Source organism: Pinus tabuliformis, chromosome 6 (genome assembly GCF_031772625.1).
Source record: "Pinus tabuliformis cultivar Carrire ecotype Pingquan chromosome 6, CPIR1, whole genome shotgun sequence".
NCBI lineage: Eukaryota > Viridiplantae > Streptophyta > Pinopsida > Pinales > Pinaceae > Pinus > Pinus tabuliformis.
Window position 1 is genome coordinate 1,590,087,163 of NC_142292.1, and position 144,179 is coordinate 1,590,231,341.

The 144,179-nt window shown below is 38.6% G+C and overlaps 1 protein-coding gene across 2 annotated transcripts; it reads right to left on the reverse strand.

The window, feature by feature from the left end:
* Positions 1 to 12,150: 12,150 nt before the first annotated feature.
* LOC149264903 (uncharacterized) lies at positions 12,151 to 98,400 on the reverse strand. Of its 2 annotated transcripts, none has more exons than XM_089429031.1 (3): positions 98,124 to 98,400; positions 59,209 to 59,284; positions 12,151 to 12,837 (listed from the first exon to the last, which is right to left on the reverse strand). In XM_089429031.1, the coding sequence occupies exons 2-3, from the start codon at positions 59,243 to 59,245 to the stop codon at positions 12,488 to 12,490; spliced, it is 387 nt and encodes a 128-aa protein (XP_089285157.1). In that variant the 5' UTR covers positions 59,246 to 59,284; positions 98,124 to 98,400; the 3' UTR covers positions 12,151 to 12,487. The 2 variants fall into 2 exon arrangements, with proteins under 2 accessions (XP_089285157.1, XP_089285158.1); XM_089429032.1 differs by lacking the exon at positions 98,124 to 98,400 and adding an exon at positions 60,822 to 60,957.
* Between the last annotated feature and the right edge of the window lie 45,779 nt (positions 98,401 to 144,179).

A 144,179-nucleotide genomic window follows, 5' to 3' on the forward strand; every position in this document is an offset into this window, starting at 1 on the left:
TATAGAATCATATCAAAGTGAGATATCCAAGACCCAATACCAAGACTAAGACTGACACAAAGAACCTAAGTCAGCCCTCCTCCAAGTCTTCTTCCAACATGTCAAAGTTAACAAAGTCAACGCTGGTTAAACCTTTGAAATGTTGGACAAACAGCAAAAAAAATTGGTCTTGTAATGAAGGCCAAATTTTGATTTCTCTCTCCTTGTACTTTCATTGATTTTCTTCCTTTTCTTGCACAGAAATTGAAGTGATTGGATTGGTGAGTGAATGAGATTGAACTGCCTTGTATTTATACATGTCCAGGGGGTCTAATAGCTGCCTCTTTAGGCAAAATTGTCCAGCGAGGGCCAACTTGGTCTATGGATGACATTTTGACTCATTTGGCTCAAGATAAAATAATTTTATTTTTCTTACAATAATTCCAAATGGGACTTTGACTCAATTACATTTCTTTGACTCATAATAAATTATCCTTTTACTCAATAAGCCCTATAAGCATGAAGAACATGATTTGACTATAAAATAAATAATAATAATGAATATAATGAATACATTAATAGTACATTTGAATTACATTATGAAGAGCAACACTAGTTACATTTCCAACAAAATTTTCATTATAAAAACACAATGTTCGCAACATCGGTAACTATATGTCATTTTTTCATTTGGCGACAACATTGTATGCCTAGAGAATGCAAGTCAAAGACTTGTAGTCCATGTGATGTTATGTATTATTGTGTCTTATGCCTATCATGGTTAGCCATGATCGATCATCTTAGACTCCACTCATAGGTCCTTTCATCATGTGTAGGATTGGATAGCTTAGAATGCACCTACCTAGACACATGATTTAGAGCATCCATTGATTTTGTAGGGAGAGATTGTTATTTGTAGGACTAGTCAAACCCATGTCTTGAACGCACCTATATCCTATACACATGGTCATGTGAAATAAAGTGTGTATGCATTCTTTGGTCTTGGCATGCCAAAGGTGTGTTGTGAATTATGACATCATCATGCCATAATAATATTTTTTTTCAGGTGCAAACAACTTGTCTTGTGGATTGATTCTTCCATTCTTTTTCTTCTTATCCATGTAAAATATTGTGTTTCATAAGATAATTGCAGGTATTTCCAAATTACATAAATTTAGTGAATCAATACATTGATGAGCTATACATTCACATGGAAATGGAAGGTTAGGAAGCTATGCCTCACTTTCTCTTTATTGGGTTAGAATTATGAAAATTTGATTGTTGGACCAAGTCCTTATTAGGGGTTTCTCCATTAAGGAGAAGATCTCTCCTAGTCCCATAGCTAATCCATTGGCCAAAGTTATTCCAAAAGGGAATCTATCCTAGTTGGGTTTGGGCATTTGTAAATTATCGTAGACTAGAGTGAAGACGACTAGTCTCTTCAAATCTAAACTCATATCCTAGTCCAAAATAGAAGACTTATTTAAAAAGGGTAGTGATTGCAATCCAGTGCTGGAAGAGGTAATTTGCAAGGCTAAGGTAAGCCTGGCCTCACCTCCATCTATTTTAAAAATCCAAAACTTTTTTCAAAATTACGTTTTATAAAATATAGAAAAAAAAACATTAGAAAATATAAAAATAGCTAAAACATTTCACTACCTTGAGCTTAATTTCCATTTTTTAGCTAGTTTTATCACTTGGATTACACTTGAATTTTATCCATTTGGTTGAATAAAGGTATAGCTTGCTTGTCTTGTGTATGAAGAGCTTATTTGAAACAAATTCAAGTGCTTGTCCAAGGGTTTTACAAGTCTACAATATCATTTACAACAACAATTTTGGGTGATAAGTGAAGCCCTTCTTCAAGGTTTAGAGCCTAAAAGGTACATGTAATTTTTTGTTATATTTTCACTTCTAAGCAATAAATTATGATTATTTCAAGTGAATAATCAATTCCCATCTGTTTAGAAATTAATTTTCTAAAAAAAAAAAAAATGGATTTTTTTACTCCTTTCATTGAGTAACATTTTCCATATTCTCGTATCTTTCAATTCGCTCATTAATTTTAAATGTTGGGTTGCTCATATTTTTTTATTCATCACCCTAACACTTCCACCCCTTAATCCTGTCGTAATAAATCATTTATACACTTGTGTGTGGCCTCAAAAGGGGGTTTAGCTTGTAGATTTGAAGTTACAAAACAACAAACTAATTATTCATTTTCAACCACCTACCAAGGCTTACAACAAGGTATTTCATCCCAAGCTTAGTAAGTAATATCAACACTCAATTATTGTGTTATTTCAAGGCTTGTTTCCATAATTTGAGTATTATTTTATTGTCAATCTACCTTTTCCGCAGTCAAATTTTCATCTTCAAATCAACAATATCTTTAAAAATTAACTCCTAGACTTCATCACCCAAGAGGTAATATTAGGCATTGGTTGGCTAACATGTGTTGGAAGATATATAGTGTAGGGGTTGGCTTTATAGGATTTGGCCTAAAGAGTGGAGACTTGTTTTAAGATGGCAATGGGCACTTGTTCTATGTGGTGCCACATTAGTTTAGTGTTGCACTTGTTCTAATATACAAATCAACATGTCCGCAATCTAAATATGGGGAATAAACTTGTGCACCTATTAAGAGAGTTCGAAAGACCATTGTAGAGAACCATAGAGGCTATTCTATTTAAGAAACCTCCATTTCCATTTTTATTTTTTGTTCATTTGGTGCCTTAGAATCAAACCATATTTTTTCTAGAATTCTCGATGATGGGAAACATGATGGATTCATCCTACCTACATCACACTAGGAGGAAAAATAATCTGGAGGCATTATCGAGTATGGTAGGGAGATCTCTTCCTTGTGCAATAAGGGAAATGGATAAGAATTCCATGACTATTTGGTTAAATGGAGTGATATCAAAATTGTTCCATTTGCCTACTCAAAACCAAAGAAAAATGATGTCCGCATCAAAGCTAGGAACTTTGTGGATTGTGACATATTTCCTAATTTTGTAGGCATGGAACACATGGTTAACATGCACTTGGAATGTCACCACCCCCACTTTAAAAACTAGCAAATTCGTTTCTACAGACCCTACAAACCTGGGAAGATTAAAATTTATGTTATTTATTTGAATTGTTTAAAGGTTTGCAAAATAAAGTAGTTATGATGAACATATACAAAGTTTATCTAGCTTAATCTCATTTAATCATATTCATCAGAGAAATTTTTCTTAAATTTCTCATGTTTAATGTGTTACAATGGGATCTATTCACTCCAAAACCACATTCCAAATTAGTCTACCAAAACACTATATATTTATCTTCATTCCCAATACATATAGACATTAAAATTTTGCCAACAATATGTGTTGTTCTTATTTCAATAAGGTATCCATAGTAATGGGAAATGTCATTTAAATCTTGAAGACAATTTGTTATATGATTACTACTTCTCCAATTAAATTTTTTTAGCAATTCATATATAAGTAACTAGTAAAAGCAATTCAAATGTGGTAAAAATTGGATCATAAGTCATATCACTTATAGAGTTTAGAGCATATATTGGAACAGTGTTGAATAATCTTGGCGTCCATAGTCTATCTTACAATATCTTTCAGCCTCTAAATCTTTTAAATAATGTTTTGAAATCCATTATGGGATATTTTGAAAAACAATTGAATGCCATCAATCAAATCAAACAATGTTTGAAGGTGAAACAACGCATGTCAACCAAAATAATCCCATACAAAATTACAATCTTGATCATATAATAATGTATTGTCATGCCTATACAATGCGTTGCCATGCCTTCATTAATGTTGGCTTCAAGTGGAAGCCTAGAACTTTAATTAATGTTGTCTTCAAGTGGAAGCCTAGAACCAACTTTGAAAACTTTGGGTTGGATCAACATCTATAATGTGAGATGGTAGTTGATAAGAAATGTGCCATATGCATCATGTTAATGATATTAACATCAAACAGGTACTTTTGCATAGGTCTAAGTGTGTAGATGTGTGAAAGTCATCCAAGGACCTTTAACGTTAGCAAATTACTTAAATGATTTATTAAAGTAATTGTTTTTTATAAGAAAATTTGAGTAAATCTAATGAAATGCAAAGGTTATTTGCATTATTGAATTATATCAACCTCAATCATTGATCTCTAATGAATTGAGAGATAGTCTCAACCATCAATCACTTTGAAAATTAGGATTGTGGATTCGGCCAATAACTCAAACTTATAAAAGCAACAATAGGTGAAAGAAAATGAAGCATCAAGTGAGTAAAAGATAGTTATACCTTAGTGATTTAGTAGTAAAGGACATCATCCAAGTGTGCAAATCCAAATGAAGAGAGAAAAGGCCAACTTGGGAGAAGGATCCAACAACCAATAAGACCAAACGATAGGTTTTGTGGCTTTTATTAACTGAACAAATTTCAAGTTGTTGTTGTTTGTAGGTTTCCCTAGTGGGAATTTATTTCCCAGTCAGAGAAAGTCATCGTATGCTCAGCATATTATTTAACGAAACAAAAAAATAGAACGGTAGAAATTTATGTGAGCATGTGTGTGAGATTGGCATTATTTTGCTTCCATTGTTTTATATTTTATTTACTTGTTAAAAACTCAACAATGCTTTTATTAAGTAGATCTACAATAAATTAATTTACAACAAGATAATTTACTAGGTAATAAATTGTCATTAGTCAGGGATAGTAAAATCAACATGGTATCAAAGCATGCACTTTGAGAGAGACCATTTTTTTTGGGTTTTGCACAAATTAGCCAACAATTATTTGTGGAGGCCATTCTTCAAAGGGAGAAAGGGAGGCCATATCAGTGAAGGGATTAGAAAAAAATCAAATTTTTTGTGTTTTGAAGGACCAAAACACAAATCCACGGATATTTTATGTAGATCTATAAACTAAAGCAATTTTTTATTCTTGTGGGTGCTAGGACTTAACACATGACATATTTTATAAGATATAGAAATGGCAACAATGAGTCTCATATTTGAAGACCGATTAGATGGAGCAGGTTCTCAATCGCCTTGAGGATTCTAGCCCAGACACAATAATGGCCATCAGGGTTAAAGAGGGCAACTTATATAAGTTGAAGGGAAAACATGTTTTTGCTTTGATACATGATAACGAAAACTTTTGAGAGATGTAGAATAGGAGGATGGGACACATGCACTACAAGGTGTGAAAATTTGGAAGTCCCAAATTTCTACTGCAGCAACTGATTACGTTTCTTGTATTTGTTAATCATTGAACAAAATTATTGATTGTTTGCTACAATAAACACTGAAACTAATACACTGCAGTCTTCACCATTTAAATAAAATGTGGAAATAAGAAGCTGAACAAGAAAGAAATACACAACACATCTACACCATTCTTTTTTGGACAAAATTCCCTAGAAAAACCCAATGTGGGAAAACTGGTGCAGCAGCTGAGGTTTTTATTATTATGTAGTAGTAATTTCTAAATACAATCTCTGGATGCCCTCCTGACTATCCAATATAGATAATATCACTGACAGAGAGATAAGTGAGATTACCTCACACTATTACAAGGGGCCCTGGTTGAACTAGCCATTGAATGACTAGCCCCTCACTGACTCTGCATAGTCACTGCATCAGCCCAGCGTCACATTGTCTAGAGTCTACTTCACTCCTCCCGACTTATCGATTTGCCTTTGAGATTATGACTTTTGTTCTCCTAATCTCACAACCCGGCTTCCAGCTATAGAAATTGATCCCTCCAGCAAATTTCGGATCTACTCAAGACTTTGTGTTGCCTCTACATTAGTCTACAATGCCTCTGTGTGGCCCTACGTCAGCCTTTTCTGGCTTTGCGTTGCCTCTCCCGAGTCTCTTTGCCTCCTCTGTTGAGTATTCCTGGACCAAGAGAAATCTCCAACCAGAACTATCCCTGCCCCTCACTGCAAAAGCTTACAACGAATTTCTCACTGGCAGTGGCCCTACTTCAAAAATTCGATCTTCTGAACACTATTCAATGCGTTCTCCAAGTGCCCATCGATGTCATTCTTATAATCCTCCAGTTGAGAACCAAAAACCCAGATTAGATCCTAATCAATTTCTCAAATCATTTGGACTCGATCTATGTCTTCTTCTAGAAGTTTCACCCGCAGTTTAGATTAATACTCTTTAATTATTTTAATTTCCTAAGTTTAGACTTAGGCACCCTTTAAAAATAATTAATTATTTTAATAAAACTGTCTCTAGGTGGAATTTCCCAAAACGATTTCTGGGTATTGTGGAATGCATGTGCCCTAGCCTCCCTGCAAATTTTGATGCTAAGAGCACATCCAATGCTACCAGAAATCAATACAAGGTGTTTCCAATATTAAGGGAGATTGTCATTAATCTCCTACAGTTCAATGTTGAGAAGCAGGACATGTGCAAAGGGTGTGAACTTGGCAATAATGTCAAGGCTACATTTTCAAGTAGCAATAGTAGTGCAAGGGGATATTGGATCTCATTCACTCAGATGTGTGTGGACAAATGTCAATGGTGGAGGACTATATTTTGTCATGTTCATTTATTGTTCCATGAAAACCTAGATATTCTTCATAAAGGCAAGAGATGAGGGCTTAAGTCGGTTCCTAGAGTTCAAGGTAACTAGATAGAGAATATGATCAAGTTCTTGAGGTCAAAAAACAAGGGTGAGTACACTCTTAATGACTTCAAACATTTTTGCACGAAGGCAAGGATCAAGAGGGAAATGGTAGTCTCATACAACCCTCAGCGGCATGTGGTTGCGGGGAGATAATCGGACCATCAACGATTTTTTCAAGGCAATAATACATGACCAAGATATGCCTATGTTTCTTTGAGTAAGAGGCATGTAACATTGTAGTGTATGTGTAGAACAAGGGTCCCAACAAGATATTAGGGGACAAGACTCAGAGTAGGCATACTAAGGTGAAGCTAGAGATAACATACATCCATGTGTCTGTGGAGAAGAGGAAGCGGCTAGAGCATTCAAGAGAGAAGGGGATATTTGTTGGATACAGTGAGACCTCAAAAGCTTACAAATTATCATACCAACGCAATAGAAGACAGTTATGAATAGAGATATTAAGTTTGAGAAGAACTTGGCATCTAGGAAATTTCATGAGTTGCCACCAACATTGACAGAGGATGAGGAGCAAGAGGCTCTGAAGGGAGAACAACATTCAAATACTTCTAGTTTAGGGAAGGAGGAATCAATAGCTCCTTGTGATTTTTCCATGAGACCCAAGTGGTTTGAGGAGTGCATGTTGAGGCTCCTCAAAGTACAGTGATGGAGAGCATGCATCTGAAAAAAAATTGGAACTATATACATTAACGAGTAGTGTAATTGAAGACATAGCATACTAGGAGTTTTGGAGGAAATACATGTGAAAGATGATACATGGAGCATTGTGCAAGGATCGAAGGGAAAGCTAGTTTCAAATGGCTCTTCGAGAAATACCTTCCTCGCTAAGAGGGAGTGTTAACAATAGCAGCATCAAACAGATAGTTCCATATAGCTTTGTGTGTCTAGACATGTGGAACTCGTCCAAAAACCTTTAACCTTAGGAAAAGTAATTATTTATTCTAAGAGAAAAATGAGTTAATCTAATGAAATTCAAATGTTATTTGCATTAGTGAATTAAATGAATCTCAACCATTGATCTCTAGTGAGTTGAGATCTAATCTCAATCATCAATAAGAGATTAGGGTTGTCCATTCAATCAATAACTAAAATTTATAAAAGCAATGCTAGGTGTGAAGGGAAAAGAGGCATCATGTTAACACAAAACAGTGAGATGGTGAGATCTTAGTGATTGGGTGGAGAAAGACATTCATCTTTAGATGAAGAGAGCAAAGGGAAACAAGGGAAACGGATCCATTAGCGAGTAAGATCAAAAGATAAGTGAGATTACCTCCAACTATCACAGGGGACCCTGGTTGAACTAGCCACTGAATGACTAGCCCCTGGCTATCTCTGCGTTGTCTCTGGGTAGTCACTGCGTCAGCACAGCGTCACATTGTCTAGGGCCTGCATCACTCCTCCCGACTAATCGATTTGCCTTTGAGATTATGACTTCTGCTCTCTTGATCTCACACATCAGCGTCCAGTGACAAAAATTGATCCCTCCAGCAAATTTCGGATCTCCTCAAGACTTTCTGTTGCCTCTACGTCAACCTACGCTGCCTTTGCGTGGCCCTGCGTCAGCCTCTTCTGGCTCTGTGTTGCCTCTCCCGTGTCTCTCTTTGTCTCCTCTGCTGAGTATTCCTGGATAAGAAGAAATCTCCAACCGGAAGTATCTCTGCCCCTCACTGCAAAAGCTCACAACAAATTTCTCACTGACAGTTGCTCTACTTCAGAAATTCGATCTTCTAAACTCTAATCGATGTGTTCTCCAAGTGCCCATCAATGCCCTTATAATCCTCCAGTTGAGAACCAACAACCCAGATTAGATACTAATCAATAGCTCAAATCATTTGGACTCGATCTTCGTCTTCTTCTAGAAGTTTCACCCACAGTTTAGATTAACACCCATTAATTATTTTAATTTCCTAAGTTTAAGCTTAGGCACCCATTAAAAATAATTAATTATTTTAATAAAATTGTCTCTGGGTGGAATTTCCCAAAATGATTTATGGTTATTGTGGAATGCATGTGTCCTAGCCTCCCTTCAAATTTTGATGCTAAGAGCACATCCGATGCTACCAAAAATCAACACAAGTTGTTTCCAATATTAAGGGAGATTTTCATTAGCCTCCTAGAGTTCAATGTTGAGAAGCAAGGCGTGTGCAAAGGGTGTGAACTTGGCAAGAATGTCAAGGCTACTTTTTCAAGTAGCAATAGCAGTGCAAGGGGATATCGGATCTCATTCACTTAGATGTGTGTGGACCAATGTCAGTGGCGGAGGATTGTATTTTGTCATGTTTATTTATTGTTCCATGAAAACCAAGATATTCTTCATAAAGGCAAGAGATGAGGGCTTTAGTCGATTCCTAGAGTTCAAGGTCCAAGTGGGTAACTAGATAGAAAATATGATCAAGTTCTTGAGGTCAAAAAACAAGGGTGAGTACAATCTTAATGACTTCAAATATTTTTGCACGGAGGCAAGGATCAAGAGGGAAATGGTAGTCTCATACAACCCTCAACGACATGCGGTTGTGGAGAGAAAATTGGACCATCAACGGTTGTCAAGGCAATAATACATGACCAAGATATGCCTATGTTTCTTTGAGTAAGAGGCATGTAACATTGTAGTGTATGTGCAGAACAAGGGTCCCAACAAGATATTAGGGGACAAACTCAAAAGTAGGCATATTAAGGTGGAGCTAGAGATAGCATACATCCATGTGTCTGTGGGGAAGAGGAAGCGGCTAGAGCCTTCAAGAGAGAAGGGAATATTTGTTGGATACAGTGAGACCTCAAAAGCTTACAAATTCTCATACCAACACAGTAGAAGATGGTTATGAATAGAGATATTAAGTTTGAGAAGAACTTGGCATCTAGGAAATTTCATGAGTTTCCACCAACATTGACAGAGGATGAGGAGCAAGAGGCCCAGAAGGGAGAACAACATTCAAATACTTCTAGTTTAGGCAAAGAGGAATCAATAGCTCCTTATGATTTTTCCATGAGACCCAAGTGCTTTGAGGAGATATTCAAGCATACTCTGGTGCATGTTGAGGCTCCTCGAAGTACAATCATGGAGAGCATACATCTGAGAAAAAAAAAAAAGGTTGAACTATATCCATTATGAGTAGTGCAATTGAAGACATAGCATACTAGGAGTATTGGAGGAAAGCCATGGTAAAAGATGAAACATGGAGCATTGTGCAAGGATCGAAGGGAAAGCTAGTTTCAAATGGCTCTTCAAGAAATACCTTCCTCACTAAGAGGGAGTGTTGATGATAGCAGCATCAAACAGATAGTTCCATATAGCTTTGTGTGTCTAGACATGTGGAACTCGTCCAAAAACCTTTAACCTTAGGAAAAGTAGTTATTTATCTAAGAGAAAAATGAGTTAATCTAATGAAATGAAAATGTTATTTACATTAGTGAATTAAATGAATCTCAACCATTGATCTCTAGTGAGTTGAGATCTAATCTCAATCATCAATAACTTCGTAGATTAGGGTTGTCAATTCAATCAATAACTAAAACTTATAAAAGCAATGCTAAGTGTGAAGGGAAAAAAGGCATTATGTTAGCACAAGACAGTGAGATGGTGAGATCTTAGTGATTGGGTGGAGAAAGACATTCATCATTAGAGGAAGAGAGCAAAGGGAAACAAGGGAAAAGGATCCATTAGCGAGTAAGATCGAAAGATAGCTTTTGAGGGTTTTATTAGCTAAAAAAATCAATTTTCATTGTTTGTAACCTTCCTCAATGAACATTTAATTTCCTAGTTAGGGAAGGCCCTTTTATGCTCAAAATATTATTTAATGAAAAAACAGATTAGAAAAGCAGAAACTTTTGTGTACATTGTGTGAGATTGACTCTATTACTTCTGTTATTTCATTATTTATTTACTTGTTAAAAATTCTTGTAGTGCATCTATTCAGTAAATCTAAAATGTATTTGTATGCTGAAAATATTATTTAATGAAAAAACAGATTAGAAGGGCAGAAACTTATATGTGCAGGTCCTAGTTAGGGAAGGCCCTTGTATGCTGAAAATATTATTTAATGAAAAAAAACAAATTAGAAGGGCAGAAACCTATGTGTATATGTGTGTGTGATTGGCTCTATTGCTTATGTTATTTTTATTTATTTACCTGTTAAAAATTCTAGTATTGTTTTTATTCAGTAGATCTACAATAAATTAATTTCCACCAGGATAATTTACTAGATAATCAATTGCTATTAACCATGGTTAGTAACATTAACACATCAAGAATTTAATATAGAGTAGCATGGACTAATTCTATCATATGTAATCATAACATGGCAACATAACCTACATACATTTAACATTTAATTTAATTGGGGCTTCATTTTTATAAACCTATACGTCTAGTTACAACATTTTCAAAATTCCATATTTCATCAACCAATATTTGAAGAACCCAATCAAACATAGCTCCATTAATATTAAGCACCCACTTCTCACCATGACTTGAGACATCCACACCTATAATATTAAGCACTCGCTTCTCACCACGACTTGGGAGATCCACACCTATATAGGATCAAAATCTCTGCCCAGTTGCAACATTATGCAAGAACAGCATGATCAATTTACACTTCATGTGTTTAGTACTTGCAATCACATCACAAAACACTAAAAACAAATGGTGGAAAATTGTTTAAGCCCAATTATAGACAAAGGCCAATTTACCTATGATTCCTAGTGACAAAAATGAAAAATTACACTTAGAAAAGTACATATATGCATTGAAGGGAGCACAGATCACAAAAGTTTGCAAGCAAAGGTAGCAATGACAATCGTTTTGTTTATCATAACCGTCTTGAGAGAAGACGTATTATATTCCTTCCGACCCAAGCTTACTGATTAAGTTAACAAAGCCTCTAATCCATTTGTATGATCAATCTGTATCAATTATTTTCAGACCACCCAAGCACAATTAAACATAGATCGATGCTTATTAAGCACCCATTTCTCCCCACGGCTTGGACAGTCCAAACCTATATAGGATGAAAATTTCTACCCATTTGTAATGCTATACAAGAACATCATAACAACATATTTACACGTGTTTAGTACTTGCAATCACATCACAAAACACTTAAACCAAATGGTATCAAGTCATTTCAACCAATTTAAAAACAAAGACATATCTATCTGTAACTCCCCGTGTCAACAAAAATCTTGACATTTAAATATCACACCTGGAGAAGTACATACATGAATTGGAGGGAGCACATCTCACAAAACACATCAAGAAAAGTTAGCAATTGCATTCTTTCGTTTATCATAACCATGTTGAGGTAATAAGACATTGTGTCCAAGACCAGAGATGACTGATGAAGATAACAAAGACTCATTCATTTGTATGACTTATTTTCAGACCATCCAATCCAAATCAAACAAAGCTGCATGCATATCATGCTTCCATTTCTCACCATGGCCTCAGAGGTCAACACCTATATAGGACCAAAATCACTACCCAATTGTAACACTATGCAAGAACAACATAACAGATTTATGCTTCATGTGATTAGTACTTGCAATCACATTACAAAACACTAAAAATAAATGGTGGCAATTCATTCAAACCAATTTACAGATAAAGACAAATCCGTCTATAATTCCCTGTGACAACAAAATCCTAACAGTTAAATATTACACTTAGAGAAGTACATAAATGCATTAAGGGAGCACAAATAACAAAACTTTCCAACCAAAGCTGGCAATGACATTCCTTTTGTTTATCATAACCATCTCGAAAGAGGAAGACGTATAATGTGCCTGAAACCCAAGATGAATGAAGTCAACAAGACTCTAATTCATTTGTATGATCCGTATCACTTATTTTCAGACCACCCAAGCCCTGGTCTAGATACTTCACCCTGTGGTTCTTCATAGTCCCGTGCACTTCGTAGTGAAGCCTCAAAGTCAGTAGAATCAAGTGCAACTGGAAGAAAACTACGTATGTCATCAGTTGCTCCAAAACCACCTGCTCTTTGAACATCATCTTCAGTTATGGTTGCCTCTATATTGAAGTCTCCAACCAGCTTTTCTTGGGTGTCATGTTTTGTGGTGTCTTCTGTTTCTATCTCTGATGTTGGTTGTAGTTCATCTCCTATGTCTTTTCCATCGTTGTCCAATGCCCTTTCCTCAGAATTTGAGCTCCCTGGATCACTTGAGTTCTTAACTGCAGAAGTCAACAAATTAACAATAATTGAAGAGTTCTCAGCAGTCATCGAGCAAAACAGTTTGCAAGCCAATAAATACATGGTCAAATTATCCCATTGTCAGGCCATGCAAAAATTGATGCAATGTTCACATTAGAGTTCCGTAATCTATTGAGAAATTATGGTTTTTAAAGAACTTGTGTTAGAAATGATATATTAGAGTGCATCATCAACCATAATAAAGGATATGTGACTACATTGCTTCGTAAGTCATTTGGGACTACATTCATCAAAGGCTGTAGCACATCTATATCCATTAAAAGCTAGTTCATCTTGGGGGAAATTAAAGCAAAGGTTTATGATCATTAACCACTGCAACATCATTAGCCTCCAATTAAAGTTTCCAGGTTTTTATAAGGCCAAATTAAAAATGGGATACCTTTCCATGATTTCACTGGTCTTCCTACCATCTTCGGTAATCACTTTATTATTTTCCAAAAAACTGTCTTAATAGCCACAATACCTTTGTATGGATAAAAAAGGTCTAGATGGGTTACAAAGAGTCAATACCTATTACCAGCACATCAAACTATTTTTTCAAGAAATCAAAACTTATTTGATGCCTCAGTCCACATAAGCAATGTTATGAGAACTGGAACCAGGACCAGAAGAAATCCAAGAAAAAAATGGTAGATGAAATTTTATATAAAATATTCAAAGTTTGATTAAAAATGTGTGCATTTAATATAAATCCAAACCATTAAACACCAAATGTCTAATTCTTTCTCTTGTATATAGCATCAAACAAGGGTGAATATGGAAAAATGACACCAAATGTGATACATCTGAACCACAATCATAAACATTGAGGCTCCAAATGGCCTCTAGAGTCCATAAACAATCATACAAAAGTCTACAACAAAATCAAACTACATAATCATCTGAGATGAGATTCTCTACATTCTCTGCATGGGTATGCTAAACATCTTGACTTGATGCCCCTGAAGGTCCAACACCAACATTTTTACCCCATGGCAGTGAAAACTGCGACAAGCCATCCAAGCAAAGTCCAACCATGATAGGAGGTATCACTGAATAGATGAAAATTCAGCTTTAGAGTAGTTATAGTGGCTACAAAATTGGCAAACTGACCGGTTTTATGTTGCACATCCTAGTTCTGACTGTTTCAGGACCAGTTGAAGGCAAAACAAAACCACAGCACTTACGCAAACCGAACTGGTTAGTGCCAATTTGGTTTGAGCAGTTCTGATAGCATCGCACATAAGCCTCATTATTATTCAAACAACTTGAGCAATGGAGTTTCTCTCTTGAAAAAGCTGGCAACAAGTCTCCAGTAGAACTAGCCAAACTAAGGAAGCTTCCCATCTCATTTTTATTAATTTCTAAATGGTGCACTGCATTTTCTCATAAATTTTAGCTTTTTGAGGTCTATTGCAATGCCTTTGAAATAATAAATTGTGTGCCTTGTGAACTCAGCCTCCACCTTGATGAAGTTGTTGAATTTTTGTAGCTATGGTTGGTCTCCATAATTGTTATTTTAACCCTCCAAAATACAATCCGGGTGGAATTTCACTAAATGGTTTCTGGGTTCTTTAGAACTCATGTGCCTTGGCCTCTCCACCAATTTTCAAGGCTAGAGCACTTCTGATGCTACCAAAAACTAACACAATCATGAGTCCTTTACTCATGCACCTCAAAGTTTTGCAAGTACATCAAGGGGAAGCTCACTTCACATATATCTGAGGCATCAGGCAACAAGTTCAAGGATAGCCTTCTTTCTTTGAGAGCATTTTCCTTATCATAGTTAGAACCATATCGCGGAAGCATCAGACACTGCTACATCTTAGATATCAAGAAAAGTCCTTTCATGGAAGACATATCGCTCTTAGAATCATATCGTATTGTTGTCCTCAGTCTACTCCCTCTAAACAGGAAGCTTCTTCAATCAACCAATGATACTACAATCTTTTCTCTGAGGTCTTGAGCTCTTGTCTGTTTCGTAAGTCATGGGATGGCTCTACATCATTCTCAATCTTTGATATAGAGGGCTTCATCCTCACATTCATCAGATGTAATTGCGACCATAGAATAAGAGAAAGAGCAATAATAGCCAAGTAAATAATCATAATGAAAGTGTACCTGGTGATGAGGCAGGACTGTCTTTCTTTTCTAGATGTAAAAGTGGCTCCTTCATTTTCATGTGCGAGCTCCCTCTTGAGGGAGCTAACCCTTCCTGCACTACTCTACATCTTGATGAATTTCACAATGGATCACATCCTTGTCCAAGAAGTTAGTGAAAGAAATAAAATACTCAAGCATGGGGAATCACTAATAATCGAAAAGAATAAATTCACAAAGAAATGGCATGAGTCTTGAAAGTACTTATCTTTAATGTAGATTGGAGGAGGCTCACAACTCCCTCTTGATATTGTCTCCCTCTTAGCCAGGAGGGATCATGGTCCATCGATCATATGTCAATATTGTCTCCAGAAGAGATGCATCCTCATGAACACCACTTGTATCCTTTATCTTCTTTCATCGGCAGCCAAGTCCAACCATCAATGTATACAATGACCATTGAATCTGCGGCATACCCTTCTCCTAGAGTTTCTTTAAATCTATTATGGGCTTCTCACCGATAATGCCATACTAGGGTTTTTCTGAAATTGTCAGGTACCTGAATAATTGAATGGATTTTAACTAATCATAACATATCAAGCCCCTTTTTATATCAAGGCCACTCCTAGGGTTTCTCCCAAACCCTAGCTTCTATTTGCAAAACAAAGGGTTTCCTTTAAGCCCTAGCATTCTATTAGGTCTTTGCCATTGTAAGAACTGTAAATTCAGAGTTTAACAAGGTCTAACAAATTCATATTCAGTAAACTGTGAAGCTTTTCAATTCGATATTTAACAGAGTTTATCAATAGTCTACTCACAAATATAAAATAAATATATACAAATTATATATTCTTCTATTGAGTACCAACCTATCTGCTCTGTCGTGACTCTTGCTCCTACTCCTGCTGCATTACCAAAAGACCGAAACCACCCAGCCAAACTGAGCAGAACCTCGCTGCTCAGTCCAGTAAGCTTCTCAGTTGAGGCAGACTATTCCCCTGTGCCCAGAACCTCAGAACAATCTGTGCTCTTCCTTCCTGTCGATAATTTCAGTTTATGATCCTTTTCCTCCTTCAGTTCTTCCATTCGTTTCTTTCTTTCTCGTTAAATTCTTCCTTCTGGTTTATAAACTGATTCTTGGTGGTGGTCGTCCTTCCTCTAGCATCCACCACTTCATTTCCTCACGACACCCTTCCCATGTCGTGTTATGTATATTTCTTTTTAAAAATATATTGATTTTTAATTAACATTCCTTTTTCTGATTTTATATAAAGGTTAAACTTACATTAAAATACTTTATCATTAGTTATATTTTTATTATTTTATTAATTTGATTAATATAATTTATTTAATATTATTTTTATAAATAGGTAGTTACAGCCATCTTCATCTCTTTTACTTTACTTGAACCATGTACTCCAACATAAGTGTCTTCACCAGGGTGATCTCAATGACTTTTCTTCAGCCCAGCTCTAATACCATGTTAATTTTTCTTAGGGATACATTGTTCTATGTTGTAGATAATTGCATTTAAACAATTTCAATAGTTATTTATTACATTCACCCCATCACATCATTATCAACATTAGCAATTATGTAGAGAGAACAATAAAAAGCAGAACATAAAAGATCAACAAAAGCAAAGCATGCACAATAGAGACACGAGATTTGGTTGGAGACTAGGGAAAACACCCACAAGAGGGAAAACCTGGAATTCAATTCTTCTTCTTCTATTAGATATTCATCAATTGTTCAGTTGAGATACAAAGTACATCCATAGTGAGAGGCACCATTACATCAAGCCTCTCAAAGGCCAATCCAAGTCAGTTCACAACTTTGTTTGTGAAGTGAACATTCTAACCTCCGTAAGCAAATAAGTCCAAGAGAGCTGCTAACACATCTCTGTCATCTGTATCTGTCAAGAATAAGATGAGAGCACTAACATATACATCACGGTTATGGATAGTCTTTCTTTACTGGCATATATACTATCACAACTAACATATGTTGCCATAGACAAGGGTACACATCAGAGTCACTGTCATTACAGTCACCATGGTCACTGTTATACATTCATGTCAGATAAATCACTGTCATATGAAGGTTCATTGCCATACAAGCACTACCTTAAAGGGACAGCCACATAGAGCATACTCCCATACTGAAGATATCACTTTCCATCATAATGCCAAACATCATTATCATGTCTTACATCACTGTAGATATTACACACCACTATACATGCAATACTTTCACTGCTATAGTCAACTGTTTACAGTTATGGCTTCAAGTCAAGGGCACGGTTGTATATATAGCTTGTGCCGTCTATATTGGTATCACATCTATCATAAACTATGGTCAAAGGTAACTCACAGAAAGTAATGTAAGCCATACTAATCACTGTAAATAATATGACACATACCAACTAAGAGATCGAACCACAATTTGTAAAGAGCGATGTCATACATCCAAAGTATTTGACATTCAATGCCATTGTGTGTTCGTTATGCAAGCCAATGTATGAAGCTATATGAATCATATATTATCTGCCATAGTTTGTCTTCCAAGCGAACCATATTATGGAGCTATACAAATCATAGTTTGTCTGCCATGGAGTTATTCAAATTAGTGTTTGTCTGCCATAAGAGCCACAATATGGAGCTATACAAATCAATGTTTGTCTGCCATAAGAGCCACAATATGGAGCTATACAAATCAAAGTTTGTCTGCCATAAGAGCCACAATATGGAGCTATACAAATCAAAGTTTGTCTGCCATAGAGCTATACAAATCAGAGTTTGTCTGCCATATAGCCACAGTATGGAGCTATACAAATCAGAGTTTGTCTGCCATAGAGCTATACAAATCAAAGTTTGTCTGCCATAGAGCATTACAAAGAATACAAGCCAATCTGCAGAGAGTGCCATACGATGCATATGCTGGATACTAAGATATAGATCGAACCATTGAGACAATGAATGCTACATGGATAAGATTTGAATCATGGAAAGAATGTGTCCAGAATGTGATGCGATGCCCAGAAATGTGAGGCAAAGAGCAAACCATACTTCATGTATTGCGAGACAAAGATCGAGCCAATACTTCACCATAGACAACGAACCAATACTCACTGTAATGTGAGACAGATCGACCAAATACAAAAGAGCGAGCCTTAAACAATGAGACAATGGAGAAGAGCGAGCCTCAGAACTGTAATACAAATCATAGGGGTAAACGATGCCTCTGCCATATGTTATACAAGTCATAGCAAGAGTGATGCTTCATCTAACTGCGTGCCACACATACGGACATTGTTTGTAAAGATAGACCGTGCTTTCAATAATCCAAATGAACCATATTTATACAAATCAATCGGGTGCCTTTGTTTAAGGCCGACTTTGAATTTTGGAGGGAATAACATGTATTTGAATTTCTGCTTACAATAATAATAAAATTTAAATATATGCTCCAAAAACTTTAATAATTTCTTGCCCATGATATTATACAATTAATATTTCTCTTTGGCAGATGGGCTTCCTTTGGGGCATTAGGGTTTCCCTTTGCGAAAATTCATACCAAAGCTACCCACTTTTCAACAAACAACACCTAGAAGTCCAAGAATAGTGTGTTTTTAAAACACCACCGACAATGAATGGATTTCATACTCCAAAAACTATATTTCTCCTCAACATTCATAGTTGGTGTCCTAGGTGTTGTTCTTAATTGCTTCATTCTTTCTTGGCAGAATTAGCGAAGGAGTTTGTGACCAGCTAGCCCTTGCTTTGCCATGAATCCTCTGCTTTGACATTAATGACAAATGTCTCAACGGCTAATTCCTGCAACCTGAATGTGCATTGTGGAGTAATCGGTGATCAATTTCATGGACTTTTGCACAATAGCTATCTCAAGCATACGACTCTCATTGGTGTCCTTGAGGACATGTTGGGAGTGCACTGGTGAGGAAGGCAGTTGGAGGACAAGATCTCGACAGCCAAGCTGCTTGTCACAACAATCAAATTCAAAAGGGTCAACCAAAGGTGGCTCTTCATGTTCAAAACTCATGCGACCTAAATATGACTAAGGGACGATCAAAGAAAGATCTATGTAAGGCTCAAATACATCAACAATCATATCTTCCTAATTACATGAAATGCAAGGGAGGACAAGGTCATTATTAACATCATCATCGGTATCATAAATCGGATCCTTGTCAAAATGATGGCCACTCATATCCCACTTCCCTTCTTCAATATGCAGGAAATCACAAATGTCAATCTCTAGGGAATTCATGGGTTCAACCTTTTCAAAGTCTTCGGAAAGTGAATCATCAAACTTAACATCCATGAAAAGGGTGGAGTCTGCCTCAACTCCACTTGCCAAGGTATCATCTTCAGCGGGCTCCTCACCATGCTAATTTCCTAGGTTATCTTCAAGGTTACTTTCATTGTTTTCATCTTGATGATCCAAAAGGGACTCTTCCTTATGCTCATGGTATTCTTCTTGATCACAAGAAAAATCACTACTCAGATCATGGTCTTTTTTTTCAAATTCCTTAATATGATTGAGGCGGCCTCCCTCTTGGAGGGCTACGGCCAAATTTTGAAGAACAAGTTCAAAATGACACATTGGCCCCCAATACTCAAGAAATTTTTCAATGAATATCTTAATGGAAGGGATGCTTTTAGGTCTACAACAAAATTTAAACCACTCTCTTTGATCAACCCCAAAGGAATTAATGAAAAAACTCACGAGAGAATCCTCATGAGCCATGTTGATCTCTTAAGTATACTTGATAAATTTGGCATCATGGTCCATGGTCAACATCGAATTTTGGAACAGTTTTCATATAATTTGTATCCTACCAATTTGGATATCTAGGAATATCGTTGACATCCAAAGCAAATCTCATGTAGATCCCATGGAGCCATTGCCTTGAGTCTTGCATAACAATCATATGGGGAGTTGTCAAGGTGAATTCAAAATGCCTTAAAAGATGCTTGCTTCACTCTACAAGCATGGAAACCTTTTAAGCTCAATAAAGAACTAGGGCTTCGTTCTTCCAATGGAGTCGCTAGATGAGCAGATTTATCCTTGTCTATGGGATAAGCTCAATCAAAGAAATGAAGCATTAAACTTCACATTACTCAAATCCTCCCTGACAATGGCGCCAGAAGATATTGCCTCAAAATCTAGTTGGTCTTATGAGGGGAGCTCACAAGACAAGCATAATGAGGTGTGGCCCACTGCCACCACAATCACTACCTCCTATTGTTTAGTGGATTTGCACCCCAAGGGAGGCTTCCCTATGTTAGGTCACCTAAGGGATATATCTAGTCCAAAGGGTAAAGGTGACAAAATAGGCTAAGGAGAAATACTCTTATTAGGAAGAAAGCTCAACTAGCACAATATGGGTAATGTGCATTCTCCAAGAAGCCTAAATACGGCACAAAGTGACCTAGGGTTCAAGAATAAGCAAGGCCAACGACCTTATCTAAGATCACAAGACCAAAAAAAGGCTTGGAATAGACAAGTATTATCAATTTTAGACATGAAAAGCCTTCAACAAGCCTCATATTGAAGCCTAGGGCAAAACTAGGGTTTCGCTAAGGCACAATTTACTTAAGGCAAAGGACATCATCCCTAGAATGGATAAATTAGCCACGCAAAAAGGATGGTTTTGAGGCAAATACCTCAAAATCAAGTGTTGAATCCCTCCACTAGGCAATGTGAGCAGTCCTAGTTGAAATTGATGCCCTAACCCTAGCTAGTGGCTTTCCTCAAGAGGTCGAAATTTAGGTTTGGGGTAGAAAAGTGAAGTTTAATAAGTTTTTTATTTGATCAACAATGTGGACAAGGCCAATGCCTTGACCTTGGGTGATGGAGTCTATGGGATCCCTAACTTAGGAGAAAAACACTAAACCCTAACAAGGAGTAAGGGAATGTGAAACCATGGGTTTGAAACCCTAGCTATCATTTTGTGAGGGAGCAAGTCAATGAGGAAAGCTAGTTGAAAGATTCACTCATGGAATTATCACACAAATTCTATAGTGGGTAATGCATACAATATTATTGCTAAGATTCCATAGAATAATTTTCAACAATAACTAGCACATAAAAACCCTAGACAATTAACCATTCCATGCAATAGCCACAAAATATAAAGATTTATCAAATACAAGGAAAACTTACAAGATAGAATGCATGAATCAATCCTTTATTGCTCCAAAATGACATCTCCAATACCAAAGAATAGCTCCATAAGCCAAAATCCTCAATAGATCACATCTCCACAAGATACACGGTGAATTTCATCTAAGTCGAAATCTCTAAGAGGGTTGAAAATGATCCACAAGTGATAATCCAAATGAATTGAAACTAACCTCTATTTATATGAGGTTTAGCTCTCTTAATTTAGCCTAATGAAGCCCCTAAAAACAAGTTTGACATTAAATGAACTTGGGTTACAAGCCAACCCATTAGCTAATGACAAAATAAACCACTTTAGCCCACACGTGAGTCACAACCTCTCTAAATGGTGACATCATGCCTAATTAAGGCTCCAAATGCCATGCCAAGGAGTGTTGAGGTGCCAAAACATGTGGAAATGTTGGTGTCATACAAAGGAGAGTCCTCAAATCCTCCTTTGGGGTCCCAAGTGCAGCGCGGGTGCCATCAAGTGGTCTCCATTGTTCTCCAACTATCAAATAAGGCCACCTTCTCTCCAACGTTAGGGCTTCATCTGGTGTAACAAGCCCTCCCTAGTCTCTCAATGGGAGACCATCCTCATTTGGACTCTAAATCAGCTCTTGCCCATCAGGTTGTGTCAAAGCCAGCTTGGGTGCATACTGGGTCCACTAGTGTCATCATGAAGAATCCTCAAAGCAAGGTCATAGTTGACTAGTGTCCTGGATCCTAGAGATACTTTGGGACATGTGTCATTTGCTAGTGTTGTCACGAGGCTCCAGTCTCTCAACGCTACATCTGCTAAAGCCATGTACTTCTCTGAAAGGATTGGGTACATGTGGATTTGACAGTCAAATGCTTGTTCTGCTGTGAACCATCTGACAAAAACAACATGGATTCTAGTGAAAGAAACCATCCATTAGAGACTAAGATAAATAATGCATCTAAGTGAAACAAACTTGAATGTTAAGGGCATATTAATACTTCAAACGAAGATCACCTTCCAAAATCAGGACCAAGTCATTGCAAAGGTTTTTTCTCCCTTGGTAGGTGGTTATGGTCAACCCTATTAGGCATTTCCAGTCCTAAAGGGGAAGTGACAGTTCCTTGGTCCATCCTCCAATTGATAAGTGTTAGTGTATGATAATGTGGTAGTGGAGAGGAAAAGGCTTCGCAGTCAAGTGCCATGGTCAAAGGGACCAGCTGATGGGGGTGTCCACATCCTGAGTGTATGGATGTGAGGGAACATTCGTGGATGCATGAGTTATAAACTTGGTTTAATTTTTCCACCCCTCTTGTGCACTTTTTACTTCTTCTTGATTATTCCTTGTATTACTGCATATAGCTCAAGGGTTAGATATTATTTTTTATGATGTGGCGGTTTTATTACCCTTTAAGATGAGTCATTTCAATTTTCATCACTCATCAAGGTTGGGACATGAAAGGTTTCTTGCAATATATTTGGTCACAAAACTATTAATTGCAATAGGAGACAGAAATATTATGATTCCTCTGCTCCGTTTTCTGGTTATGTAAAATGTTATACTTGTAACAAGTTTGGACATGTAGCAAAAGAATGCAGGAACAAGTCAATGGATCTCCACAAACAACATGGCAAACAACCAAATAAGAATATTGTTACCAAAAGACTTGAGAAAGATGGATCCACCAACACTTCTCATGTTAAGCAAAAGGAAGAAGAACAAATAAGGTGTGGTCTTGCTCTTTGCTCATTTAAATATGAAGATGAATGGTACATAGAGAGCGGATGCTCTCATCACATGACTAGAGATAAGAACAAGTTTGAATCTCTCAAAAAAACAAAGATGGTAAAGTTATGATGGATCCACCAGCACTTCTCATGTTAAGCAAAAGGAAGAAGAACAAATAAGGTGTGGCCTTGCTCTTTGCTCATTTGAAGATGAAGATGAATGGTACATAGACAGCAGATGCTCTCATCACATGACTAGAGATAAGAACAAGTTTGAATCTCTCAAGAAAAACAAAGACGGTAAAGTTATTCTTGGAAATAGTGCTCCACAAAAGTTCTAGAAAAAGGTAGAACCAATGTTGATAAGTATACAAAAGTAGTTGACGCATTATTAGTTCAAGGGCTAAAGCAGAATATTCTAAGTGTAGGTCAAATAGCTAATAAAGGACATATAATTGTGTTTACATCAACTAAATGTAAGGTTATAGAAGAAGAAATTGGAAAGGTTATAGAAAGAGGATACAGAAATCCAGACAAATTATATGTGCTAGTAAAGAAGAATTCAGGCAAAAATAAGAAATATAGTTCCTCTTCTTCAGATTCAGAGTAAAAGAAGATGGTCCTCACTACAGTGTATTTTGCTTAATGCATTCTTTTAACAGTCACTGCAGAAGTGAATGTGAGGTACATAACCTCATGAAGAGCAGGTGATGATTATCTGGTCCACAGGATCGGTGGTGTATGATCTCAGGGGGAGCCATGCATATGTATCTAAATGATGATTCCCTATTTTGGTTTGATATTCTTTTGAAGATATTTATGGTATTGACATTGCATCTAATGAAGTAATAGTGAACAGGAAAAGACAGGACAAGTTCAGGGGAGCATCTGCTATGTTTCTAATAGTTCATTGTTGGCATTATGGTTTTGTTGCATGATGGGTTTATGATAAGTACATATCATCGTTGATATATGGTTGTTATTGTTGTTGCCTCTGAAGATACATATGTTGTTGTCATGAGTTATCAATGATGCATAGATTGCTTGTTGTGAAGTTATGGATGATGCCTATATGCTGCTTGAGTTGCATATTCTTGTGATTGTTAAAGCTTGAAAATATGTATGTTATGATCACTAAAGATGTTGGTTAATAATGTTGTTGATCAGATTTGTGATCACTGAAGATTCTCTCTGTTTTCACATATGTTATTGATGCATGTTCATGCTGCCTATGGTGTTTGATATTGCTACTTAAGGATTGTAGCTCTTCCTATATATGGAGAGAGTGTGCTAACCTTGATGACATGAGGTCAAGGGGATGAGCAGCTGCCAAAACTTTATTGTACTATCTTATGCTTTTGCTACAGTTAATTGATGATGCTTTGAAGTACTGCACATTTGGTCACATGTTGATGATGTTGGAGAGATTGATGCTACTTTGTCATATCTTACTTTACTACTTGACGATGAGGACATTCATATTGTTGTCATTATGACATTTGTGTTGCTGCTATCAGATGATTATGTTACAGATTCTTATATGGTGCATGGTGGTTACTGATGACTATTGTGGTCTTGCTATCTCATTGTTGAGGTCCCTGTTTTTGGTTATAAGCGTCATATATGTCTCTTGATCTAAAGGTCATGAAAAGATCCATGTTATAATCATTGTAAAATTCAGTCATGTATGGACTATATTGGAATCAAGTCGTGTCTTGTATGTAATCCCATTATGTTGGGGCATTGATGTAAAATTTGGGGCCAATATGTAAACCCACTATGTTGGGTGGTTGATGTAATCATGAGAGCATAGAGTCATTGGTCATAGGAAAGGTCATATTTGTTTGAATCATAAAGTCTTGTACTTTTCTTGTATATCTTTATAAGGTCTAGCATATGCCCAAGGGGAGCATGGTCAATATGCAGATTCCATTAGACCTATAGCAATCAACTCTACAAGTGAAGGACTTGATTCAGCCTGGTTCATCCCTTTGCCCTTGATCTCAAAGGGGGAGAGAAGCTTGGTGTTTGGAGAAAGGTACTTGGAAAGAATTCTTGGTATTTGCAAGTGTATTTGCAAGTATTTGCAGATGGTGTCCAGACACCAAAGTGGTTGCCATCAAGTCCAAAGGGAGAGATTGTTGGCATTATGGCTAATGTGTTGTCCTTGATGGAAACCTACTTGATAAAGATGTACTTGATGTCAACATTGATGATTGTGGAACTAATGCAGATTGGTATAGATGGTACAGATGTTATGGGCAAAGAAATGTGTTGAAGAATCTAGGGCACCTGAGTTATAATGAGATTCTTCTAGCAATGATAACAATTTGGGAAGTACTCTTACTTTTCTTGCTAACACAATCTTCTTCTTATTATTATTAGTGTATGTTCTCTTACTTCATCAAACATTTACAAAAATACAAGAGACAAGAACACAAGATGTTGGCTCTCAACCAGGGCAAAACCTCTGTCTCTTAGAGAGGAAAACCCTTCTTGACATTTCTCTTATTGAAGATTTTATTGATAAATTCCAAACCCTAGACCTTTGACAAGAAGATCCTCCAAGCACAAGTCAAGCCTTTGTCCTTCTTCTTCCGGCACTTCATCCTCCTTCTTCCGGCACTTCGTTCTTTTTCCGGCAACTAATAGCAGCCCTAGTTATGCTTGCACTAGAAGAGATATTTTTCTTTGTTCCTTAGTAGACTCCTTCCTTTATGAAGAGTACCTTATCCCTCTTACAATTGAGCTCTTCCTTGAGATATAGTTGCATGTCTGATATAACAGCAGTGTGGCCCTATTTCTTCGTACGTGTGAGGGGATTCCTTCAAGAAACTAAAGGCTAGATTGCTCTCCTTCCTTCGCTTGTGTGGTCTTCTTCTTCGCTTGAGTGAGAGGCCTAATAGGCACTCCTTTCTTAGCCCAACCAACGAACTTTTATGACTATAATAGGAGGGTTGTTATGACAGCAGAGAGAGCCTCCTTTTCTTCGCACGTGTGATTGTAATAGGCCCTAAGACAGCCCGCACGTGTGATTGTAATAGGCCCTAAGACAGCCCGCACGTGTGATTGTAATAGGCCCTAAGACAGCCCGCACGTGTGATTGTAATAGGCCCTAAGACAGCCCTATTAACTTCGGTTTTCTTCCTTCCTTCTTCGTTGCACTAGAGGCTCCTTCTTCATCCTTTTTCGCACCCTATACTTGTCCTTTTCCTTCGCTGATTTTAGAGGTGAATTGCGTTACTTTGGAGGGGTGGAATGACCCTTATATATAGAGGTATGCTCCTTCTTTAGCCCAACTTGATTTCTATGCTTCGGATTGCTTCCTTTTGTGATGTCATTGCATGGTGACTTGGTTTGGAGGTATTTCTTGGACTCTCATACATAAATATACATGGTGTAACATGCCCTTAAGGGTCTTCAACATTTCTTTTGACCCTTTGACTTCCCTATAACACTTTGACATGTGTTAGACCTATGCAATGAACAAGAAACCCATTGATATAAATAACAAAAATAATATTTCTTTTCTTTTATAAATACAAAGATCAAAATTACATTTATGAAGACCGAACCAGTTACACTTTCTTCAACAAAATGATAGTACAATGACAAATGGATGACAAAAGTAAAGTTTGAGAATGTATATGCGGGTCCTAAGAAGAAGGGTCGCATGCATACGCAGGTATTGTAAGTGAAAGTCGTGTACAGAATCTAAACCATCGTAATTTGGATACTAGGGGTCATTACCATGGTATTACACTTTCTTCAACAAAATGACAGTACAGTGACAGATGGATGACAAAAGTAAAGTTTGAGAATGTATATGCGGGTCCTATGAAGAAGGGTCGCGTGCATACACAGGTATTGTAAGTGAAATTCGTGTGCAGAATCTGAACCATGGTAATTTGGATACTAGGGGTCATTACCATGGTATTGTGTTGAAGAATCTAGGGCATGCATAATTATAATGATTCTTCGATACATGATAACAATTTGTGAAGTATTTAAACAATTTTCTTAACTTGATGTTTACTTCATTATTAGCATGTATATGTTAACTTCATCAAACTGCTATCAAAACAAAAGAGAAAAGAACACAAATGTTTTGGCTTTCTGCCAGGGCCGAAAACTCTCCCTCTTGGAGAGGAAAACCCATGCGTAAATTCTTCTTATAGAGAGTGACAAATACCAAGACCATGACCCTTGACATAGCTAGCCTCTCCAAGACCAAGACATCTTATCCTCTTCCTAGCTAAGATCATCAAGACTGTTGCACTGTTGAAGTCATCTCTGTTGTATCACTGAGATCTTCATCATAGCCTCTGTATTTCAGAGATCTCTTGTCTCCATTGAGATCTTCACTGTGATCTTCCTTGATCAATGTACCGAGGGCATTATTTTTTCGAGGGTGAGTTCTTTGAACAAACCTGTGGTGTTGCCATGGGCTCACCCCTATCCCTTATTGTTGCGAATCTTTTTATGGAAGATTTCGAAGCCAAAACTTTAGCCTCAGCCCGTCTCCTACCCAAGCTATGGAAAAGGTATGTTGATGACACTAATGTCATCTGGTCCCATGGCCAAGAGGAGTTGGATCTCTTCTTCAATCACCTCAACTGTCAATCCTCTGCCATTAAGTTCACCATGGAAAAAGAAGTCAATGGTTGCCTCCCCTTCCTGGATATTCTTATTTCTAAGAATAAGGACGGTTCCCTCTCCCACTCAGTGTTCCGGAAGAAAACGCATACTGCGTAGTATCTTCATGTCGATTCCCATCATTTCCCCGCTCAGAAACTGGGGGTTATTAACACCCTCGCTACTCGTGCCCTTAGGATTTCTGATAATAAGAGCTTTGATAAGGAGAAATCCCATCTCCTTAATGTCTTTGTGGAGAATGGCTATAGTAGGCGCCTAGGTCAGAAGGCTTTCCTTAAAGCCTCTAAAAATTCAGTAATTAAAAAGGAACCTAAAGAATGCATGCTAGGTGTCCATCTTCCCTATGTCCAGGGAACCACAAACAAGATTGCTCGAATCCTTAAGAAGTATAATATTCCCTCAACCTTTAGGCCCCTCAACACCACATTCATAAATCCCTCCTATCGATGAAAGATCCCATTGACCCTAAGGACATGAAGGATGTCTACTTGATCCCTTGTTCTTGTGGGACCCCCTATATCGAGGAAACAAGACGCTCCATCCATCAGAGGATAAATGAACATGCAACCGACCTAAGACATGGGAGAACCAAGTCTTCAGCGTTAGCAGAGCATGCGGAAAAGACCAAGCATCATGTCTGTATTGAGGAGGCCAAGGTTATTACCAAGGTTGCACAGTTCCATCACCGTAAATTCAAGGAAGCGATTGAAATTGAAAAAAGGCCTAACAATCTCAATAGAGATGATGGCTGGAAGATCAGTCGTTGTTGGATCCCTGCCCTTTCTTCTTAGTCTTGCCGAGGTTTCCCCTTAATTTCCTGGTTCTTTCTCCTTAGAGCTATCTTTTCCATCCTCTTAGGATTTCTCCTTTGGTAAAGTTTTTTACTTATTGTCCTGTTCTTGTTCTTGTATTTAAAAAAATATTGTCGCTCGTCCTAATCAAATTTTATTAGTATTATTAATCCTATTTGGTATTAAGCTTCTACCTTTACCATATAAATAAAATAAAGATAAAAAAAAAAATTAATTTTAACCAATACCCATAAATAATTTATTAATTCCATTAAATCATTATTATTAAAAGCCCTTTACTTATCCCTAGGGATTTAAACGATTAAATAAATTAACAAGTAATTAAATAAATTAATTCAAAAAAATATATATATATAATAAAAAAATAATAATAAATAAATAAAAATAAAATAAAATTATATATATTTCTAATATATAAACCCCCTTTTACTTATCCCTAGCGATTCAATTGATTAAATAAATTAGAATTAGGTAATTTAATATATAAATAAAATAAAATTGTATAACATTCTATTATATTAAAAACCCCCTTTACTTATCCCCAGTAGTTATATGATTAAATAAATTAAAAAGGAATTAAATTAAGTAATTTAATAACCTAAGTAAAATATATTAATAAAATAAAATAGAATAACTAATATATTATAATTAGTTATTAGAAGAAAATTATTTATAATTATTCTATAACTATAAGTTAGTACCTTTGACTTATTAACATTTTAATATTATTATATAATCTAGCCGTTTTATGTAGCCCTTGATGGTCAACTTAGTCAACCTAGCCATGTGGAAGATCTGCTCCCCTATTTAATTAGCAGCCATGATTTGACTCCTCAACTTGTCCTGACGATGAATCACACTAATTGGTTCGAAACGCGTCAACAAAGGTTTTCTACATGTGATTTACGCCGAAACTCCTCTTACAAAAAAAAAGGCATTATTGTTGTTATACCATACTTGAATCATCACTGAACCTTAGCTAGAGATATCATCATGAGGGTTGATTGTGAACAACAAAGGGTATATGTTAGAACAGAAGTTCTGAGACAATGATACTGAGGCCATATGAGGACAGTCAGAATTCGAGGTTCTTTCCATCACATACATACATCCTTTGTCATGGAATAGGTTCACTGAGGATGTGATATACATATATATCAATATGCCGAGATCAAACATGAAGTCGAGACTACAATAGATGCACAGTCCTCTTCGTCCATCCGAGATCTATACGTGTGAGATCACTGCGTCATTAAATATATATTCTCCTTCAGGTATGCCGAGATATTTAGCCCAGAACGTATGACAATGCTACGTTCTCTGAGATCAGGTCATGAGTTGCTCTTTCTAGCCATTCGAGATCTAGTCTGTCTGCCCTTAAACCCATCTGAGGTGCAGACATACCTTTGATCTCTTGACTGCGGCTCTTCCATGTGATTGCGGCTCTTCACTGTGGCTACCATCTACTACAGCTCCTCTTCTATGTCTGCGGCTCCATCTCACTACGGTTACCTCATGACTACGGCTTCTGCGGTTACAACCCTTGATTGCGGCTCCTCTATACAAGTTCAGTCCTACCTCTTTGCGGATACCCCAGTGGTTGTGTCATATATCCAAGCTGACGTGAACCTCTTGAACCGACGTGACCTTGAGTTGAGCCGACGTGTTATTTAAATATATATTTAATTTATTCATTGAAGCCGACATGAAGTATTTCCTTATCGCTTTGCTCGCAGACTTCGGAAGGCTTGTTTGAGACATAGATCTTGGTCTTGGAGGATTGTTAGACAACTTAGAAGACTTGTACATATTTACATGAACCCATAAAGAGTTTCTACGTACATGACATGACTCTTTCACAGATAAAATAAATCCTAAAGACATCAAGAAGAAGTCTTTTAACTACATACACTTCTTGCTCATGAAACCCATGTAGCAAGATTACAAAAATAATTTATTCTCTTTTATTACATCAAATACAAAGCTCATGTCATTATGAATACTGAACCTAGTTACACTTTCTTCAACATATTGGCCCTTAGTAATGGTTGCAGAAACATTTATTTGATCCCGCCAAAGAATACTAATGACATTATCAACGGATTTACTTAAGGTATTGGCTAAGGCTAAAACTATATAAAGAAATGGAGATCAAGGTGTTAGGTGTGCAAGTAATAGGTTGTTCATTTATGATTTGATCTAGAACAAGTGTGCACCAAGGAGTAAGGAGAAGACTCAGATTTGAAAGATCTGAAGATATGTTGACATATATGCTTGATTGATTTACTTGTTGCAAATGTCTAAGTAGCTAACAATGATGAATTTGTGATTTAGTAATGTTGTGATCTAAATGAACTATTCAAAAATCAGTAGTTTTGACAGTGAAGGTTGCGGAGTGTGAAGTTATGTTTGCAGTGAAAGATTTAAGATTTGTATGCAAGTTTGCTTTTGGTTAGCTGCGTACATACGTGGATGTGGTTCAGTAAGGTTGCATATAAATCCTGTGATACTTTATTCAATATATATATGTGGGTGTTATGTATGGTAGTCATGTACATACGCCAATATGTTTCATGGATATCGCTATATGTTCTAAGGTTTGCAGTACGGCTTGATGAAGACATTTGATGAGTTCTCATTTGTTTGTTGTTGTCTGTCAATGATGTCTCTATCTTGGTGATCTGTGTCTGACAGTATTAATTGGGTTGAAAGTGAAATGGAATATTGATTGGTAATGATGCTACAGTGTGGTGATTTGTGATTGGTTCAATGATCTATGTATGATTCAGTGGTTGATTCAATGTTACAGTAATTCATGATTCAGTGTTCAGTAATCTGAGATCTGTACGCAGGGGTTGTACAGAGGAAGCGCATATATATGCAGGTTTTATTCAGAACAGTAGCGTATACATTTTGATGTATGTCTGATTAGGGTTTGCAGTGACAGCACTTCGTTCTATGATGATGAACAGTGTATGGCTTGGTATATTGATGAGTGGGTGTGCATTGGCATGATCTAATTATGGTGATTTAGAAATGATTCAGTGTTCTTTGATTCAGTATGGTATCTTGATTTGTTCATTGAGTGGATGATTTGATTTAGTATTTGGTTTCATAGATGTTACTTGGTATTGGGCTTATTGTTGGGTGTGGGTCCACTTTGAAAATACAATGAAAAGTGGCCTACAAGTTTGATGTTTTGAGACAAGTGGATCCAGTTTGAAATATTATGAAATGTCGTCCACAGAGGGTGCTGAGAGTTGGAGCCTTCAGTAAGGGAGTCAAAGCTTCCTTCCAGTGGTAGCTGATAAATTTGTTCAAGGGGTAGGTGCTCCATTCCAGTAGGAGCCAATAAACGAGTTCAAGGGATTGTAGCTCCCTTCCAGTGGGTTTTGGAGAACAGGTGGAGGTTGTAGCCTCCTGTAAGTTGGTGTCCGCGCGCTGGTAAGAGTCTGCACCAGTACAAGATGTAATGAAGCTTTTTTTATAATAAAAGAAGACAGAGACAACAGCAGCAGTGGTTTTCTCCCACATTGGGTTTCCACCTAAAATCTATGTGCTTTGCTTATGTGTTGTGATTTATCTATTCTTTACTGCATACTGAATGGTTGAAGAATTAATATCGCAATGGTTAAGTTAACTCACTGATGGAAGTTATCATAAATTAAGTAATTTGGGTATACGCAATTTGCATTTACTAGAGTCGTGTACATGTGCTTGTTGCATAAAGAACAATAGCGTACGGTGTTCAGAATATGAAATGAAAAGTTAAAGTGAATTAAAACACTGACTCAACCCTGCACCTCAGTATTTTCCTACACAAGGCTCCACACATATAAGATTTAATCAACAATTCTTCAAGTTCCACACTACAATAGAGAGACACAATAGTTGCTAAATTGCTAACAATCCTACTAGCTTACTAATCTTGTCTTGACTGCAAAAATTACCCAACTGGTTGCCTCCTTGCAGTCACTTGCTACTAACTAAATTGTTGCCGCAACTTGATTTGTTGCCTTTTGGAAGATGAGTATGTTACCTCAGTGGGTGTTCAAATCTTAGTTAGCAGCCCTAAAGTGGCTCCCACTAGACTAAAGAAGGAAATCCGCTTATTCAACTAATCTTCAACCTGTTGCTATACACAGATTCATGCCTGGATGTGCCACTATGAATATTGGATGAGATTCATTGACTCATGTGCTTCATCCATAGTCCTAACTCAGATTAAAGGCTCCTTTTGCTGCCAATAGAGGCCATTCAGGGGGTTTGTGATGACAACAAAAGGGTTAGCAGCCCTAGATATATTTAGTAAACCCTAAACTCTGCTTAACCATCCCTCTCTAGCTCAATAAAAGGTGTCGTTGTCCTATAAATGGCACAAGATGTCCTCTACTACTCTTGTCTAGCCTAAATCAATCTGCAAGCCCACAGACTACGTTGACTGGTACATAGATGAGTGATCTACTACCTTGGTATTATGTGAACTCGAGCCTAGAAGGTTCTACTACCAAGGTTTAACCCACAAATAACTTCGTTAACTCAGATAATCCTCCTTAGAGTTTTCTGCAAATCTACAACAAAATTCCAATCAACATGGGAGTGGTAGCCCTCACTCCTCCTGTGGTGGGCTTCACACTTCAACACAGTTACAAGGTAACCTGAATTGCTTAATCAGAGCCATAGAAATGCCTTTCCCCAAACCCTTTTTTTGTCGCCTACAGGCAATGTAATGTCCCCATCCGCTTAGGAGTCATAAGGAAGGGGATCCGCTAGCCTAATAAGGTTCTCGTAGGTTAGGATGGGAAAAATTAATCAAGGGAAGACGATTCACTTAAGACAAAACATTACAAAAGCTAAAGTGGTGTAAAGGGGAGATGGGTCCTAGATTAATGAAAAGTCACTTTTAAATTATAAAGTGAGAAAACCCACTAAAGAGACTTTATTAAGTAAAAAGTTAAAAAGGTGGCAAAAGGGTCAAGTGAGTTCTAAAAGAGAGAAAAAGAGGAGAGTCTCCTTGTTGAATAGTGTAGCAAGAGGTCTTCTCTGGTGTGTGCCTTGGCTAGAAAGACCTCGAATTGTCCTCAGGAGATAGACTTCAGTTGTGGTGAGTTAATTTCCAGTTTATGGGAATAATCATCATGAGTTCATGCGTAGAGTTGGAGCTCCAATTAAAGAGGAGTCTTTTTCAGTTAACTACAGGATAGATGGCAGTTCGAAATTCGAATTTAGAAAATGACGAGTTGGGAACTTTAATCTTTGATTAAAGCAAGACGAGTCATAACTCCAAGTGGGAATTGGAGAAGAGAACTAGTTCAACTCAGCCAACTAGTCAGTCACAACTCAACTTCCAAATTTGTAACTTGCCTATTATAGCATGGAAAAAATCTATACAGGAAGGACGAAAGACACCATTTATTCAATTGTTTTGTGCACAAGGTTGTGAGACAAGACAAGAGCTCACGAGATTGTGAGAGAGAGGCTTGTGGTGTGCATACTTGGAGGAGCTAATGTGCAGTATTGAGGAGGCCTTCTTGTGCCAAAATTGCGCTAAGAATTAGCAAGAAATTATGCGCTAAGAAACAGGAGGTGTCCTAGGAATTAGGAGGCCCTTTATGCTAGGAAATAGGAGACCTATGCGCAAGGAATTTAGGCCAAGTAGTGGAGACTTTTGCGCAAGGAATTCGGGCCAGGTAATGGAGACCTGTGCGCAAGGAATTCAGGCCAGGCAAAGAGCAAGGAAGCACGAGCTGGGTCAGCATAATCGCAACGTGGTTTAGGCTAGTATAGCAGAGATAGCAAAGAACAAGTATGTTCTTAGTTGAAGAGTTTGCTTTGTAATTGATTCAATTGCTTAGTAAATAAAAGACCACATCAAAGAAGAGGGTTTTCCCAATTGGGTTTCCCAAGAAAATATTTGTGTTAATGTGTGACTATGTTTTTATCTCTGTGTTTTATTGCACTGCTTATCAATTAAGAAATTCTATATCTTTGTGACAGAAAAGTTTGCAGTTGCATTAATTTTCAATTATTCACTAAGTAGTTGCAGAATTTTGTGGAAAATTAACATGGTATCAGAGCATAGATCAGCACCAAGTTGATTAATTAGTGAAGAGCTTAGATTAGTCAAGAAGGCTAGCACTAGAGTTTGAAGAGCAGTTCTTTGAATAAGCAGTATAGCATTTGAAGGACTGAGGGCAAATCATTGTCTAGAGGGAGCCTCTAATTTTTGTGAATGGAAGGAGTGAATCACAGTAGTGTTGGAAGATAATGGGGTGGGATAGTTTATCAAGCAGACGATAGTGACACCTCAAGATCCCCAACAATTGGCCCAACATACTATGAATGACACCAAGGCAAGGAGGATCATTCTGAAGGGGGCCAGAGACCATATTATTCCACATCTCCATGAAAAGAAGACAACATATGAGATGTTCATGGCCATCTTAAATTTGTATCAGGGCTCCAGTGATGTCAGGAAGCTAGCTCTCAAAGAGAAGCTAATAAGTATCGGGATGAGCAAAGATGGGCCCATCATCACATATCTTTCAAAGTTCACCCAAGTTCAGGATGAGCTAGGTGGTGTGGGCCAGGCAGTAGCATAAAAAGACCTTGTGAGTCTTGCGATTCATAAACTCCATAAGCCTTGGTATGGCTTCCAAGATGCAGTGAGTGGCAGAGAAAATTTTCCCAGTTGCGAAAGCTTTTGGAGTGACTATGGTCAAGAGGAAATCCGAAGAGGGACCCGAGATGGCAGATCGATGAAGACAAAGGACGAGGAGAACTTTGCCCTGGAAGGCAAAGGTAGCAGATCCAAGGGCAAGAAATGCCAAGGAGAGGCCAAGTCCAATTAGAAGGGCAAAAAGAAGAAGGATCTAAGCAAGATCAAGTGCTTCCATTGCCATGAGTTTGGGCACTATGCCACTAAGTGTCCTAATCGGAACGAGGAGACTAGAAAGGTTCATGTAGCTACATTAGCAGAGGTAGATGTGTTTTCTGCCCAGTTTGAGAAAGATTTCTCATTAATTGCTTCCATGGCAAGTTCAGTAGGCAACAAGGTATGGTATATTGATTTTGGAGCATCTTTCCACATGACCAAGAACAAGAAGTATGTCAACCACCTGAAGGAGAAGGACACGCGATTTTAATCAAGCTAGGAGATGATGATATGTATGCAGCTAGAAGAGTTGGTACTATCAATTTTCTAAGGAAGTCAAGTAATCCTCTCCATCTCAGAGATGTCCTCTATGTTCCAAGACCAAAGCAGAATCTTGTTTTGGTAGCTACCCTTGAGGACAAGGGTTATGATGTCATCTTCAGCAGAGGTAAGGCTTACCTCCAACACTTAGCTTCTGGATGTAACAAGCAGATAGGTGTAAGGAAGAAGAACATATACCTGCTCCAGGTTAAGATAGTTGCAGCCTTGAGCAACAAGGCAAGAAGTACACAAAGTATAGAAGTGATGGTTGAGCGAGAGCATGATAGAGCTCTCAAGATGGTGTGCCTCAGCCAGTATCACAGTTTGAGTCTCGGCTAGTTGGCAAGTGGGCCAACCAACAGGATGATGAGAAGTAGAACCCCAAGGCGGGTGGAGGCAACCACTCAATCAATGAATCCCAGCATAGGGAGAGTTCGAGCCAAGTGGGCAAAAGAGTTGTTTAAGGGAGATCAAGAGAGAGTTGGATCTTCCAATGTCACCTTCAAGGAGAGTAAGCAACCACCGAGATACACAAGGTACATGGCACTTATGACTAAGATGGTAGACTAGCAGAGCATGGTTGGCAAGAACAGGTCTTCGGATCGGGTTCTGTAGTAGAAAGCAGGGAAGTATTCTGGTTTAGAGGGAACAATAGCAGTAGTGGATAATGTGGTGGTGTTGAGATCCAAGTGGAAGAGGTGCTTCCAGAAGTACCTTCCTTGCTAAGGGGGTGTGTTGAAAAGTGTAGTGAGAGAAGGTCTTCTTTGGTGCATGCCTTGGCCAGAAAGACCTTGAATTGTCCTCAGGAGATAGACTTCAATTGTGGTGAGTTAATTTCCAGTTTATGGGAATAATCATCACGAGTTCATGCGTAGAGTTGGAGCTCCAGTTAAAGAGGAGTCTTCTTCAATTAACTACAAGATAGATGGTAGTTCGAATTTAGAAAAGGACGAGTTGGGAACTTCAGTCTTTGATTGAAGGAGGACGAGTTATAACTCCAAGTGATGATTGGAGAAGAGAACCAGTTCGACTTAGTTAACTAGTCAGTCACAACTCAACTTCCAAATTTGTAACTTGCCTATTATAGCATGGACAAAATCTATAAAGGAAGGACAAAAGGCACAAGTTATTCAATTGTTTTGTGCACAAGGTTGCGATACAAGACGAGCTCACGAGATTGTGAGTGAGAGGCTTGTGGTGTGCGTACTTGGAGGAGTTGTTGATTTTTGGTAGCTTGGGAGGTACTCCAAGCCCTAGGGTTTGAGGTTTGGAGGTTGGAGTGCCACAAAAAGCACTTTGTGGGCTTGAAACCCAAGATATGGGCTTTGCACCCAAGCTAGTGGGTGTGAATCCGTGAGGATTTTTAGACATGTGATGATTTGAGGTGATAGAGGATCCCGAGAGCAACCGGGAGCAACAAAAATCACTCAAATCCGAGTTGTCTATCATGAGATATTATTTTTTGAAGATATTTGGTGGGTTTTGTGGCACCTAGAGCAAGTTGGTCTAGTGTATTTGTGTGCCATAAGACATGTTGGAGGACACCACTTGAAGCCATATCAATTTTATAAATAGAAGATGTGTGAGAGTTCATTTGATCATCTAAGAGTACATCTTCTCATAGGAAATTCATCATTTGAGGCAGTCGAGCTCAAGAGGAGGAGGACGAGTGTGTTTGGATCTGTGTTTGGGTGAGTTTGACATCTATGACAAGGCCGAGTTACTACAAGAGGAAAACCGCAGGCTTGAGGGCAAATTTGGGCATGATTTGTGTGGTTTTCATCTCCTTGTATGTTTGAATTCTAAGCAGAAGTAGGTCACAGCAATTCTGGGTTGTTTTCTATGACATTTCGTGGTTGCTCTGTTTGAAGAGGGTCACAACCCTAGACCACACTTGTGAGGCAGGTCGCAGGCCTAACCTACCTTGGACAGTGTTGGCTCGTTGGGGCCTGACCCAGGTTCAGCATTAATTAGCCAAACAAATCCCTACACTATTGGCCCTTTCAGCATCAGCTCGCGGAGCGCGGACCGAAGTCTCACCCGAAGCAATATGGGGGGATGTTGGAACCAAGTTTCCGCACCCTGAGATGGTCGTGATGTCGTTTTATTCCTTCTATTCCTGCTTTCATGCAGGTCACTCAGTTCTAGGGCTCGCTAGACTAGCCCTATACTCCGGCCTTCAGTACCTCCACGAAAGGGTACAATCGACCTTCGCACAGCCCCAACCTGCGACACAGGTACTTTCGCGCTGCTAGGGCAGCGTACCGTGCAAATTCCCAAACTAGTCTAAGTGTCTTACTTATCTTATTAGATAATCACAGTTAGCACCACGTAAACAGATATCCTTATTTGCGTTCAATTATCCAACATAATTACATTCATTCGCACACCATATAAGCATTATAAAGGAAATTCATACATAAAATGATTACAGACTCTATCCGTCCTGCGCACACAGCTGTAGGGGTCCGCGCACTCAGCAGCGGACTTCCACCCTAGGCCTCTGCACACTCAACTGCAAAGCCTCTACCTTCGCTATGACCCGAAACTTAGACTTCTTACTTCAGAGCTATGACTCTCTTAGTGACTACTGAACTACTTAGAGCTTACTTACTTAGCTCTTTTTATACAACCCCATGGTCCGCAGACCATGGGTAGGTCTTTTACAGCCGACTTTACTTTACAAAACTAAGGACAGATAACCCTTTTATGACTCAGGACATCTTCGCGCTCCACGACCACAAAATGCGGAGTCTTTACAAGTTTATTACAAAATTTGATCCAAAACATGGGCTTTTAGCCCCAAAACTATCCTCGGGGGATTCCGTTCCCAACAGGCCCCCAACACAAACATCGTGACTCGCCCTCGAGTCACTCAGCAGGAGATCTTTGCGCGAAGACCTTCCAATTCTACTCGGATGACCGCAACCTCAGTTGTGCATTGTGCGTTCGCCTGCTTTGCGTCTTCGACCATCTACTTAGTCACTGCTCCTGAACTATTGGCCTGAAGCTTTTGTTGTGTCGCTTGCAAAGTCGCAAGCTTTGCTTCAATAGAACCTGTCACTGTGTAAGCCTCATCCAGCCAGGGCTTCAGTCTTGCCTTCAGCATTGCTTCCTTGTGCAGCACTGCATCCACCTGTTCCTTCAGTTGCTTGGCCTCTTGCAGCTTTGCTAGTCTTTGTGTCAGCGCGACGGTTCGCGTTGTGCCCTTAACCTCATCATAGCATTGTTGTAGCTCGCACGCTTCCGTCTCTAGTCGCTGGACATTGGGGTCCTCACGCAAGCTTATCAAGACCTCAAATGACTGTTCAAACAGTTGCGTGCAGTCTGCTACTGCACTATCCACCGCCGCTACTGCTTCTGTGACAATGGTTGCCCGCTGCTCCTTGACTTCTGGTGGAGTTGAAGGTTGGGCCTTCAACTGCAACTCTGTGATCTGCAAGTTCAACTCCAACTGAACCTTTTCCATCTCAGTGCGAGTGTCGCACACCCCTATGGCCATCTTCTGGATGCACACCTCCACTGGCTCCTCCTCAGGAATGGCCAACTCCGGGACCATTCGGCAAGCCTCCTCGGCGACGTGCATAATGCGCTTGCTGTGATTGGTCGCCTCAGCTTCGGCGACGATGGCAGAATCTCGTTGTAGTGCCATCTGCTCATTGTTGATCCATTGTTCACTGATTACCTGGAGGGCGCGGACCTGATGGGCCCTTAGCTCTGCAATCACTCCATCCTGCAAGAGGTGCAGCGCTTCACGAGGGAGCGCTACCAGATTCAACCCTACTCCCTTTAGGGCGATGACAGTGGGCCTGTCAACCACATTCTCTGTGGTCAAGGCAACACGATCGTGCTAGAGGCCTTCACGCGCAGCATCTCGACAGCCTCTAAAGTGCTGATAGCTAGGCTAGTATACACCGTGCCAGCCTGCAACGCGCGGGTTTGCAACTCCCGTAAACCTGTTTGGATGGCCCCCAAGATTATCTGCTACTGCTATTCAAACTGTTGCAGGGCCTCCGTAGTGACATCCCTTACTATAACTGATATCATGCAAATCGCCCTCTGTTAGCGTGATAAGGTCTAGCGATGTCTAGGTAGCTTTTGATTTCTTCCTGGACCCTCCTTTCTGCCGTCTCCTGTGGGTCCGCGTTGTGCTACTCATCTGTATCCTCCTCAATCTCAGGTGAAGGCGACCTCGTGCCTTTGTCAGAGCCTCGCTCTATCCCCCCCGTTTGTTGTGCGGTCTATTGCGCAGCCTTGCACTCCACCCGGGCCTTATCAACAGCCTTCTCCTTTCACTTTTCAGCCAGCTGAGTCATCTTTAGCTTGGCCACCTCCTTTTTCTGCGCGGTGGACTTGCTTCCTCCCACCGCCAAGTCTGTGGTAGAGCGCTATTCTGCCGGTCATTGATCAAGTATTGCATCAATGGCGTCATCCATTGCCAGATAGGGCAAGTTGTACCATTTTTGTGCAGGGTCCTTCCGTGCGCTGATGGATACATGATGAAAGTCTGGTTTAAATTTTGCATAGCCCTGCAGGTTGGTGTACACCATAGGCGACAATCGCGGTTTGCAATTGATGGCCATGCAGATGTTCATCTCCATCAAGATCGAGAAGATCTTGCTGTCCTTAACTCGCTGCGCGTCCTTGGTTGCCCACAGCGAAGCGGACTTTGCTACTTCTGGGAGGTCTGGCGCGACCGAAGGGAACTGGCTATCCTCTGGCAGCTCCCATGCTACCAGCACAATTGATAGCAAGAGCCACGCGTAGTGGAATGTCTTGCTGAGCTCCTGTGCTTTGCAATTCGCCAGGAACTCACCGTGAAGGTAGTCCGACCAGTTGAACTAGACTCCTTCGACGCACTGAGCTGCTAGCGCGACGACAGGCGTCAACACCTCATCGGCGCGACACTTCCTCATTACTTTTCCTGCTAAGATCTGTGTGGCTACCTTCACAACAGGGTCGCAGATGCTGGATATAGCATATCCGCACGGCTTCTTCACCAGCTTAAACTTTTCTTTCATGGATTCTGCGAGGGCCTGCTCACCGCCTTTTCTGCCAAATATCATGGCCGAATTCTCTCTTGTATACGGCAATCGTGTTATCCTATGAATGAACCTATCTATGATGAGTATTGGCTCCTCCAGCCACAGACACCTATCATGCACCAAACACAACAGCTGCTTGATGACCAATACTGTCACCGGGGTGCGGTTGTAGTGCGGCACCCAAAGCAGGTTCAGAAACCCTGCCTTGTCCACTCCTCTGAGCCACCTCTGCGGCTCCAATGCGGTCATTCCAGAGTTTGTATCGACGATGCGGCGCATCAACTGCTCGGTCGCCAGGTGTGGGAACTTCTCGTGGTCGGCCAAGTACCAGTCCTCAAGTTTTAGCAGCGGCACCCGCGCCAACCACGGTCCCTCAAAAACAATCTCATCCGGCAGCAGAGGGATTTGCAAGGGAGTCTTGCTTTCATCGATGTCTTTTGGCACCTTGGTCTTGGGCTTGCGCGGAGGGACATACTCAGGCAACCGAGTAACAGGGTCCGCACCCTGGGCTTCAACCTCCTCCACTTCGACTCCCACATCCTCATCATCCATCAGGATGTCTTCAATGTCTTCCTCCTCCGGCTCCAAATTTATGGCTTTGCCCTTCTCCTATGTGGTGGGTTTCGGTGGGTTTCTTCTTGGTGATGCGCGCACCAGTATGGCAGGCTGCTTGCCCTTTTTATCCTTCACAGTCTCCTTGGTTGGGGTGGGCTTTGGTCTCGGCGTTCTCAGTGATTTAGGGACTTCTGCTAATACTTCGACCACTTTTGGAGCAGCTTCCTCTACCTCCATCTCAACTTCTGGCACCGGCTCCTCTACCTTCGGTGTCTACAGCTTCTGTGGGTGCCAACATAATGCTTTCAACAATGCTCGTGATGTCTGGTAAGTTTGCAAATGCTGGAGTCTCTTTCAAAGCCTCGAAGAATTCTTGGTTCATGTGTGCCTGACAGCTCAACAACTCAATTCTCAAAATGCCAAGTGTTTTTCGCTAGACATCCACTTATAATTTATAAGGCATTTTGAATTCAAATCCGACTGTTTCCCCCAAATTCGGTCCATTAATGTTGAATTGGCGGCAGATTTTCAAAGATCTCAGCCATAAATTTCGTCTTAAATGTCGGCCGCCCACTCCATTTGGCCGCATTTCTATTGTCAAATCATGAACAGTGACTTTAACGGTCACTCTCCAACAGACCTGTGCGATTTCTCCATGGGTAGCACAACTCTCTTCGCAGTATTGCGAACCCTGTGACACTTACTTGCTTCGCACAATTCTCCAATTGCGCATCTCCCCAACCCGGGCAGTGTAGTTTATAGTCTTGCGCCTCCTTTCAACTGCCTAGAGCGCTAAGACTGTGCTACCTTCATCTAGTCACATGGCCGGACAACCGGTGTATGGCTTCAATCGACTGCCATTCACCTTTCCTGGGAAGGGATCTCCATTCAATTTGACCAGTTGTACCGCTCCTCTGTCAGTAATCTCCTTAATGACATAGGGCCCTAACCATTGCATTCTGAATTTCCCTGGAAATTTATCAAATTCACTGTCATATAACAAAACCAGGGCACTTACCTTAAAGGTGCGCAGTTTAATGTGTCGATCATGCCATGCTTTTTCGCGCTGCTTTTGGACCTATTGGTGAAATCCAGCCAGAAATCTCTCTTCCTCAAGCTCATCCAGTTGTGCGAGCCTTTCCTCCAGGGCTCTACAATCCGTCACACCTGTGAGCGCCGCTATGCGCAGACTAAGCACAATATACTCCATAGCTAAGTTGCACGAAACGGGGAAACGGGTACGAGTTTCCGAAACGGGAAGCGATACGAAACGCGACCTCCCCAAATTTTGGAAACGGGGAAACGCGAATATATATATATATATAGAAAATATTTAAATATATATATATATGTGTGTGTGCAATCATAAAGCATAAATGATACATTATAATTTATTACACTTAAACATTAAGATTTAATTTACATCACATTTACTCATGAATGATCACATAATGAAAATAAAAATATCGGAATATCCAAAAGCAACCTTTATTAGATATCCAAATCTCAAAATCAGCCTTTATTTATATTAATATATGAGGCTGCAAGTACAATAAAGACTATAAGGCTGCAAGAGAGAGATCCAAATCAGGATTTTCTGCATCCACATCCCATTCTTTAGAAGGACCACTGTTGTATTGGGAGTCTCCTCCTACATAGTCGAACGACCTTAGTGCTCTTGATTAAATACACATTTCATACCCTAGTACCCTACATGATCTTGATTATTGGGAGTTTCCCCTGCATAGAGGGCTTGGTTCTCTTGATTAAATACAAGTTCCATACCCTAGTACATGATAAAATCCAATGGAAACATTGCAATCCCCCCAATCCTGAAATCCTGAAAAACAAATAAGTCTGCTGGATTTTGAGTGAGATCTAAAATTCTACTTTCTCCATATGAAATCCAATGAGGGCGAAACCACTCTCAAACATCCTGAGTCATTTCATGGTAATGTTAAAAATTTAAGTAAAAGGATGAAAATGAAAAATAAAGGAGAATATCACTTTTACTTTAAGAATTTAACATTACCATGAACTGCATATCAACACTAGGGCAAAAATTCACTTTTATAACTTTAGACACACATCTAGAAAATTAAAAAACAAATTTGAAAAAAAAAATTAAAAAAAAACACAATTCAATTGGGAAACGCGGGTTGTACGGTCGGGAAACGCGTTTCCGGCCGTACTGCCACATTTCCGTTTCGGGAAACGTGGCAGTACGGCCGGAAACGCGTTTCCTGGCCGTACCAAACGCGTTTCCGCGTTTCGTCCCAGTTTCCAGCCGAAAACGGCCCCCCCCACGTTTCCTGCAACATAGCTCCATAGGCATTACCACTTCAATGCCATAGACCAGCCTAAAGGGAGTTTGTCCAGTCAACTTCTTGCATGTCGTTTGATAAGCCCATAGTACTGCAAGTATGCGTAGGTCCCAATCACTTCGCTGAGCATTGCAAACCTTGGTCAACACATTCTCCAACACTTTATTGAAGGCTTCCACCATCCCGTTAGCCTGCGGGTGATAAGGCGTGCTCTTCTGGTGATATACCTGAAATTCCTCTATTAGCGCGCTAATCGTCTCATTTAGAAAGTGTGTACCGCGATCACTCATCAAAATATTTGGACAGCCAAATCGCGTCAGTACATTCTCAAAGAGGAACTTTGCGGTAGTCGCGCCTGTGCAATCCTTCATAGGCTGTGCCTCCGCCCAACGAGTCAAATACTCCGTCGCAGTGATAATGTACCTTGCTCCCGTTTTTCCCTAGGGTTGAATGGGTCCCACAAAATCTATTGCCCATTCCTCAAAGGGTTGCAATGTCATTTATGGATTCAAAGGCATCTCATCCCTTCGCGATGGCTTGCCAATTCTTTGACACACATCACACGCTCTGCAATATGCTTTTGAGTCCTAATGCAGGGTTGGCCACCACAATCCTGCGCGTAGAATCTTCTGCGCGTTCGCTTTCCCTATGTAATGTCCTCCCGCAGTGCCCCCATGAGCATCCGCGAGGATGCTGCTCCTCTCAAACTCGGGTACATAATGTCGCAATATCTCATCAAACCCCATTTTGTACAGATGCCCAGCAATGACAAAAAAATCTATCACGCGCACCACTAATTCCTTCTTCTGTTGGACGGTATATCCTTCTAGGGTAGTTCTTGTCGTCAGGAAGTGTATGATATCCTCAAAATGACCATCTGCGATGCGCACTGCAAAAAGTTGTGCGTCGGGCAATCCTTCCTCCAAATTAGTGGGCTCTTCCCCTGTTTCGATGCACAACAGATGGTCTAGTCCTACATTTAGTAGTCCAGGCTTCACAATAACCTCAAAATCATATTCCTGGAACAATAACAGCCACCTGCAGATTCTCCCCCCCAACACAGGCTTATTGACCAAGTACTTCAACGTGGAGTGGTCCGTATACATCTTAAAGTGGCCTCTCAACAAGTAGTGCCTAAACTTCTGGAGTGCATATACCATAGCTAACCCTTCGCGCTCGGTGGTGGAATAGTTCTTCTCTGCCTTGGATAACCTTCTGCTCGCAAACACGATAGGATGGTCCAAGTCTTCTCCACCATCCTGTGTCAGTACTTCTCCCAGTGCTATACTTGACGCGTCGACGTGTGCATGAAACTCCTTCTTTTAATCCGGGAAGACTAAAATCGGCGTAGTGACCATCTTTTCTTTCAATACATCCAAGCTCTTCTTATAGTCCTCATTCCAGCAGAATGTGACATCCTTTTTCAATAACTTCTCCATAGGCGCAGTGATCTGGGCATAGCGTTTGATGAACTTTTTGTAGTATCTTGTGTCCTAGGGTAGCGCACAGCTGTTTCACACTCCTTGGCGCCTCCAAGTTTAGTATCACCGCGATCTTTGCGAGGCCTACCATCAGTCCCTATCTGCAAACCACATGACCCAGCAGGGTCCCAAAAGGAACACAAAACAGACACTTCTTCAGATTGAGCCCAATCTGGTATCTTTGATAGGTATCCAGCATAAGGCGCAGGCTTGCTACATGGCGTTTCACCAGCGCAAACACAATCCAATCATCAAAGTATACTTCCAGGAACTTATGAATAAACTCCTTGAATGCAGCAACTACGTGAGAGAAAATCGCAGGCGCATTCTTCAATCCAAACGGCACTACAGTGTACTGGAAACAACCCCACTCAGTCGCGAAGGTTGTCTTTCTCCTATCTTCCAGCGCGATTTTGATCTGGAGGTACCCCGAGAACCCATCAGTGAAGGAATATGCTTCCTGGCCACCTACATTGTCCAACACTTCATCAGCGAATGGAGTCGGGAAAGGATCATGTACGCAAGCGTCATTCAACTTTCTGAGATCCACGCATATCCTTATTTCATCCTTCTGCTTCTTCTCCTGTACCACCATTAGGCTTACCCAGTCAGATTCTTCCACAAGTTCAATGATGCCTGCCGCGAGCATCTTGTCTAGCTCTAAGCGAACCTTCTCCTTATACTTTGGATTGAGACGATAAGGTCTTTGCTTAACCGGCTTCGCGTCAAGCTTCAACGTGATCTTCATAACACCTAGGTCCCCGATTATCCCTTTTAGATCCATAAACTTGGTAGGGAATAAATCCTGGTATTCACGGAGCAATTCAGCGACCTTATCCACCGTCGCATCGTCCCAGTAATCTCCAATCTTCATGAATTTGGGCTCTGCCTCTGTACCAATGTTTACCTGTTTCGTTTTTAGCGGCGTGGTTATATCAGGATTCTCAACCTGTGGTCCTTCAACCTCACAGTGACCTTCTGTTTCCGGGATGTTAATATTTCGCAGATCCTCATCCTCTTCTTCAGCGGTTACGTTATAGCATTCTAGCACGTGACTCAGCTGAGTAGCCCACTCAGGCTGAATCAGGTCTAAAGGATCCTGCGGTATCCTAAATATTGTTGCTTTCACCTCTTGTAGCACCTCATCAATACAGTCAAACCCGTCTTCAAAACTGAATGTCATTATGAATCCTTCGCGCAAAATATCCCATTCACCTGTACCATGGCAGAGCTCTGTTTCTACATACCAGTTCATCGGGACGACATCCAGGGTGTGACAGAACAAGTGCACCCATTCAGGTTGGGGCTTCTCTCCATAAGCCTGAGCCCATTTGGCCAAGTGCGCGCGCGGGTCATCCTGCCCATCATACTTGTCTGTCATTCGCACCTTCGGCTTCCCAAAGCGTGTTCTCATCATTCTCCTACATTCGCGCCAATCATCAAAGCTTCCCTTGTGCGTACCCCACCATCTTGCGGACGTAGCGCGTAGTGCCCAGTCCAACGCCTGGAAGCACTGCTTTTCTAGTACCTTCCTCTCAAATGCATCTACAAAGATATCTACATCATTCAGGTTATCATAAGTAGGCAGATTTCTTACCTCTGACAACACAAGGAACAGCGACCGGGTCATCATGTTACAGCTCAGTGTGGTTACTTCATATAACTGATTCTACCAACGCTCTAATTCTTCATCAGAATCTGAGGTGCAAGAACTCTCGCGATCCCATGTAATTCGTCCATCCGCTGTTGGATTCACCCAGTCTTGGTCTCACACTGCTATTTTATAGATACAGTCCAGATCGTCATCACTCTCATAATCGTAGATTGGTTCAGTATAGGGCGATCCTTTAGCAAGATCTAGGGGTACTATTATGCAGAGCGATTTCTTCTCAAATATCATCTTCCGCTTCTTTAGGTTGATTACCTCGTTCATATCAGTAGCCCAATCAATTCCAAGGAGCGCAGGATAGGGGTTGCTATCATCCACAATTTCTATTACTTCAAAGTCAGCCAGCGCGCTTGCACCTTCAATATCTACAGTCACCCCTGCAGCCGCCCCATGGGGATGATCTTCTGCTGATTCGCCATCCTTAGCTGAATCGAAGACCACTGCAGCACAGGTCTTCCCATCCATTCCCAAGTCTGTTTTGGTAGGACATTCGCGTCTGACCCCAGGTCCAAGATAACCTGATCCATCTCATACTCTCCTATCTGCGCGGTCAGTCTCATCTCCCGTCCCATCCTTGTTTTATGCTTACCAAGCTTTCGTACTACGCGCGACTCAGCCAGAGTGTTTCTGGCACATCTATTTATGAGCTCCTGCAACCCCTTCACAACCTTGCTATTACGTAGTAACTTCATGCAGGTCTCCAAAAAGGTTGTGAGCATAGAAGGATCCATCTCTTGATCAGGCTTATCCTTGCTTCCTGAGGGGGAGGTCTCAGCGAAGTTCTTCTCCTCCATGAATGTTTCACGTTCGCGTTACAAATCGAACTCAGTCTCCTTCGTCGGGGGTTTACAAACCAATGTGTCGTCCTCGGGTTGTTTCCCCTTATCATCTCCTGTTGTGATTCCACTTCGAAGCACTATATTTACGTTCGGATCCTCTTCCCATAGCTCAGACCTCATCATCTGCAAATTCTGAGTTGGCTGAGGTGGTAGCGCCCCTTTGTCACGTATCCTTGTTATTAGCGTAGGGCAATCTTTCGTTTCGTGATCAAACAGAGTGCAATACTTGCACGACGGACATGTTGGGTTAGTGCAATCGCGGGCATAATGTCTTGGTCCTCCGCAATTGTAGCAGATAAACTGTCCCCGACCTCTGTCAGGTCCTCATCCGCCTAGTCCTCGTCTGCGCCACTGAAAGCCTGTCCACGTCATTCCCGCACTCTAGTCAGGGGGTCGCGTCTCTGCCTGGACCCTATAGGTGGGTGTTCTATCCATCATCAATTTGTAGCTTCTGCAGTTGTGCTCATCATGCCCTACCAACCTACAGAAGTTGCAGAACAGTTGTTGCGGTGTCTGTACAAACTTCTGCAACAAATGACAGTTATTTGTGGCATGTTTTCCTGCTACCTGACATATAGCGCACCACAATGCAAGCCCCGCACTTGGTCTTGCTTGAGCTTCTGGCCTCAAAGGCATCGGTCCTCCTCCTGCAATATAGTTCGCAAAGACCAGACAATGGTCTTTGTCATGCCCCTGACTCTTGCATTTCAGACACCATACCTCTTCGCGCACCTCTGGTCGAACTATTCTATCCTGCTTCAAACTTTGCATCTCCAGGCAAAGATTTTTCAACTGCGCATGGATCTGCTAAACCCCCAAATTTGGATCTTGCATTAGTGTTTCATGCAGTCTCATTGCAATCTCCAAGGCCTCTGCCTGAGTCGTTATCTTCTGTTGTGACAGCGCAACCCTCAGGTGTGGCAAGAGCGAAGCCACAAACCATTCGCGATGTTGTCCATCTGTTAAATTCATATTAGCTTTGCGGATCTTACACTTCAACCTCTGATCTAATTCCCAAGGTGTCTCGCCTAGTTGCATCACAATTTCTTTGAACCCCACAATAGACTGTGCTTCAAATTTAGGCCTACTGAATTCTTTGTTCAGCGCGGTCTAGATGTCTGCCACTCCAGCATTCGGGTTATCATTAGAGTACTTGATGTACCAGGTTAGCGCGCGATCCTGCAGAGCACTAACCAAGGTTGCCTTCTTCATGTTATCATCTGTAACGCCCTGAGCTTCCCATACAGCTTTCACAATGAACTAGAATTGGTCCGGGTCCTCATTTCCCAAGCCTTTGAACAAAGGCAGCTTCACTAAATTTGCCATACTGAACTGCGATGGAGACGGAGGTGGTACGGGTGAAGTCGCAGGCGAAGGTGGTGAAGTTGGAGGTGGAGTGGGTGGAGGTGGCATTCGCGGGAATCCTTGTCTTATTAATTGAATAGCACTTCGCGGAGAAACCTGCGCTATTCCCTCTTTGTCACCTCGCGGAGGTGAAATCAATGGACTATATTCAGGACCCTTTCTTCCTTCATTCCTGTAAGTTTTTCCGCTTCGTGTAGCTCCAAACATCAAGGTAGTTGCATAACCCGTTTTTTGCACAATAACATTTTAATCCAAGTATTCAAAGATTTCACGTACTTACCTCGCGGACCTTTGAAAAAGTGTTGCTCCACCTCGCTGTAGCTGACTGAGGTGTCGACCGCGAATTCAGTTACAAATCCTCCTATGACACGATCGAGCCAATGATCGACAACACAGGCGATCTTATCCTCAGATGCTTCCAATCTCCGCACTAGTTCCGGGGTCCAAACAATAGGACCATCAAGTTTCCACCTTCCTTAGCTATCTGCTAGCTTCGCGGTCCACTCATATAGCTCAACCGAAAAGGAACAGAAAAATATCTCATGGATCTCTATGTATAGGTACCTGTCCAACCATTGTTCCTTTGTGAGTCGCAGACTTCTATTTTCCTGCGTCAGGAATTCGTGGATCTTTCTATCCAACCAGTCTCTGATCTCTTTCTTGGTTGGATTCCAGTGATACGACATCACACGTCCCTTATGCAAATTTCGGTCCCGGCAACGGAACCATTTGTTGGCTTGTTGAGGCCTGACCGAGTTTCAGCGTTAATTATCCAAACAAATCCCTACACTACTGGCCCTTTCGGCATCAGCCCGTGGAGCGCAGACCGAAGTCTCACCCGAAGCAGTATGGGGGGATGCTGGAACCAAGTTTCCGCTCCCTGAGATGGTCGTGATGTCGTTTTATTCCATCTATTCCTGCTTTCACACAGGTCACTCAATTCTAGGGCTCGCCACACTAGCCCTATACTTCAGCCTTCAGTACCTCCGCGAAAGGGTACGATGGACTTTCACGCAGCCCCGACCTGCGACGCAGGTACTTTCGCACTGCTAGGGCAGCGTACCATGCAGATTCCCAAATTAGTTTAAGTGTCTTACTTATCTTATTAGATAATCACAGTTAGCACCGCGTAAACAGATATCCTTATTTGTGTTCAGTTATCCAACGTAATTACATTCATTTGCGCACCATATAAGCATTATAAAGTAAATTCATACATAAAATGACAAAATGCATTAATCGGAACAAAGACACAGAAATTGTAGAATACTTCTCTTTATTGATATCTTCAAGCGATTACAGACTCTATCTGCCCAGCACACACAGCTGCAAGGGCCCGCGCACTCAGCTGTAGACTTCCACCCTAGGCCTCTGCGCACTCAGTTGCAGAGCCTCTACCTATGCTACGACCCGAAACTTAGACTTCTTACTTCAGAGCTATGACTCTCTTAGCGACTACTGAACTACTTAGAGCTTACTTAGCTCTTTTTATACAATCCCATGGTCCGTGGACCATGGGTAGGTCTTTTACAGCCGACTTTACTTTACAAAACTAAGGGCGGACAACAGTTTATAACTCATGAAACCTTCGCACTCCGCGACCACAAAATGTGGAGTCTTTACAAGTTTATTACAAAATTTGACCCAAAATATGGGCTTTTAACCCTGTTGACCACTACGTGTCAACTACCCGTAGCAATACACCCCCTTTTTCGCAAAAAGGGATAGCGCTTGATCGATGTGTCCGTGCCATTCGAGCGTCGTCATCAACCTAATCATGTTATGTTGTAAACCCAGTCTGCATGTGTAAATTGTAAATAATCTTAGCAGATCTGAGTCATGTATGTAAATTGCCTAGGTGAACCTAATTTTCTAGTGATAATCTACGTTCCGGAAGGTTTTTTGTCTCACCGATCTGTGATCGGCAGAGTTTTCCTTCAGCCTAACCCCAAAGTCGGAACAAATTTTGTCATTAGAATCTTAGGGGAATCCTAGTGTGTTGGTCTGCTAGATTATATTTGTGTCGCAGAATTGGGTGGTCTATGAGGGTCTATGTATAAGGGTTTTCCCCCTTGAGATGTAAAATTGTAAAAGTCATGATGTAAAGTGTCTTGAGGGTTAGAAAATGTTTTAATCCCCTCATAAGTCCTAAGTCCTAGGTCCTAGGTGATTTTTCCAAAGGCTAAGTTCGAGGATCCAAAAAATAAAATATATATATATATATATATATATAGATATATATATAAATATAAAAACAATAAAAAATATAAAATATAAATAATAATAAAATTAAAAAATTATTAAAAAAATTAAAAATAACTAAATTAATTAATTAATTAAAAAATAATAAAATAATAATAAGTCAAATTTTTGAGTAAATAAATGCAAAATTTTAATTTTTTTTTATATTAAAATGAATTTAAAAATTCAACAGATGATATTAAAAGAAATCTTGATCCTCGTCGACGATCGAGATCATTTTGACATGGATCACTCGTACTAGCCATTGGGAATTTTTCCTTTAAATAGGGTGCTAGGGGTCATTTGAGATCATTCGATCTGTGAGTCTTGTGCTGAAGAAAGCTCTCTTGTAAACTTTTTTTTGTGCAAATAAAGAAAGACTTTGGGGTTGAAATCTTGCTGGTGTTACTCTCCTGAAGTGTTGTAAGCTGCTTTATTTTCTGCATAATTCTGTTTTCAGCCATTGGTAATAGCTTGATGTAGAGTGATGTTGAACACAGGTATCTTGTTCACTTACTAGGGTTTGAATGGTAATAGAATTTCTGAAGTAATGGCAGGTATCTCCATTAGATCTGGAATTTAGTACTGTTTTTTCCCTCTTTATTGATGGTTGAAGTGAGTTGTGCAGGAAATCTAGATTGAGAAGATCAGCGGGCGTTTGGGGAAGTTCTCGGCTGAACCAGCCAACTCCCACAAAGCATTTTCTTGAAGAGCCTAGCCAGTTTTAATTCTAGGTCTATCATTTTAATTTATCTTTTGAATGCATGAGAAGTTTTCTGAAGTGCCTCATAGTAAATCTAAAGTTCTGAAAATATTTTAGTGGATTACTGACAAATCTGGCTATTGTAGAGTCATAAAGCTGTAATTATTTAGTTAAATTTTGGGTTTTGTCCTTGTATATTTTGCCTCTGGTTTTCCTATTTTTGCATATTGCAGGAAGAGATTTCTTGTTGGAAGCTAGATCCAAGCCCTAGGGGTAAGATCTGGCCTCACAACCAATTTTTGCAGGGTTACTGTTTTGGCTATCCAAGGGTTTCAACTTCTGTTACTTTCAGATTTGGAAGTCTTTTGAGAGGGTTTCATCAACAACGCTGAAAATAAGTGGCTCAAGTAATTTTATTAGGGTCTCTGGAAAGTATTTTCTTCAATCGTTGGTTGCCTGGTAGGATTTCGCCATACATTTCGAAATTTCGTTTAGAACCCCAGCCCTGCTGTCATTTCCCACGCCTCTCTGCAGCTCTCCTTGCTTACGTGCATCCCTCTGCATTGCGCTGGCAGCTATTGCATCTACGCATTTTCCTTTCCATCTCCACGCAATTTCTCTCAGCATCTACTCTTCACTACCCAACGTACAACTATGGAGAGATCGCAAATCTGCCATATAGCTCATCATGTTTCTACCTCTGGCCAGCTCCTTAAGAAATGTTGAATCTCCTAAACTGTCTCCGCTGATTTGCACATTCTCCCTCAGCATTCCCTTCTACGATTCTCACCAGCCTACGCATCACTTGCATCATACCCATGCTGCAGTATCATCCTCTCTCTCTCTGCTCACGTTGTTGCCTCCGCACCTGCAAAACACATTGAAATCACACAGCCAGCATTTCTGCAGTCCGTTTCTGCCTCAGACATCTTTCTACGCAGCTATCCCCTCCGTTCTGCCCTCCGTCATCAGATCAACCTGCAAAATAAGCGTTGCCTGCGTCCCTCTACGTTCCATGCAAACCTACAAATTAATCCTCAAACGCAGCTTCTCACATCTCCATGGCTGCCATTGACTGCCCATCGTTTTTCTCCTCCCTGACTCGCGTCCATTCCATTTGCTGCCATTCGAAACCCTTTCAAAGTCCCTCAGCTCCCACGCTGCTTCCTTTTGCAGCTCCCACTCTCTTCCACGCATTTTTTTCACACTGCCTCGTCCAGCTTTCTTCTTCTGCGTGCTGCTCAGTGCTGAGCCATATGCCAAAACTGCGTTTTTCTCTTTGTCGCCATCCACTAACCTGCACATGCAACAGCCAAAACTAAAGGAAAATTTGATATGCATAAGTTTTTCTCCATATGCGTAGGCAGAATTCGATTTTCAGTTTAACGTAGATACGATTTTAGGTTTTAATTTTAAGTTTTAGTTTCACATAATAAAGAAATAAAAAGCAACATTTAGTTTTTTTTTTTTTTAGATTTTCATTTTGTTATATTTAGATTTTGATCATAGCTTAGGGTTTGATTTTAGAATTAGATTTTCTTTAAAGTTTAGTTTTATTTCATAATTACAAAAAAAAAATTAAAAAGAGTCCCTTTTAAGTTTTTTTTTTTTTTAGATAGATTTTAATTTAGATTATTTTCTAGTTTTAGATTTATTAAATTTTTACTTTAGTTTTAGATTTAAATTAAATTAACATTTAGGATTTGAGTTATTTTGTTTAGTTTTTCATTTAACTAAATAATATAACAATAAAAAAATCATAAAAATTAGAAAATATAAAAATCATAAAAGGTTTTAGTTCATTTTTTTATTTAAGTTTGAAAAAAAAAAAAAAGAAGAAAAAGTAATCTTTAGACTTTTTTATTTTGTTCTATAGTTTAGATTTTTTGGATTTAAGTTTCATCTATTTAAACTTTAGCTTTTGCTTAGCTCAGTTTTGTTTTATTTGAAAATATAAAAATACAAAAAAAAAATTGGAAATACTTTGCCGGATTCAGTCTTGGCTCAAGGATTTGTCATGTTTGTGATATATCTTTTCTGCTGAGGCTAAAATTTTGATGTGGGATTAATATTTATCATTTCTTTATGTGGTTAAACATGCCTAAATGTTCATTTGAAGATTAACTATATGAAAGTGATAACTGGTTAGCATTTAAAATTACGTGGTTATTTAAAGCATTCAATCTTTCGAATTTTAATTGTTGGAATATTGTTAAGCCATTGAGCATTTATCAATTATCTTGCATTTGGCAAAAGTTAACCTTTGTTTGAGTTATTTGATGGTAAATGATTGTTAATGAGCTCATATTTCTGCAAACATTTGATAAATAATCATTCAGTCATTAACTCCATAAGGCACTGGTCTATTAACTTAATAAAATCAAATAAGTGCTTGTTTTCCCTCGTGTCTCCCAACCCAACTGGTCCACAGTTGGTCATCCATTGTCCCAGAGGGTCTACCCCCCTTAGCCACGGGAGACAGGCTTAAACGGAGAGATCAGGGATCAGGGTGACAGCACCTGGTCTGAGCGTTGTCGTGACAATCTGTGCGACAAGAAGCCCCAAAATTGTCCTTGGGGGATCCCGTTCCCAACAGACAGGGGGTTGAAAGGTTGTTTTGAGGCATTTATGGTCTGTTGGAGTGCAACATGAAAGTGCCCAAGTGGAGACCTAAGTGTAGTGCAGGGAACAACTCTTGGCTGCTAGGAGAGGCAATTGGTGGAGCTCAAGGGTTTAGCCAGCCAGAGGAGCAGTTTATTGTAGCCCGTGTTCATCATTGGAGGAGCAACATTTGATTGTGATAGATGGCAGCCCTCTTGCCCCTATGTTAGTCTTCATTGGAGCAGCGCAGAAAGACTATAGGGTGGAGACAAGTCCCAAACCAATTGGGGAGCAGCAGTGGGTAGAAGTCTCAAAGTGATGTTGCCTTGAAGGATGAAGGAGCAACTAGTGAGCATGAAGACCCTATGTGTTGATGATAGTTGGACTTATGATCAGCTAGAGGGCAGATTGTAGAGAGTAGAGACCGAGTTCAGTGGCCTAAAGGAGTTAGTGCATTGATAGAGGCAGTGTTGCAGAACGGAAGTGAAGTACCCACAGTGTACAGGATATAACAAAGCAGTTGTGATTGTCGACTACATCAGCTAGATCGTCAATGTATCTTGTATTTTGTATTCTTGTACTAGTGGATATTTGAGGGCCATTAGCGCTGGTACAAGAGCTTTAGACTATTCTATTATTCAGTTGGAATAATATAACGAAGATTGGGTTATTATACAAAATTGTGTAAAAAGTTGTGTATATTTTGTGCACTAGTAGATTTACTGTTGTTTATATTCTGTTGTGCAAAGTAGCTTCGTTGTGATTCTTGGTTTGGTAGCATAAGTGATTTAAGATTCTATCCTAGACACCAAGATCGTTGAAAAACAACAGGAGCTAGTGGACAATATTGAGGAGGCTTTCTTGTTGTAGAATTGTGCTAAGAATTAGCAGGAAATTCTGCACTAAGAAATGAGAGTTGTGTCCTAAGAATTAGGAGGCCCTATGTGCTAGGAAATAGGAGACCTATGCGCAAGGAATTTGAGCTAGAAAGTGGAGACATGTGCGGAAGCAATTCGGACAAGGAAAAGAGCAAGAAAGTAGGAGTTGGGTCAACATAATTGCAGGGTGGTTTAGGCTAGTATAGCAAAGAACAAGTGTGTTCTCAGTTGAACATTTTGCCTTGTAATTGATTCAATTGCTCAATCAATAAAAGAACACATCAAAGAATAGGGTTTTCCCTGTTGGGTTTCCCAAGAAAATAATTGTGTTAATTTGTGTGACTATGTTTTTATCTCTACATTTTATTTCGTTGCTTATCAATGAAAAAAATTGTATCTTTGTGAAAGAAAAATTTGCAGTTTCAATAGTTTTCAATTATTCACTGAGTAGTTGCAAAATTTCATGGAAAATTAACGCTCCTCATTCTTGCATTTGCTCACTTGAAAAAGAAATTTTGGAGAGCTCTTGAGTAAGAGTCTAGGGTTTTTGGAAAAACCATCATACTAATTGCTAGTTTCGGTGTTGAAACCATACACTCTAGCTAGTTTGGGAATAAAATTACTCAGATTTCATCATTGAACTTCATTATTGATGGAGGAAAACGCCACGGAAGTGATGAAATAAGTTTCTGCAATATTATCAGTTGATTTTATACTCTAACATGGGTTTTTCTATATCTCTTCTACACGTCGAGTTTCCAAGTCAAATATGAGGGTTGAATTCTGCTAAGGAGCTGAGTTTCAGTGGGACAAGTTAGTGACTAAGGAGTTGAGTTTTGGGTTTATCTAGAGGTTGATTCTCTATTGCTTTCTGGGCAGAGGCCCAAGTTCTTCTTGTATTTGCTGGGCCAAATCTTGTTGGTCAATGGTTGATGTTCACCTAGAAAAGAAGGGTCGTGTTTATCATTGTTTGGGGATCGAGTTCATCACCATTTGAGGGTCGTGTTTGGTTACTTACCAGGGGTTGAGTTCTACTGGAAAGAGAGGATGTCTCATACCTATTTACAGTGGTCACAAGCCTGTTCTATCTCTGGCCGAGTTAGCTGTTATAGGAGGGTTGTTCATGGACTGAGTTTATTATTTCTTAAGTCGAGTTATAGCTTGTCACTTGGAGCTCGAGTTGCTAGACATAAGGGGGTCAAGTTTCTTGTTTCTTTGAGCAGAGATGATTTGTTGTGTGTGGCAGTTAACCTTCAGAGTCCAGAGTTATATGTATCATATTCATGACTGAGCACATGCTATAACTTCTACTAGAAGAAAGACTATGTGTTGGAAACTTGACTAAACTAAGAGGGGGGGTGTGAATCAATTTAGTACATTCATGGACAACTTTTATTTTTCCTTTTAATCTTTATCTGAATTATTTAATGAGCAGCATAACAACTTAAGAACAACAGATTTAATATATGAACAACAATGTAATAAGTAAACCACAGTGTCATAACTTTCATGACAGCATAAAATCAGCACACATAAACATCACATGTGGACAACAAATATTAGTGGAAACCCATAAAGGTAGAAAACCATGAGTTTGTTATTGTTGTGATGCAAAGGAAAACTCCTACTTCCTCTATTACATCATATTTTTTGTAGGCTCCAACCTACAGGAGGTTGCTACCTCAATTCTTCTGCAAGCTTCAACTTGCAAGGAAGCTCCAACTCCCACAAATTTTTTGTAGGCTACAACCCACAGGAGGCTCCTACCTCAACAGGTTCCAACCTGTTCTTTATCAAGCTACAACTTGAAAGGAGACTACAATCCCCTGATACATACAAGAAACAATATGTTGGTTTACCTGGTCTATAACTCTGCATACCTCCATCTCTGTCTCTGCTTCTTCTTCTCCTCAAATCTGCTTCACATTTGCTCTATATGTGCCAGGTAACTAATGAACAATAACTCAATCATCTCTCACATTCTCTAACTCTCTAACCACACTATCCTTCCAAAATCACGTCTTTTATAAACAAAGATTCTGACTTTTAGTCTTCCATCAAGGAATCTGAAGTGAATGGCTTTGCCTCTTTGCATTCTTGGTTGTCTCTCCGTTTCCAAGTATTCAATCTCAAATTGAAGCATAAGTCAAGACAAATAAACCTTATACTAGTCAAAACCAAGATAACATAAGTCAGCATTAATGAGCGCGTGAGTGAGGGCTCAAATGAATAAGCAAACACTCTGTAATGCAGGTTCTCTGAAGATAGAGTGTGTTATTTTCTAGGGCAACGCAATGTAAACAGTGAATGATCAGCGTTGTAATGCCTTTTCTGAGAGCAGAAGGTGTGTTACAGTCATAAGAACTTGTAGCAGATCTAGGCATGTTTTGCAGTCAACACTTATGTTCTGTTATGCTTGGAAGACATTTATGTTCTGCAACATATCTCTGTCAATCATCACTTTGCATCACAACATTCTTCATACCTTAGTCCTTCACTTTCTAAGTCTTGCCTTTGTCATCTGCCTCAAGTCTTCTACATGCCAACATTGCCTTGCATCACAACTTTGTCTTGCATTCTCATTGCCTTGCCTTGCACCTCTTCAACACTGATCTCTGCTACATAATGCATCTCATAGAACCATAATGCATCAAGCCATACCAAGCATCAACATCATACATCAATAACTATAGCTCAACAACATATCCCTCTGCAAGATATCTTGCAACATATCACACATACCAAGCAACACAAACATATCATTACACTTAGATATAACAATTATACCTTGTTGCTCTTTTGTTGGTCCTTTGCCATCAATGACAACAATGCCAACACTACATTGTTGGTATCTTCTAGGCTTTGTAACAGCCACATATTAACTATCAGTATATTGGTTTTCTCTCCTTATCTCTTGTATTATTGTGGAGAAAATGTATATCAGCAGTATATACCCCTTCATAAACTGAAATAAAATTATATTTGCCTAGGTTGTGGCATTTTCATAGAGAAATTGTGCTACTGTGTTTATTCCCATTGAATTAAATTGCAGAAGTGCACCTACAGCCAAGTCTTGACAACTGTTTGACAAAACTCCTCACTGACAAACCCAACAAAACTCAGAAAAACTTGTGGGAAATTTTGAGGTATCCCAAGGGGGTATCTTACAGGTAATATGACTTAAACAGCCTCCTACTTAATCCATGGAACTTTTTGTGCTTGACACAATGAGATGAAAAAAATACCTCAGAGAATTATGCCAAACAGTTTAGAGATAATAGAGAAGAACAGGTAGGGTGGGATCGTCTCCACAAAAGCTAATCAAAAGAAGAAGGGGTCTTAAAACACTCAGCCTCAACTCAAAAACAGAGATATCCAACCAAAAGATAATGATGAAAAAATTTCATCTCTCTCTTACTTATAGATTCCTTATGGGGTCCCTTCTTATTTTAGTGTGAGAAGGTTACAAGTTTCCCTCCATTTGACCCCAATTCAATTTCCTTAACAATATTTGCCCCAATTACCCAATGTTGCCCTAAAAGCATTGGATAATGGGCTTTCTCCTTTATCATTGACTATATCCTATGAGATTGGATAGGCTACTTCGTCCTCCCTAGGGCAATTAATTAGAAAGAAACATCACATGTCCCTCTAGCATGACATTATGGTGTGCAACTTCTTGCTCATGGAAAGTACTGCAATAATTCAGCTCATATTGTTGCTGTAGCATTTGAGTTCAAGTGTCCACATGTTTGAGACAATAATAGGTATGCAATATATCTTCTTCGAGCCACTGATGGAAGACTAACAATCATCATAGAGCCTTCAAAAAGTAAACATTTATAGTTACGAAGACTCTGATGAATGAAGCATGGCCCTCTAAATCTGATTAGAAATTAAAAACATTGAGTCTTAAACATGGAAGAGAAAAATAATGTTAAAAATAAAGCCTATCATAACAAGCTAATAATTACATCAAAAGTAATGCATGTACCTGCATCTATCTCCACCTTGCTTTCTGCTTGATCCATTGTTTACAGCTTTAATTAAGCATCAACAGCATTCATGCACTGCAAGAAAGACCACAATGAAATGTTTACATCGCTAGTTCCCAAATATAATACTTCTCTTGAGGCTAAAATTAAAAATCCCAAGTCCTTTTCCCTAGATTTCTAAAGATAAAAGTCAAGGCAATAGAAAGGTTACATAGAAAATAATAAAATTGAAACATGAATTGCATATGTAAATACTCAAAAATCATTTTATTTGATACGATAAAACACAAAGCAGATCAATCCAAGATTAGATTGACAATATTAAACTGTGATGAACACAGTTGGACAGCAATTTACACCACAATGAAATGTTAACATCGCTAATTCCCAAATATAATACTTCTCTTGAGACTAAATTTAAAATGCCAAGTCCTTTTACCTAGCTTTTAAAGATAAAAGTCAAGGCAATAGAAAGGTTACATAGAAAATAATCAAATTGAAACATGAATTGCATATGTCAATACTCAAAAAGCATTTTATTTGATACGACAAAATACAAAGCAGATCAATCCAAGATTAAATTGACAATATTCAACTGTGATGAACACAGTTGGACAGCAATTTACATACTCACATACACAAAGAAAGAAGAATGCAAATACAAAAGAAGATTAACTATATATATATATAGGAATTGAGTACAAAATCATGGCAAGTGCACTTGGTGAAAAGTTAGGTGGAGTGATCCTCTTTTCCCAAATCATGTATGAAATATTTACAATGATATAGATGAAATACAAAATATGAAACACAAAATTATAACTATAGTACATATTTTAGATCTTCGGGCGTTAGAGGAAGTTTTCAGTGGGACCAGCCAACTCCTGATGTGTATTTTTTGAAGAACCCAGCTAAATTAGCTTTGGGCTTATCATAGAATTTTGTTGGTGATGCAGGAAGGGTTTCAAGTTAGCACCTCCTTTAAAATTAAAAAATATATATATTTTAATTTATGTGTAGTATAATGATAGATCTGATTACTTGGAGCCTTCAGCTTGTAATTATTGTAATTTCACTGGTTTTTTGGTTTCAAACTTTCATCATTGTATATATCATTTCTGGGTACTTCGTTTTTGTCATTACAGGTACAGATCTGAAGGAGAATTCCTATTTGAAGCCAGGAGAATTCCTGTTTGAAGCCAGATCTAGGCCCTGGAGGGTAAGATTTGGCTTCAATATCACTTTGCAGGGATATTGTTCAAATTTTTGCAGTCCAAGGGTTTTAAAATTCTTAGGTCAAGAAATTTTTAAAAGGGTTTCAGGGATCAATCTAAAGCAAAGGGATACATCATTTTAAATCTAAATTTTCTGAAAAAAAAAAAACAAAAAACAAAAAAACAAAAAACAAAACAAAACAAAACAAACAAAATAAAAAAAACAAACAAACAAAATAAAAATAAAAAAAATAAAAAACAAACAAACAAACAAACAAAATAAAAAATAAAAAAAATATTTGAGTTTTGGGCTACCATTTATCTGCTGATTGGGTTTTTCGATTCTCTACAAACTTCGAATTTTTTTAAGAAAACCCTTATCCCTCCATTACCCCAACCTTCATCTTCTTCTGTTGCCTGAGGTTTTCCAACTGTTTGTTGTTCCTCATCTTCGACCTCTGAATCCCCTCATTCTGCTGCCATACCCCTGTTGCCCGAGCTCACTCCTTTGTTCGTAAGCAGTCCTTGACACAGCTTCCCTCATCTTGCAAACCTGCAACTCCAAACGTTGTCCATTCTCCATCTATCGTTGAGCTCCTCTCTTCCCTTCCATGTTCTCCCATCCGCCATTCTCCCTGCCCGTTCCAACCTCAACCTGCGGCCATCACCTGCATGGTCCTCATCTTTGCCATCCGCAGCTCCCTCGAGCTCTTCCCTTCCGCATTCTCCTTGTCCACTTGCGCGTGGATCCTCCTCGTCTCCACCTGTGTCCCTTTTTGTTGTTGCCAACGTCCTTTCCTTTGCTGCTATCCCTTTCATCGACTCGCCATCTCTCTTTTGATGGCTGCCCTCTCCATACGTTGCCATCAAAGTCGACCTGCAAACATACAACACTCGACTTTTTTTTCTTGCTTCATTTTGTTTTATGTTTTGCATGGCTTAGGTTTAGGGTTATAAAATCCTATTTCATTTTTTTAGTTAGATTCACTTAAAGTTCGGATTTTTTATTTTAGTTGTTATTTTGATTTTATTTTATTTGTTTTTTTTACATTTTTTATTTTTTCTTATGATTTTTTTATTTTGATTTTGATTTCCTTTCCTTTTTCTTTTTTTTTATTTTGCTTTAAACATTTAAAAAAAACATTCAAAATCTAAAAAATTTAAAAATTGTGGTGACTTTAGAATTGGTAAGGAATTAAATCAAAAGGGGAATTTGAGCTTTCACATTTAAAAAATTTTAAATTTTTATGTAGCCTACGGCCCATAAAAAATTTAAATTTAATTAAGTACTTTTGATTTTTATTTTTGGTCACATTAAAAATTTACCTAAGGAATAATTAAATTCTAAGCCTAAAGTTCCTTGGTGTCTTTTTGAGTGTAAAATTTTAACTTTTGTGGTAGTGATTTCTCTATTGTCAAGTGCGTTTAATGTTTTAAAATCATATCTAAAGATTGACTATATGAGAAAGATAAATTCTAGATCTAGGATCATTGCTTAGCAGTTAAATTCTTCACAATATTTAATTGCTAGAAAATATTGCAAGATTAAGTTTTGGGCGTTTACATTTAATCATTCATGATCGTCACTTTTGCCACATTTATAAACTGCTCTAGATAACTTGTTTTTATCTAGTTTATGGTTAATTGAATACAAGGCACTGGTCTAAAATCATTTTTATCTTGTGATTGCGTCTTATTTTATTAAATCTATCCATCTCAATTAACCAGGACTCGTTTACATTCGTCAAGTTGCCCATCTTTAAATCTCCGAGACCCTGTGTTTCACAGATTATCCTCATTCATTCACCCCAGGGACTACCCCCCTTGACTTGTCTAGGAGAGAGTCTAAATGGAGTAAGGATTAGAGTGACAACCCTTACTCTGAGCATTGTCGCGGTGCCTAGACACTTTGTGCGACAACATTTTTTGGCGCCATTGTCGGGGACAGTGTTTTTGTCCTTGGTCCTCTCAAATTCTTCTCATCATTTGATCCTTTCATCTCCTCATTTCATCTTCATCTCATTTTCATCATATCATCTTATGTGTCTAAGTTAGATTTATGTCCGGGTGGTGGCTCCACTTCCTTCATCTTCTACAGGGGCATGTACTAGTAGGAACCCAAGCAGCTTGGCTAATCCAGCTCTGGATCCTGAAAGAGCTCTCAGAGCTAGATTACACAAGCTCTCTTCTAGTACACTCCTTGACAATCTCTGCAAGGAAGCTCTCTGCAACATCCATTCACTCTTCTTGAATCCTCTCGTTCCAGACATCATGGATATCTATGAGCCTCTTAACTTTGCTAACATCTAGGGTTATCCCCATAACCTTCCTAATAATGGTCTAGACAAGTTACCCGCTTTCCAAGGAAATAATGCAATCACTATTAAAAATCATTTATATGCTTTTTAGACTTGGTGGGCTAAATTCGCTAATGCTCATAATTATGAGGATGTGCAAATGAAATGCTTCGTCTTGACCCTTGAGCAGGATGTTATGGATTGGTTTAGGGATAGGCCTTATCATAGCATTAATTCATTTATTCCCTCCCTAATGCTTTTGGAGAGAAATTTGGTGATAAGAAAGAAGATCGATTTTTAGCAAAAGCCATTAGCATCATTAAAAAGAAAGAAAATGAGACATGTGAAGAATTTAATAAAAGGTTTAATGGTATGCTTGAAGAAATATCTATTGATTACAAACCAACTAAGAAAATGCTTCTAGAATATTATCTCAATGCTTTCAATCATGACACTTCTTATGAGCTAAGAAGAACCAAGCCTGGTGACTACAAGGCTTGTCAAATCACAGCTGGAAAACAATAAGAAGGCTTCTGGCAAATCTAAAATTCCTAGGTTTGATAGAACTGTTTTTAAATAAAGAACCTAAAGGAAAAGAAAAGGAATCCAAAGAAGAACCAATGCAAAAATTGCTTAAGAATTTGGAAAATATGGAGTTAAATCAAGCTAGGATGATTGTTGATCATGCTAAAGAAATAACTACGATACAGTCTAGGTTGATTCAAATGGAAGATCTCAAATACAAAATCATCAACCTATGGGTCAGAATAACAATAATAATAATCGAAATAATTCGCAGAAGAAAGGTCAATCTAGTGAGCAGAGGCCTCCTCACCCTCTTGAAACGAATAATCTTGTGGAGGAGACCCCTCCTTATTGTAGAGCATGTGACGAGCTTCATGAAGAAGCCACTTGTCCTGTTATCAAAAGAATCATGCATCATGAGATGCTTGGGACAAACAACCAGATAAATGTAGTTGGTAAAGAATATCGTTTGTTGTAAGAAAATTGGGAAGAGGTCAAGGGAAATAGTCAATCTGTCAAACCTTTCACATCTTCATATAGTATCAATAATTTTGGTCAAGAAATTGATGTCTTAGTTAAACTCTTTGGTGAGAAACCTCCGCCTGAGCGAGTCCTTGAAATCGCTAAGGACAAGGGGTTAACTTATCAAAGGAGAAATCAAAATGATAATCCGGTTAATTCTCGAAGTCTTAACTTTGGATCAGCTTCTGGAATGAATATTGATTTAGGAGGTTGGTTTAATAACTCTAAAGTTTTGGTCCCTGTCACCGAAATAGTAAAGATCCCCTCCCAAAGGACTAAGTTATTGAATGCTATTAGTAGCACCCAGGTAAATGCAACTCAAGAGGAACCTCCTGAGGCTTTCTATCAAGATGCTCCCATATACTTGCAGAGTATGGATTCTGATAATAAAGAACACTCTTCGTTCTTCATTACTTTGCTTGTGAACAATTATCGCTTATATAACTGCATGCTTGACTCTGGTGCTTCCACTTGTGTGATGACTAAGAGAGTCATGGAACAGCTTAACTTAAGGATATCTAGGCCTTACTATAACATATGTGCCATGGATTCGAAGAAAATTAAAGTTCATGGGTTGATCAAGGACTTACGAGTCCATCTGTCTGTCTACCCTGATATCATGATTGTCATGGACATAGTTGTGGTTGATGTGCCTGATGCTTGGGGTATGTTGTTTCCTAGGAAATGGGCCTCTGATTTAGGAGGAAGCATACAAATGAACTAGTCATATGCTATGATGCCTTCCCCTAATGGTCAAAGATATCTTAAATTAAACAGAGAGCCTAAAAGGAGATTCCATGTGGAAGATCCTAAAAGTCCCCACAATGAAATCATAAGTGAACAACCTAGCCTAAGGAATCATGCTATCCTGTCTAATTCTATCATTCCCTTGGAGGCCAAGGTTGAAGAAAAAGTGGGTAATTTAAAAGATAAGGTTTGGTATTTATACTTTGATAGTGCAGCATCTAGGCATGGTAAAGGTGTGGGAATTGTCTTAAAATCTCCCCTTGGTCATATTTTCAAATTTGCCTATCGGTTAGAATTTGAAGCAACCAACAATGTGGTTGAATATGAAGCCTTGTTGTTGGGTATTGAATTGGCAAAAGCTTTGAAAGTTAAATTGCTAAGTATCAAGGGTGATTCGGATTTAGTTTTCATGCAAATTAAAAATAAATTTACATGCAAAAATAATAGATTAAAAAATTATAGAAATGTTGTGTGGGATACCATGGAGTATTTTGATGCCATTAACCTTGAAGTTATCCCAAGGGAGCAAAATAGTTTGGCCGATGAGTTAGTTGTTGTTGCTTCCACCATGCAATTATTTGATAATTTAATCGAAGATAAAATTAAGATGGAAATTGTTTTTAGACCTTTTGTCCCAGATAATTCTGAGCATTGGCAGGTCTTTGATGATGAAAGACAAATTATTCGCTTCTTAGACAATTTGGATGAGTTTCAGGGTTTTCAAGTAAATTATAAGGAGGATGGACCTAATAACGATGAAGATATTTTAAATCCTACTCCTCGGAATGTTGTTGCTCTTGAGCAACACTTTGATCGACATGATGTTGTTAAGAAGAAAGAGGAAAATAAAATTGATCCTAGAGAGTTTGTTGAAGTAAACATTGGTACATCTAAAGATCCTAGAATTATTAAAATTGGTAAAGGTACTAATGATGATGAAAGAAAGAAATTAATAAATTTACTTCACGAGTATAGGGATGTTTTAGCTTTTTCTTATGATGAATTAAAAGGCTATAGGGAAGATGTTATGGAACATACTATTCCCTTAAAAGATGAAAATGCTAAGCCATTTCGTCAGAAACTTAGACAAATAAATCCTAAATTGGCTCCCTTAGTCCAAAAGGAACTCACAAATATGCTTGCTGCTGGCATTATTGCTCAAACTAGGCATTCTACATGGTGCTCAAATTTGGTGATCGTTAAGAAAAAAACGGTACAATCAGATTGTGTGTCGATTTCAGAAACCTTATTTTAACTTGTAAAAAGGATAATTACCCTTTGCCTAATATGGAGACCATGTTGCAAAGAGTGACGAGATCAGGGATGATGTCATTATTAGATGGTTTTTCCGGGTATAATCAAGTCTAGGTAAAAATGGAGGATAAACATAAAACAACTCTCAGCACACCATGGGGAACATTTGAATACATAAGAATGCCTTTCAATTTAACGAATGTTGGGCTACTTTCCAAAGGGCTATGGACTATGCTTTTAAGGGTTTAATTGGAAAATTCATTGAAATATATCAAGATGACCTTACTGTTTTTTCTAAAAATTGTATTGATCATATAAGTCATCTTAGGCAAGTTTTTGACAAATGTAGGGAGTTTGGCATTTCCTTAAATCCAACTAAATCTATCTTTGGGGTAATTGAAGGGAAGTTACTTGGTCACATTATTTCAAAGGATGTGATCAAGATTGATCCTGAAAGGGTTGAGGCAATTCAAAAGATTCCTCTACCCCATAGCCTAAAATCCCTCCAGTCCTTAGGAAAGATAAATTTCCTTAGAAGATTTATTCTGAATTACGCAGAATTAGCAAAGCCTATTCAAAGTCTTTTGAAAAAAGACACAAATTTTCTGTGGAAAGAAGACAGTAGAAAGGCTTTTCAAGAAATAAAGAATGTTATAGCCAAAGCTCTTGTTTTAATCAGTCCCGATTATTCCAAGGATTTCATGATTTTCTCTTTTGCTTCTGAGGATACCATTGTTGGTGTCTTACTTCAGAAAAATAAAGATGGGCAAGAACAGCCTATTGCTTTCATGAGTAGAGCGCTCCAAAATTCTGAGTTTAATTACACTACCATGGAAAAGCAAGCTTATGCCTTAGTTAAATCTCTTAAGCATTTCAGGACATATGTGGGATATTCCAAAGTCATAGCTTTCGTCCCACATTCCATTGTCAAAGATATATTAACTCAAATTGATTGCTTAGGGACCCATGCTAGGTGGGTAACGAAAATTCAAGAATATGATTTGGAAATTAAACCCACCAAGCTGGTTAAGGGTCAAGGTTTAGCCGAGATGTTAACTAAAAATAACGAAAAAGCTCTTGGTTTGATTTGTCTTAACGATTCATCTTCACTTGAGCTGCAAAGGTTAGGAGAGCATGAATGGTACAAGGATATTATATATTACCTATTGAATCTTACATGTCCTAACCATTTAGTTGCTCATAAAAGAAGGGCACTTAGATTAAAGGCTTCTAAGTATTGCCTCATTGTTAAAATTGGCAACTAGGGCAAAACTTCCTGTGGGTCATCTTATTCATGGCTGATAATATTTTTATTAGATTCCTCTCGTCGAGAGGTGTAGGATTGATATAAAGATCATCCGATTCCGATAAGTATTCATGGAGATATGAATTTATTTAGATTATGGAATTATTATCAAGGCGACCTACAACTCATGTAGGCTCAGAAGCCAACAATCGCATCTATTCAAACACCAACGTTGTGTATAAATATAAGAGGCCTTTTCCTCATTTGGACTCACTCATCTCATCACATCTCTCTCTCTCTACTACGCAGAAATGAGTCTCTTCTCTACTGTGCAGAAAAGGGTCTCTCTCTCACACATGTGAAGCCAGAAGTTGTTGAACCTGAAGCTGCAACTGCAGATCCAAAGTTTGACTAGCGTTGACCATCAAATCTCCTCCTTAGAACTGCGTTGTAGGTCCATCTGGATCTCCTCTGAAAGCCGCAACTTTTGGTGGTGGAATGAAGTCAATCCGATGGACGGTTTGCAAGATATCGACTGCCTTAGTTTGAAACCGAAAACTGCCGAAACTGAAGCTACAACTGCAGAAGTAAAGATTGACCTGCGTGGACTAGAAGATCTCCTCATTTGAACTGCGTTGTAGGTTCATCTGAACCTCCTCTGGAAGCCGCAACTTTTGGTGGTGGAATCAAGCCGATCCGACGGTCGGTTTGTGAGATATCGTCTGCCTAGTTTGATGATGAAACCGCTAATGTTGATGCTGCTGATCTAGGGTTTGCTACTGCTAATATAAATCAGATTTATTGTACTATTTCTCTCTGCTGAATTATTGAAGATAAAAGAAGATTTGATCAAAGGGTTTCCCCACACATTGTGGGGTTTGTCCCTGGCTAGCCGCCACATCTTGTGTCTCTTGTCTTGGCTTGTTTTCTGTCGATCGTTTAATGTTCTATTTTCACTTTACTTTATGTACATGTGATTGCTAATCTGTGGAATATAATAAGAAAAAGAAGTAAATTGTTATAAGCATAGAACATACCATAACTTAACATGGTTTCAAAGTTGAGGTGAAGACAAAGCCCAAGCAAGAGCAAGAGCAATAACCGAAGAGAAGATTGGCAAAGCTATCCTAAAAGAACGATGGGGTCCTCAACACTCTTTCCTGCCGAAGACAAGCTCCGTGAAAAAGCTGACTATCACGGATGGAAGATGTCTATCGATCTAACCCTTGAGGATCAAGGAGTGTTGGATCATGTGAGAGACAATATTGTTGAGCCTCCATCAAATGCCCTCCTGCTACCAGGAACAAATGGAAGATTGGAGAAATTAAAGCAAAGAAGATTCTATTGACAAGCACTCGGTGGCCTACATCTCTGATCTAGACACCTCCAAGGAAATCTACGATAGACTGGTGAGTTTATTTAAAGTTAATGATGCAAATCAAGTTTTGTTTCTTAGAAATAAGCTGAGGGAAATCAAGAAGGGTAAAGATGAGAGTACGCAAGCATACTTCTTAAGAATCACTAAGATCAAGAACAATCTCCTATCTATTGGGGAGACTATTACTGACAGAGAAATGGCACTCACAACTCTTGGAGGATTACCATCCGAATGGTATGTGTTCAGGACTACTCTTCTAAACAATAATGTAATTCCTGGTTTCAAGGAATTAATGGCTAGATGCATTCAAGAAGAAACAAGGGTAGAAGAGCAAGAAATTCCCTTGCCTAAAGGTCCTCCTGCTGCTTTTTCTTCTCATGCTAAGAAAAGAAATAAATCTAGGTCTAAATCGAAAAGAAACGCTGGATCTAAGGGTGGAAGAAAAGGACGATGTTTCATTTGCAATAAAGCAGGTCACTATGCAAGGGAATGCCCTGATAGAAAGGACTCTCACCGTGACGATGATCAAAATCCCTCTCATGGTAATCGAAGGAATGGAAAATTCAACAGCAAAGGTAAAAGGAATGTTGGAAATCAAGGAAGAGGGCAACCATTCAAGAAGGCTAGAAATTCCAAGTATGAATCTAACACTGTTGACAATAAGCAAGCTGAATATTATCTACCAGCTGCTCTATCTACCTCCGCTCCTTCGGACTCAATGGGAATTTGGCTCATTGATAGTGGTGCCTCAAGACACTTCACTGGTTACAAAGAAGTACTCCATAATCTGGTAGAGAAAGAAACTAACCTGGAAATTGTCCTTGGAGATGACATGAAATACCTCGTGAAAGGTGTAGGCAATGTTTCTCTCAAATTGAATCAAGGTAATACGATTCACTTACAAGATGTATTATATGTACCTGATCTCAAAAAGAACCTGGTATCCATCTTGGCAATGGAAGACAAAGGCTACAAGGTAACCTTTAGCGATGGCAAGGTACGTATATGGAAAAATAATGTTAAAGATGCTTTCACTCCTGGGTTTCGAGTTGATTCTTTATATCAAGTCGGTGGAAGTCCGCTAGGTGTCATGTCTTGTGACACAACTCTTCAGTCTGAACTTTGGCATCAGAGGTTTGCCCACCTTCATTACAAAGCTCTACCAGATGTAAGACAAATGGTAACAGGGATGCCAGAATTCCAAGTAGAGAAAGAAGGTGTATGTCCGGGATGTGCCGAAAGAAAGCTCAAAAGGGAACCATTCCCTTCAAGTCAAAGCAAGACCTTTGATATATTACAACTAATTCACTCAGACATATCTGGTATGATGCCTGTGAACTCCTTGGGAGGATATTCATATTATCTCACTTTTACTGATGACTATTCTCGAAAGACCTGGATATACTTCTTGAAAAAGAAGGATGAAGTGTTCTCTTGGTTTCGACACTTCAAAGCCCTAACCAAGAATCAAACCGAAAAGAAGATCAAGATCTTAAGAACTGATAATGGGACTGAATATGAATCTAATGAGTTCTATGATTTTTGTAAAGAGGCTGGCATCAAGAGGGAGACTACTACACCATATACTCCTGAATAGAATGGTGTGGCAGAAAGGAAGAACCGCACAATTATGGAAGTGGTCCGGGCCATGCTACATGATCAAAGACTTCTAAAGTTTCTATGGGCTGAAGCTGCAAACACTGCCGTATATGTACAAAATCGATGCCCTCATCAAGCATTGGGTTCCAAGACTCCTAAAGAAAAGTTCACCGGTAAGAAACCTAATGTTTCTCATTTTAGAATTTTTGGAAGCCCTGTATATTTTCATGTGCCGAAAGAGAAAAGAAATAAATTGGGTGCATCTGGAAAGAAGGGAATTTTCGTGGGCTATAGTGAAAATACTAAAGGCTATAGAATCTATGTCGCCGGTCAAAGGGAAGTCGTAATTAGTCATGATGTCACCTTTGACGAAGATATGGCTCTCAGCAAGGTGAACAATCTTCCGACGTTGAGGAGCTCTCAAGAAGCCGACCCCAGGGAACCGAAAGTAAAGGATGATGAATCAATGCCTGATGTAGAAGAACCCATGGATCCGATTGATACTCCTCCACATGAGCCTTCCTCTTCTAGGAAGAGGCCTTCATGGCTTAGGGGGCTACTTGATGATGCTGAAGGACATGCTGCACCCTGAGGAACCTTTCGAGAAAGTAAGAAACCTAATAGGTATCAGGGATACCTGACCATCATGAGCACGATCATACAAAATGAGCCTTCATCATTCAAACATCAAGTATGGAAGGATGCTATGACCGAAGAATATGAGTCTATCATGAAGAATGATGTCTGGGAAGTAGTTCCCAGACCCCAGGACAAGACAGTTGTTACTTCCAAATGGCTTTACAAGATAAAGCATGCAGCAAATGGAAGTACGAAAAAGTATAAGGCTCGTTTTGTTGCTCGTGGTTTCTCCCAGAAGGAAGGTATAGACTATGATGAGATATTTGCACCTGTTGCCAGATATACGACCATCCGCTCGATCATAGCCCTTGCCGCTTCACAAGGATGGAACCTACATCAGATGGATGTCAAGACTACGTTCTTGCACGGCTCAATCAAAGAAGAGGTCTACGTGGAGCAACCCGAAGGATTTGAAATTTATGATCGGAAATCTCATGTATGCAGGTTGAAGAAGGCTCTCTATGGGCTGAAGCAAGCACCCCGAGCATGGTATGAGAGGATCGACAGCTACTTGATGAAGCTGGGATTCACTAGGAGTGAAGCCAATCCTAACCTTTACTTTAAGGTTGAAGATGATAAACCTCTCATACTGGTGTTGTATGTGGATGACCTCTTTCTAACAGGTGCAGACCCTCTCATTCTCAAATGTAAGAGGGAGTTGGTTTCTGAATTTGAAATGAAGGACCTAGGACTGATGCACTATTTCCTAGGACTTAAAGTGTGGCAGAAGTCAGGAGAAACTTTCCTATCTCAAGGAAAATATGTGGTGAAGATATTAGAAAGATTCGGTATGGTGGACCGCAAGCCTGTAACTACCCCGATGGAGCTTGACTTCAAGAAGTTAAGCGGTAGTGCTGCTAGACCTGCTTTACAAAATGCTACCCAGTATCAGCAACTCGTCCGAGCATTAATGTTCTTAGTGAACTCCGTCCAGATATATGCTTCGCAGTCAACACGTTGAGTCAACATATGGTTGAACCCCACCACATACATTGGATTGGTGCCAAGAATCTGCTGAGATATCTTCGTGGCACTATCACTTATGGGTTAAGATACACTGCCGGAGATGTGAGACTATTTGGATACACAGATGTTGACTGGGCAGGCAATGTGGAGGACCGTAAGAGCACTTCCGGGTGTTGTTTCTCCTTGGGATCTGCTTCGATATCCTGGATGAGCAGGAAGCAGAAGTCGATGGCCTTGAGCACCGTCGAAGCAGAGTATATTGCTGCCAGCATGGCTTCCTGTGAGGCAGTTTGGTTGCGAAAGCTCTTCAGTGAGCTGTTTGGATTTACATTGGATACCACCGTGATCCTATGTGACAAGCAGAGTGGGATTCGTTTGTCAAAGAATCATGTATTTCATGATCACTCCAAGCATATCGATATCAGATACCACTATATTCGAGATATGGTGCAACGGGGAGCTATAAGGCTCCAACATATCAGTACAGATGAACAGGTCACTGACATTCTGACAAAACCCCTTGGGAAAGTAAAATTTCTAACTTTCCGAGAACAACTTGGAGTTGTTCAAATACCCTCCGATGAGGGTCATGTATCATGCATTGAGCTCTGGGATCTCCAGGGGTGTGCGGGGTGCTTCTTGGAGGATGGTTCACTATCCCCTGGTGGTATACATGTACACCCCGTGGTGACATTGTAGCAGGATTGATGTGTTCTCCTGTGAGGCTTGGATTGATGTGTTCTCCATGGCGATTGTAGCAGGATTGATGTGTTCTCTTGTGAGGCCCGGATTGATGTGTTCTCCATGGCGGCCTGGATTGATGTGTTCTCCATGGCGATTGTAGCAAGATTGATGTATTCTCTTATGAGGACATGATTGATTAGTTCTCCTGTCAAGGCATCCTACCCATGCAGTCTGGGACTCATGGTAAGTACCTCTCATCTGATAAATGAGCAGGGAAATGAAGTTAGGGACCATAGTAGTACCGATGGACGCATTGTTGTATCTACCGTACTTCCTACGCTAGGATGACCTCCATTGATTTGGGATCAATGATACTGGTCTGGGACCAGTGGTAGGAGTTGTACCATACTATGACATTGACTTCGGGTCAGTTGAGACTGGTCTGGGACCAGTGGTACATACTCCGAGACTGACTTTGTGTCAGTGCAGTACTGGTCTGGGACCAGTGAGAGTGGTACATACTATGACGCTGACTTCGGGTCGATTGAGACTGGTCTGGGACCAGTGGTACACTCTCTGAGACTGCGATACTGGTCTGGGACCAGTGGTAGGAGTGGTACTTACTATGAAGCTGACTTTGGGCCGATTGAGACTGGTCTGGGACCAATGGTACACACTCTGAGACTGACTTTGAGTCAGTGGAGGATGATACTGGTCTAGGACCAGTGGAGTTGTACTCACTATGACGCTGACTTCGGATTGGTTAAGACTGGTCTGGGACCAGTGGCACATACTCTGAGACTGACTTTGAGTCAGTATGATACATCCTCGATCATTTCTTCTTCTTCATAATTCGGACAAAAGCAGAGCAAAATAGAACAATGCAAGAGCAGAGCAAAATAGAGCAAAACAATACAGATCAGTACAGGGCAAAACAAGACAAAGCAGAACAGGCAGAATAGAGCAGAGCAGGGCAAGGGACAGGTTGTACAGGGCAGTGCATTTGATGGATGAATAGTAACGACCGATAGACAGATTGCAGATGAATTTCTCCCTAGTTGAGAAGGTGTGTTAAAATTGGCAACTAGGGAAAAACTTCATGTGGGTCATCTTATTCATGGATGATAATATTTTTATTAGATTCCTCTCGCCGAGAGATGTAGGATTGATATAAAGATCATCTGATTCCGATAAGTATTCATGGAGATATGAATTTATTTTGATTATGGAATTATTATCAAGCCGACCTACAACTCATGTAGGCTCAGAACCCCAACAGTCGCATCTATTCAAACACCAACGTTGTGTATAAATATAAGAGGACTTTTCCTCATTTGGACTCACTCACCTCATCACATCTCTCTCTCTACTGCGCAGAAATGAGTCTCTTCTCTACTGCGCAGAAAAGGGTCTCTTCTCTACTACGCAGAAAAGGGTCTCTCTCTCACACAAGTGAAGTCGGACGCTGTTGAACCTGAAGCTGCAATTGCAAATCCAAAGTTTGACCAGCGTTGACCATCAAATCTTCTCCTTAGAACTGTGTTGTAGGTCCATCTGGATCTCCTCTAAAAGCCACAACTTTTGGTGGTGGAATGAAGTCAATCCGACGAACGGTTTGCAAGATATCGACTGCCCTAGTTTGAAGCCAGAAACTGTTGAAATTGAAGCTGCAACTGCGGAAGTAAAGATTGACCTGCGTGGACTAGAAGATCTCCTCATCTGAACCTCCTCTGGAAGCCGCAACTTTTGGTGTTGGAATCAAGCCAATCCAACAGTCGGTTTGTGAGATATCGTCTGCCCTAGTTTGATGATGAAGCCGCTAATGCTGATGCTGCTAATCTAGGGTTTGCTACTGCTGATATAAATCAGATTTATTGTACTATTTCTCTCTGCTGAATTATTGAAGATAAAAGAAGATTTGATCAAAGGGTTTCCCCACACATTGTGGGGTTTGTCCCTGGCTAGCCGCCACATCTTGTGTCTCTTGTCTTGGCTTGTTTTATGTCGATCGTTTAATGTTCTATCTGCACTTTACTTTATGTACATGTGATTGCTAATCTGTAGAATATAATAAGAAAAAGAAGTAAACTGTTATAACATACCATAACTTAACACTCGTGAAGGATGGCCTTGGGTGGCGAAATCCAAAGGGCATTATACTTAGATGTGTTGATGAAATTGAGTCTAAAAAGTTGATTTCCAAGTTTCACTCTGGATTGTGGGGAGGGTGTTATTTTGTTAGAAGTTAGAACTACCGCCCACAAAATCCTTAAAGTTGGATATTACTGGCCTTCAATTTTTACTGATGTGCACAAATTTGTTAGAAGTTGTCAGTCCTGTCAACTATTCACTGGGAAGCAGAAGCTAGCTGCCCTGCCCCTTCAACCTGTGGTTGTTGAGGCTCCTTTTCAACATTGAGGTCTGGACTTCATATGGAAATTCCATGAAAATTATAGCAATGGCTACTCATGGATTTTGACCGCTACTGATTATTTTACAAAATGGGTAGAAGCCATTCTAGCTAAGAATGCCACTGAAAAGGTTATTATGGACTTTCTTGAAAATCAAATAATTACTAGATTTGGTGTCCCTGCCAAGATCACTACTAACAATGCTAAGGCTTTCAGTTCTATGGAACTTTCATCATTCTGTTTTAAGTACAGCATTGTGTTATCTCATTCATCTAACTATTATCCTCAAGGTAATGGTTTGGTTGAATCAAGTAATAAAAATCTTATAACCATTATCAAGAAAATAGTAGGGAGATAACAAGCGATCTTGGGACAGTAAAATCAAGTATGCTTTGTGGGCAAATAGGATAACAAAAAAGAAAGCTATTGGTAAAAGTCCCTTTGAATTAATCTATGGCATGGATGCAACTTTGCCAGTGCACCTTAAATTGCCAACTTACCAACTCCTTCAGCACTTTACTAACAATAAAACTATTGTCCAGAATAGAATTGATCAGCTTGTAGAGTTGGATGAAACTCATAGGAAGGCTTTTGATAATATGTATAAGAATCAATCTAACATCAAGAAAAGCTTTGACAAAAAATCTCGTCTTAGATCCTCGCAGGTTGGAGATATGGTCTTGTTGTGGGATCGAAAGAATGAAAAACCAGGAAAGCATAACAAATTTGACAATTTGTGGCTGGGACCATACATCATTCGAGGCATTGTTGGACCCAACTCATTCCATTTGAGCACGTTGGAAGGCGAACCATTGGATTTACCCACGAATGACCAAATGCTCAAATTGTACTTTAGAGAGGACATTTGATGCCACTGCGCATCATTTGTATTGTATTCCTAACCCTACACCCTTTTATTTTAACGTTTCACTTTGTAGTTATGTCAGATTTCATGTTACTAGACTAGTTAATAAATGAAGAGCTTATATCTTTCATGTGTTTAATATTATATGATGATTTTTTGATGGATGCTACTTATTTTATCTTGTGTATTGTGTGGATGCAGATTCTAGATTCTCACATTCCTACGCTGCAGCAACGTGTCCCCAAGTAGAGCCAGATGTTGACCACTATGTGTCAACGACCCATAGCAGTACACCCCCTTTTTTCGCAAAAGGGATAGCGCCTGATCAATGTGTCTATGCCATCCAATTATCATCATCAGCCTGATCATCATGTTATAATGTAAACCCATCCTGCATGTACATGATGTAAATAATCACAGCAAAACCATGCCATATATGTAACAACCAAGGTAAACCTACCTTTCTAGTGATGATCCCCATTCTGGGAGGTTTTTTGTCTCACCGATCCATTCTTGGATGGTCGACAGAGTTTTCCCCTCCAGGCTTACCCCAAAGTTGGAATGGATTTTGTGGCTAGGATCTTAGGTGAGTCCTAGTGTTCTAGATCGAGTCTATGTAAAAGTAATTTGGCAATAATCCTAGCTATTTGGTTAAATTATTTTATTACAGATTACTTGGTCTGCAGGATTATATTTGTGTCGCAAAAATGGGTGGTCTGTGAGGGTCTATTACAAATGGGTTTTCCCCCTTATGATGTAAAAAATATGAAAATCATGATGTAAAGTGTCTTGAGAGTTGGAAAAATAATTTATCCCCTCGTAGGTTGATTAATTAAATTTTCTGGCTAAAAATTAATTAAAATCCTAAGCCAGAAATTTAATTAATTCTAGGTCCTAGATAAATTAATTATTTTGCTAAATTTTAAACCTTTGATCCCTGGGGATTAAGTCAAATTCAAAGTCAAATTTTTGGGGAAATTAAATATAAAATTCTTTTTTTTAGTTAATTAAAATGCATTTAATTAAAAATTTCGAATTTCCCCAAATATTTAAATATTTGGACAGATGAGATTAAAAGAAATTTTAATCTTCAACAACGGTCGAGATTGCTTTGACGAGGATCACTCGAACTAGTTGTTGGAGGATTTTTCTTTAAATAGGAAGTCATTTGTCAGTTGATCTATCCGATCTCTGAGTTGGGAACTTAATAAGAAGCTCTGGTGTAATTTTTTTATGGATAATAAAGAAAGACTTTGGGGTTGAATCCTGTTGGTGTTACTCTTCATGATACTGTAAAATGTGTTATTTTCATGCATAATTTTTTCTAAAGCCATTGATTGTAGCTTCTGAAGAGTGATTTAAGTACAGGTATCTTGCTCAGTCGCTGGGATTTGAATAATAATTTAAATTTTGAACATAATAGCAAGTATCTCTATTTGTCTGAATTTTATTATTATTTTGTCGCTCTATTTTTTATGGATGGATTGAATTTTGCAGGAAATCTTGATTTTAGATCCTCGGGCATTAAAAGAAATTTTCAGTTGGCCCAGAGAAATTCCAATCCATATTTTCTGAAAAGCCCAGCTAAATTAGCTTCGGGCTTATCATAAGATTTTATTGGTGATGCACGAAGGCTTTCGAGTTAGCACCTTTAAAAAAAAAAAAAAAAATGTGCAGTATAATGATAGATCTGGCTACTTAGAGCCTTCAGCTTGTAATTATTGTAATTTAACTGGTTTTTTGGTTTCATCATTGTATATATCGTTTGTGGGTGTTTCATTTTTGTCATTATAGGTACAAATCTGAAGGAGAATTCCTGTTTGAAGCCAGATCTAGGCCCTGGAGGGTAAGATCTGGCCTCAATATCACATCACTTTGAATGGATATTGTTCAAATTTTTACATTCCAAGGGTTTTAAAATTATTAGATCTAGAAATTTTTAAAAGGGTTACAGGGATCAATCTAAAGCAAAGGGATACATCATTTTAAATCAAAATTTTCTGAAAAAAAAAATTGAGTTTCTGGGCTACCATCTATCTGCTGACTAGGTTTTTCGATTCTCTGCAAATTTCAATTTTTATTTTTTTTAAGAAAACCCTTATCCCTCCATTACTCCAACCTTCATCTCCCTCTGCTGCCTGAGGTTTTCCAACTGTCTGCTGTAAATTTCGAATTTGTTGTTCCTCATCTTCGACCTCTGAATCCCCTCATTTTGTTGCCATACCCCTACTGCTCGAGCTCGCTCCTCCTATCTGTAAGCAGTCCTTGACGCAACTGCCCTCATCCTGCAAACCTGCAGCTCCAAACGCTATCCATTCTCCATCCACCGTCGAGCTCCTCTCTTCCCTTCCGCGTTCTCCCATCCGCCATTCTCCTTGCCCACTACAACCTCAACCCGCAGCCATCACCTGTGTGGTCCTCATCTCTACCATCCGCAGCTCCCTCGAGCTCTTCCCTTCCGCGTTCTCCTTGTCCACCTGCGCGTGGATCGCCTTCTCTCCACCTGCATCCCTTTCTATTGTTGCCAGCGTCCTCTCCTTCGTTGCTATCCCTTCCATCGACTTGCCATCTCTCTTCCGATGGCTGCCCTCTCCATACGCCGCCGTCAAAGTCGACCTACAAACAAACAACACTCCACTTTTTTTTTCTTGCTTCATTTTGTTTTATGTTTTGCATGACTTAGGTTTAGGGTTATAAAATCCGATTTCATTCCTTTTAGTTAGATTCACTTAAGTTCGAATTTTTTATTTTAGTTGTTATTTTGATTTTATTTTATTTTATTTTATTTTATTTTTTACATCTTTTATTTTTTCTTATGATTTTTTTATTTTTATTTTGATTTCCTTTCCTTTTATTTTTTTTTATTTTGATTTTGGTTTAAACATTCAAAAAATATTAAAAATCTAAAAAAAATAAAAATTGTTTGGTGACTTTAAAATTGCTAAGCAATTAGATCAAAAGAGGAATTTGAGCTTTCACATTTAAAAAAAAAAAAAAATTTATGTGGCCTATGGCCCATAAAAAGTTTAAATTTAATTAAGTACTTTTGATTTTTATTTTTGGTCACATTAAAAAATTTCATTTGCCACATTAAATTTACTTCATAAGCTTAGCACATTAAAAATTTACCTAAGGGATAATTAAATTCTAAATCTAAAGCTCCTTGGTGTCTTTTTGTGTGTTAAGTGTAAAATTTTAACTTTTGTGGTAGTGATTTCTCTATTGTCAAGTGCATTTAATGTTTTCGAATCATATCTAAAGATTGATTATATGAGAAAGATAAATTCTAGATTTGGGATCATTGTTGAGCAGTTAAATTCTTCACGATATTTAATTGCTAGAAAATATTGCATGATAAAGTTTTGAGCGTTTACATTTAATCATTTATGATCGTCACTTTCGCCACATTTATAAATTGCTCTGGATAACTTGTTTTTATCTAGTTTATGGTTAATTGAATATAAGGCACTGGTCTAAAATCATTTTTATCTTGTGGTTATGTCTTATTTTATTAGATCTATCCATCTCAGTTAACCAAGACTCATTTACATTCATCAAGTTGTCCATCTTTAGGTCTCCTAGAGCCTATGTTTCACAGGTTATCGTCATTCATTCACCCCAGGGACTACCCCCCTTGACTTGTCTAGGAGAGAGTCTAAACGAAGTAAGGATTAGAGTGATGGTCCTTACTCTGAGTGTTGTCGCGGTGCCTAAACACTTTATGTGACAACACCTCCTACTAGCCAAGTTATGACACTAAGTCCACACGTATAATGTAGTTAAATCAGCATTTTATGCCAACAATTATAACTATCATCACAAACAATTACATATCATCTCACTGTCCACTTTCCAGATAGATAATGACTCTATTAAACAAGTACATTAGAAATGAGATGGTGCTCCATTGAGGTATATAACATGAAAAGAGTGCTTAGGTTACACAAAAACAAATACATAAATATGACTATAGAAATAAATTTTTGCTTGCTACTAGCATTCAAAATGCTTAAAATGTAGAGAATAAAAGTTGTCAAACACAAGTGATCCATATAATCCAACCTTATAATACTATATAACGAAGGGTCACTAAAAAGAAAAGGAAAGGATATAGATTAGGTACTCATTTGATCCTTAAGCTTCTTAGCACAATAATCACACATTGGATAATTGTTAAAGACCAAGCAAAACATGTCACAATGGTCATTAAAAGGGAAAAGTTCTGAATAATAAGGACCCAAAGCAATTAAAATTATACCCTTTTATTAACACTTAAACCCAATCAATAAATATAAAATTGTAATAGACACTTGAATAGTGGCAAGAACGTGAAAAATCAATGAAAGGATTAATGAAGTAAAAGAAACTTGTATAGAGATGTCCTTCCTTGTCTCCATTATGACATTCTCTTATTTAGATCAAGGCATTAACCTTTTTTAATATAACATTATTCTCTAATGAAGAAATTATTCCTCTCCATGAACGAATTATGATTCACCTAAACTTCAAATTTATTTTAACCTATGGTTTTCCTTGTGGCGAGAGGGATTTCTTGCCCATTTGGTCAAAAATAGCATTTGAAAGGTGTTCAGAGTTCCCACAAAGACTTACAATAAATCCTAGTTTTACCCCCATGTTAGTGGGGGTACATTGACCTTTTTAGTGAATCATTCACCACCATTGTAAGCCTAAGATCACAAGTCAAAGACTTGTAAAACCATTTGAGGCCCTATATTAGGTCTCCTGGACCTTTCCTATCAGTTTAACTCTGTATACATTGTGATTGATCGAACCATGCCATGTCCCTTGAAAGTTGCATCTAGGCAATCTCATCCCTAACGAGATTAGGGGACCCTGTGAGGCTTCTAATGAGGACTCATGGTTTTAAGGGAGCCTGCATTTGTAGGGGTGATCATTGATGTATGGACCAATCCAGTGCACATCAAGGTGCGCCTATGCCATTCCACATTGTCAGTGTCTATAGAGTTTGTAGGTGACCTTGGCTTTGGTGCAATATTACTCATGACAAATCTCATAGCTAAGCAATCTCTTGTGACAAATTTCATGTTCCTCGAGGCAATTCATGATTCTCAATGCAAAATGGTCTCGATGAACAAAAAATTCAACTCAGTGTCATATTATAGAGCATGATGAGAGGATTCCATGCCATGTGTAATTTTCCCGATCTAAGCATTTGGTGGCTAATTACAGCTCAATCAAACTTGGTCAACAATATAAGAAAACCCACCAAGGGGAATTTCAAGCAAAGCATAGAATTGTTTGTGACATGCATGACGTCAAAAGTGTTCTACTCAATGAGAAGAACAAAACCCACATTTTAAATTTTGCAAATCTTGAAGGGCATTAGAGATCATCCACTTGAACATAATGATGTGCAAAAAAAAAATTCCAAGAGGCTTAACAGGGGGAACTTGACAGAATTTAACATATAATATGTCAAAATTGGTCAACAAAACGAGAGGGGCAAAACACATGTCTTGGCTTCTCTAAATTCTCAAGCACGTTAGAGCTCCAACAAGGCATCATAACATGGCAGGCAGGCGATGGTATTGCATTGTTGGGCAAGATATGAAGATTTTGAGAGATACCCAATTCATATTCAAGTTAGTTTTAGCACACCCAAGTGCCAAAATTGTCAGAAAGTCAAGGGAATTGAAGATCCAACTTTCATGTGGCTAGGTCGAATTAATAAAGGGAAAAATCAAGTCAAAAAAAGTCTTTGTTAAAATCAACTAGCCGTTAGAGGGTCTAACTAGCTATTGGAGACCCAGTGGACAAATTAGTATAGCAATGGACCATGAGCAAAAATAGCTTTGAGCTAACCTACAATAATTTGTCCAAGATGACCTCCTAATGGGTGAATTAAAAATTATATTGTAATATTTTATAAATTAATTTACTAAGTCTCCAACAGGTGGATGACGAGTAAATATTTTATCAAGGAAGATTCAAACTAGCCATTATAATTTTTTCTATAAATGGTTAGCCTCTCCTCATTTGCAAATCGTTGTTGTCACTTGAGACAAGTGCCATATAATAAAAAGAGCTCATTCATTTTGCAAACATTTGTTCTGGAAAATTGTGGAGTGGTGATTGTTAATATTTTCCATCTTGCTATTGCCATTGAGTATTGAATTACTTTTAATCTAATTTCATTTTGTTAACTAGTACATTTATCTTAAAACTAATGTTCCTTGCCACTAAGGAGATAATATGCTATGTGGAAGCAAATAACTAGGGTTCCCCACTTGTTTGCGTTGGTTTTGCGGGTAAATATATCCGAGGGTTCTAAACCGCTTTGTGAGAAGACTTTATTATCTCAAGGGCTTGTTATCTTGCCGCACAATGAGATCGAAGGTTGGAGATGTCACATAAGAGGACCACTCCTAAGGAGAATTGAAGATTGCAGGGTGAATTAAGCCAAAGTGGGGGCGGTTTTGTAGGTATATAAGTCCAAGGGTTCTAAACCGCTTTGTGAGAAGTCTTTATTATCTCGAGGGATTGGTATCTTGCCGCACACAAAGAGCAAAGGTTGGATACATCACATAAGAGGGCCGCTCCTAAGGAGAATCATAGATCACAGGTGAATTAATCCAAAGTGGGGGCGACTTACGAAAGGACCAAGCCCACTCCCTGGACATAAACCGGGAATAGAAACTTAGAGAGATATCTACTTCACACTCCAGCAAAGGGTGGGAGTCCATGGCACAAGTAAAGAATTCCAACAACCAAAATAATGAATTCTTCAAATTTCTTTTATTTTTTTGCATTAGGATAGGACCTCTGCTTGTTGGTTTTACTACCATATTAAATTTATAGCAATTTTTTGTAGGGGAACACTAAATAAATTGCTAAATGAATGTTGCGAGAAACGTTGGGAAAGAGGGCGTTTCAGGGAAAAAAGACAAAACTGAAACGTTGAAACACGTTTATTACAGCCCTAAAATGTGTTTCAGGCCGTACTGGCACATTTCACAACCCTAAAACATGTTTCAAGGTCGTACATCCACGTTTTAGCTATAAAGTGACTTTCGTCCAGTTTTTCTTTTGGCAATTAAAATATTTTTTGGATGTTTCTATATGGCTCTTGCAAGTTATAAAAAGACTCCCACCTCATTCCCTCATCACACGAATTGAGCAATTTGTTTCACTTGGAGAAGGGAAATTTTAGCAAGTAGAAAAAAGGAAGAGAGCAATGGTTTCAGCTAGGGCATTTTCAACAGTGAGCAAAGGAGATTTCAACAGCAAGAGAAAGAGATTTCACAAGCAAATTCGGAGTGGGGAGTTTCCGGCTACGGCATTCTTGGTTTTTGGCTCAGCTACAACCATCTTTCTCTTGTCTTTTGTGGCATTTTGGGGTAGCTTCAGCTACAAAAAATTAATTTGGGTAAGAAGCATTCATTTTCTTAGTTTTTTCCCACTATTTCTTCTATTTTTCGAGGGTTTATGCTTCCAAAAATGTGAAAAACGTTTTTTCTTTACAGATTTGTTTTTTTTTTTATTTTTTTGCAACAATGGCTTCCAACCAAGGTGCAAGTTCAACCCCCAAGTCCAACCCAAGGGTTGACTATTATCCTCTTTGGAGGCATGTTCAGAAGCTTCAAAGATGTGCAAATGGTGGTGTTGACCCTGCCACCTACACCTACCTACAAGTCAGTGAGAAAAGCCTTCAACCCCACAAGGTGTGGTTGGTGGCAAGGAACTTAGAGAATGGGTTGTCACACTAATCCCGACTCTCTCCATTTGAGCTATCTCCTAGGTTAGCTAAGGGGGGTGGTCCCTAATGAAAAGTTAAGTTAAAAGATGTGAGTTTCTAGGAGAGTGTTATAGTGAAAATGGATTACTTTTAAGGATTAATGGGCAAATATGAAGTGAACAACTTGAAATAACAATGCTAATCATAAATATGATTAAAAACCATAAAACCAGTGCCTTGTAAGGGATTTGCTCAACAATTTAAAGATATATTTGCTCAATGTAAAATGCAATGCTCTCAAAAAAGAAAACAAAGTCACTCTGAAATGTAAATAAGAATTGTTAACACAAGATACGTAAGATACAAAATGATTTTGAGATAATCAACTTTATAAATCAAAACATGTGAAACATATCTTGCCAAAACCCAAAAATTAGTAATTAACTTGGAAGTGTAAAAGAAAGGAGGTGCTAAACCAAGACATCAATAAGCAATTAGACTTGAAACATGAAAAGAAAACACTTGTTTGAAATGATTACAATACTTGCTTTTAGAATAGACTTTGCATATGAAAACTCAAACCATCAAAAGACAAGTAAAGTAAATGTAATGGAAAGTGCTCTTGTTTAATTTTATTAATTAGCTCTACGACAAGATTACAATTTAACTCTTCAATCCTCAAACCTCACCCTCGGCCAATGATATGGATCTCACAGTGAGGAGTCAATAGAGGAGTAGAGGATCCCTAAGATGTCTACTTCAACCAACTTATGTTGGAGGTAAAATTTTAATGAGGCTTGGGGCCTTCCTACACGTAAATACCTAGATAAATGCAAATTGTGTTAATTCTCCAAATTAAAATAATGATACATGCAAATGCTTCAAAGAGATTGATTTGCAATGCTTGAAAATGAAATAGTGTTCAACATAAGTTGCAATTATAACTTCAATTGGAGGAATAAAATTAGCTTGCAAGTGTTGCATGTGTTTCATCAATAAATTAAAATGATACAAGTAATTTGCTTGAAAGTAAAATTTGTTTCAAATAGACAATGACAATAAATTGCTCAAATATTCAAGATAACAATGTACCATAAAATTGAAGCATGTATTCAAGTGCTCATGAAACAATTTACCAAGGTAAATGGAAACGAATTAAAGTTTGTTAAGAATATAAAATGCTTGCATGTAAAGGATGAATTGCCCAAAGTAAAGTGTAAGCTTGTAGCTCCAAGCAACAATGAGAAAGAAAATGCAAAGCTCAAATGAAATTGTAACAAACTTTAACTTAATGAAATGTGATAGTGAGGTTGTGTTAATTTCCAATTAAAGCATGCAAGTGAATGAAGTATGAAAGCTTAAACCATGCAAATGTCAATCCACCCAAGAGAAGTCTCCCTCTAAATGGGGAGATAGGATACCATGGGAGAAATCCCAAGCTCCCACAAATAAGTTAGATCTTTTATTAATATTACAAAGAGAAGAGGGCCCTTCAAAGTTCTCAACTATACTTCAAGGAGAGTCTTCACAATAATTGCCTGAAACTTGAACACTAGACCTCTTTTCTTGAGAAAGTAGTGACAAGATCTCACAAAACTTATGCAAGAGAAACAAGGTGTGAGTTTCCTCCAAATGCCCACGGCTTAGAGAGGAAAATGGGCAGCCCTCTAGTGAACTCGACTTGGCCAAAATAAGCCTCAAAAGGGCTCACGACATCCTTGGAAATCGAACCCCCAACACTTGCCAAAGGCACTGCAAACACTTGTTAGATGTTGCGGGAAATTGCTCTTCAAAATCTGCCACACAAGAGTTGGCAAACAATTCAAACAATGGCTGCAAAATAAGTTAAGTATTAATGGAAAAATCAGCAAGATAAAATGTATATGTACAATTATAATTTACAGAAGGCTAAGCTAAAGAGTGAGAGTAAACTCTCATTTTTGTTTAGCCATCTTCAAGCTCTTAGATAGCAAATGAAAGAAATGAAGTACAATGTTTTTTTTAAAAGAGATTTAAATTTAGAAGTTCTCGGCTTGTGTACAAGCTATGGGCCGAAATCCCTGCAAAACCACTTTGTAAGATTAGACTATGAAGGTTCAAAGAACAAAGGGGAACTCCTTTAAGAATGTATCAAGAGTGGGTTGGTCTTTCCAAAGACTTCCGCTCGCGCTTGATTCTGTAATCCCAACAAAATGTTCCCTTTACAAAACTTCAATCAGGAATTAGTTCCATATAGATTTAGCAATAAACAATGATAGGAAACTCTATAGATTTATTTAAAACCAACTAGAGCATTCTATACCTAGAGCATACTTCTAAATCAAATGTCAATGCAAGATAGCTCTACATTAACAAATCTACAAGAGCATATGGAAGAAAATTAGATCAAAGCATGAGTAAAAGGAATTATACCAATGCTCAACAATTCATCACTCGAAAAGGAGGAACTCCTCATGAATGAAACCCCAAAGTCTTAATTGATATTTCTGAAAGTGTACAAGGCAACAGCGCTTCCGCAAGCACAATAGCTAGTAACAATATTCTACCATGTGAGAGCCCATGGCTCTATTAAATAGAGAGTTGGGAGCAAATCCCAATGAAGAATGACATTGACAATGGCATTGGAGCCAATCCCAATGAGAAATTCGAATTTGTTGAATGGAGCTCCAATGCCAAGTGTAAAAATCGAATTCTAGCAAGTGAACATCATTTTCTTCTTCCCTTATGTGCCAAATTCGAATTTTATGGTGGAATGACAAGTGTATATGGGTGGTAACCCATGTGGGGACAATTTCCCACAAAAATCTCCACCAAATATTCTCCCAAATCCTCCCAAATGTGCATTAACTTCACAAATTCGAATTTCCAAACAGCGTTTTCATTTAATGCCAGAAATTCAATTTTATTTGAGCACATGTCCTTTCCTTGATTTTGGGAGTCCACATCACCTTGAGACTTCACTTTAACTCCCCCAAAATTTTCCACCTCATTTCCACAACATTTAGCATGTGTGGATATTTATTTTTCTCCATTTATTTAATGTATGGCATGGCTTAATTAATTGTCAGATTTCCCACAAAACTTAGGAAAAGTTGGTTTTGAGGGTCCAAAACACATTATTAACCCCTCAAAGTGTGTCATAGTAGAAAGCTGAGGGTGAGAGGTGTAATTTTGATTACTCATACCCCATACAACTTCTCTAAACTACACTTATTACAATTTAAATACAATTTTATTTGTAATTTTTGACCTGCGGGAAATCTAAAAAAATTAAAAAATAACTACCTAGACCTAACCAAATTCCACAAATTTTTTTGTGTGATCTAGTATAGTAATATACATCGACTCTAGACACTAAGATGTGTCAGGACCTCAATCTTCAAACCGTCACCCCAGCTTTGGGGTAAAACGTGAGTGAAAAAACCTAAAAAATTATCCGCCTCTGAAAAAGAAGGGATAATTAACCAGATAAAAAAACACTCCAAGGTGTACTCATTTGCTGATCGATTCCCAACATCCTAGGCCTGTTACAGACTCAAAACTTATCATTCCTAATATCACTTGTTACAATTCCCCGTAGGGTGTGGAATATTGGTACAAGAAAGATGATGAGAATATAGAAGCAGAGTTAAAAACTCTGTTGACTGACAATATCTGATGGTACAAGTGTCCTCTGGATCATCCTTGGGCATGGAGTCTTCATATAATCATCAGGTGCCACTCCAGTGGTCAACAGGTGGCTCATGGGAATGGCGATGTAATCTTTGCAGTAATTCGTACAAGGGCTCCTACCCAGGAGTGAAGGCACATCTTTTGCATGGAGGAGGAGAAGGGATCGTAGGTTGCACAAAAATAACAGACCCAATGGTGAGGAGGGCATATCAAAGAGAGCAAGATGAGGCAAATGGACTTAAAAGAAGGCATGAAGAGCTTACTCAAGCTACTCCTCAAGCTCCACCAAACATTGAGCCAAAGATTGTGGTTGAAGCAAGGAAGAGGAGAGCCACTCAACAACAAGAACAACCACCATCCAAAAATACCAGAGGGGCATTCGCAAAATTGCTAAATTGGTGAATGTGCAAGCAAGAGAATAAGAAAATTCTAGAGTGGCTAGGTGCATTTATGCATGTGGTATCCCATTCAATGTTGTTCGCTCTCCTTACTGGCAAGATATGATAAGGGCAGTTAACAATGCTCCCACAGGGTAAAAGGGCCCCAACTATGAGAAAGTCAGAACTTAGCGTCTCAAAAATGAGAAGGAGCCTATGGAGGATATCTTATCACCGATTTGTTCTTCCTGGAGTAGCTCTGGGGTTAGCATAGTCTCAAATGGATGGACAGATACAAGGCGTAGGCCATTGATAAATATCACTGCCACTTCACCAAAAGGAGCAATGTTTTTAAAGACGGAAGATTGCTCAGTACAAGTAAAAGATGCACAGTTCATTGTTGATGTTATAATAAAATCTATGAAACAAATAGGACCTAACAGGGTGGTGCAAATTATCATAGATAATGCACCACTTTTCAAAGTTGTAGGTTTAATTATTGAGGGGAGGTATGACCACATCTTTTGAACACCTTGCATTGTCCATAATCGGAATCTAATCTTAGAGGAGATCAACAATAAAGTTCCATGGATAAAGGAAATCACAGGGGAAGCAAGGAAGATCATTAAATTCATCACCAACCACCACCAATATCAAGCAATATTTCAAGAGTACTCCAATTTGGAGTTGTTAAAAGTTGTTAAGACAAGATATGCCTCAAACTGCCTAATGTTGCGTCGCCTTGTTGAGAGTAAGCAACCATTAGTTTCTATGGTGGTGAGTCAACTCTGAGCTGAGTGGAGACAAGAAGATTTGGAGCGGAGATACATGGCGCATAGATTGTGCCTTGATGAGGAGTGGTGAAGCAATATAGATTTATTGTTAAAGTCCACAACCCCTGCATTTAAGCTTCTTCGGAATGCTGAAACAGACCAACCTTTCTTAGGAGAGGTATATGATGGCATAGATACCATGGTTGAGAAAACTATAGAAACCATTTCACAGGAGTCTCCACAGCGTTTATTGGTTGATGATCATTTTGTTGATTTAGTCAAAAAAATCATTGTTGATAGGTGGAATAATTTCAACACTCCATTGCACACTTTAGCACATGCCTTGAACCCCAAATTTTATGATGAGGAGCTTATTGCTCAAAGAAATGGGAAGAGGAAGGCACCCCATAAGGATAGCGAGAAGGCTAATGGGGTGAAAAAATCCCTTATGAGAATGTTTCCAGCTCATCTACACATGGAGGTGAAGGAAGAATTTGCTAGTTTTGCTGCATGATTAGATGATTATTTAGATATATCAGCTTTGGAGCAAAGAAGCACCATGAATCCAGTTAGGTGGTGGATTTTTCATGGAGAAAATGGTGTACATTTGCAAAACCTTGCCATTCGTGTTTTGTCACAAGTGGCGAGCTCTTCATCAACAGAAAGGAATTGGAGCACCTATGGTTTTATTCGTTTGTGAAGCGCAACAGGTTGGGCTCACAGAAGGCAGAGGATCTTGTTTATGTGCACTACAACCTTCGCCTTGCATCTCGTAGGGGTCCAGAATATAGTAGTGGTCCTTCTAAAGAATGGGATGTGGATCCAGAAAGTCCTGATTTGGAACTCTCTCTTGCTACCCGGAATATTGAGAACCGTGAGCCTAGATTGTAGAAGTGGAGTTGGCCAATCATCTTCGTCAAGTCCACCATCCACTGTTGAGCATGCTTCTGCTCCTATTTTTGACAAGGATTATGATGATGAGGATGAAGATTGAAGACTATTAGTCTTTAGTCTTTATAGTACTTGCAACTTCATAGTATTCATTGTACTTGCAACCTCATGCATATAATAAAGGTTGATTTTGAAATTCGGATATATAGTAAAGGTTGATTTTGGATATATATATCATGTTTCCCCGTTTCCAAAATTTTGGGGGTCACATTTCGTACCCGTACCTGTTTCAGAAACTCATACTTATTTCCCCGTATCGTGCAACCTAGGCTAAATTTAAACCCCATTTAGGTACAAGTTACCATTGTTTGCATTTTATGCTTGTATCTAGCCTTCTAGTGGCAAATTACCAGGTGAAGAGGGTGTTTTTCTTGCTGGACCTACATTTTCAGCCATCATAAAATAAGTTCCACCAGTTTACAGGTAAGCATCTTGTACTAAAACTTGTAATTTTTAGCTCTATACTTGTTTGCCGGTAAAATTTTCACATGAGAGTTGAATAAAATTTATTTTCCAGCCATTTAAATTAAATAATAGTTTTGGGTTATTAAACATAACCCAAAAATCTGAAATCAATTTCCAGCTAGCTAGAAATTGACTTTTCAACCCAAATTTGACAAAGAGGAGGCCCCAAAGCCTCTACAATCACCCTCTATCATTTCTACACTTTGGGGAAACTCCCTTGAAATGTTTTCCACATAGTATATTGGTTGTTAAAACTTAAAGCAAATTAGCTACTTGTCCCTATGTTTTAATGCAGGGTTGACAAGTTTGTTAATTCGGCAACTTAGTGACAAATTCCAACCATGGGAAGAGATTCCTTTTTTCAAGAGGACCAATTTTGACTATTGAAGCACTCAATTTGGATAAGGGAAAGAGTAATTTTGAATTAAAGTCTGCATGTGCATACTTGATTAGGTCAGCGCTAAAGCAAATTGGACACCCTTGGAAGGTTATAAATACAAGTGACCACAACCTCATTTGGACAATCATCTTGGATCATTCTTCTATTCTCTTTCTTGTTTTTGGCTCGCGCAAGTCTGAGATAGTTCGTGGAAAGTTCGCTCGCACAAGTCCGAGATTGCAGGGTCCAAAGCTCGCACATGTCTAGGGTTTCTAGTTTCCGACCGTAAGCATGACATAGGCAGATTTTGGTCATAATTGCAGGTTCGTAGGCTCATGTGTGCGATCAAAGGGTTTCAGCCACACGCACGTCACTCTCTAGGTGCAGTTGGGACCTAGAGTTTCGTTTTTCAGTTGACTGCAGATTTCTCTCATTGACTGCAGAGTTTGGCAGTTGACCGCAGACAGTGACAATTGATTACAGGCCTCTGAATCAAGGTTTCCAGTATTGGCATTGCTGGGTTCATTTCATGGACATTGTTTAGTTGATGTTGTTGGATAGTTGTATGGATGAAGATATGGATCATTGTACTCTCTTTTGTTGAATCATTCAATGACAATCTAATAAGAAGAAGAATTTGAAAAGGTTTTCACTATAGTGGGTTTTACCCTAGTCTCCAACCAATCCTGGTGTCTCTATGCGTGAATGTTTTTCTTCTATTCTTCCTTTATGTTCTGTTGCATAGGTGATGATGTTGTTTTTTCCATATAATTGCATATGATGTTGAAAAAAGTTGTAAATCTTAATAATGTTAAGTTACTATGGGGTGAATTTAATATGCAAATATTGAAATGCAATTATCAAAGCAAAGAGCAATATAGCCCTAGGAAAAATTAACATGGTATCAAAGTTGGGTTGAAGAAAATTCAATGAAATCACCCCTAAAAAGACACCTTTGATGGAAGCAAGAGAAGACGGTGGAGACCTAAAAGAATACTAGTGTTTGAAGGAAACCCTAAGCAATTTGTGTATTAAGGTTTGATGGATATTATGAGGTTAGGGTTTGGAAGAAACCCTAGATTATGACAAAGATTTGATATATGCAATCTAGAAACCCTAGCATGATCAATGTGAAGATGTTCAAGCACTTGTGACAGATTTGATGTAGCCCTAGATGGGATAGTCTCAATTAGGCCTTGGTTATTGATGAAGTTAGTTAAAATATTGAAGGCTACAATGTTATATGGACAATGGATAGTCATGACTCTTGAAGGTTGGTTCAAGAGGGAGATGATCACCTCTAACTGAAGATAAGTACTTTTAGATTTCTGTTCCCTTTTTGTGATTCTATTCTTGTTTAAGTTTATTGTTTTGATTATTATTTATACTTCCTACATGTATTTGAGTATTTGTATACTTCTAACCTCCTCATGAGTTGTGATAAGTGGATGCTTCTTGAGGATCATGGCTAGTACAAGAAGAGAAGATCTAGCGCAGGAAAATGAAAAGAGGCACTTGATGAAAAGTTGACAAAGTGTTATAGTTGCCTATGTCAAATAAGAAGGTGCACAGGTATTTGAATACTACAAGGTATGTATGGTGCTTTATTTCAATGTTACGTTTCAGCTGCAATATTGGATGTCAAAGTAAGCCCTAAGGTATGATGGGAATTTCACCTTCACAAATGGCTCATTCATATGAAAATTTGATTCATGGTACTTATGATGAGATGGTACACTTAGTATTGGACAAGTATCTTACATTCTATTAAGTCATGGTAAAGCTACTTAGAAACATTGATCTTTGATACATTGGTCTACTTGATATTTCGTAAGCATCTTTTATTTTAGACATGATGGATTCCCTGATCCCATTAAGAAGGCTAGCACATTGATCCTTATATATGGTAGCTTGATACTATTGATAATGTCTGTGATAAGAATGATAACCATGATGATAGAAGTGTAACAATGAGATTGATATTCAGGATATTCTTGTTGACCGTGGTTAGGTTTTGATAAGCTTAGTAATTTTGACATATGGTAAAATTGGATGCCCTGATTTGATGATTGAATGAATGCAAAAGAAGTGATGAAGTGATTATGATCCTTAAAGTATTATGAAGCACTTGACAACTGCCCTAATTATATGACTCTAACCCTTGATGAAAATTTGATGTCATGTGAGATGATGAAGTAGTTGATACTGACATGTTATGACCATGATGAATATATATGTTAGAACCTGATATAGCTTGATTTTATGATCTGACAGTTCTACTGATGCATGACAGTATTATAGACAAGTTGATGACTTGAATAATAATGGTTGAAGGGGTTGTTCATTCAAAGGGAGAAACTCTCCATAAGATCCCTACACCTATTATCATTTGCATTATATGTATAAAAGATTCTTTATTGTTGAAGTTTTTTGACATAAATAGTCAAATATTTAATGTTGTAGTTTCTCAACCAAACAGAAGAAAGCCTATGGGTGCGGTTATGCCTATAGATCACAAAACTAAAGTTTTAAGCATAAAATCAGGAATGCACCAACAGTATGACAGTCCTACAGATATGGAGTAGACATCAGAAAGTCCTATGAGCAGGGAAATTTGAATGTTTGACTTACTATAGAGAATGTGAATGTGTTGACTAAACTTGTGTTTGCAGGTGACCGGAATATGCATATCAATATGTCATTATGATTTAACCATTGAAGCTAGTGTATGACAATATTTGATAACAGTTGCAAGGGTTTGACAAGATTTGGTTGATTGGTATAGATGAGCAATGTTTGGAGTTTTGACATGATGCTTGATAGTTCATAAATATGCTTTAGAACATTGACATGATGCTTCATATGTTTTTGGCTTATGGATTGATTGAATTCATAGAGATGACAAATTAGGGTTTTTACTTGATGACTAATGATTTGACTTGATATCTGATGATTTGCCTTGATGACAGTGCTATGTGAGCATAGTAACTTTCAATGACTAATATTGGTATTCAATAATGATTTTGTATTGGAATCATTGTCATTGACACAATGGTTGAAGTATAAACTGTTGTGATTGCAGTTATCTCATATTATGATGCAGGTGTTCTACCACATGACTCTTGAAAGTCATTGTTGGAAAGATCAGTGGGCAATAGGATGGGTTGAGATGTGCTCCCCTATATCACCTATTGCTCGATATGGAGTTGAATATGCTTTGCTCCCCCATGAGATTTTGGGTTGAGATGTGCTCGCCGATGTGATTTTTGGGTTGAGATATGCTCCCCTATCCAGTTTCAGGTTGAGACTAAGCTCCCCGATGTAGTTTCAGGTTGAGATGTGCTCCCTCATATTGTTTCCGATTGACTTGTGCTCTCTGACGTAATAGTGGGTGGCATCTTAGCTCCCCTCCAATGTCAAATTCTTCTTCGTTTAGATTTGAGAATGTTTAGCATATAAGCAGGTACAATCAAGAGATGAGTAGGAATAAGCAGAGATGAACCGGGATGAGCAGTGATGACATTTGATGTCAGGATACTTGAGACAGGATACTTGCAATGATTATATGATGTAGTTGGAATTTCTCCCTAGTTGAGAGGGAGTGTTAATTTGGCAGCTCAGTGACAAATTCCAACCATGGGACGAGATTTCTCTTTTCGAGAGGACCAATTTTGACTATTGAAACACTCAATTTGGACAAGAGAAAGTGTATTTTTGAATTAAAGCCCACATGTGCATATTTGATCAGGTCGGCCCTAAAGCAAATTGGACACCCTTGGAAGGCTATAAATACAAGTGACCTCAACCTCATTTGGACAATCATCTTGGATCATTCTTTTATTCTCTTTCTTGTTTTTGGCTCGCACAGGTCTCAGAAAGTTCGTGGAAAGTTCACTCACACAAGTCTGAGATTGCAGAGTCCAAAGCTCGCGCGTGTTTAGGGTTTTTGGTTTCCGACCCCAAGCACGACACAGGGATATTTTGGTCATAATTGCATGCTTGTAGGCTCATGCGTGCGGTCGAAGGGCTTCAGCCGCACGCACGTCACTCTCTAGGTGTGGTTGGGACCTAGGGTTTGGTTTTTCAGTTGACCGTAGAGTTCAGTAGTTGACTACGGGTAGCGACAGTTGATTATAGGCCTCTGAAATAGGGTTTTTAGTATTGGCATTGTTGGGTTCATTTCATGGATATTGTTTAGTTGATGTTCTTAGATAGTTGTATGGATGAAGATAAGGATCATTGTACTCTCTTTTACTTAATCATCCAATGACAATCTAATGAGAAGAAGAATTTGAAAGGGTTTTCTCCATAGTGGGTATTGCCCTAGTCTTCGACCAATATTGGTGTCTCTATGTGTGAATGCTTTTCTTCTATTGTTCCTTTATGTTCTACTGCATTGATGATGATGTTGTTCTTTCTATATAATTGCATATGCTGCTGAATAATGTTGTAAATCTGAATAATGTTAAGTTACTATGGGGTGAATTTAATATGCAAATGTTGAAATGCAATTATCAAAGCAAAGAACAATATAACCCTAAGAAAAATTAACAAGGTTGTCATACTGGACAACGAGTTATTTAACTCATAACTCCTTAACCAAACCTCAAAATCAAGAAATAATCACATATTTAGTTAGGGTAACTCTAGTAGACCAAAATCCATAGGTTATTTGCTATATCTTTGAAATATTTTGGCTAATAATATGTGTTGTAGAAATATGCTTTGCTTTTAGCACTATTTTTTACGCAAGATAGTGGACAATTCAAGAACCTCTCCAAACCATTGACTCCATACAAGGCACTGGATATAAACCGAAGTTGTAGAGGAATATTTAAGGACACCTCCCTTGGCTGCTTAGGAGGTGTTGGGCCTAAATAGTGGAGGTTTCGGCCGAGGTGATAGTGGGTCCCTGCCATGTGTATGCCCATCTGCTGTCAGGACCTTAGCGACCCTGCTAAAAGGATCGGTAACACCTCACACCATGTCCTTCTATGGCATGACTTACAGTGATTTGACATTTATTTTAGATCTGTTTTTATTGACTGAATTGCAAAAATTAAATGGTTAAATTACAGTTTTTTGTTCATTCTAAAGGATAGGCTTTATGAATATAGCCATGTAACAATGAGATGAGGAGAACATGGAGCAAGTGTACTTTATCAATTAAAGAAGAAAATGAGTACCTCGATATATACCTTAAGGTTTCTTGTCTCGGTTAGACAATAGGCTGGAAGAAAGACCTGTTGATTACATCTTTCCAAATGATCTTTTGTTTGTAGTCATTTTTAATGATCTCCCACTTTGCAGTGATAGTCTCTTTTAAAAGGCCTTTGGCATATGTGAAGTCAAGGAAATGTTTCTATAGAAGCAGTTCTAAGCAATATTGCATATCCTGAGACACTTGATGGAATATTTGGTGGCCGAGATTTACATGATGAAAGTGCAGCTGCATGTGGCAAGTGGTGATTTTTGCAATATCTGACAAGTTTCTTGGGCCCCAATCAATGAATATTTTGCGACTCCAATCAAAGGGAAGGGAATTAGGTATGCAAGGCATTTGATGTAGGCATCAGTGAAGTTGGAACCAGATAAACAATCTTGCATATCATGAGAAACTCGACGGAATATTTAGTGGATGAGATTTACATGATGAAAGTGCATCTACATGTGCAATGGTGATTTTTGCAACATATGGCAAGTTTTTTGGGCCCCAATATCTTGGTCAACAATAGTTCTGCTTGCAGTCATCCGTATGATAAAGACACAAGATGTTGTAGGTTTGATGCATTCATTATTCTGGTCAACGTATTGTGATAACTATATGATCTTCCGTCGCGTAAAACTCTCAGTATCAGCCAACCAAGACTAATAATTGGAGCTCATAGAACTCCAATATTGTCATTGAACTTGGGGTACCAGCTTACCAACATAAATAGGATCCATAGTAGCTACTGAGAGGCATCTAAGACTTTGGGATTCAATGACATACAGTACAAATGTTTACAATTTGACAACCCTTTAAAATGGAGTTACTTTGACTCGTGAGTTAATCCTTTTCATCCTTTAGAACTTTAGAAAACTCTTCCTCTCTAATAATTGTACATAGGGCTCTCTCAATTGACACACCATTTGCTACTGAAATTCTATGTTATCCTTTTGGGATGGGAACTTTAAAACAACTAACCTCTTGTTTTCTTCTTGTTAATAGCTGTTTTCTTAAATCATAGGCAATTTTCTGCTTGAACTATCTCCAAGCTAACTTCCATGTTATAAGACTTCACAGGCCAACAGTTTCAACGAACTAACAAACTGGAAGAATATTGGAAGACTGAAGTAGTCTGCCCTAGATTATGAGGCCAAAAGGGATATAATATGTCAAATGTCTACAACATGAAAATTTAAACAAAACCAACATCCTATAGGCTATGAGCACAATTGCATTGCATCGAGCGAATTCATCTCCATTTCATTCGGAAATAACTTAGAACTCATTATAAGATTAAATACAGGCTCTATTCTCATCAATTTGCAGCATCACATGCTCTATAACAGTTATTTACACATGCAACCAAAGAAGTGGTGGATCCCTGCTATCCTAGATCATAAACAACAGAGGAAGTGAAATTGAAACAAAATAAACAGCTTCAACGACAGCTGTTGTAACATATGGCAAGAAATATCCTTAGCTCATTTTTCCCTTTTAACTTGTTCATTGAACAGAAAAGCATCTGTTTATGTTTTTATTTTCTGTTGACACGGAGCTTTCCATCCCTGTTATGGCTAAAATTCAAATTGCCGTGTTGAGCTAGTTTGTTGCATCGACAATGTGAAATTTACATCAGCAATAGATTTAGGGTATAACACATAACATAGATATGAGAAAACTAATTTCCACTCTGAGTAATTGGGCCAATAATTTGGCGGTAGAGTATTTGACAGCAGATCAATAGGTCAGTGGTTCGAACCCAGCTGCGCTCTGCACTGGTTATCTGGCTGTTGTTTCGGGTAATAGTCAATGTACAAACCTGGGTCTGATTCCTGGCTCGTGCACTCACCGTTTAACTGTTTCAATTCACAGGTCATGAATTAAGTACCAACCCAGCAGCAACAAGCACTAATGGTAGAATAGTACCTTGACATGGTACAGACCCAGGTTTGTTTTTAGGTTTATGATACTCAATTTGTGATAGCTTAAGTAGGCTTAATGGTTAATAACAGTTAGTATATGTGTTTCTTGGGTTTGACTCCCGGCTTGTGCACTCACCGTTTAGTTGTTTCAATTGACAGGTCATGCATCAAGAATCAACCAAGCAGCAACAAGTCATGAATTAAGTACCAAACCAGCAGCAACAAGCACTAGTGGTAGAATAGTATATTGACATGGTACAGACCCAGGTTTGTTTTTAGGTCTATGATACTCAATTTGTGATAGCTTGCGTAGGCTTAATGGTTAATAACAGTTATTATATGTGTTTCTTGGGTTTGATTCCTGGCTTGTGCACTCACCGTTTAGCTGTTTCAATTGACAGGTCATGCATCAAGAACCAACCAAGCAGCAACAAGCACTAGTGGTAGAATAGTATCCTGAAATGGTACAGACCCGGGTTTGTTTCCTGGTTTGTGATACTCAGATTGCTTGAGTAGGTTTATATGTGTTTGTTCCATGAAAACTGCAAGTTTAAAACTGGTAGAAAAAAATTAATACATTTATAAACTCAACATTCTTACACAATAAGTAGATTTCATACATCATTTTTATCAACTCACTACCCTGTCCCTGCATTTTTAAAATTAAATTAAATATAAACTTAATAGGATATGTAGACGTTCATAAACATAATAGTCAAACCATTGTGATGAGCGTAATTTTGTTACACAAATGAGTAGATCTCATACATCAATATTTATCAACTCATTATCCTGTATCCATTTAATTAAATTATTATTATTTATTATTTATGAAAAGAGACTCGGATCATCAGGGTTTTTTCAAGAAAATGTTTTCATTGTTGGTTTTCTTCCAATAAAATGATTTAATGTTGGTATTCATCAAATAAAATGTTTAGGCCGGCTTGCAGACGTAGATGACTTTGCAGAGAGAGTTCATGGAATTTTGAGGCGGTGCATTAATTCTGAGCTAAATCATACCCTGTGGTTTTCTTCTGTAATAGAATAATCACTGACAAAATAAAGTGCTCTTGCCTTCTGTAGGGAGAAAACCAATACATACCCTTTGATAGAGCGAAGCAAGAATTCCGTTGCTGAGGAAGGATAGCGGATGCGCTGCAGAATGTTCATGGAAATGGAAAACTAATTTGTCTCTACCCTTGATGATAATCATAACACCACGGAGGCGATCTGGGTTAGCAATGGAACGTTACACGGAATCGTGCCAAAATACAATTTCTAATTGAATTGAGGGGAGAAGCTTTTTGGCGTCTAAGTCCATGGACTTGCACGGGATGTCGGATTAACCTGCAATTAACTCGTAAAGACGTTGGTCTCGTAACTGCTTGAAGTGTAATTGGAAGTTATATCACTTCGGCTAAATAGGTCACAAATAGTTTTCCAAAATAAAAAACATGATAGATACACAATTTTATTAGTTATGATGATTCGTTGTGTTATAAAGGGATAGAATAACAATGATATGTTGTAGGATAGAAATGGTTCAGTTATATAAATTAGTTAACATTTATATTAATATCTGATTAAGAAGATTAAATCTCTTAAGGTGAAACTTTTTTTTGAGTGTAAAATTTGAGGAAAAGTTTGTACCTCGAGAGATTTGATCTTTCTTGGAGCTTATAAATTCGGGGTTAAGATGGATAAGTTGGTTTCACTCTTGTGCAGCGATAAAAAAAATTGTTGAACATTTAATTATTTTGATCATTTTAAATACATTAAATATGTATAAGATTAATCTGGTCATTTTAATTTTAAATTTGTTCAATCACCTCAGTTTGTTGAGATGATAGAGATTGTTAATAAGGTGAATGTTGAAAAATAATGAAATAAAAATTTTGAATGCAAAGTAACAATGTAACCGTGTTGAATGATAGAAAATGGGAATAATAAGAATGTACTCAATTACAAATCGTCTTCATTGTGATCAATCTCAAACTATTTTCTTTTGTTGTTCTTGTTATCACTCCAGGAAACTCTCCTAGGTTGCAGCTCGGAGATGCCTGGTAACATATAATCTTCAATATTGCTCTCAGAACTATTGGAATGGATGATGGTTTGGATCAAATCCGATAACCATTTCAGCTCTATACTCACTCAATACATGCATGAATACCTTCAACAACACAAGGCTTTAGACCACTAATGCTCAATAGTTTGTAGATTTAATGGATAGATGGAGAAAAATGACAGTACCAGCAGATTATATACATGAACATATATGAATGGCTAGCTACAGGCAACAAATGAGCTTACTGATAAGATTTGTGTATATATGCTAGGGTTTTAGATATTTTTATAGGAACGGACGAAATGGCTCTGAAACCCGGCTCCTGCGGCCCTCTCTGCACGATCCCAACGAAGCTATGGCAATCTTGGGTGTTCGAGTTGATAATTTATGCGGAGATACTCGCCTTTTCGACTCCCTGGACATCGTTTTGAGCTCACAGGCTTTGGAGGTGGATCGTAAGCCTTCGAACGCATGTGATAATGTTTCAGATCTATGCAGAATCGAAAGAGGGGCCGGATCATCCCAAAACCTGCCGAAAGCAGTGGATCTGCTTTTTCAAATCGTGCATGCGCTGATCCTACGCGGATTTCCCCAGCTAGACAGCACAAGAAAGGGTAATTTCATTGCAGAATCCGCCACAGTTCCTGCGATCGGTCTTCTGGGCAGAACATCGGCAACCAGTACGCCGATCCTCCTGAGCAAAGGGTTAGATCGAAGCTTTTTCATAGACGGGCGACTAATTTTTGGGATCCAAGCAGAGCCAAAGGATGGATCTGGGAAAAAATCAAATTCTTTTACCGCGGATCCCTATTCAGAAGCAGAGAATCTCCCCAAGGCAAGGCAGATCCAAAGCTCTGTTCATGAGAGCAAGATTTTAAACAGATCGGATACGGATCTGGACAGCTCTGATCTGATAAGAATCAAGCCACCCCAGATTACCAGATCTGGTTTTCAAATTTTTGTTAAGACGCCAAAAGGAAACACAACCTTGATTTGGACTAATGATAGCGACAGGGTTTTAGATTTGAAGAACAACATCGCCGATCAGACTGGCTACTCGGCTGGGAAACAACACCTATTAAATGAGGGCAGATCGCTGCAGGACTGCAGAACCATGCAAGATTACAACATCAAGTCAGGCTCTACAATCATTCTCAATATGAGATTACGCGGAGGTGCCGAAAGCACTGGAACTAGCTCGCAAAGCAAAGGGTCTTTCAAAGAAGCAGTAAAGGGCAAAGGGAAAAACCCCACAGCTGGCACTGAACCCCCGGGGCAGTACATTGTAGATCAAATTCCGGAGAGCCCATCTATCTCCATCGAAATACCAGAGGTAAATAATATATATTCAGATCTACAAAAAAGGCAGTTATTTGTAGATTTAATGGCTTTTGGCCTAGAACTGATGTATTGTATCAATGGATCCATTCGGTCTAGACAAAAAATTGCCAAATCTACCTATATCCTAAGGGGTTTTTTATAGTATGCTTTCACACAGAAGAAGAAAAGGAAACAGTTCTCAACCAAGGGCCATGGTTCTGGGGCAGTGCTGGACTTTTTATTACCCCTTGGTTTCCTGACTTTGATGCCAATACCATGGTGGTATCAAGGATGCCAGTATGGGTTAGGCTGCATAACCTCCCTTTACATTTTTGGCATCCAAAGGCTCTAACAGCTATTGGAAATACCTTGGGGAGACATTTAAAGATAGATGCAGAGAGACATCTAAAAGGAATATTTACTTTTGCCAGAATATGTGTCGAGGTAGATCTCAGCCGAGGACTACCTGAAAGCATATTTCTGAATTTCAATAATACACAGTGGAAACAACCCTTGGACTATGAGAACACAGCTTTCAGATGTCGAGGATGTCAACAAACAGGTCATATGTTCAATGCATGCCCAAGCCCCAACAAGAGCAAGCAACAACAAAGGAAGCCGAAAGGATGGCAGAATATAGATGATGCATTAAAGAAGGCATTTATAGCAAAGAGAGAAGAACATAATACAACAAAGGATAAAGCTCAGGACAATAAGGAAAAAGAGAATAAAGAGGAAGAGGAACAAGAACTCCAGCTGGAAATAAGTGGTAATAAACGAATTCACAGTCCTGAAGGATCGGATTCAGATAAGGAACAGCCAATGAACACAGAGGGAAACTAGCTTGCCATTATTGACTCCACTCACAACATGGATGGTTGGCGAAAAGTGGAGAAGAAGAAGGGCAGGAAGGCTTAGGCCAGCTGGATTTTTTGTTTTCTGCACTCCTGATAACAGGAGCGGCACTCTCTTTTTTTGTTTGTAGGCAGGACTGTATCCTGTGGGCTATATGATCTTCTTTCATACAGCCAAATTGAATGCTTAATGCATATACTATGTAACTTTTTATTTTAATAAAAAGTTCGTTTTTTTCTTTGGAAAAAAAAAACAAATGAGCTTACTGACTATACTGGCAGATGCATACATAATAACACATATAATGGCTAGCTACAGGCAACAAAGAAGCTTGAAAATCTAATATATCAAAGTAGAGATAAGATGACAGTTATCTGGCCTTAAACACAAAGAAAACCTGAACAAATTGTTCAAGTGCAAGCATAGAACAGAAGAGAAATGGACATTGAACATATAACAGCAAAAGAAGCTTGTATTACTAAAGAATGCAGATGAGAAGCTTGAATGAACAGAGGAGGAATAATCTCCAAAAGTTGAACCCCTATTACATCTCACTAACAGCTATTTATAGCCTGTTTACAATGCTCCTGAGCTCTTTAGAAGGCTCGGAGTCTTACTCTGCCTGATATGCATTGTTTAACTGATTTGATACCCTCTAGGCAAGCATGGCTCGGTGGTTTTCCTCTTTCTGACAGAGGAATAATGGCTTTCAGATATTTTGGCTGCTTGTTGCGTTGTCTGGGAGTTCTCCTGTGCCAGAGAGGCTCCATGATGTTTGTTAGTGTGGTTGTTGCATTGTTGGAGCTCCCTGAACTTTCTGTTTCAGGCTGCAGTGTGTTGTGGCCCTTCCAATGTTTTAACAATGCATGCTTCTGTTGTAGCAAAATAGTGTTGCCTTATGGTGGACCTTTGTTGAAAATAAATGTATATTTCTGTTATAAATAGAAGACACAACAATTACTGATAAATCCCTCCTTCCCTGTCCTTTTCGGACTTCAAAAGTCCTCCAAAAGGGGATATATATCTATCGGGTCCGCCTTTGGGTAGCTATCGCAAGTCGCATTCAGTTTGGCTTGTGTATTTCCCTTATATAATGAAATATGCGAAAACACTGCAAAATGCATAAAAAAAGGTTTAGGCGGACTTCAAATTTCATATATTCCACTTCCCGAACCCTTTAGTGTCCAGGTCTTTATCGCAAATCGCAAACCTAGCTTCCCTTTGTATTTCATTTATACAACGAAAATACACAAAAATCCATTGAAAACGGCCCTCCGCGGATTTGAAATTTTATACGATATCATTCCCGAACCCTTTCGGGTCTGGGCTTTATCGCTATCGGTGGTGCCAGGCTCCCTTTGTAATTTTCGTTATATAACGAAAATATACCAAAATGTATTGAAACTGGCTTTAGCGCAGATCTCAAAATATATAAATTCCCAGCTATAATGCCGTCAGGTCCGGCTCTTTGGGTCGCCCGCATGTATGTGCATAGGCCCTACCCCTTGGTATATAGCCGATGCGATACAGCGATGCGATCCAATCGCAATCACTGATCGCTCATTCCCCGGGCCTTGTATATATATATATACATACATACACACACACACACATACACACACACACACACACACACACACACACACACACACACATATATATATATATAACATAGCTCCCCGCCGATGCGACCCGCCAATCCGATTGTCGGCGATCGCTAATCGGCGGTGTCATGCGCCCACCTTTAGACTGTCACCTCTACTAGGCTGATATGTGATTTGCCGCTTAGATCTAGGTCGTTGATCGGTCAGATCTAACGGCATTTGTGAAATGCCCAGTTTAAGCCTGCGGTAATGTTTTTTTTGTGGTTTTAGAGTGTTTTGAGCCTCCCAATAGTGCATTTCTGCCCTTCCAAGGGCTTTCCTCTTGCACCGATTTTGATTATTAGATGATCTTTGAGCCAAAATTGAAAATGTCAAGTGCATTGATGGATCCATTTGTGGGCCTTTTGCCAACAAGGCTAACAGTTCTCATTGTCACACATGTTAGTTTTCCCATCATTTTCTATAGATCATATGAAAATAACGGTTGAAATCATACGCCATTCAAATCTTTATCTCGAGCTATTGTAGCAAACAGCGTACCTTGTTTCTCTTGCTCTCCAATATTAATAGTAGATTTATCCAATATCAAACATTGTGACTTATGGAGTGTTAAACCCCAAGTAAGTATCAATAATAGTTGTTTTCTATGACCTCGTTCGAATGCAAAGTGACTAACAACGTTGAATGATGGAAAATGTGAATAATAAGAATGTAGTCAATTACAAATAGTTCATAGTTTCAAGAAGCAAACATTTTAGGTAAGTGAATATTTTATTTGAGATGAAAATTCAAGTATTTTATTTATGGTTGAATTACTATAACACAAAAATCAATGCACATTTTCAATCATCTTTTTGTTCTTACATTGAAATCAACGCATCTAATGCAACCAATTAAATAACATTAGAAATAAGCATCCACATTGAAATCAATGCATCTATTGCAAGCAATCACAAAATATTAGAAATCAACAACTACACAAATCAGTGCATCTAGTGCAATCAATCAAATAGGATTAGGAATAAACATCTACATTGAAACCAATGCATCTATTTTAGTGAATAGCATTGTATCTCCCCCGCCTTGTCTCTCTCATCTATCTCTATCTCCCCCATCCCCCACCCCCGCTCTCTCTCTATCTCATATATATATATATATATATATATATATATATGTATGTATGTATCCTTCCATCTCTCCTTTGTCTCTATATCTTAGCCCCCGAAACATGCAAGCTCTCTCTCTCTCCATATATATATATATATATATATATATATATATATATATATATATATATATATATATATATATATATGTATGCATCCTTCCATCTCTCCTTTGTCTCTATATCTTAGCCCCCGAAACATGCATGCTCTCTCTCTCTCCATATCTATCTATCTCTCCCTTCCTCTCACTTTATGTCTCTCGCTTCTTCCCTCTCTCCCTCTTCCATCTATATCTCTATCTCCCTTTGTCTTTCCCTCATTGTCTCTCTATCTCACCCCCCAAACATACCCACACTTTCTCCATGTCTATCTATCTCTCCCTCCCTCTCCCTCTCCCTCACTCTCTCTCTCTCTCCATCTTTCTCTCTCTATGTCTTTCTTCTTCCCTACCTCTCTCTCACACTCCAACTCCATCTCTCTCACCCTTCATCTCTCCTTCTCTCTCTCAAGTCCTCTATATATTCCTTCCTCTCTCTCCCTTTCTCTACCACCTCCCTTTGTCTCTCCTCCCCATCTCTTTCTCTCTCTCTCCCCTCCAACTCTTTCATTATCATCCTCCCTCTCTCCTTCTCTCTCTCTGCCCCTATCTCCCTCCTCCATCTTTGTGTATCCCTCTCTATTTCCTCCCCTTCTCTCCCTCTCTCTCCCCTCTCCTTATCTCCTCTCTCCCTCACTCTCTCTCCATCTCTCCCTCTCTCTCAGTGCTTGGTTGATCTGGAGTTAAGATGGAGGTAGGTTGGTTTACTTAAATTTTATGACTTTTTTAAATCTTGACAACATGAGATGTATTATTGGATAGGTGTTTTGATGTTTATTAGGTCATTTAATTTATATAATCAACATGGCCTAATAAACATCAAAAACACTTATCTAATAGCACATCTCATGTTGTCAAGATTTTAAAAAATCATAAAAATTAAATAAATCAACCTAGATCCATCTTAACATTGGATCTACCAAGTGTTGAGAGAGAGGGAGTGACAAGGAAGAGATGGAGAGTGATATGTTGTTGAATGTTAGTTTTGTTGCACTAATTTCAACTTCAGAATTAAAAACAATTGCTTATCATTTGCTTCTTATGCATAGGTTTTCTTTATGGTGTTTGTGAATGAACAGGTAAATTTATGTCAAGTTTTATGTCAAATTCATGAGAAAAATAGCATGAAAGTAAAGTGTTGAACAACAACAAACAAATGTACAACAAACCATCAAAATGAACACTTAACACAGTGTTTTGATGAAGGAGTTCACCCCTCTTGGGCTACATCTCCTTGGTCCAACTTCCATGGCTTGGGCCCCTTTATTAGATCAAAATCGAAAAAAGTGTTGTTTACAATGCTCTACTGCTCCTAAAATCTACTTCAATGTGCTCAAAACATCAAAATCATCTAGGAATGTCTTTTTCTCATCCCAATTTGGTCGAATTTTGCAAAAGTTATGGAAAAATCAATGTCTCCTAAGAATTCTCCACTAAAACTGGAGGAACTCCAGTTAACTCCGCTAAAACTGGAGTTAGCGCCGAAATTAGGGGCTTCTCCAATTTTGGCGCCAAACTAAAATCCGCATTAATTAAGTGATAAGTGCAGTTTAATTCTGGGTCAATCCCACTTAGCACTAATCATGCGCGGTTAGGCTAACCGTTAGCTTAGTGGTTATGTGATAGCGGTCACATTCAGAGAGGTTTATGTTGGCGGTTTAAAGCTAACAACTACGATTTGTGATGGATGTCGATTCTTAATGTTTGGTCACATGGGAGGGGGCTGGCTCCCTCCTCCCCCCAACCGCCAAGTGTTAACATTTTAAATAGAAACTCAAACCATTATAGGTTAAGTCACAAAGCGTGGGTGTAGTGGTATGTCATGGAGCTTGTGCAGTGCAGGTCCCAGGTTTGACTCCCCGGCCTGCCATAAAATTTTGTTGTAGTGCACCGATGCCAGTCTGACCTTTGGGGAGGGCCACGTGGCGACCTCCAAGCTTGCCACATGTCCCCTCCTCATTGGTTGATCTCTATCCAATGAAATCGAACCAAATCACCAACCTGCAAACCAACCACAACACACCACTTGGTGAAACCTAGTTGGTCGTTGACCACCTTTGACCCTGCCCAGTCACCTGCCATGTCAGCAGTATGGACTGTTGACTGTGCAGTGATTGTACCTTTTTTTCAAAAATTCTTATGTTTGGCAAAGTGGACAGAACACGATATCTTCCTCATACGAGCTTGGTTTTCAATGAAACGAGTTGTGTTGGGATCGTATCATTGAGATGGACGTGGTCGTTTATGTTTTGAGTGATTCTAAGCACTTTGATTTTTGAGCTAAATACTGAGCACCTAATCATTCCTCCCCACTGGAAGCCTTTTGGACCCCAAAAGATACTATCAATTGTTCAGCAGGTGAGGGTACATCTCCCTCACCTTCTCGATCTACAACCATTTGTCCTTAGAAGGATTTTTTCCCTTCAGTCCCACTCGAAGGTATTCGACATTCCCTCTCTTTGAAGTTTTGGTTCTTCTGTCAAGTATGAGATCTTGTTGAAGTTCATCAAGATATTCTGGCAAGAAATCATCTATTGATGGAAACTAAACATGCTCTCATTGATCATCAATCAAAGGAGGCTCAAAAAATCTCAAATTCCCAACATTAACAACAGAGTATATTTGTATAATAAGGAGGCAAATCTAGCTTAAATGCATTGTTACCAATCTTTTCCAGAATTTTGAAAGGGCCATAACGGATTGGCTTCAGTTTTTTACCTTCCCCTTGAAGTCTCTCTTTGCTAATATATAACTAAACTTCGTCTCCAACTTGAAATTTATGATCGATACAATGTTTGTCATGCCTTGCCTTGTAGCTGCTTTGACTTTTTTCAAGTTGTTCTTTCACTGTATGATGTATCAACTGAATTTGCCCAATGGACTTCCTTGCCTTATCAATGTCATTATGACCATCGATGGCGACATCTTTCTCAAAGATGAATTCCAATGGCGATCTTGGCAAGTAGCCAAAATATACCTCAAATGGAAATGTGTTTGTGGAAGAATGCTTTGCCTTGTTGTATGCATGTTATATGTAATGCAATTGTTCATCCCACAACTTGGAATGATTGCTACAATATCCTCTAAGAAGATGAATGATTGTCTTGTTGACCACCTCAGTTTGTCCATCTGTTTGCGAATGAAAGTTTGTACTCTTCTTCAACTTAGTGTCCATCATGTCCCACAAATTTGACAAAAAATTCCCAACAAATCGAGAATCTCGATCACTTACAATGGAAGTAGGAAGACCAAAATGAACCCAAATATTTTGAAAGAAAAGATGAGTTGTTTGTTCAGTTGTAATTTGATTTTTACATGGTGTTAGAATACACATCTTGCTGAACATGTCTACAACTACATACAAGTAATCATGACCTTTCCTTGACAATGGAAGACCTCCTACAAAATCCATTGAGATACTCTCCCATGGACGTGAAGGTACCAAAAGTGGAGTGTACAATCCTAGTTTCCTATTGCTAGGCTTACTTGTTGCACACAAATAACATCCTCTAATGAAATGAGATACATTATCAAACATGTCTAGCCAATAACAATACCTTTGGAGTTTTTCTACTATCTTGCCTACACCAAAGTGTCCAACAATCAATGAAATGTACACCTCCCTTATGATATTGTTTCTTTCTCCATATGGAATACATAACTTGCCCAAGTGATACAACAAACTGTTATGTACATGGTAATCCAACTCTTCAATTTGGTTTCCTTGCCTCAAGCTTGCATACACATCTTGAAAGTCATTATCATATGCATATTTCTCAATGTAACTTTCATGCAAAACATAATTGTGCTTGAGTATAATAGATGAATTTATAATATGCCTAGAAAGCATATTAGCTACCTTATTGTAGATTCCCTTTTTGTACTTGATAACCAAATTAAATTTTTGTAGAAAACCCATCCATCTGAAGTGTCGTGATTGCTGCAACTTTTACTGTGACTGTAAGTACGACAATGGTTGATGGTCAGTATGGATAATGGTCTTCTTCCCCATCAAGTAGTGTTTCCATTTTTTAACACTTTGTACCAATGCGTAAATTTCTTTGTCATAAGTGGGATAATTAGTCACAACACCATTAAAAAATTTAGAATGAAATGAAATGGGCTTACCATGTTGCACAAGAATTTCTCCCATGGTGTAATCACTAGCATCCATTTGAATCTCAAATGGTTGTCTAAGATCCGAAAGAGCCAATACCGATGTTGAACTGATCTTTTGTTTTAAAGCATCAAATGATTTTTGCTTTACATCTCCCCAATGGAAGACTTTCTTGACACTATTCAATGCATGTAGTGGAGCTGCAATGGAAGAAAAATTAGCAACAAATTTCCTCCAATATTGTGCTACCCCAAGAAAGCTTCTTATCTTTGTAACTGTATTGGGTTTGGGCCAATTCACAATGACCTCAACCTTAGAGGGGTCTATCTTCAACTCACCTCCTCCAACAATGTGTCCCAAATACACTAAAGAAGTTCTGCCAAATTCACACTTTGACATCTTTAAAAACAATTGTTCTTTTCTCAAGTCATCAATTACCTTGTTCAAATGCATGACATGTTCATTTATGAATTTGCTGAATATGAGCATATCATCTAAGTAAACAATGACAAAGTCATCTAGAAATGGTCTCAATACATCATTCATAACTCTCATGAAAGTAGTTGGAGCATTTGTAAGACCGAAAGGCATAACAAGCCACTCAAACAATCCTTGTTTAGTTTTAAATGTGGTTTTCCAAATGTCCTCTTCAACTATTCTAACTTGATGATAACCATTTCGTAAGTCTAACTTAGTGAAATACTTTGCATATCTCAATTTATTAAGCAAATCATCAATTCTTGGGAGTGGATAACGATTCTTTACCGTTATTTTATTCAGTGCATGGAAATCCACACACATGCGCCAAGTCTCGTCCTTCTTTGGTACCAAGACAATGGGTGAACCACATGGCGAAGTATATGGGTGTATGATACCTTTGTTTAGAAATTCTTGAATTTGCTTCTTGATTTCCATGCTCTCCATGATCAACATGTGATACATGCCAATGTTTTGAAGTGGAACATCCTGCTGCAACTGTATCTCATGTTGGATTCCCCTCTTGGGAGGTAACCCCTTTAGTTCTTGAAACATCTCACCATGCTTGCTTACCACATCAAACAAATTAGATTTTAACTTATCATCACAACCTTCAAAAGATTCATAATCTATATCATTCTTTTTCTTGATCATGAGAAGCACAAAATTTTTACTTGCATTTACTAGTCTCTTCATCTGCCCTGCATTAACCAAAGAAATGTTTAACTTTTTGCAATGGGATCTCACAATATACTCCACTCCATCCTTGAGCAATAGATATTTGTTCTCATGGTGATAAAATACCACTTTCCTATCATACAAATATGGGCTTCCCAAAATGATTCCTGAGATGTCAAGTGGAACTACATCTAACTCAACTTCATCAATGAATTTTTCAGTAATGGCAAACTTGAATAAGCATTTCCTTGTAACCTGTAAATTTTCATTATTGACTATCCAACCCAAGGGATATGGCTTATGATGAGGTACAGTTTCAAGGTTAATCTTTTTGACCAAGTCTTCTGAAATTAAGTTTGATTGTGACCCACTATCAAATAATGCATCAATCTTTGTATGATTTGAAATTACCCTTACATGGAACAACTCTATCCTTGATTCTTCATTTGGAGTGTTGTTGTGACTATGCAAGGAAATAGTGCTTGCTATAGCTTCTTTTCCTTTTGTGACCATGGCTGAAATCTTGGTCTCATCACTAGAATCGGATCCAAGATCATGTTGTGTGGTAGCGGTCATCTTTTGTTTTCCCTTATTGTTTGGTTTCTTAGGCCTTAGTTCAGGATGTAATTTCCAACAATGGGTTTCATCATGCCCCACTTTGGAACAATGTTGGCATATATTTTTCTCCCCTTCTTTCTTTACACTTGCATTCTTCTTTCCTTTCCATTTTCCACCCTTCTCTTTCTCCTTACCCTTGAATGGATTCTTCTTACTACCCTCTTCTTGAATGTTCTTTCCTCTTGCTTCAAGGTGTGTGGCTTGCACACATACCTCATCTAAATTGCTTGGATTGAACATAAGGATAGTGTGTTTTAAGTAGGAATGTAAAACCCCAATATATTTCAAGAGTGTATCTTGGGAATTCAAGTTTACTCCTAACAAAAAATCCCTTTTCCTAAACTCCTGGGTATAGTCTTAAATTGTTTGGCCCTTGGGTTGCCTAAAATTTTGCCAACTCATAATGGATTTTTGCATATAGGCTAAAGGATAAAAGTTTCTTTTAATTGAAGAAACAAATTAAACCCAAGAAATGGATATCTTACCATGAATTCACATTTCCTCTTGAGTCTTTGCTTCCCACCAAACTAGTGTTGCTCCTTCTAGCCTCAATGAAACCAACTGGATTTTTATGTCATCTTCTTGAAGGTTCTGAATTCTGCAATAAACCTCCAATTTTCGAATCCATTTGTCTAACTTTTCTACATTCACCTCACCATTGTACATGGGAAGTTTAAACTTAATGTCCAATTTGAGTAAGGGAGTTTTTTATTTTGGGGTTTTTGAATGAGTATGAACAATTTTTGTGGTGGAAATGGAAGATGATGTTGTTTGTGATGATCAAGATGATGAGGAAGATGATGAATATGGTGGAGATGGAGGAGGCTTTCCTCCATTACCCTTTGAATCCTTCTTTTCATCTTTTTTTATCTTTTGAGCTTCCCTCTCCATGTGGGGGCTTAGAACTCTCTCTAGCCATTCTAGTATTCCTCTCTTCATAGAGGACTCTAACCATGTCAGTTAAGTCATAGAAAGCTTTCTTGAATTCTTCCTCTTCTGAAAGACCTTCAGTCTCTCCTGCTCTAGACATGATGGCTTTGGATTCAAGCTCAGCTTATGGTATTGCTTGTACCTCCTCAATCTCAATTGAAGGTAAAACTTGAGGTGCTTCAAGTGTAGCTGGGATCGGAACTTTGGGTGGAGATTGTGACCTTGTGACTCTCCTTCTTCTGGGCATTACCTCAGGAGTTGTAACCAATAGTTTCTCTTCTCCTCTCTGCAACTTTAACCTTGTAAGCATCACAAATTTGCAACCATTGGAACCCTACTTGCAAAAAACTCAAGCAATAAAGCAAATAACCTTTGCTCTGATACCAACTTAATCTGTTGTTGAACATTATTTTTTTTGTGCTAATTTCAACTTTGGAATTAAAAACAATTGCTTATCATTTGCTTCTTATGCATAGGTTTCCTTTATGGTGTTTGTGAATGAACAAGTAAATTTATGTCAATTTTTATGTCAAATTCATGAGAAAAATAACATGAAAGTAAAGTGTTGTACAACAGCAAACAAATGTACAACAAACCATCAAAATGAACACTTAGCATAGTGTTTAGATGAAGGAGTTCACTCCTCTTGGGCTACATCTCCTTGGTCCAATGTCCATGGCTTGGGCCTCTATATTAGCTCAAAATGGAAAAAAGTAATGTTTACAATGCTCTTCTGCTCCTGAAACCTGCTTCAATGTGCTCAGAACATCAAAAAAACCTAGGAATTCCTTTTTCTCAATTTGGTCGAATTTTGCAAAAGTTATGGAAAAATCAATTTCTCCTAGGAATTCTCCACTAAAACTGGAGGAACTCGAGTTAACTCCGTTAAAACTGGAGTTAGCGCCGAATTTGGGGGCTCCGCCAATTTTGCCGCTAAACTAAACTCCACATTAGTTAAGTGATAAGTGCAGTTTAATTATGGGTTAATCCCACTTAGAGCTAATCACGTGCGGTTAGGCTAACCGTTAGCTTGGCAGTTATGTGATGGTGGTTATGTGATAGCAGTCACATGCGAAGAGGTTTATGTTGGAGGTTTAATGCTAATAGTTACAGTTTGTGATGGCCATCAGTTCTTAATGTTTGGTCACATGGGAGGGGGCTGGCCCCCTCCTTCTCCCAATCGCCAAGTGTTAACACTTTAAATAGAAACTCAAACCATTATAGGTTAAGTCACAAAGCGCGGATGTAGTGATATGTCGTGGAGCTTGTGTATTACAGGTCCCAGGTTCGACTCCCCAGCCTGCCATAAAATTTTGTTACAGTGCACCGATGCTATTCTGACCTTTGGGGAGGGACACGTGGCAGCCTTCGAGCTTGCCACATGTCCCCTCCTCATTGGTCAACCTCTATCCAATGAAATCGAACCAAATCACCAACCTACAGATCAACCACAACGTGCCACTTAGAGAAACCTAGTTGGTCGTTGACCACTTTTGACCCTTCCCAGTCACCTACCACATCAGCAGTATGAACTGTTGATTGTGCAGTGACTGTACCTTTTTTTTCAAAAATTCCTCTGTTTGGCAAAGTGGACAAAACGTGATATCTTCCTCATACGAGCTTGGTTTTCAGTGAAACGAGTTGTGTTGGGATCATATCGTCAAGACAGATGTGGTCGTTCAAGTTTTGAGTGATTCTGAGCAAATTGGTTTTTGAGCTAAATGTTGAGCACCTGATTAGAGAGAGAGTGAGGGAGAGGGGAGAGGGGGGAAGAGAGAGAAGGAGAGGGGAGAGGAGGGAGGAGGGAGAGAATGAGAGGAGAGAGGGGGGGAGAGAGAGAGAGAGAGAGAAGGAGAGGGGAGAGGAGGGATAAAATGAGAGGAGAGAGAGGGAGAGAGAGAGAGAGGAAGATAGTAAAAGAGTTGGAAGGTGGAGAGAGAAAGAGAGAGAGGTGGTAGAGAAAGGGAGAGAGAGAGGACTTGAGAGAGATAAGGAGAGAGGTAGGGAGAGAGAGAGTTGGAGTTGGAGTGGGAGAGAGGAAGGGAAGAAGAAATATATACAAAGAGAAAGAGGGTGACAAGGGAGAGATGGAGAGAGAGTGAGGGAGAGATGAGAGTGGGAGGGAAGAGAGGGAGCGATAGGAAGAGGGAGGAAGAGAGATAGATAGATTTGGAGAGAGGGTGTGAATGTTTGGGGGTGAGATAGAGAGACAAAGAAGGAAATATGAAGGAAGATAGAGATATAGATGGAGTGGGGAGAGAGTGAAGAAGAGAAAGATAGAGAGTGGGAGGGGAGGGGGGAGATAGATAGATATGGAGAGAGAGGTCATGCGTGTTTGGGGGGCTAAGATAGAGAGACAAAGAAGAGATGGAAGGAGACATAAATATAGATGGCAGGGAGAGCGAGGGAAGAAGAGAGAGACAGATAGAGGGAGGGAGTCTAGGCAAAGAGAGTTTATTCCTAATCCTATTTCATTGATTGCACTCGATGCATTGTGTTGGCTTGTTGGGGCCTAACCCAGGTTTAGAAGTGATTTAGCCAAACAAATCCCGAAACTACCGGCCCTTTTGGCAACAGTTCGCGGTGCGCAGACTGAGGTCTCACCTGAGGTAGTATGGGAGGGTGCTGGAACCAGGTTTCCGCACCCTAGGGATGTCTTGATGAAGGCTGGGAAGTTCGCGAACCGATCCTATTGCGCCGCTCCGCGCAGCTGTCTGACCTTCGCGTAGCTCTGTAAAGAGCGCGAAGGGGCGCGGTCTAGATCCCTTGTTTTTACTGTGTTATTAATATAGATCTAACTTAATTTTGTGGGCCCAATATTCTCATTAATCATTCAACATTTATAACAAGTGCGTGCAATCATAAACTATAAAGAGATGCATAAACATATAACAGAATCATAAACATACAGATCTACGAATAGTTGCACAATATTTCAAAACTCACTTAGCTTTTATTAAACTTTTGTTCCATTACAATCCCAACTCCGCCCTGCGCACTCAGCTGCAGGGGTCCGCGCACACAGCTGCAGGGGTCCGCGCACACAGCTGCAGGGGTCCGCGCACACAGCTGCAGACTCTACCAGGCCTCTACGCACATAGCTGCAGAGCCTCTTCCTACTCCTACAACCCAAGACTCGGACTTACATACTCAGAGTGAATATCACACTCAAAAACCCATATCACTTAAGATCAATCCTAAAAACTTACTTCTACTCTTAGAGCCTCGCTCTATTTATACATTCCCATGGTCCGCAGACCATGGGTAGGCCGACACATTCTATATTAAGTTACAATATTTTAGGACGGACAACCCTAGACTCTCGCACTCCGCACTCGCATTTCGCGAGGCCTTACATTAATTTTGACCCAAAATTCGGGCTACAAGCCCCAAACATCCACTATGGGGGGATCCACTGCCCAACACATTGATTCCAGTTTAGTTGTTGATTTATAATCTTTTGTGATTTCTTACATTAGATGCATTGATTTCAGTCTGGATGTTGATTTCTAATCCTATTTGATTGCTTGCACTAGATGCATTGATTTCAGTGTGGATGTTTATTTCTAATCCTATTTAATTGCTTCCACTAAATGCATTGATATCAGAGTAATAACAAAAAAATATATTGATGATGTACATTGATTCAACCATAAATAAAATACAGTAATTCAACCATAAATAAAATGTTCACTTACCTGAAATGCTTGCTTCTTGAAACTATAAACTATTTGTAATTGACTACATTCTTATTATTCACATTTTCCATCTTTCAACATTGTTAGTCACTTCGCATTCAAACGAGGTAATAGAAAACAACTATCATTGAAACTTACTTGGGGTTTAATACTCCATAAGTCACAATGATTGACAATGGAGAAATATACTAATATTTGAGAGCAAGTGAGACAAGGTACATCGTTTACTACAATAGTTCGAGTTAAAGATTTGAATGGCCTACGATTTCAACTGCTATTTTCATATGATTCATACAAAAAGAAGGAAAAATTAAAAGGTGTGACAATAGGAACAATAAAAGAAAATAATTTGAGATTGGTAACAATGAAGGCTATTTGTAATTGAGTACAATTTTATTATTCACATTTTGTATCATTCAACATTGTTACATTGTCACTTTGCATTCAAAAATTATATTTCATTATTTTCAACATTCAAGTTATTAACACTCTTTATCATCTCAACAAACTAAGGTAATTGAGCAATTTTAAAATTAAAATGACCAGATTAATCTTAGACATATTTAGCATATTTAAAATGACCAGAATAATTAAATGTTTAACAATTTTTTTTATTTTTTTTTATGGCCGCACATGACTGAAACTAGTCTAGATCCATCTTAACCTCGAATCTATCAAGTGCCGAGAGGGATAAATCTCTCGAGGTGCAAACCTTTCCTTAGGTTTTGCACTCAAAAAATAGGTTTGCACCTTGAGATCAAATTTGATCCCTCTCAGCACTTGATATATCCGAGATTAAGATGGATCTAGGCTAGCTATAAATTGAGTTGACATGTAAATGTTAAATGTTTACAAACATTTACGTCTATGCATCTCCCCCTATACTTTATATTATGTTTTAATTTTTTTGACTGATCCAACATAAATGTTTATGTTAAATGTTAAATTTTACAAACATTTACAACTACACATTTCCCCCTATACTAGGTTGTAGAGCACCTCTCGACGCAATTAAATAATTGATAAATTTCTATAAGAATGAATTCATAAGAAGCATTAACACATTTATCTCATGATACATCTCAAATTTTTAAGATCGAAAAAACTATAATATGTAACAAGATTCTTAACCGTGGAGATTTACCCCCCTTTATCATAAATATTATTAACCTATAAATAAGTTTTGTTACAATACCATGCTTTGCTAGTATGACATGCCAAAAAAACCATATTCATGTTTAAACGTTAGTTTTTAAATTAATTAAAAGGGCAAAAAAGGGCATAACAACTTTAGAGATAAATCTCAACCTTTGATTGTGATTACTACTAAGAATATTCTAGAATATTTTGTGGAGGTTATATACCTATAATCCACTTGATAATTATGGATAATTAAATTAAAATTCTAGAAACCCTATTCCAAAATAAGCATCCCTATTAACGTAATTACAATGATTTGTTGAGATAGAATTAGTGTCTAATGTTTATGTATATTTGATTGTTCTTTATATCTCTCATCTCTTGTTTTTTTTTTTTAAATATATTTAAAGAAGACAAACTCTTCCTTTCTTATTTTTTTTATATTTAAAAAAGACAAACTTTTAGTTAAACAAAATTATTTTAAAATCCTATTCTAAAACCAAATAATGTTCATAATTGCGTACATAACTTTCTAAAATAAATTATTATAAGTTCTAATCTTCCCATCTTTGATTATCATATTTGTAAGGATTCCACTGTGCTTTTGACTCTTCACCCACGAGGGGGTGCTTTAGGGAATCCATCCTCCTCCGAGGCTTTCTCATACAAAGATGCAGTTCGTAATCAGGCTCCCTAAGGTGTTCATCCTCCTTCAACTCACCCTCAGCATTCAGGAAAAGCAACCCCTTCCCAAGATGTGCCTAGTCCATTTATCGTGGACAAATAAGAGGATATTCCCTCTGTTGGCATTTCCCATCTAGATCTGGAAGACCTTCACGAGCTAATGGAAAATAATGGTATGAGTTGGTGCCTCAATGGGTTGTGGCCTCAAACGACAGATATTTACAAATGGATACACTCTAATTAGACCAGATATTGCAAGGTTATCTTTTGTTCTAAGGGCTTCTTCATAGTTGTTTTTTCCCACCAGGAAGATTACCAGAGTGCTCTATTTAAGGGCCCATGGTTCTGGGGAAAAGAAGGGCTTTTCATTGTTGAGAAATCTAGGGCAGTCAGATTAGGTGGTTTCACTTTTCTTTGATAACTACTTGTGATGTATTTTTACTTATCTTAATTAGATTCTTCTTCAACTTGATTATTATTGTGTTATTTTCATCAAGCAACTACCAAACCATAAAGAACAATGAGACAAGAGGACATAAGATATTGGCGATCAACTAGGGCCAAAACCTCTCCATTTGAGAGGAAAACATGCAATAATTCTTCTATTCTTATAGAACTTCAATTGACGAATTCCAAGACCTGTGACCATTAACCAAGACCCTCCAAGACAAAGTCAAAGCTTCCCTTCTTGACGAGCTCTCTTTCCAGCAATTCCTCAGCAACTTCTACAATTTCAATCTCCAGCAAATCCTTTTGCAACTTCGACCCAACAATACCTTCTACAACTTCGACCCAACAATTTCTTCTACAACTTCGACCTTGCATCTCTTTAGCACTTCGAATTTCCCAATAACTTTTCAGTACTTCAACTTTCCCAACAACTTTTTAACACTTCAACTTTCCAGCACTTTGACTTGCCCAACAACTTTCCATCACTTTGACTGGCCCAACAACTGTAGAAACCCTAACACGAGAGAGAGAGAGAGAGTGAGGCCCAAAACTTTAATCTTGCTATTCTTCTTCTTCTTTTTTGTCATTTTCCAACGTCTTTCTTGAGGAGATTGAACTTCCTTGAGAGAGTTAAGAAATGAGGTTGAGTTCCTTCTTATTTATAGGATTTTGAGGGGTACGAATTGATATATTTAGGCCAACTTGTCCCTTCATGTAGGCCGACTGATATTTGCACCATGATGAGGTGTTGGAGGGTCTTTTGAATTTAAAAAATACAGCAATAAATAAATTTTGTTTACAATATGTAACATGCCCAAAGGATCTTACATACATGAAAATGACTCAATTGACTTGTAGACTCAATGACAAGCCCTAGAAGCACTCAATGGGTGCTTGACCTAAAATAAATTTCCATTGAGCATGAAACCCATGCTTCAAGAACAACAATAATAAATTTATTTTTCTCTTTTCATTAAATACGTAAAACCATGATTACATATGTCATTATGAAGACCGAACCTAGTTACATATTTCAACACTCCCTCTTAACTAGGGAGGTATTCATAATCCATACAAGGTACTTGGATATTCTCAATCTGAAGAATTCTCATAAGAAGAGTCAGATTGAGAAGTCATATCTTTGCATCAAACCAACCAACATTGTCACATAGCAAGGCCTTGACTAACAACTCTATCTCTCCACAATATCAGAGCACAATGTTGGCGAGACCAATTACTGATAGACACCATCATCATTGTCTCTTAAGGAACATACCCCACCCGGGTGTTCATAGGGTATGTCCTTCCAGGACTATTCTTATCTTGGATTTCCAATCCTCAAAGAATATCAGTCCTCTACAACTACTCTTATCTTGGATTCCCTACCTCATCCTCGAAGAGTATTGGATGCTAAATGCTTACCCAATCCTCCATTCTTTCTTCACAATATGAAGACAAGAATGATGTGTCTATCTCTCCCTCTTGAATAAGGAAGATATACCCATTCCTATGAGAAGGAATGTACTCGAATTCCTTCTTATCTAGGGACTTGTCCAACCTCCCTCTCAACCAGGGACTTGTTTCCAAGCTCCCTCTTAACCAAGGACTTGTTTCCAACAACAACTTTCTGCTCTTTAGTGGAGATTATGGGAACTTCAACTGCTCATATAGATCCTCCTTTTGATGTCATGAATTTCATAATTATGGAGCCTTCATCTTTGTAGGGCATCGACCATCCACCACTTTCCTTCATGAATCATGTTAGTCATGTCATCATTTTGTTCATCGGAAAGTGATATTTTAGTCCACGTCTGGATTTTCTTCATACAACTACCTCTTCCAAGTCATGTTTCCTTCAGGATATTTTATCCAACCACATGAGTGTTAGTTGTAGGTGACATCTACAACTCTCTACTGGTAGCCCTGTATTAACCCATCCAGATGTTGTTCAAAAATCATCAAAGAAAAATTACCTTTTGTGATGGTATTTCATCATGACATCTGCTTCTCTGCAACATCAACATCCTTCATATTCATCGACACATCTCCATGATTTCCAATATCAAGTGTCTTCTTTATTTTTTAGACTTTATCAAGGTTTTCATACCTTTCTCGTGGAGATATTATACCAGATCATGGATATTGATTCCTTATGTGATCATAGTTGTATCTTTCATGATCTCTTCTTTGATATTTCTCCCCATGAACTTCTATCCCTAGTTCCACTATCTTTGTCAACCACCTCATATTCCATATGAGGACATATTATGTTGATTTCATCTTTTCAATATGTGAACCATGTATTTATGTATCCAAAGGAAGATATCCCTTTCGATCATGACGTAGATCATTTTACTCATGCAACCATATGACAACATGTCTCAACCAAATACATGCATACGCACCTATTTCCTTCTTTTGGTCATCTAGGCTTCCTTAGCAACTTCCTTTCCTTGATTGAGATTACTTCAACCATCTTGACATGCTGCACTCCTTTGTCATCATATCATCATTCTTCCAAACAATGAATCCCATACACGGTGGAATTCTCAACGAGATACTTGCTTCTCCCAAGAGAGGTGAACCTTCTAATGAAGATTCCAATGAAGGGTCTTGATTATCCTCATCCTGAAAATGCTTCTTCCTAATGATGATGATGTATGATGAATTCTATGCTAGATGAATTTCTTCTACCCATAAGTACTACTTATGCTTTTAATGAGGTTACCAAGAGCTATTTTCTTTCTATGATGAGTAGTACATCCATGTAGACATATATTTCATCATTTTTGAAGCTTCTATAATGATGTTAAAAGCTCTTGCTTCCTTAATATGATGCATCCTATACTTATAATGATTTCTACGATAGCTATGAAAATTTAAAAGGAACACAATGAAGGAGATTATCTCAGTCATAGTAGAGATATTTCACTTCCTCCTTCTTTGATTTCTTCTTTTCAGCTTCTTCCACTTCTTTGGTGACATGGGCTTCATCCCCTCCTATTTTTTTGTTGTCCTTCTTGAGATTGGGACAATTTCTCTTATAGTGCCCATATTCATGACAACGATAGCATTGGATCTTTGACATATTCTTCTTTTTTTGAGGACCAAACTTCCCAAACTTTCCTTTCTTCCCAGCCATGGCAACAAATGCTTGAACTTGCTCGTTTGATCCTACATCACTTTTTTCCTTCAACCTTGTTTCTTAAATCTTACACAATGACCAAAGTTCATTGAAATGGGTAGCTTCCTTCTTTCCATAGATGCTAGATGTAAATTTGCCCCATTCCTTTGGTAGTGCATTGAGCACTATGGTGGTAATTTCTTTATCAAACATTATTTTTTCCAACTCTTGTAGTTGGTCTCTTATTTATGTTACCCTCATGAGGTATGAGGTCATTCCATATTCCTTTGATATATTCATCTTGTGGAGTTCTTGTCTTAATGATATCACTTCTCTAGCAGTACTTACAGAGAACAATTTTACTAGCTTCTCGTATATTTCTTTTGATGTCTCCAACTTTGATACATATGGTATGAGGGGATCTTTGATGGATTCTATAAGGATCCTTTAAGCCCTAACTTCCCCTTTCATGTACTTTGCTAGAGCTTGAGCTTGAGCTTATTACTTTGGAGGTTTAGTGATTGAGGCTTGAAAATTATCAATGACATTATTTTATATGAGGATCAAATGTGTCCTCTTCTTCCATGCAAGAAAGTTTGATGACCCAACCAATTTGTTGATTTCCTTGCAAAATGAAGTCATTTTGATATCAAATTCAGTCATAAATATAAAAGTACTTACTTTTAAATTGAATATGCTTCTTGATGACAATATATTGAGCTTGATGCTTTCTTGATTTTTTATGATGTTGATAATATAAGATGTCTTCTTTCAAAAGTGATCCTTCAAGGAGAGGGAGATCACCTTGATTCCTTAATGATGATGACAAAGCCTCTTCTTGCTTCCCTCGGATGTGTATACTTCAAGATGCTTCAAAGTCCTTCTTTAAGTGGAGGTAGGTTCTTGTAGATATTTTCTTTGATGATGATGATGATGTGAGCTTCTCAACATTGCGTCAAGTGCCTAACCCTTCTTTAGATAAGCTAAGGTTTTGAGGTATTCTTTAGATACTTCTTTCAAAACGATGATGTAATCCTTGTCTTTGATTCTTCTTTATGATTGATTCTCTTGATGTTTCTTAAATGATATCTTTATGCTTCGACCCTCTAGTACCCTTCTTGATGGTTCGATGTCTTATTGACGCCTTGTCCTTTCTTTTGATGGTCCTTCTTCAAGCTGCCTTTCCTTGTCTTGTCACCTTAGCCTTGATACCATGTTGATAAATCTAGGGTAGCTAGATTAGGTGATTTCTCTTTTCTTTGATAACTTATTGTATTTTCTTTTTACTTATCTTAATTAGATTCTTCTTCAACTTGATTATTATTGTGTTCATTTCATAAAAAATCTACTAAACCATAAGTAAAAATGAGACAATAGGGCACAAGATATAGGCGATTAGCCAAGGCCAAAACCTCTCCACTTGAGAGGAAAACGCACAAGAATTATTCTCTTCTTATAGAACTTCAATTGAAGAATTCCAAGACCTATGACCCTTGACCATCCTCCAAGACCAAGTCAAATCTTCCCTTCTTGACGAGCTCTCCTTCCAGCAATTCCTCGACAACTTCTACAATTTTGATCTCTAGAAAATCCTTCTGCAACTTCGACCCAACAATTTCTTCTACAACTTTGACCCAACAGTTTCTTTTTCAACTTCAACCCAATAGTTTCTTCTGCAACTTTGATGCAACAACTCTTCAACACTTTGAATTTCCCAACATTTCAGTACTTCAACTTTCCTGGCAACTTTCTAGCGCTTCGACTTGCCCAAAAACTTTCTAGCACTTTGACTTGCCCAACAACTTTCTAGCACTTCGAATTGCCCAACAACTTTCCAGCACTTCAACTTGCCTAACAACTGTAGAAACCCTAACACGAGAGTGAGAGTGAGAGAGAGAGAGAGAGAGAGAGAGAAAGAGGCCCAAAACTTTGATCTTGCTCTTCTTCTTCTTTCTTCGTCCTTTTCCAGCTTCTTCCTTGAGGAGATCGAACTTGCTTGAGAGAGTTAACAAATGAGGTCGATTTCCTTCTTATTTATAGGCTTTTGAGGGGCATGAATTGTTATCTCTAGGCTGAATTATCCCTTCATCTAGGTCAACTTGATCTTTGCACCATGACAAGGTCGTGGAGGGTGTTTTGACTTTAAATAAATTTTCTCTACAATATGTAACATGCCCAAAAGGGTATTCCATACATGATAATGACTCAATTGATTTGTATACTCAGTGACAAGCCCTAGAAGCACTGAATGGGTGCTTGACATAAAATAAATTTCCCTTTAGCATGAAACCCATGCCTCAAGAACAACAATAGTAAATTTATTTTTCTATTTTCATTAAATACATAAAATCATGATTACATATGTTAGTCATTATGAAGAGTGAACCTAGTTACATATTTCACCATTCATGAACCCTTAGTTCTTAGACTTTGACCCCTCTATGACAATAATCACAAAACTCCCCATTTAGTTCTGGCTTCCAAACTTGTCGGCTCATTTATGGCATGATTTTGTGTTTACAATCATCAGAAACGCCCTGGATCACTTCCTAGCCATAGTTCTTACATGAGGCCAAATTGGAGTTTATACTTATGGTAGGATCTACATAGAACTCGACATCAGTAAAGGATTTCCTGACAAAATCAACTTGAAAGTAGGTGATTTCCACTGGTGACAATCACAAGGACAAAAAAATTGACACCAAACTAGATGCAAAAAAGGACAACGAACTAGATGTAAAATAGGATGAAAAAGGGGATGCCAAGTTGGGTGCTAAAAAGAAGCAAAAAATGATGCAAATTAAGATGCCAAATGATGATGCAAAGAATGGTGTAAATTTGGGATGAAAACTTGGGTGCAAAAAAGGAAAAAAAAAGATGTAAGAAAAGACATAAAATAGGATGCACAATGGGGCTAAAAAAAGGGTGAAACAAAGGATGCCATATTGGATGCCAAAAATTATGCATAATCAGATGCGAATTCAGACTCAAACTTAGACACAAAATGAGATGCAAATGTGGACACAAAATTAGGCTAAAAAAGGATGCAAATTTGGATGGCAAAAATGATGTAAAATTAGACACCAAAAAGGATGCAAATTTGGATGAAAAAGTGGACATTAATAATGGTACAACATTGGACACATAAGTAGACACAAAAACGGTGCAAAAATGGGCATAAAAATAGCTCAAAATTGGATGCAAATTTAGATGCAAAACTTGGTGCAAAAACAGATGCAAAAGTGGATGTAAAAAATGGCTCAAAATAGAATGTAACAATAGACACAAAATGGGATGCAAAGGTGGATACAACACATTTCTTAACATAGCATCCCAATATAGAAGAAATTTTTGATGCTCAAAAGGATGTAAAATTAGATGTAAGAAGTGGTGTTAAAAACAATGCAAAATTGGATGTAGCAAATGATGCAAAATGTGGTGCAAAATGGGATGCGAAAAAGGGAGACAAATTAAACATAAAAGTGAATGTAAAAAATGGTTCGAAAAAAGATGAAAAAATGGGCACAAAAATGGATGCAAAATTTGGTGCTAAATCAAATTCAACATATGGTGCAAAGATAGGAACCAAAGCTGGTGCAAAACTCAATGCAAAACTTGGCATAAGACTAGATGAAAAAACCGACACAAAATGAATGAAAAAACAGCTAAATTGGATGCAAAAAATGGTGTAAACTTGATGCAAATGATGATGCAAAAATGGAAGAAAAGAATGACACAAAATAGGAAGCAAAAAACGATGAAAAATAGATGCAAAAAATGGCACAAAACTAGAAGCAAAACCTATCATGAAATCAGATGCAAATCTTTGTGCAAAATTTGATGCAAAAAATGATGCATAATCTGGTGTAAAAAAGGATGCAAAATCTAGCATGAAAAAGGTTGCAAAATCAGGCGCAAAAAAGGACACTTTAAAAATTGTACAATAGAGTTAGATTTACCACCAGGTTGCTCATCCCAATTGTAAAAAAATGCACTAAAACCTGGCACAAATTGTCAGTTTTGTTGTAGTGATTATAGGTGAGATTGTTCCACACTCATCTAAGCAACATAAATATATTCTTACTGCCACTAGCTATTTTACTAAATGGGTGGAGGTAGTTCCATTAAAATTGGTTAACTTTGAGGTTGTAGTTTATTTCATTGATCAACATATTATTACCAGGTTTGTCCTTCCAAATGCTCTTATGGTTGTGTTGTAGCAGCTACAACTACCCTCCAAAATTTTGTCTTAGCTTCATTTTGGAGCCTCCCTACACACCATCCTTAGCAACATGTCTTGCACTGTCAAGTACATAGGCTTCAACTAAGTTTCATTGGCTTGCCAGCGTGTGCATGTCAACTTGTTTGTCTCCCATCACATGCTTCCATTCCGGACTTAGGTAATTTTCTGGCTGAGATGTTCACTCGGAAAATTGCGCAATTCTGGAGGGGAACCATCCTTTCCTCCATAAATTGCACAATCATTGTTGGGCTGCCTGCTGAGCACCAGAATTGCGTAATCCAGCCAGGTAACCCTCCCTCAGAAAATTACGCAATCTAGCCCGAAACTGGGCTTCAACCCAGAAATTGCGCAATGCCTGAGGGACAACCAACCTTGCTCAGCCCAGAAACTGCGCAAATCCCTTTCCTAGGCTTGCAGATTGCTGCATGTGCCTTCAGGTTGACCGGTTCCCTCTGGGACTGAGCAATCCTGATTTGCATGCATGGGCTGCTTTTTCCCGAAATAGCAAAAAGCAACATGCAAAAGGCATCCCTAAATTTTAGGGATCTATTTTTAGCAACTGGAGGTTACATGCAAAGATCGTTTTAGAAACTTCCCTCCAAGTGTCGCTTTTTCCTAGATTTGTGGCATGCACGTCATAACCTCGATCTTATCAAAACTCATTTTTTTGGATGCTGCGGAGCTCATTCCTCTCATCGATCTTGCAGTTTAGGCATCCCACATCAAATCTAGGAGTCTTTGGCACATTCAACTCATCTTTTTTAGGGTAAGTCTGCTTCTCATGTCTTGTGTTGCGTTTCTATCGCATTTTGTATTTCTCTTTGTGTAAGTGTTGTCTGCTTGATTTCAATGAACACTTATTGTCATTTTGATGCATGTTAGCTTGTAGAAGCACTGTTTCTGTTTTTCTTTGCATCCCACTGCTGTCGCATGCATGACACTATTTTTTCACTAACGGTCACCGTCATGACAACTCACTTCACACGCATGGTTACTTTCCCATTTTTTGAATCCTACACTCATTGTTTGCATGCATTATCATTCACTCTTGTTTGCACTCAACTTCACCATGCATTCGATCTTCTCATGTTTCCAGTCGCCCGTTAGCGGGTCTGGGCTGCCTTGGCCCAGACCCTTCCTTGCTCGACTAGCAAATGCACATTTTTGGAAGTGAAGGCTCTGCCTTCCCTCTAGAAATTGCACAAATCTGGCCCAACACTTGGCCTATAGGCTTTCATTGCGCAATTCTGGGAGGCAGTGCCTGGCTAGCCTCAGAAACCGCACAATGCAGCTTGTTGGTTTGCATGTCACCGCTGACTGAAATTGTGCATTGCACAGTTTCATTCCTCAACAGACCAGGCTAGACTGTGCATTACGTAGTTCCAGTAGTCAGTCAGCCTCCTGACAGCCCGGACTGTGCCTTGCACAATTTTCTCAGTCAGTCTCCCAACCTCCTAGTGAAAATTACGCAATCTTCACAGACAGTCACACAGGTATGTTGCATGTCAGTCATCCTTTTTGTTTTGGTTTTCAACTGAAAAATTTCTTGCCATGAGTGTTGCTATGTCTCCAGGTATCACAGGTGTTCATCTGCCTCTCAGCAGTATAGGTACAATGGCCTCCCAGAGAGCAGGGTCAAAGGACACCATTGAGAGCACAACTGAAGATGCAGTTGAGTGAGTGTCTATGAGCTTCCCTATCTATGAAGACACCAAGATGATCATAAATAATTATATCAAAATGAAATGGAAGCGACATCACAAAGAGAAGCACCATCAACAACAATAGAGAGTAGTAAACCTACATGTGACAAAAGCAAGATGAAGGTTGTTGACAACGCAGAGACAGAGAAAAGTTGCAAGTTCAAAGCAGATCCACTTGTGATGAAAGCAGCTTTGGAGATTGAGGCTAAGAGGTGACAGCATGACAAGAGGATCGCACAAAGGAAAAGAGACAAATAAAGGATGGAGGAAACAGAGAAGGAGTGGAAGCGACAAATGAGGGAAGAACAAGAGTTGTGCATAGCAGAGGAAGCACAACAGGAACAGGTACAATAGGGGGTGCAACATGCACAAACTGATGAAACTATACCCATATAGGATATAGACCCATCCCAGCAGCTGGCACAGAGTAGACAGGGTGCACAGTGCTCCCGATCGCATGCACAGGTGTTCAGAAGCATGGATGTCATTGTGCGCACGCATGCGATCCCATTCGTTGGCACACTCACCGAGGCAAAGACAAAGAACCAAGTCCAACTAGAGCTGGACATGTACTTTGACAAGTTGATGCACATAGCCACCAGAACACACTTGGAGATCAACACAGACATTATGCATTAGTATGTTGCTGGCTTGGCCGCACTCAATACTATGATGCACATGTTATTTGACGAGTTGGACAGAGGAGCCAAATCGGTGTACCCAGATGCAATGGAGGCATGAGTTTGTTTTCAACAAGATGTCACCATTTAACATGCGGACACCATCATGGACTACCAAGCATGGCATCAGTTCGCCAACATCGATCATCGCGAGGATGTCGAAGAGTTGGTCTTCCCACAACTATCTGGGTCTTATTGATAGCTTGCATGGATTTCTCAAGCCTATTTTGTCTCACATGGGTACATGTGGATATTGTAATGTAACATCTTGTAAAAGTAAAAGACCAAGTGTCGATGGTCGAATGTAATAGTCATGTAGTAGGTGAAGAGTCATGAGGGTAGGTGAAGAGTCACAAAGGGGAATGTCAAGGGTCACCCCGCCCTTTGCTATTTATAGAACCTCATAACTCATTGTACAAGATTTTGGGAGCCAAGATTCCTATAGGTGTATCTTAGAGAAAGCTTGGAGTGTATTGTAACGAGCCTTGGATTCTCCATAGTGCAGAGCTAGTATATCTCTTTGGAGGAGTAGGCGACAGTGACTTTAATGTTCCACTGTCAGAACTAGTGGTTGGTCATGGTTGTATTGTATGATTGGATCTTTCAATCTTAATATAATAGAGCCAACATGTTTCATGCATATGTTGTTATTGTATTTTAGCTATCTTGGTTACTCTAATGATATATGTAGTTATTTTCTTACACATGTATGTATGGACTCTTTCTATATATGTATGTATGAATCTTACTGAGATGTGTTGTTGGTTTAACCATCACTTTGGATCGTTGGTTTCCATGAGATGTGTCTTTGCTCGTGTGTTCCCTTTCAAGCTGCGCATTTCCACAGGTTTCTAAGGGGTGCACTCATTCCCCTTTCCGTGTATTAGAACCCTTCATGCATCTTCCTTGGCTTGCTGCGCTGGTCACACCCTTGCTACCAACAAGGACATCCTACTTGCCTCTGCACGCAACCGCGGTCAAGGCGATACCGTATGACCCACTGCTAGGAATCCTACACCAAATGGTTTGAGGTCTAGTTGGGACTTCTTACCGGGAAGATCCCCTGACATGTTGGCGGGTCCAGCACCGTCAATAGTTTGACAATGCATCCTATTTCTATGGAAATTTAATTACTGTATTTTCTTTAAAATGTGTTTCAAAGTTAAATATTCTGCAAATTATTATCCCCAGGAAAATGGTTTAACAGAATCTACAAATAAAAGCCTCTTGAGAATAATAAGGCGGACCATAGATGAAAATAAAAAGAATTGGCATAAAGATTTAATCTTTTCTCTGTGGGCTGATAAAATAACTCATAAATCTTCCTTAGGTACTTCACCTTACTATTTAGTATATGGAAAAGAGGATGCGTTACCCCCTAATATAACTTTTCCTTCATTAGTCGTAGTTCAATCTATTGAGGAACAACCCTATTCTTCACTTCAATTAAGATTGTCTTAATTACTGAAATAAGAAGAAGAGAAGGCAAAAAATACTTATCCTAAACATTAAAACATAGTTAAATCCTGGTTCAATGCAAGCTCAACTGGAAATAAAACCTTTGAATTGGTGATCTTGCGCTGAAATGGGATAAAGCCCATGAGGGAAAAGGTAAAAACACAAAGTTCCAAAAACTTTGGCTAGGACCATTTCAAATTGTGGAAAATATTGGCCCATCTACTTTTATTCTCCAAGATTTGCAGAGTAGGAAATAATCCCTCCCTGTGAATGGGAATAGCCTTAAGAAAAATCTTTCATGAAGATCATGTTTTTTGTTGTTGTAAAAATGTAGATAATCATATGTATAAACCGACTTGTCTTTTAGCTAGTTTCGTTGAATGCTACTCTTTTGACTTTGTACTTGAGTTTTATATTAATAGTCTCTATCATTATTTTGAGATTCATTTTGTAAAAAGGAAACTTATTAAGAAAATGATTATTATGTTATCTTTCAGTATTTCATAAATATTACAGTCTCTGATATTAATAACTTTGTTATATTATTCTGTGAACTACTCATAACCTAAATCTCTAAAAAGGATATCTTGTCTCATGATTAGCCATAACTTTAAACAATTGTTGAAATAGGTAAAGGCTATGAAAGATTTTAGCATATTATGACTCTAACTGTCATCTACGACTCTTAAGGAGAAGATTTACCTCGCTATCCATTAATTAAATATTTTTAGACTTTAATTCAAAAATATAAATCTTGAAAGGTAAGGGGTCTCATTAAGAGCCAACTTACCATGACCATGGGTACTAATGGCACTGACGTTGCCACATATGGTCACCAAGCCAGGGTAATGGCTTATAGCCAAACACTGTAAGACAATAAGTCTCATCAAGAGTCGGCTTGTTCATTATCATTAGTACTTGTGAATGGCATTGGCGACAAGTGGTCACCAAGTCGGGACAATGAATTTCAAGGAAAAGTAAGTATCAAAAATAAAAAATAAATATATTTAAAACCCTTACTAATGGATGAGATATAGTATTTCCTTAGTTTAAGGTAACCTTGTCCCTTACTAATGGATGAGATATAGTATTTCCTTAGTTTAAGGTAACCTTGTCGAGGCTATGGACACCTGCTAGCAGCAATGGCACTACATGTGACAATGGAGTCTATCTTAATACAAAACTTACAAATAGTCTTTATCTCACCATTATAACTGGCATTAGCAAATGGCTGTCAGAGATAGGTTAAGTTATTTCATATCAATAGGTTGAGAAGTTTGCAAATAATAACTTTCCTTTTTATTTTTTTAGAGAAATTTTTATATGAAATCTGAATTTAGCATTATGATCTTTTCATATTTATTCCTTTTTTCTATTCAACTTCATTAATTTATTTAGAGATAATTGTTTCACCCAGTGCATCGCCAATTGTCATAGCAAACGAAAACCCCCATTTTTCTTGATTATTAAGACATAATAAATAATGGAGAACCCTTTTATTTTTCTTATGTTTCCATAAATCACTTTACCTTTGTTTAATAAAAGGACAAAAAGGAAATAAGTTTGTAAGTGGTCTTGAAATCATTTAAAAAAAACTTAAGTTATCTCCTCATCAGAGCGAATGTTATCAGAGTCATTTTATCAGAGCCATTCCATAAAATGTTATGAGATTTTTATCTCTGATATTTGAATTCCCTATGTTTCGAAAAGGTAATTTCTTGAGGTGAGATTCCCATGTGATACACTAAAGCCTTGTTGCCAGAGCTTTTTATATCGTATGTTTTATTTATAAAACATTACGAAATTCTTTGTCCTTGAGGTCCTGCTTCCTGATGCTTTTCCTTTATATTTATAACTTCTATATCAGGTTAGTATATATCGAGACTTCGAATATCGTAAACAAAATTTAATTAAACTTACAAAAAGGTTCCACCGAGAATGTCCTTATAGCAAAAGGCCTTGTTTATCAGAGCTCTTACTTTCGACACATTATATCTCGAACCTTTCCATATCAGAGGTATACAATATCGTAAGGTCATTTTAAATTACTCTCTGAAATTTCTACCCCGAAATCTGATGTGGCAATATTCACGTGGCTTCCCATCATTTAACTGAAAGGATTCAAATGCGATTTTACTGATCTTGAAAGTATAAACGATTCACATTTAACTAGCTTTGGTTTTCCCAATTCATTCTAGAATGTGTTTTTATTATAAGTTCTATTTTATGCTAGCCTAAGTTGATGCTAAATAGTGTCTCTGCTAAGTTCTTGCGCTTGTCCCTTACAGGTGAACCATGATTCTTGGCATTTTGAAGAGATGAAGAAAGGTGACAAGGGAAAGAAGAAGGCTCCACAACAACAACCTGCGGGTCCGTTTGTGGAAGGCATAGATGAGAAAAATCCAGGAGCAGGATTGTTTTCCGACACTGTATGCACAAGAGATGTTGGGCTTTCCTCCCGAGAAGTAATTTACCAGTATTTTGAAGAGGAAGGACTAGAGGTAACTAAAAGAACAATCACAACCAACAGAAAAACTCCTACCTCAGAAAATACACCAAAATACATGACCAATTCCTTTCTTCATAGGATTGGGCTAGACCAAGACTAATGTCGTATACAAATATGGTTCGCTGGGTTGTCGAAAATATGGATATCTCTGAGAGACACATACAAACATTGAAGGGAACGATGATTGGTTCTTTTTCCAACAAGGATTTGCAAAGTATGTATCATTTTCCTAATCCTCAGTGTGTTTATAACAAGAAGTATGTCAAAGCCTTTATAAAGGAGAATGGACACCTGTTAGAAAAAATTCAACAATGGTGAAAAGACCCTAATAAACATAAAGCTGAGGAAACGGTAAGTACTCAATTGATTCCCTCACTACTCCATTTTCCCAAGTTGCAGCTATGGTGTGTCAGTTGCATGCATTGCCTAATGTGTCAAAATTCCCAGACACCTGGGTACCTTTAGTGGATGGTGCAATAGAAGGCTTTATATTTGATTAGGCCACTATTTTTTCAGATAATTTATCTACACACACCTTATCTTTCTGGCATACTAGAAATGTTTATGAAAATGAGATCCCTGCTTTCTACATGTATGCCTATGTCATGGATTCCCTATGTTTTACAATGGATTTTCCTACCATGGGCTAGAAATGGACCATTCAAGATACAAAACCCATTAATACTTATCATGATATTTCGCGAGAGTTCAAATACTATGAGCTTTTTTACCAGATTTGTCATAGAGTGATGATTTTGATTTATGAAGTCATTTTTGAGTCTAAGCCACCTTGGATGTCTCAAGAAGCCATGGATGATCTTCAAAAGGTCGGAATTTGGTTTGGGGAGGAATTTTTCACTTACATTAGAGTCTATGGTAGCCTTGCCCATCCTCATGTTTTTCCTCTGTTCATCCCAAGCAAGTTAGTAAGCAGAGAGGTGTCCTATCAAATAGTGGGTTATGGTATCTCTATGACATTGAAGGAATCAAATAAAATGATATGGCCTGATTTCCTAGTCAGATTTGGAATATATGAATTGGCGAATTACCACCATGCTGAGAAAGAAATTTTAGGAATTCAGGTCCTTAATTTACCTACTGTGCCCAACATATAATATGATCCTAGTGTTGTGGTGAATAATTTCACTGCCTCCCATAATCTTGGAAAATTTGTCCATGAGGAAGACAAGTTGGATGAATTATTTGCACAATCCTTCTCTTATGCATCAGTCCTAAAAAAGGTGGAGGAACAATTGAATACAAAGGATAAAAATCAGTTTGTATTGTACAGAGCTTTTAGGATAGCTAATCTTCCTTTGAATTTGCTATAGTTAACCCTAGAGAATTCATCAGTTTCTAATGATCAACCTGATAATTTTTCACAACTAATGGTTTCTCCTCAGGATCAACTAGAGGTTATTATAACTTCCTCCACATCCTAGACAAAGGATTTAATTTTTAATCCTAAGTTAAATGAGGCATGGAAAGAGTTTAGTCAAACTCTTAATTCAAAGACTGATGAGCAAAATATAGTTTCTCAAACAACAACAACTTCACACCAAGATGAAGTTCAAAATTCTCCAAAGAATTCTGAGAAGAATACAAAGTTAGGGGAGACTTCTGATAAGTCTTATGTTCAAAATGACATTGAGATCATTCCTTCTTTTCCCACTGCAGAAGTAACTCTGAATATTGAGGAAATCCCCCCCCCGCCCCCGAGACATTTTCTACAATCCTCAACATAAAGACGTGGTAAAAAGGGAAAGGAAGCAAATGAAATTAGAGAAATATCATTCATTAGTACCCAACAAAATTTCCTTTTTGAAGTCCTATGGCACAAACTCTTAATATCGTGAGACATAAAATTAATGAACAATGACAGGATCAAGTGTCTGAGTTACAACAAAAATTTGACGCCCTGAAGGTACAATATGACAAGGATATACAGATGGAAGATGATCAAATTAAAGAAATGCAAAAGATAATAGAACAATTTCATATCAATTATCAATTGACATAATTCAAGAAAGAAGCAAAAGAATTAAATGCTTTTCTTAAGCATCAGAAGCAATTATTTTGCAATAAGCTCATGATGATCCATGATCAATGTAAAATTGCAAATACTTTGGTTGATCAATTGTATGATATGAAGAACTATTTTGATGAGGTGAATGAGCAACTGACTGATTTTATGACCTGGCAAGAAAGTGCAGAGGGCAGAGATGTAAATCTTCCTAAGATGGATGAAACTTAAAAGATGATAATTTTTAGAGAATGGGAAATCAGGATAAAGTGGGTTGAAGCTGTTGTGCATGAAGCCCAAGATATTTCTAGTTCTATCGTAGAAGTTGTCAATGATACCTTATTTCATTCAAATCTCATATCCAATTGCTCCAAATATTCAATTCCAAATTCCAAGACATTACTGAAGGCGTGGTTGGAACAAAGTATAAAAATGGTTGAACTGATTGAACAATTATCTAAACTTAACCTTGAGCATCATTGGCAGTTTTTGGTTAAGCTACATAGTCAATGGTTAATTCTCTGATGTCTTTCTAATGTCACTACTCAGATGCTACCATCACTGAAGACTGCTATTTTTACTAGTCATATGAGAATCAAGCCCAGGCAACCCCCATAGCTCACCATCTTGTTAGATATCTATAGATTGTGACAACTTACTATTCGACAGTCTTTGTCTTAAGCTTAGAAATTGTTGCAACTATTTCCTGATTAGTCCTTTACTATTGTTTATGTTGAGAAGTTGTTAGAATAGTTTATTTTTTTCCTTTTTGTATTAAGACTATAAATTACTTCTCTGAGATGGAGAAGGGGTTATGAATTTTGCAAAGAAAGGACTTGAAATTGCACTATTGTATTTTAAGTTTTTCTTAATATAAGCTGAACCACTTACAGTTCTAGTATGAGTAGATCTACAATTTATCGGGTACTATTATCCTATGTTTATGTGTATTTGCTTTGAAAGGGAATTGTTTAATGTTCTTTTGTTCACATATATGTATGTTAGTCAGTCTTTCATGATCATTATTGATATGCTGGATTGAAATTTAATGTTATATTGTGAACAACAAATTTTTATCATATTTGATGTTTTAATCAAATTAATTTAATTAACTATTTAATTAAATTAATTTTCTTTGATTGAATTAATATTGTAATTGCATAATGATTTACATTATTATGTTTATTATGACATCTTTTGAGCACATACGTTATCAGCTTACCTGAGTATTATAATAAGGTTTAGCGATATATATATATATAAGTAGATTATCAAAATTTATTAGTTTTGCTTAATAAATACATTATCACCACCATTTATCCCGTTCCACATATTTTAGTTAAGGGAAACTGGTCCCATAATTCCATTCAGATCCACCATTCCAAAGGGAAAAGGGTCTAATTGTGACCCCGATCAGGTGGTTTTCTCCCAATGTTAATGAGGTAAATTTAGACCATCAACACTGTGTAATCTATTTCTTCAGCAGAGTTGTGCATTTTCAGGCCATCTCCAGAAGTGGAGGTATAAGATGTAATTTTGTATTGTATGCATTTTTTATTTTATTTTACTGAAGATTAATGAAAGAGGCCTCCCCACATTGAGCAGGCCCAGAGGCATAACCCACACTAGGTGAACTCCATTATCAACTTGTGTGTGCCTTTGTTTCTCATGGTTGCCTTTTAATTTCCGCTTCTTTTATGTGTGTGCATTCATGGTTACATGCTATTTTAAATGCAATTTTATATGCATCCTTGAAGTGAAAATATCCGGATCATTGGGAAACATAATATTTTTGTCAACAACATCCCTCATTACCTATGCTTTGAGGAGAAATCATTTAGTGAGAGGAAGGAAATGTTATATAAAATATTAAATAAATATTAATTATGATTAATTAGGTAAAGGGGACACAATCAAAATATCAAGACCCCTTGTGTAATGGCACCTGGGGCTATATTTAAGGCAAGGACATTCATTGTTAAGACCATCATTCAATTTATCATATAATATAAAATAAACATTTATTTTACAGTGTCAATTTCTTTGTAACATAGGAAAAAATAATAATAAAAGATTTCACTTAGTTAATTGGTCCACAATTAAGGCCCCTCTTGTTTTATGGAGGTTTGGGTATAAAGGAACCCTCCTTGATGACTATGGCATTGGGTGGAAGACTGTTATGGAGATTCATCTCATGGGAGAAAATTTGGTGGAGACAAGTTCTACAATAGAAATACACAAACGAGTAAAAAATTTCCAACCTTCCTTGTCTCTCATGGCAACGAGGAGATTCTCCAATTTTGGAAATTGATGGTGAAAACAATTCCCTTGATTAATTCAAATATTACCTAGATCTCGGGTAATGGAAAGAATATTGATTATTGGTTGGATAAATGATCAATTATTCAACTCTCTTGAGGCTTCACTACTCGAAAGCTAGAGCAAGGAAGCATTGTCATCTCGTATTGAGATGGAAATGATACTTGGAAAGGTTGGAATATGGAATTCATCCCCCCTCATATGCAAGATTTAAAGTAAGCTCTAGAAAAAATATTAGCAGGATGTGCACTGAAGTCCATTGTAGAGGCTGACACTAGAGGTTGGGGAAAATCTGTTGAAAACGCAACAAGAAAATCTAGTTTTGACTTTGCCTTGGTCAAATTAGATTAAAATTTGAATTTATATTTTAGCAGAATACTTGGAGGTAGTTAACTGAGGTGACATGGCACTTTTCACTTAGTTAACTCAGTAAATTCGAGCTGGGGAAGCTTGAGTTCAGTTCTACATGATTGATTTCTAATTTGTAGCAATCTATTTTAGTTAATTTGAGTTATTGTCAGTTTAACTAGTGGAGGTCAAGTTGTGGAAGTAGAACTTCAACCACACTCAGTGATCAACCACTTAACTGATAAATCAAGCCAAAATAATTGTTTTATTCAGAGAATTCAAGTTACCCAGTTGATATGGAGATTCCAAGGCAAAGTATTTTCAGTTGTATATTCCGATGTGTATAGGTGGTGCATGTAGTCAGAGATTGACGTAAGAATATTACATAATTCCAGAGTGTGAAATTCCTAAAAAATAGGAGAAATTTCCAAAGGGAACAACAGAAGTAAATAGGAGCTTGGGAAGGCATGAAATTGGCTAAGCGTTGGCCAGGTTCAGTTAGTTAGTTAGAGGGATAAACTACACACTTGCAGGGTGTGCTCAAGCTTGAGAAAGCATATGTATTTCATCTATATTCTCTAATTAATGAAATATGTATAGTAAAGGGTTTTGAGAAGTTGCTTTCCCCTAGATAAATCTATGTGCACGTGTGATGTTTCCTTTTGCATGTCTATGATTTGTGTTCCAGATGGTGAATTAACTTCTGCAGATCAGTAGAGTAGCTTCAACTCTTGAAATCAGGTTCGAGTTTGCAGATCAGGTTGTAGGTTTTCTTCAGGGTTGAGAAGATGGCTTTCGATGGACTAAGGTTTGAGTATTCCCTTGGGGGAAGCTCAAATTATGTTGCATCCAGGTGGATGTTGGTGGCCACCCACCTATCCCACTTGGACCCCCACAACTGTCTCTTTCAACTTTTTAGTTTCCTCAATTGTAGCACAATTTACTATTTTTGGCAGTGTTTTGGGTCCTGAACTTTTGGAGCCGTTTTGAGGCCCTGAACGACATTTTTTGGGAAAACCGGGATCAACATGGGTCACAAGTTGTATTCCTTGGATAGATATTTCTAACAAGGTATTGTGCACGCCAAACGAATATCGTATGCCAAAGTTACGACCTTGGGAAGTTGATGTACCAATTTACCCAAACGGGCCCATAGTTTGGTGCTTCATCTCCCAGGGTTAGGTTTTTTGATGTTTAGGGTTTTCCATTATTTCTCAATAATAAATAGGCCTTTGAGCCTCATTGTAACACAGTTTAGAGGCATGTAGCAACCACATCTCTTCTCAGAGATAAGCTACCATCTCCCGAGCTAGTCTTATTTCCATTCTGTTTGTAAGCATATTTCAACATTTTACATTAATGAAATGAAGTATTATTTCCAGTGTATCTTTGTATTTATGTTATTTCTGTAATTTTTTGCGTTCCTGCATAAATCCAGATTAGAGGTATTAGAGTGGTCTGCTTTTTCTCTGTTTTTCTTTGCATGTCCCCAACGAGGTCGGGATATAAGGAGTTAGGGCTTGATCTGGTTGAGCCTTTGCAAGATCAGCCTCGCAAACCTCGACGACCTCCCATGGCAGATGAAAAGGAAGATGAGGGAGCAGGAGATCCTATCAAAATCTTGCTTGAAGAAGCGCTCGAGCGACAAAGGAACGCGATGATGGATAACTTTGCCTAGATCCTTCAACGACTACCTAGGGGCGATGCATCTATTTCTAGCAGCTACTCTGGAAATGCCACACCATTTAAGGTACAAGTTATCTTTGAAATCCCCACATTCAAGGGTGAGATAGATGAAGATGTTGTAGACAAATGGTTAAATCTGCTAGAAGGGTATTTTTTTCTGTTCATGATTTTTCCATCCAGGAAAAGATTACTTTCGCTCTTCTCAAAGCAGCCCCTCATGTCAAGGACTGGTGGTAGACCTACTGCAAGCAGAAGGATGAAAGTAAGAACTCACAGTTTTTAGCCGCTCCCACTTAGAATTCATTCTGAGACACCATCAAGGAGAAGTACTACCCTGTCGGGAGCTATGAGGAAAAATACATAAAGTGGACCACGTTGTGGCAGGGAAGGGACCAAGATGTGCCAGAGTTTACCAATGTTTTTCATACCCTGCACACGAAGTTGGACATCAAGTATTCTGAGAAACATTTGGTACTCAAATACCGCAATTGCCTACACAGGCACATCCAGGACGAGATGGATTTCCTGGACATCTCCTCGCTTGGCATGACGTACCGATATGTTGTCAAGATCAAGCAGAAGTTTAAATAGAAGAAACGAGACTTTGGATCCATGAATCTGAAGTAGGGGAAATTCTTCCCCAAACCATAGAACCAAGTACAAAGCCAAGACAGTGTGACCCAAGACAACCCGTCGAAGCCGCAAGAAAAGAACAACACCACGAATTCAAAGAAGGACACAGAAAAGTGGTGTGAGTTCCATAAGAGTCCCACTCACAACACAAGTGAGTTCAAACCAAGCAATCACTGGTGGCCGAGTTGAAGGTTTCAGAATCAGATGCATGGTCCGACCCCGAGTCAGAACCCGACAAGAGGAATCACAAAGGGAAGCAGATCATTGATGCGGAGCCCAGCGCCACTGTTGCCACCGCCAAGATCTAGAAGAATGAGCCTGAAGATCTAGAGGAGGGGGAGGGTCTTTTCCACTCACAAATGTGGGTGAAGGGTTTGCCGCTGCAATTCATTATCACAAGTGGTAGCCAAAAGAACCTCATTTCAGCAGAGGTCTTGAAGTGGTTGGGCCTACCGACTACACCACACCCACAATCATAGAGTATCGTGTGGCTTCACCAAGAACGAGATCTCCAAGTCTACCAGCAGTGTCGCCTTTCCTACAATATCAAGCCCTTCATAGATGAGGTATTGTGTGATGTTGCACCTCTTGATTATTAGGCCAACCATACTTGTGGAAGCGACATGCTGTGTATGAGTCAAGGCCTCGCACTGTTATTATTTCTTTGGGTAATTCATTATATAGGATACCGGAGGTAGCCCCACCTACCACCACCTCTTTGATCTCTGCTAAGAAATGCAGTAAGATCATCTCCCAGACTATGAAATTTATTTTCTTTTTGGTTCGCTCTCAAAGTAAGGGGAAGATCGTAGCCACATCCATGGCCCCCGGGAAGGGTTCCTCCACGCAGCAGAAGTAGGTGGATACGGTCATGAAAGAATACAGGGACATCTTCTCCTCACCCACAGGGGTACCGTTGCACTGTTAGGTCAAACATTCATTCGATCTGACTCCCGGAGCACCTCTACCTAACGGGCCAATATATCGCCACTCTAGTATGGAAAATGCCAAGGACATGTAGCGAAGTGATGAGCATCAGGTACCACACAAGTTTCAAGTGGATGACAAATTTTGGTTGCATTTGGAGAAAGGATGCCTTACCAGAGCCCATCGAAAGCTTAGACCACTCCGATAGAGTCCGTATACCATTACCAAGGCTGTGGGAAACAATACTTTGGCACACAAAATTCCCCCATTTCTTGGCTTGCACTGAGTGTTCAATGTGGACCGCCCTCAACCATGCTTCCCATCATTACTGGACACATCAAAGATTGCAGAACAACTCACCAGGGACTAAGTTTAGCAGAAGTTTCCCCATCTCATGGAGGCACTCAACGCAATGGGGACCATTGCTTCTTAAGGGGGATGAATGATCCAGGTGGACGGTGGTGGCCACCCACCTATCCCACTTGGACCCCCACAACTGTCTCTTTCAATTTTTCAGTTTCCTTAGTTGTAGCACAATTTACTATTTTTGGCAGTTTTTTGGGTCCTGAACTTCCGGAGCTGTTTTGACGCCCTAAACGACCGATCCAAAAAAGGTAGGAAGAGAACCAGAGAAGTTGAGAGACTTGTGCAGGATACGAGGAAGAATGTGGGTGCTCCTTCAAATCAGCATAGGCAGAGAAGGTCACCAAATCGGTACACTAGCTACATGGCTCTAACTAATGAGCTAATAGAGACTAAGCCATCCTCTTTCAAGGAAGCAGTAGAGAAACCAGTATGCGTTGATGCAATGGTGGAGCAATATTAATCCATTGTGAAGAAAAATGTTTGGGAAGTGGTCCAAAGACCAATAGACAAATCAATGGTGGGTTTGAGATGGATCTTCAAGGTGAAGCAGACAACAGACGAAAGCATAGAAAAATACAAGGCCAAATTTGTGGCCAAGGGGTACTCTTAGGTGGAGGGGATTGACTGTGAGGAGACCTTTTCTCCTGTAGCAAGGTACTTATCCATGAGATCAATCCTTGTTTTTTTTTCATAGATGGGTTGGAAGATCCACCAGATGAATGTGAAAACAACTTTCCTCAATGGAGAGTTATTGAGGAGGAGGTGTATATCGAGAAATTAGAAGGCTTCAATAATTATAATCGAGAGTCTCATGTGTGCAGACTGAAGCGAGCATTTTATGGTCTCAAGCAATTACCCCGTGCTTGGTACACCAAGATCGATAAATATCTCACTGGTTTGGGCTTCACCAAAAGTGAAGCAGATGCAAACCTCTATCATATTTTGGTAGAAGCTAAATTGTTGATTTTTGTTTTATATGTTGATGACTTGATCCTTACTGGTGATGAGCAACTGATCAGATCTTGCAAGGAGGAACTTGCAAGAGAGTTCAAGATGAAGGACATGGGCCTCATGCACTACTTCATTGGATGAGAAGTATGGCAAGGTGATGGGGAATTGTTTGTTTCTCAGGGAAAGTATGTCAACGAAATACTTCATAGGTTTCGCATGGACATGTGCAAACCCATAGAGACTCCTCTAGTGACCAACTGGAGGAAAGAGGAGGAAAGAGGATGCCACTTCAAGTGAGGAAGTGGATGCGACTGTTTACCAACAATTGATGGGTTTACTCATATATCTTGTGAACACACGACCATAAATGTGTTATGCAGTCAATCATATTAGTCAAGCCGTGGTTAGGCCAACCAAATTGTTTTGGAGGGAAACTAAAAATGTTCTATGGTACCTCAGAGGCACTACCCAATTTAGCTCCAAAGGAGGAGCCTCAAGATGTTTTGGAGAAGCCATAAGTTGATGAGCATAGAGTGGAGACAACCACTTGAACAGAATCATCCACAAAAGGCAGGAAGAGAACCAGAGAAGCTGAGAGACTTGTGCAGGATGCGAGGGAGAATGCGGGTGATCCTTCAAATTAGCATAGGCAGAGAAGGCCACCAAATCGTTACACTAGCTACATGGCTCTAACTAATGAGCTAGTAGAGACTAAGCCATCCTCTTTCAAGGAAGCAGTAGAGAAATCAGTATCGATTGATGCAATGGTGGAGGAGTATTAATCCATTGTGAAGAACAATGTTTGGGAAGTGCTCCAAAGACCAATACACAAATCAATGGTGGGTTCGAGATGGATCTTCAAGGTGAAGCAGAGAACAGACGAAAGCATAGAAAAAAACAAGGCCAAATTTGTGGCCAAGGGGTACTCTTAGGTGGAGGGGATTGACTATGAGGAGACCTTTGTTCCTATAGCAAGGTACTCATCCATGAGATCAATCCTTGTTTTTTTTGCACAGATGGGTTGGAAGATCCACCAGATTAATGTGAAAACAACTTTCCTCAATGGAGAGTTATTGAGGAGGAGGTGTATATCGAGAAATTAGAAGGCTTTGAGACTTATAATCGAGAGTCTCATGTGTGCAGACTCAAGCGAGTGTTGTATGGTCTCAAGCAAGCACCCCATGCTTGGTACACCAGGATCGATAACTATCTCACTGGTTTGGGCTTCACCAAAAGTGAAGCAGATGCAAACCTCTATCATATTTTGGTAGAAGGTAAATTGTTGATTATTGTTTTATATGTTGATGACTTGATCCTTACTGGTGATGAGCAACTGATCAGATCTTGCAAGGAGGACCTTGCAAGAGAGTTCAAGATGAAGGACATGGGCCTCATGCACTACTTCCTTAGATTGGAAGTATGGCAAGGTGATGGGGAACTGTTTGTCTCTCAGGGAAAGTATGCCAACGAAATACTTCATAGGTTTTGCATGGACATATGCAAACCCATAGAGACTCTTCTAGTGACCAACTGGAGGAAAGAGGAGGAAAGAGGATGCCACTTCAAGTGAGGAAGTGGATGCGACTATTTACCAACAATTGGTGGGTTCACTCATATATCTTGTGAACACACGACCATAAATGTGTTATGCAGTCAATCAACTTAGTCAAGCTGTGGTTAGGCCAACCAAATTGTTTTGGAGGGAAACTAAACATGCTCTATGGTACCTCAGAGTCACTACCCAATTTGGACATTGGTACAAAAAGACAAAGGGAGTGAATTTGTGTGGCTTCACCGATGTAGATTGTGCGGGAAGTCCATCAGTCTGGAAGAGTACATCAGATGGAATTTTAGTGCTAGATCCACAACAATTTATTGGTATAGTAGGAAGCAGAGATCAGTGGCACTCATCTTAGCAGAAGCAAAATACATGGTTGCAAGTCAAGCAACATGTGACGCGATGTGGATGAGAAAGATACTTGTTGGCTTGTTTGGTTAGATGATGAATCCTACTGTAATTTACTATGATAATCAAAGTTGTATCACTTTATGAGAATCTTGTTTTTCACGATCGATCCAAGAATATTGATATCTGATATCACAATCTACGAGATTGTGTGCAGAGGCAGATTATGCTGTTGCAGTACATTCCAATAGAGGAACAAGATGCAAATATTTTGACAAAGGCCTTATTAAGAGGGAAGTTTGAGTTCCACAGGTGCAGGATAAGGGTGGTTGAGAATCCCTTTCTTACTGAGAGGGAGTGTTCAAAATGCAATAATAAAATCTAGTTTTGACTTTGCTTTGGTCAAACTAGATTAAAATTCGAATTCCTATTTCAGTAGAATACTTGGAGGTAGTTAATTGAGGTGACATGGCACTTTTCACTCAGTTAACTCAGTAATTTCGAGTTGGGAAAGCTTGAGTTCAGTTCTGTATGATTGATTTCTAATTTGTAGCAATCTATTTCATCGAATTTGAGTTATTGTCAGTTTAACTAGTTCAACAGTCAGAAGAACAAGTGGAGGTCAAGTTGTGGAAGTGGAACTTCAACCACACTCAGTGATCAACCAGTTAACTAATCAATCAACCGAAAATAATTGTTGCATACAAAGAATTCGAGTTACCCAGTTGAGATGGAGATTCCAAGGCAATGTACTATTAATTGTAGCATATTCCAATGTGTACAGGTGGCGCGTGCAGTCAGAGTGACCTAAGGCTATTGTGCAATTTCAAAGTGTGAAATTCCTAAAAAATAGGGGCAATTTCCCAAGGGAAAAATGCAAGGAAATAAGAGCTTGGGAAGGCTTGAAATTGGCTAAGTGTTGGCCAGGTTTAGTTAGTCAGGCAGAGGGATAGACTATACACTTGCAGGGTGTGCTCAAGCTTGAGCAAGCATATGTATTTCGTATCTATTCTCTGATTAATGCAATAGAGATAGTAAGGGGCTTTGAGCAGTTTCTTTCCCCTAGATAAATCTTTGTGCATATGTGATGTTTCCTTTTGCATGTCTATGATTTGTGTTTTAGATGGTGAATTAACTACTGCAGATCAGTAGCATAGTTTCAAGTCTTGTGATTTAGTAAATTCATGAGCAGTTTTGAATCTACACATTAATTTCTACAAAATCCTTCTATTCAGTTAAACAAGGTTATGAGGCCCTTCTCTTCCCCTCTAACAACCCCCTATATCGAAGCTTTGGACTAATATTTGTAATCTTGATCGTCTCCACAAGATTAATATCTTCTATTGGACTCTTATACACATGAAAATTCTCACATTTGAAAATTTGAAAAGAAGAGGAATCCTAGGGCCATATATTCTCCCTCTAGGCAAAAATCATGAATAAAACTAATAGTCATCTATTTTTATTTTGTGATTTTTCTAAGCGGGTTTGGTGATTATCCCTTTAAGAAATAAGAGGATGAGTTATTATGCCAAGCTCGACCACTCAAATATTTGGTGAATGGAACATAAATTACTCTGTCCCTTATAAAATCAAAGTGATCTTCAAAGGCAGTTAGATGGCTATCCCAAAATAAATTTGTTGTAAAATTTGGATTGCAATAAATAGAGCAGTCTTCTAAGGTAAAATCACCCTTCCTGACATAGTGGCTACATCTGCTGACAAAACATCTTCAAACAAAAAAGATCGAGTAACCTCAGACCCAACAACTGGATAAGCAAAAGGAATAATGGTATTAACAATTCTTCAGTTCACCACTCCCCCCCTCCAAACACAAAATGAGCTCATAAAAATTGGCACCTTTGCTTTCTTTATGAGGAATTTAGACAATGTATAAGTTCACGTGATGACCATATTCTTAGTTTTGATGGAGCCTCAAAAATAAATCTTGGGGTGGCAGGTCCGGGGGGTAATCTTTAGACTTTGAGGAAAAATGGAATTGACATTCTCATGGGGTCTAGAAATGGCCAGAAACAGTGAAACAAAATGCTATGGGATTCTTAAGGGGCTTGACTTAGCCTGGGAAAGGGGAACCAATTCTCTAACAATTATAAGGGACTCTCATACTATAATCCAACATATTGTTCTGAATACACTGCCTTCGGACTTTGCGCTTGCATCAATTTTATCCAAGATTAAGCTCTAGTTCTCCTTCCTCGATAGGTTTTGAGTATTCCACATTCTCAAGGAGAATAACTCCATAGTAAACTCTATGGAAAATCAAGCAACTCGTTTACTTATGGGAACTTTAGTCGCAAATGAGTCAATCCTAGAGGCCCCGATTCCTTAATTATTTTCTTAATGAGCTTCATAATAATTC

Coding starts and splice junctions, on each gene's coding strand:
- LOC149264903 (XM_089429031.1), bottom strand. CDS start 59,245: ATGGATCAAGCAGAAAGCAAGGTGGAGATAGATGCAG. Junction 12,838..59,208: donor CAAGGTGGAGATAGATGCAG/GTACATGCATTA, acceptor TGACTTCTGCAG/TTAAGAACTCAAGTGATCCA.